The 144,179-nt window shown below is 42.3% G+C and overlaps 4 protein-coding genes across 4 annotated transcripts in view; 2 read left to right on the top strand and 2 right to left on the bottom strand.

Moving 5' to 3' along the window:
- The window catches only part of CACNB1 (calcium voltage-gated channel auxiliary subunit beta 1), a 65,512-nt gene extending 5,967 nt beyond the window's left edge, over nt 1-59,545 (bottom strand). The window contains exons 1-14 of the mRNA XM_075846829.1: nt 59,033-59,545; nt 57,825-57,908; nt 33,741-33,860; nt 33,513-33,635; nt 29,801-29,937; nt 29,616-29,689; nt 26,337-26,356; nt 26,062-26,142; nt 23,652-23,710; nt 16,895-17,004; nt 10,509-10,660; nt 8,735-8,830; nt 8,228-8,413; nt 1-2,723 (exon numbers count right to left, since the gene is read on the bottom strand). The exon at nt 1-2,723 is cut by the window's left edge and continues 5,967 nt beyond it. Of these exons, the coding sequence (XP_075702944.1) occupies nt 2,304-2,723; nt 8,228-8,413; nt 8,735-8,830; nt 10,509-10,660; nt 16,895-17,004; nt 23,652-23,710; nt 26,062-26,142; nt 26,337-26,356; nt 29,616-29,689; nt 29,801-29,937; nt 33,513-33,635; nt 33,741-33,860; nt 57,825-57,908; nt 59,033-59,119 (1,749 nt within the window). The 5' untranslated portion in view covers nt 59,120-59,545 and the 3' untranslated portion in view covers nt 1-2,303. The remainder of the gene's footprint in view (nt 2,724-8,227; nt 8,414-8,734; nt 8,831-10,508; nt 10,661-16,894; nt 17,005-23,651; nt 23,711-26,061; nt 26,143-26,336; nt 26,357-29,615; nt 29,690-29,800; nt 29,938-33,512; nt 33,636-33,740; nt 33,861-57,824; nt 57,909-59,032) is intronic.
- A 13,659-nt stretch (nt 59,546-73,204) lies between these two features.
- RPL19 (ribosomal protein L19) lies at nt 73,205-78,779 on the top strand. The gene is made up of 6 exons (XM_075846714.1): nt 73,205-73,306; nt 75,366-75,472; nt 75,561-75,683; nt 76,495-76,615; nt 78,173-78,283; nt 78,582-78,779. Exons 1-6 carry the CDS (start codon nt 73,302-73,304, stop codon nt 78,706-78,708), a joined length of 594 nt encoding a protein of 197 aa, XP_075702829.1. The 5' UTR covers nt 73,205-73,301; the 3' UTR covers nt 78,709-78,779.
- A 7,051-nt stretch (nt 78,780-85,830) lies between these two features.
- LOC142665645 (P43 5S RNA-binding protein-like) lies at nt 85,831-91,153 on the top strand. The gene is made up of 9 exons (XM_075845367.1): nt 85,831-85,998; nt 86,804-86,904; nt 86,986-87,079; nt 87,757-87,845; nt 89,306-89,379; nt 89,458-89,538; nt 89,646-89,875; nt 89,973-90,026; nt 90,615-91,153. Exons 1-9 carry the CDS (start codon nt 85,873-85,875, stop codon nt 90,861-90,863), a joined length of 1,098 nt encoding a protein of 365 aa, XP_075701482.1. The 5' UTR covers nt 85,831-85,872; the 3' UTR covers nt 90,864-91,153.
- A 9,133-nt stretch (nt 91,154-100,286) lies between these two features.
- Nucleotides 100,287-134,981, bottom strand: STAC2 (SH3 and cysteine rich domain 2). The gene is made up of 11 exons (XM_075845366.1): nt 134,003-134,981; nt 117,637-117,940; nt 114,385-114,482; nt 114,148-114,232; nt 112,608-112,723; nt 112,381-112,453; nt 111,623-111,669; nt 111,434-111,537; nt 106,652-106,703; nt 104,964-105,101; nt 100,287-103,466 (listed from the first exon to the last, which is right to left on the bottom strand). Exons 1-11 carry the CDS (start codon nt 134,093-134,095, stop codon nt 103,365-103,367), a joined length of 1,212 nt encoding a protein of 403 aa, XP_075701481.1. The 5' UTR covers nt 134,096-134,981; the 3' UTR covers nt 100,287-103,364.
- Nucleotides 134,982-144,179: the final 9,198 nt, after the last annotated feature.

The raw sequence follows: 144,179 nt of genomic DNA, 5'->3' as shown, positions 1-144,179 counted from the left end.
ATATGGGAACTCAACAAGGTCTACATAATGCAACTTCATCTTTACTACGTTAGACACTTTGACTTTTGGCACTAGGGAAATGTGCAAATAGTTTGTTCCATCTACATTTTTACATCGATAATGATTTGTATGGTTTTTACAAATGATTATGTCAGTGCAGCATATACACAATGTATCATGGGATCCTAGAAATGGACCTTTAACCGGCCACCTCCGACTTGACTGGAGCTCTGGACACGGACAACACAGAAGTCTAGGGAACTAACCAGGCAGAGAGGACTAGAGACGAGGAAAGGGCCTAGGACTGTCTTATAGAAACAAAAATGGGACATGACAAATAAAAACTGCAGGCAAAGATATAACTATATGCAGGCACAATGTATACAGGCATTTGCGAGCGCTTTACATCCCGGTTTTACAAGAGAGCAAAGTAGGGTTACGATATTCGTTCTATGTCAGTAATTCATTCCTCGGTGTTGTTGTAGACCCCTTAGTCATTGAGGGGGTTAATACATTCGGCTCTCTTCACTCCAGAAAATACATTTATGGCACATGGTGTGTGAAATTCCCAACCTACAGAATCCCCCACAGTTGTCAGGCTGGGGTCGGCCTCAATGCACATTCCAGTGGGGGGTAAAGAAGCGATTGGGAGCATCAAGTCCAAAGATCTGAGGACGTGGCAGTCTTATTGTTCTCTCAGTAAAGCTGGGAGTGGAGGAGTCAGTGCAATGAGCAAGGGATAAATAAGGAAGCCATACTGTATTTTGGAGAGGGGGTGGGGGTCAAAAAGATTGCCTATGCAAGGCTGGGGACGGAAGGCAGTGTTAAGTGCAGTGAGGGTGTCAGAAGGCAGTGTTGGTACAATTCATGAAATGGCAGTGTTATAAGTGGGCGCCAGGGCTGATATAGTGAGATTAATAGAGGTATGGGGCTGATTTAGAGACCCGGCAGTGTATCGGTATGGTGTATATGTAGCATACATGACAGATAGTTTGATTCTTCAAGTTACACCTAGATCAACTATGACTATAAAGGGTAATGCTACTTAGATCAGTCATTTTTCAGAAGAAATAGAAGCATCCGGTGTTCTCAGTGCAAACCATTTTATCATTTTTTTATGCTTATTTTCTAGGCTTTAGTGAACTCAAATAGAGGGGATAATAGGAACTGGTTTGCAGGGACAGATGTGCGGCTTTTTCTGGGATGGAATTAGGTTGGCTGCCTTCTTTTAGGTTTTCGCAATAAAAATATATATAGTCCAACTTTGTTTTAGTATTCAGGACTTAAAGCGATCCTCCGGTCCCAGAACGAAATTATAAATGTGATGGGGTATATAAAGTAATATTACCTGGTGCCCTCCAGTTGTGTCCTCTGCCGTGGATCAGCCGTTTTAGGATCCCCTCTGTGTTGTCTCAAAATGGCCACAGCGTTTCTCAGACTGAGTCTAAGACACTCCCCCTCTGTTCACGGATTCGACAGTATTGCTCACGTGAGCAGCTCTGACCAATCCGAGAACAGTGGGAGTGTCTCAGACTCGTAGTCTAAGAAGAACTGCAGGCATTTTGAGACAGAACAGAGGGGACCCTAAATCAGTGGATCCACGGCAGAGGGGCACAACTGAAGGGCACCAGATATTATTCCTTATACGCATTCATAATTTAAAATGTTCTTCTGGGACCGCAGGGTCGCTTAAAGGGAATACTGGGTGGATTTTACAGTCTGAGCGATCTATATAATTTAGGTCAGGTTGATATTGATTTTTTTTAAATTTATGGAAATGCTACATAGGTGCCACCCAGACACTTGTCACTACATAAATTTAACATCATCCTGTGCTAAAGTGTAAAGTAATTCAACAACCTGACATTGAATGAGATATGGGATCTAGCTATGGGTTACAATGTTTTCCGTTTGCTCTTAAGAAGCGGGTAAGGGCGATGACCATATCATACTGCGGCGTCCATGGAAAGCTAAGGGCCAAGGCAGTGTTAATCCTGGTGCAAGTACCGTATGCTTCAGCTGCTGTTGTGGCCCTGAGATGCAGATAGAAGGAAATAAACAATGTCTGCGTGTGACTGAGGTGGTAAGGTTACGGCTGAGTAATGTAGGGTTATACATTGCTGAGCTGTGGGGCCTGTAATGATGAGAATAGGAGGAATGTAAGATACTTGTGTATTCTTAAAGGTGTTCTGGAAGGAGCACTGTTTGTTTGGAGGAAGGCTGTACACTACAGACCTGATGTATGCCGGTGGTCTTTGATGCCCTCTCATTCGATTTCCAGGTCTGGTTTTAGGAAGTCTCCATTAACGAATACATACATCTCTCCCCCAGCTGTCCAGCTGAACCCTGTTCCTGCCTTCGCCTTCATGCCAGTACTGCTCTCTCCCCTTTCCTTGTGGTCTTGGAGATTCCCTCCTCCTCCTTTGCTGCATGTTCTCCTGATCTGGACCCAATTCTTCCCAGGAGCCCTGACGCTGGAGCCGCCCATGTTCCCCACCATGACTTTTGGGCTCTGGGTCCTCATATGGGTCAGTCTCTATGTCCATGCAGGAGTCTCCTGGCTCTGTGTAAGCGGAGTCCCGGCTGCCCTGCGTCTCAGACTCCAGTGTATCGTGTCGGGAAAGGACTCTTGAGCCCATCTGACCTCTCCGCAGTTGCTCCTCGTACACACCTGTTCGGTCATTTCCTTCTGATCTCAGTTCACCATGAACCAAATATGGGCCCTGGTTAGTAATACAAACAAAGCATGCAGAGACAGAAACACTGGTTATTTTCATGCACACACAGCAGATTTGTTAGGCAATATAGAAATATGTTATCTTCAGGAATAACAGCAATTACATGTATGAATTATAATTTGTAACAAAAATGACATATATTAGAAAATAATTAGTTCAAAATGTTAGTTATTCAGAGGAAAACGATAATAGTGAAGACAAACTGCATATAAAAGGGAACTTGTCACGTGGTACATGATGTCCGACTTGTAGGCAGGATGTTAAAGAGCAAGAGGAGCTGAACAGATTGATATATACTCTGTGGGAAAAGATTTGGGATAACATATATTTATTGACTTAAATCCCTGCTCATTTTGAGTTTAGGAGTCCAGTGGGCGGTCCTACTTTGTGATTGACGGTCTACCCTGTATGTTTGCATACAGAAATAACTGAGTAGGACTGCCCACTGGACTCCTAAGCTGCCTAGAATGAGCAGGAAGTTACATCAATAATATACAGGTTATCCTGAATCTTTTAACACAAAACTATATATCAATATGCTCAGCTCCTCCTGCTCTATAACATTCTGCCTACAGAACAGACGGCATATCCTCCCTTTAAATCTGGATAGATTAGTGAATATAAATGTAAAAAATTAACACATTGTAAATATAATGCAGGAAACCAGCCAAAAGCTAAAGCATGAGGATCAATCGGTAACACAGAAGCCAACATGAGAACTGTGACTCCATCTACACATATACCTGGGAACTGATCCCTACACAACTGATCACATATACATCACAACTGATCCCTACCTAACACACATACATCTGAACTGATCCCTACCTGACTGATCAACATACATCTGAACTGATCCCTACCTAACCGATCACATAGACCTCAGAACTGATCCCTACCCATCCAATGACATATACATCAGAATTGATCCCTACCCAACCTAACACACATACATCTGAACTGATACCTACCTAAACGATCACATAGACCTATGAACTGATCCCTACCCAACCAAAGACACATACATCTGAACTGATCCCTACCTAACCGATCACATAGACCTACGAACTGATCCCTACCCAACCTAACACACATACATCTGAACTGATGCCTACCTAACCGATCACATAGACCTACGAACTGATCCCTACCCAACCTAACACACATACATCTGAACTGATGCCTACCTAACCGATCACATAGACCTACGAACTGATCCCTACCCAACCTAACACACATACATCTGAACTGATGCCTACACAACACATATGAATCAGAACCGATCCCTACTTAATCAAACATATATATCCCCGGCCAACAAGATACATATACTTTAACACCGTTTTCCAGCAAGCTACATCAGAACCGATTCCTAACTAGGAGCCGACATACACATCACAACTGACCCATAGCAACCACACATTTGTACTTTAGAAATTATTGCTATTCACACATATACATCAGCAGTAATTTCTAGCTGGAAAATTACCCAAATACATCTGATGTGAGTCTTAGCCAGCAACGCCTATATACATTACAACCAGTTCCTAGCAAGGGGAAACATATAGATCAGAACTGTTCTGTAGCCAGCAGCACATGTCGTACATAGCAGGCCACTCACATATACATTAGACCTGACTCATAACCAGATACAGACAGCAGTATATGTGCATGGATTCCTAGCCAGCTTCTCATGCTTGTCAGTCTGCAGCGCCTGTCATAATTTACCGTACATTAGTCATGACAGAGGTAACCAGGTATCAGACAACAGATTCAGATATAAGACACGAGTGACAGTCCTATGTAAAATCTGTTATTATTCAGTTTCAGTGCAGCTTCACAACATTCATCATGATCGACTCCAATACAATATGCAATATTTATTATCATTTGACACCATAGGAACAAGGTTTCATACATTCCTGTGTATTGTTTAATGGTAACACGCTACTCGGGGACCAAAAATTATTAGCAGTGTACCCATGAGTACACTCGCTAATATACATAACGGTCCCCGTCGCACTGTTTCTGAGATTTTCATAGATTTTTATAGCGCTACAGGGGGACCAGAAGTCTAGTTGTACAGTCTTCTTTGATGACAATGCGACTCTTCATCATGTGACCGGCCCTGCAGTACTATATGTCCAAGCAGGAGCAGTAGTACAGCGAGTACATGGAGTACAGCAAGTCCGGTCACACGACGAAGGGTCGTATTGTCATCAAAGAAGACTGTACAACTAGACTGTCGGTCCCCCAGCAGCGCTATAAAAATTATGAAAATCTTAGAATCAGCGTGACGGGGGACCGGAATGTATATTAGCGAGTGTACACACATACTGCAGTGAGTACGCTCCTATTAATTTTTTGTCCCCGCATAACCCCTTTAAATGATGATTGGGAAAAAAAAGATAACATGTACAAGTGACTTTACTTGGAGCAATGTGTAGCATTTCCAAATATATGTGTAAAAGTTCCAAAGATAATTGTTCTAGATTTCCCTATAAATGAAAGAAATCGGCCAAAAGAGAATGTTACGTCCGTAAAGGACGGAACGTATTTCGGCCGCAAGTCCCTTACCGAACACACTGCAGGGAGCCGGGCTCCTAGCATCATAGTTATGTACGACGCTAGGAGTCCCTGCCTCCCTGCGGGACAACTGTCCCGTACTGTGATCATGTTTTCAGTACGGGACAGTTGTCCTGCAGCGAGGAAGGGACTCCTAGTGTCGTACATAACTATGATGCTAGGAGCCCGGCTCCCTGCAGTGTGTTCGGTCCGGGACTTGCGGCCGAAATACGTTCCATCCTTTACGGACGTAATGTGCTCGTGTGAACCCAGCCTAAGAAGAATACCACCCACGGGTATTATGTCATCGTTTTCAGGCGAAACCATGATCTTGATAAGTTGCAGTTATTTCAGCTGATTGTTATTGTTTCCACTAAGATCAGCCACATATTTCAATCTTCTATGTCTGTTGCTGAAACCCTATATCCAACTGTTTAAATAATTTTATTATTGCACTTTACACATAGTCTCAATTAATAATATACTATTGTTTTATGTACACAGCTACTATACAACCTATGTGTCGCCATGGATATAGACTATAAACAAACCCTGTGTAGTCTGATCCTGCAGTCCTACTCCCTTTTATCTGTCCCATACTTTTTGCTAAACTGTTAGCAAGAAGATGGAAAGGAGTATGACTGCAGCGTCAAACACAGAGCTTGTGTATAGTCTGTAACCATGGAGACACATAGGTTTGTATAGGAGCTGTAGACATAAAATGGTAGGACATTTGTAATCCGGACTATTTGCAAAGTGGCTTAATTTTTTTTTTTTTGGTGCACTGGAGCACAACATTGGTACAAGGGTGGACATAGCCTTTAAAACGCTAACATGTAGGTGTGTGACAAACTTGTATCTTTGGGTAAACAGATGTATAATGGCTCTTACAAGGCTGTCCTGTTACACTTTACCAGGGTGATGGAGCCTTTTCTCGTATATTTTTGGATGTTTTATGACTAATGTTTTAAAAGGGATGTTTTATTACACTAACTCAACGTATATTTTTAGGGTTGAAGACCCTACAAAGAGTCTGTCCAGTGCTGATAAAAATATAACTCTTCTTCACCTACTCCACATTCATGTAGTTATTAGCCATATGGCTCATTTTTACAGCTCCTATGTGGCCCACCCTAGAAATATACTATACGGTCAGCTCACTGAATGATATTGTCCTACTTCCTTGAAGGTCAATAGAAAGGATAGGGTATGTTTAGCAATATGTCTTTTATTAGATGGTCAATTGTGTTTGGAAGCAGGGGTAGTTCTAATGGATTTCTGCCGCTGAAGAGTATCAAAGAAGCTTCTTATTCTTTAATTTCTAAGATAATTACTAATTATTGTCCATACTGCCCAAACCTACAGATGAGCCACAGCCAATATACTACATGTACAGTCAAGGGTGTACCTAGGAGAGTGGAAGTCCCATAGCAAAAATCATAATTGGGCTTCCTCACATCACCTCAACACCACAACCCAGGAGAAGAGGACAAAGAACTTTTTAATATCCTACTAATTCCTTGTAGAAGAAAAGAGTAAAGTGACCCTTGGTTTGTTTCTACCTTCTTGTTAGCTAATGTTGTATCGGCTGTGCAGAGGAATAACCCTCTAAGGTGAGGAATGGGACCAACCTGATCACCACAACTGTATGGGTACCTCTATGGTATCTACGCCCTTAAGCTGGTCTATACTTGTAGTCAGCTGCAGCCCATATAGATAGGACCTAGTGGCTTTTCATGTGTCTAGAATGAAGTTTTATACAATATGTGCCTAGCTTGAAACTTCGTATCTTACGAGTATTGGACAGGATATTGCACATTAGATCAGCCGAACAGTTTCAAGCCCTCTGTTGCCTGATCATTGTTTATATGGCAATCAAACTTTCATGCCAACTGAGTGCCCAACCCATTTATCCAACCTATGAGGCACATTTGGATTTGAAGAATGCACTGTGGTACTGTCCATTACACATGTAGAACTAAAGCATGAAGTATTGTATAGACCCTTAACACGACCAAGACAAGAACACAATGAAAGAACATAAAAAAGGAAATTAAATAATCAAAAACATGGAATAATTGAATATTTATCAAGTACAAACACAGCCTATCACTGTCAGGCGGTATACCCCACATGCCAGTGTAAGCAGTAGATGTTGGATGGGGGTAGGGGATGATGTCAGGCACTGTGGTTTAAGATTAGCTAAAAGATAAGGGTTTAGAGCAGAAGCAGGAAGTTCTCTTTGGGCAATTCAGTCATTGTCAGCAACCACCATACTGTGGTATGTATGTATGTATATATATATGTATATGTATATATATATATATATATATATATATATACACACACACACATACATATACACAGTGTAATGCATCTAGAAAAACCCATCCTCCAATGTGGGAAACTAGTACCACTATAGCGGGAGCTTGGCTATAACAGAAGTGGCCATTTCTACTTGTTAATAGTATGTCATGTATCTATGTATCTATGTCTTTCATAGCTATCATTGGCATTTGGTGCTTTTCATAAACTACATAATTTAAAAAATCTTTAAAGAAAGTGATGTATTATATATATATATATATCTGTGGCTTCATTTAGTATAAGTTATCTTTACATGGGCGTTTCTTGCAATGTGTTCTGTAAACAGTTTGCCTATTTGTACATTAGTCACCAGGAGGAAAACTAATGGAGCCCGGCTTGGATGTTGTCCCCTGTAACATAGGAGATAATCGTCCCCTTATAAAGTAGGCATGTAGCTGTCAGGGCAATAGCAAAGATATATCGTGCTGTTCTCTCTTATATGACATATCTGTTCCCCAAAACTACACAGCATGCTCGTCCATCCTAGGACTTGAACCTGGTTCCCCCCGATTTCCCCACAACCCCAGGTTCTGTTTTAGCGAGGTGAGGACTTGCACCTGGAGATTGGAGACGGGCGCAGGGCTGGATGCAAGAGCTGCTGTGGCAAGGGTGCGGTTGAGTAGTGGATTGGGTGGGTTAATGCTCGGCGGGTGAGTTGCTTTCCAGTAGGCTTCTAAGTATTCTGCCAGGTGCTCACAGGCATCCTCCAGCTGGTTCTCATCCAGAATGATGTCAAACATTTCCTGTCAGCACAAGAGAGGCAAATACAGTTACTACATCGCTTCCCTCCAATATCTGTCTCAAGAAATAATGACTTAAAAAAAAAATGATCAGCTCCAGATCGGGCAGTGAGGGAGTTACGCCACATATTCCAACCCCATTAGGAAGTTTCTATGGAACAATTTGGAACATGACTATTGTTACGGACTAAAATGGAAACAATCCACTCACGTAAAAGGAACAGATTGTGTTTGTTTATTGAGCAGGACATGAACTTGTCACAATTGCTGAGCATTACTCTGTGTTCTGCTGGGCATGACTGCCAGGAATGCGGAGACACTCACCGGAGGGCACTGAGCCAGTTTATCGGCTGCCACCATCTGTACATTTAAATGCTTTGCTTGAGACTTCCCTCTGGATTTTATCAGCCTATGTAATACCTGGGGAAAGAGAATGGAGATCACACAGAGGGATTCAGGAATCTGTAGTATAAAGGAATACAGATAAAGTGTTCAAGAAAAAGACTATTAACCCGAAGATGTACAAAGCTCTGTTACTTTATTCATTCTCCACCTATGGCCTAAGTACATAAGTAATGCAGTATACACTATAATAACTCACTGTCAATAATTCTCAGTTTCCGTTAGTTTTCCCCAACATGTATGGTTAAGATTATTTTCACTGAGTCGATTAAGGGATATATAAGGCAGTGAAGCGTTGACTGCCAAGTTATATATATCCCTTAACCGACTCAGTGAAAATAGTATACACTATAATAACGCACGGGAGTAATACTTCAGTCAATTTGCCTTGAATTCACCCAATGACCAATCCTAGATCTAGTGAACCGGACAGTATTACAGGGGCTTATGGATGACATGGAGGGGGTTCACCCGCTCTGGACCCCCTTTATGAGCAAGGGTACAGAGCCGCTATGCCTGCTAATGTAGTAGACATAGAGCCATAGTTTGATATACAATACTACATTTTCCCTTTAGTGGGCACTGCAGGAAAATGCATGGCCGGGCGACACTTCCCCTGGTAATAACAGCTGACCCTTATTGGGGGTTTCTTAAACTGATTAATTTTATAAAGGGGTTGTTGAGGTGAGAGAACCCCTTTAATCTGTTAAGCAGCCCTGAAATACACACAAAGCCTCATGCACACAGCTGTATTACAGCTCTGTTTTGTAAGAAGCCATGAGGGCTCCTATTGAAGTTCATTAGGCATGATTTAATATGGAGGCATACAGTTTTTTCGGTCAGATTGCGAACAGAGAATAAACATGGCATTCTCCACGTGATAGTCTATTCACGCATTGCTTCTAGGGAAGATTAGCGCTGTACATACGGCTGCCGTCGGAGCCTATACGGGAGCAAAATGATTCCTTACAGCTCCGTACTAGGGAACCATATAGCCTCCGTGCACTGCCATACAAGGTCCATGCACACAGCTCTGCATGAGGACTAAGAACTCAGAAACAACTACAACTGTTATAATATATTAGTATTTGCCCACAGGACGGGTTAAACTTTCTTCTGATGGACTCTGCATAGGGGAGACCCTAAAACAAGTTTACAGTCAGTCCTCTGTTGTCCTAGAAAGAGACCCGCTGGGACAGATTTATCAATGTCGTAGGGTGGTTCTAAACGGGCAGATTTTCTAGCTGGCGGATTTATATGGAGCAATGATCATGAGTATGGGGACAAATCATTAATCAGCAAATTTGCAAAACCGCAAATATTTTACTAATCTCTATGGGTCAAACAGAATAGAAATATTAATCTGAAATGCAACATCGCATTCCTGATGGTAACCTCTAGGGGTACATGGTGACATGTGGTGCGCAATCGGCTTTAAAGAGGTTTTCCCATAATTCATATTTATCACCTATCCACAAGGACCTGAAAATTGCTCTGCGCCAGCTATAAGTGGGTATGATTCCATGCAGTATTGTTTAGCCAATGCCCAACAATAATTTATGGGGAAAACCCCCTAAGGACAACCGCTTTAGCAACCCCTCTAATACATTGGATGGATTTTCCTGGCATTTCAGTGTATGTTGTCTGCTCCATAAAACACCTACTTTATTATTAACACTCTCTCTGTAATACTCACTTTAGGAGAGGTGATCTTAATATACACGATAATTGGTGCCAGGGAAGTCTTGGCCAACTGAGCTGGGTGATTAATTGTATCAGCGTCAAGTGCCACCAGTTGTAGTGTTCTAGCTAACTCGAAAATGCGCTCAATCTCACTCTGCACCTCCGCTGTATCCGATGAGCAAGGAGAAATACGACAAACGGTCTCAGTTACAGTATACAACAGCATTAAAAAGCATGACAAATGAAGGAATAATCGGAAATAATATGACTTGAAGGAGACAGCAGACAAACGATTAAATTCCTTTTGGCTAAGTAAAAAACATTTTTTATAATTTAGTTCTTCACGGAGTTATGATATCTTAAAGTTAATGGCCCAAAACCTGAGGCTGTAGTACTGAGACATTCTGATAACAACATATCCCTCTTTTAACCCCTTCCCTCTTTAGCCACTTTTGACCTTCCTGACAGAGCCTCATTTTTCAAATCTGACATGTGTCACTTTATGTGGTAATAACTCCGGAATGCTTTCACCTATCCAAGCGATTCTGAGATTGTTTTCTCGTGACACATTGGACTTTATGTTACTGGCAAAATTTGCTCGATATGTTCAGTATTTAATTGTGAAAAACACCAAAATTTAGCGAAAAATTGCAAAAATTAGCATTTTTCTCAATTTAAATGTATCTGCTTGTAAGACAGGCAGTTATAATACACAAAATTGTTGCTAATTAACATCCCCCATATGTCTACTTTAGATTGGCATCGTTTTTTGAACATCCTTTTATTTTTCTATGACCTCACAAGGCTTAGAACTTTAGCAGCAATTTCTCACATTTTCAAGAAAATTTCAAAAGGCTATTTTTACAGGGGCCAGTTCAGTTGTGAAGTGGTTTTGAGGGCCTTATATATTAGAAACCCCAAAAAAGTCACCCCATTTTAAAAACTTCACCCCTCAAAGTATTCAAAACAGCATTTAGAAAATGTCTTAACCCTTTAAACATTTCACAGGAATTAAAGCAAAGTAGAGGTGAAATTTACAAATTTCATATTTTTCTGCAGAAATACATTTTTAATACAATTTTTTTTATAACACAGAAGGTTTTACCAGAGAAATGCAACTCAATATTTGTTGCCCAGTTTTTGCAGTTTTAGGAAATATCCCACATGTGGCCGTAGCGTGCTACTGGACTGAAACACCGGCCTCAGAAGCAAAGGAGCACCTAGTGGATTTTGGGGCCTTATTTTTGTTAGAATATATTTTAGGCACCATGTCAGGTTTGAAGGGCTCTTGTGGTGCCAAAACAGTCAAAATCCCCCAAAAGTGACCCCATCTGGGAAACTAGACACCTCAAGGAAATTATCTAGGGGTGTAGTGAGCATTTTCACCGCACAGGTTTTTTACAGAAATTATTGGAAGTAGGCCGTGAAAATTAAAATCAACATTTCTTCAAAGAAAATGTAGGTTTAGCGATTTTTTTTCTCATTTCCACAAGGACTAAAGGAGAAAAAGCACCGCAAAATTTGTAAAGCAATTTCTCCCGAGTAAAACAATACCTCACATGTGGTAATAAACGGTTGTTTGGAGACACGGCGTGGCTGAGAAGGGAAAGAGCGCCATTTGGCTTTTGGAGTTCACATTTAGCAGGAATGGTTTGCGGAGGCCATGTCACATTTACAAAGCCCCTGAGGGGACAAAACAGTGAAAACCCCAAACAAGTGACCCCATTTTGGAAACTATAACCCTTGAGGAAATTATCTAGGGGTATAGTGAGCATTTTGACCCCACAGGTTTTTTGCAGAAATTTTTGCAAGTAGGCTGTGAAAATGAAAATCTACATTTTTTCAAATAAAATGTAGGTTTAGCTAATTTTTTTTCATTTCCACAAGGACTAAAGGAGAAAAATCACCATAAAATTTGTAAAGAAATTTCTCCCGAGTAAAACAGTACCCCACATGTGGTAATAAACGGCTGTTTGGACACACGGCGAGGCTGAGAAGGGAAAGAGCGCCATTTGGCTTTTGGAACTCAAATTTAGCAGGAATGGTTTGCGGAGGCCATGTTACATTTACAAAGCCCCTGAGGGGACAAAACAGTGGAAACCCCCCACAAGTGACCCCATTTTGGAAACAACACCCATTGAGGAAATTATCTAGGGGTATAGTGAGCGATTTGACACCACAGTTTTTTTGCAGAAATTATTGGAAGTAGGCCCTGAAAATAATAATCTACATTTTTTCAAAGAAAATGTAGGTTTAGCTAATTTTTTCTCATTTCCAGAAGGACTGAAGGAGAAAAAGCACCACAAAATTTGTAAAGCAATTTCTCCCGAGTAAAACAATACCCCACATGTGGTAATAAACGGCTGTTTGGACACACGGCAGGGCTTAGAAGGGAAAGAGCACTATTTGACTTTTTGAGATCACATTTAGCAGGAATGATTTGCGGAGGCCAGGTCACATTTGCAAAGCCCCTGAGGGGACAAAACAATGAAAACGCCCAAAAAGGGACTCCATTTAGGAAACTACACCTCTTGAAGAATGCATCTAGGGGTGTAGTGAGCATTTTGACCCCACAGATGTTTCATAGAATTTATTAGAATTAGGCAGTGAAAATAAAAACAGTCCTTTTTCTTCAATAAGACGTAGCTTTAGCGCAAATTTTTTCATTTTCTCAACAAATAAAGGAAAAAAAGAACCCAACATTTGTAAAGCTATTTCTCCCGAGTACGGCAATACCCCATATGTGGTCATAAACTGCTGTTTGGGCAAACGGCAGGGCTCAGAAGGGAAGGACCGCCATTTGGAGTGCAGATGTTGCTGGATTGGTTTCTGGGCACCTGTGGGCCCAAAACAGTGGAAACCCCCCAGAAGTGACCCCATTTTGTAAACTACACCCCTCAATGCATTTACCAAGGGGTGTAGTAAGCATTTTAACCCTGCAGGTGTTTTGTAGAAATTAGTGTGCGCTCAATGTTGCAGAGTGAAAATGGGATTTTTTTCCATAGATATGCCAATATGTGGTGCCCGGCTTGTGCCACCATAACAAGACAGCTCTCTAATTATTATGCGGTGTTTCCCGGTTTTAGAAACACCCTACATGTGGCCCTAATCTTTTGTCTGGACATATGACAGGGCTCAGAAGTGAAGAGTACCATGCGGAGTGGAGGCCTAATTTGGCGATTTACAAAGTATTGGTTCACAACTGCAGAGGCTCAGATGTGAAATAATAAAAAGAAACCCCTGATAAGTGACCCCATTATGGAACTGCACCCCTCAAGGCATTTATTAAGGGGTGTAGTGAGCATTTTCACCCCACAGGTCTTTTCCATAAATGAATGCGCTGCGGATGGTGCAAATTAAAAATTTATATTTTTCCCTAGATATGCCATTCAGTGGCAAATATGTCATGCCCAGCTTATGACGCTGGAGACACACACCACAAAAATTGTTAAAAGGGTTCTCACGGGTATGACGGTGCCATATATGTTGAAGGAAACTGCTGTTTGGGCACGCTGTAGTATTCAGGGCCGAGGGAGCACCATTTGGCTTTTGGAGAGCGGATTTTGCTTGGTACTATATTTGTTTGAGTATTGCTGGTGTTTTATAATGTGGGGGTACATGTAAGCGGGGCGGAGTATATAAGGGGCATAGTCAGGTGGTATAAAAAAATAAAAATAATCCATAGATGTGTGTTACGCTGTGAAGCAATCCTTTCTGCACAGGCCGGTGTCGCACTGATAAATGGTGTCATTTCTTATCCCCCTTTTGGTCCACACTCCGCGCCTTTGTAGTTTGGGGAATTTTGCTGGGAAAGTATTATCCTGGTATAATACGGGCACCGTCGCTTCCATCGGATATGATTGGGCCCTCCCTTCCTGGTTCCCTAATTTTAGGTCCTTGATAAATCGCCTCTTGAAACAGAAGAAATGTTCTCCTCGGGCACAACTGCATATTTTTTTATTTCCTGACTTATTGGAGCCATAACTAATTTTATTTTTCATAGACGTAGCGGTATGAGGGCTGGTTTGTTGCGGGACGAGCTGTAGTTATTATTGGTACCATTTTGGGGTACATGTGACTTTTTGATCACCTTTTATCCTATTTTTTGGGATGCCAGGTAAACCAAAAAACGCAATTCTGGCACAGCTTTTTTTGGTTTTTTTTTATACAGAGTTCACCACGCATTATAAACTACATGTTACCTTTATTCTGCGGGTCAGTACGATTCCGGCGATACCTCATTTATAGAACTTTTTTATGTTTTACAACTTTTTGCACAATAAAATTACTTTTGTAAAAAGAATGTATTTTTTCTGTCGCCAAGTTGTGAGAACCATAACGTTTTAATTTTTTTGTCGACGGAGTTGTATGAGGGCTTGTTTTTTGCGGGACGAGCTATAGTTTTTATAGGTACCATTTTTGGATACGTGCGACTTTTTGATCACTTTTTATTGTAATATTTGTAGGGCAAAGTGACTAAAAAACAGAAACTCTGGTAACGTTTTTTACGGGTTTTTTTTACGCTGTTCACCGCGTGCAATAAATAATATAATATTTTGATACCTCCGGTCGTTACGGTCGTGGCGATACCAAATACATATGGTTTATTATTATTTTTCAATAATAAAGGACTTGATAAGAGTAAAAGGGGGATTGTGTGTTATTTGATTACTTGAAACTTTTATTGTTTTCAAACTTTTATTTTTTGCACTTTTTTTTACACTTTTTTATACTTTTTTTACACTTTTTCTCAAGTCCCACTAGGGGACTTGAAGGTCCAACGGTCAGATTTTTTTTTTTCTAATACATTGCACTACCTATGTAGTGCAATGTATTAGATCTGTCAGTCATTCACTGACAGCAAGCCGTTTAGGCTTCGCCTCCCGGCGGGGCCTAAATCGGCTTCCGTAATGGCAGAGCAGGAGACCATTGTGTCTCCTGTTGCCATAACAGCAGTCGCCAGTCCCGATTGCCTGTCAGGGCTGGCGATCTGCTTGTAACCGCTACGATGCAGCAATCGCTTTCGATTGCTGCATCGAAGGGGTTAATGGCAGGGATCGGAGCTAGCTCCGGTTCCTGCCGTTACAGGTGGATGTCAGCTGTACAGTACAGCTGACTTCCACCGCTGATGACGCCGGATCAGCTCCTGACCCGGCGCCATCTTGCCGGCAGCTACGGAAGCCGATCAGGCTCCGCCGCCGGGCGGATCTTGACCGGCTTCGGTGCTAGGCAGACCGGGAGGCCAGTATTAGGCCTCCGGTTGCCATTGCAGCCACCGGAACCCCGGCAATTTCATTACTGGGGTTCCGATGAGCTGCAAACACCTTAAGTGCAGCGATCGCGTTTGAGCGCTGCACTTAAGGGGTTAATGGCGGGGATCGAAGCTAATTTCGGTCCCCGCCGTTACAGTCGGATGTCAGCTGTAAGATACAGCTGAGATCCGGTGATGATGGGACCGGCTCAGCTTCTGAGCCGGTGCCAAACGTTTGACGTACATGTACGGCAAGATGCGGGAAGTCAGTACTTTCCATGACGTACATGTACGTCAAATGTCGGGAAGGGGTTAAGTCCTGTCAGATGATGCAGACCTTGTGTGGATTAAAATCACCAACCATATAGATGTCCCCACATATACACACAAGTAGGATGTAGCTATTGTATTTGGTGCTTCGGACATGTCATTAGAATCTCTCAGTAGAGCAGCCTCAGGCTTTGCAAATGTTCTGCACTCTATGTAAACATAAAGAGGATCTCTCACTATATCATATAAGTTGAACTGATTAACTGACCTGAGTAGTGCTGTCATCCTGATTCCAGCGCGGTTTTCCTTTTTTTCCTGGGACCTCCCATTCTGGAGATATGGCCCACTGTTGTGTTGGCTTCCTATATGCAAATTTTCTGTAGTTAGCTAACGGGGTGACGCTAGCTTCCCTGCCTCTGATGCCTGACCAATCAGCGCGAGGCAGCTTGAGGGTAGTTCAGGCCCTGTTGGCTAACTACAGCAAATTAGCATATAGGATTCCAACACAACAGCGGGCCATATCTCTGGAACAAGAGGGTCCAGGAAAAAAAGGAAAACAACGCTGGATTCAGGGAGACAGCGCTATTCAGGGCAGTTAACTAGTTCAATTTATATGACCTACTAACAGGTCCTCTTTAAGTATTTTTTTGGATAAAGATTGCAACCTTCTAGAATTTATGACAGTGTTTAGGACAACGCTATCTTCAATGTAGTCATTGATATTGACCCGATTAACACCCATTTTCTTGGTCCCTGGCATTTTTTATCTCTGGATTAGATTATATACTGGATTTTGCACTCCAATCCTGATTCATCTATGCCCATATATTATTGTTTCCAATCTTAATTTCCATACCACAGTTGTCCAGATCACTTACCAAGACTAGAGCGTGTGTTAGACCTCTCCATGATGTTGTGCTTGCTGGGATTGTTCAGGACAGAACGTTTGGCAAGAGAGATGTCAGCAGTGACCCGAGTGATGGAAATCCTGGTTAAAAAAAAACATAAAGACAAATGAGGAATCGAGACACAAATAGGGCACAATTATAAAAAGACAGACATGGTGCCCGCAGTTATGCCATGTGCATATAGCGTCTTACCACCAATATTTGCATTTTCTCACTTTAGTTAATAGGTAAGAACATTGGAAGATTACTTTCATAGTTTTGCATGTTGTTGCTGCCCTTTATTGCAGGGCTCTATGTCATGTACCTCAATGAATATTTCATGGCAGGTATATGCCAACATATACATATATATAGTACTTGCACTAAATTCAGATACGCCTGTGCACCATTTCTGGGAATATGGCACATGATCGATAAAAATTGCGCAACTTCTGCCAGCAAAATTACACTTTTTGTAACTGTGCCCCAAAGTTTCTAAAAGTCACACATGGCCTTATATGTTGTTCAAGATGTTATGAAGAACCCCAAGGAATGCATTCATCTAATTGTTCAACGTCACATGTATTGTGCTGGTGGCGGCCGTAGTGTTGTACACAGTCAGTGCTAAGTGACTCATTAATGTACCCGTTGCCGATCCGGCAGAGATTACGGTAACAATAGCGCAGGACACTGCGCTGTTGTTTCTGGTGAATTCACGCACACCCTGAAGGAAAGCCGACAGAACCCATTGAAGTGGGTTCCATCGGCCACTGCTGGTGTCCGTGTGGCAACGGAACCGTCGCTTCCGGTTATTACCTTGTTCTGCTCCCCTGACGTAGCAGAATACCCAACGCAGGTGTGAACTAGCCCTTACAAAAATGCCTGTATAAATGACACATATAACCTAAACACATTTCATTCTGTAACACACTGCACTTTCACCTTTTCATTAAAAGGGCCTTTTCTCCTAAAAAATAATCGCCAACCATAATGACCCCATTTACAGCTTCCATTGGGTTGTCATCCGGTTTTCCTACAGTCATGAATGGCAAATCTTCAGTTAGGCCTCATAGGAGGCTGTATGGAGGTATATGAGGTATATGGAGGCTCTGCCACTCCGTACTACAGAGGTGTAGGTACTTCATGTGCCGCCATATGGTACCCAATACGGCAATGTTTTTAGAGGAGAATAGCTCTCTGTCTGATTCATATGGAGAACAAACTTCTGTAGGTAAGGTACAGTAGAGCCCCATAGAAGTTTAGAGGAATTGTATAAAGCTTCAGTAGATGTCACATGAATAGGGCCCAGTCTCATTGTTTACCGAATATGAAAATGAAATTTTTGGGATAATCTTATATACTATAGTAAAGGGCTATCAGCAAGGCCAGGAATACATGGTTTCATCAGGTGATTTCCTGTCTCTCTCTGTCTATCAATTTGCCTTTTTTGCTTTGATTTCCACAAAATCGAGACACAATCATGTGGTTTTGTCGCAATTTTCCAATAATCACAGCAAACAACGCAAATTGATTGCAACGTGTGAACACAGTCTAAGCATTTCATTCACCTTTCTTCCTTGCAGCAGTTGGGGCTACAATTCTGATAACTATTTCCAACCTTTGTTACATTTGCCAGTAGTGCATATACACCGCCCCATACACTTATCAATACATATGTTAAAACAATGACATTTATCAATGCAATTACACCATAATACCCATAGGCGGGCACCAAGTTGGAGAATATGGATCACTCCACTACAACATATGACACTGGTGTACCACTCCATGCCAGCAATCTGTTTCCAATTCTCATTGATGCAGTAATAATACACTGCAGAGGAAAACGACACGGGTAAGTGACAGATGTCACCATATTCAAGTTATTTGTTTGCTGTCAGTGAATGAAAACACCTGTTTACGTTCATATGCTGCAATTCCCTACATAATTAGTCCTACTCTCAGCTAAGAAGCAGCAGTTGCGCAAATCTTTTTTGCTGCGATTTGGCAATAACCGTGATATGACTGCAATGTGTGAATGGACCCTATCAGTCATATAGACCTGCTCAGGGTCATGCTGCTTCAAATTTTTTAAGAAATTGCAGTACATCTTATATCTCAGAGGGGAGGTTGCTATGAGATCTAGCCATCGAACCTATATGCCAGTTATTTGGCAGACATAACTTGAACAATTGGACCAAACATATGTTTCAGCTACTTATCCATTGCCTTTATCATTTTATACAATATATTTTCTCACGTAGCGGCACCATTTTCCGGTCTATTATATTTCATACGTGGCCCCCGGTGTTTTTACATAAATAATTTATATCAGACAATGTAAGTTGATATCAGTATTAAAGAGGCCAATGAAGTCCTCCACGAGAGTGATTCTCATCCACTGTGGCACTTGTGACAGATATTATCATTCGTTTTCAGTGTCCCCAATTACCTATAGGTATTGGCTAATATTATATGGTACTGTCTTATTTTATAATAGTACCAGATGCTCCATTCATAGACTTTCTATTCTATCTCTATGGCTCACTGCTGCCCACTAGTGGTCATTTACAGATTTGAATTTTCCATAACTTAAAAATCGTTACACATTTTTGTTTTATTAGTAGTCAGTGATCTTAGGTGTCGGAGAATGCATATTATTTCCAATTAAGTTTCCATTTTGCATGTGTTCCATAATGGCTAAGACCTACATGTACAGACTTTTCAGTAAAAACCAACGAATATGCTCAGTATTGCAGCTGTTGTCAATGTTAGACAAGCATGTCTGTATACAGACTCCAGTAGTGTGATCCTGATCACATAAGACAAACATGGGGATAGATCCCATTTATGAGACTGAAGCTGAAATGGAACATGAAGAAGGTGCCACCAAGATGTAAAACCAAATGACAAATCCCGGCAGCCCACACTGACGGGCACGATTCGAAGTTCCATGTTACTTCAGCAATATCTCTATATCATTGTATATGTCATTTGCTACCTAAGAAGCAGCATTATTAAGGCCTGAACTAATGAAATGCAAACAATCACAACATGCGCTTAGGAAAAAAGCAAAAACCTTTCTATATATAGTCCGCAAGTCTTGGTGTAATTGATGCTTAGTTTATGTGATATAGAAATCTCTATGGACGTATTTCAAGTACAAAGCAGTGTTTATAGATAAGTGTATGTAAGACATGGTGCCCAAGATCAGCACTGTGGGACAACATTTTTAACATAGATCATATTTGGAAATGAGATCACATCAAGTGATCTAGTGCTCTGAAAGACCCTTTCTCTAAATGAGGACCAGCTGACCTCAACAGGTCTGGCAATTCACAGCTGTTATCTCAGGGGAAGCTGCCACTGCACAGCACCCATTCAATAAATGGACGACTAGGTGGTATAGCCTGTATCTGCTGTGCCATCGGTAGAACATAGGCTGCATTAAACAGTAACCTGTTGTCTGCTCACAGATTTGCAGGGCAATGGTGTAAAGTTTTACATCACAGCCACTGTCCTGCTCATTTATGAGATTACTCCTTTTGCTCGCTAAAATACATTTTAAAGGCTATGGACACCTATGTAGGCTTTTTTTTTATTTTATTATTATTATTATTATTATTATTATTATTACTATTAAATGTATGTTTAAGGTTTTTTAAACGTTTTTTAAATGGACTTTTATTTAAAAATTTCAATCGTTTTTCCAATACAGCTTCTATGTATCTTCTATACATAGAAGCTGTATCGTTCGCTATCAGCCGATTCTGTCGGTGAACTGACGGCTCGACTGAGAGTGGGTCCTGTGTTTCTCTAAGGCCTCATTTACACGAGCGTGTGCGTTTTGCGCACGCAAAAAAACGCTGCGTTTTGCGTGCGCAAAAGGCAATTGACAGCTCCGTGTGTCATCCGTGTATGATGCGCGGCTGCGTGATTTTCGCGCAGCCGCCATCATGGAGATGAGGTAGTCGACGGCCGTCACTGTCCAAGGTGCTGAAAGAGCTAACTGATCGGCAGTAACTCTTTCAGCACCCTCGACAGTGAATGCCGATCACAATCTACACCAACCTGTGAATAAAAAAAGACGTTCACACTTACCATGAACTGCCTGCTTCCTCCAGTCCGGTCTCCCGGCCGTTGCCTTGGTGACGCGTCCCTCTCTTGTCATCCGGCCCCACCTCCCAGGATGACGCGGCAGGCCATGAGACCGCTGCAGCCTGTGATTGGCTGCAGCCTGTGCTTGGCCTGTGATTGGCTGCAGCTGTCACTTGGCCTGAATTGTCATCCCGGGAGGTCGGACTGGAGGAAGAAGCCGGGACTTATCGGTAAGTCAGAACTTCTTTTTTTTTTTACACGTATATGTATATTGTGATCGAAAGTCACTGTCCATGGTGCTGAAACAGTTTAAGTCTTTCAGCACCGTGGGCAGTGACTGTCTCCTGACGTCGCGTACCCGAACATTTTTTGCCGGGTTCGGTTAAAACGAGTTCGGCCGAACCCGGTGAAGTTCGGTGCGCTCATCTCTAATTTGACACTCCGTTTGGATGTTTGTAACCAGAAAAGCACGTGGTGCTTTTCTGTTTACATTCATCCTTTTGACAGCTCTTGCGTGATTTTCGCGCATGCAACGCAGGACCGTCAGTGTGGCATGCGTTGTTTTCACGCACCCATTGAAGTCAATGGGTGCGTGTTGCGTGAAAAACGCAAGAATATAGAACATGTCGTGAGTTTTACGCAACGCACTCACGCTGCGCAAAATTCACGCATCGTCTAAACAGCCCCATAGACTATTATAGGTGCGTACGACACGCGTGAAAAGCACGCGCGTCGCACGCGCGTATAATACGCTCGTGTAAATGAGGCCTAACACACAGGATCACCATAATATTAACCACATCTAAGTTGATCAACTAAGATCTAAATAATAATATTATGGTAATGCTGTATGTTAGAGACACAGAGGACCCGCTCTCAGCCAAGCCGTCAGTTCAGCTGAGTGACAGATTCGACTCATATCGAATGATACAGCTCATATGTATAGAGGATATAGAAAAGCTGTATTGGAAAAACTATTGAAAATTTTCAATAAAAGTGAATTAAAAAAAAAAAAGTTAGAAAAACCTAAAACATACGTTTAACAAAACAATGAAAAAAAAAGCCTACATAATGTATCCATAGAATGCTTTAACTACCAAAACGGATAGACCTCTTCAATGATTTTATTTCTGGGTAGGAATTGCTTGTTTTCGGCTTATTACTATAATTCAGTTTTCAAAATCAAACCTTCACATTGATATTTAGAAGATGTCAGTTCATGGAGGATGAGGAGGAGCTGGATAATCCATGGATTAAGGTATCATATGGACTGTTCAGAGCAGTTACACTGATATTCGCATATAAATAGTCCTTATTTATGCTGTGCTGGTGGGAATGCGGCATGTGGAGCACTGCATGGAATGAGTCACTTATGTTCCTGGGTGACTTTATACAAAGCCTCACTGCAAGGATATTCCGTAAAGTCTGGGGAGTTCCGTATAATTATCTCCATATTTCTGCATCATTGCCTGACGTCAAGTTTATTGCACATTTTAAAATATCTGTTTCAATAGAGAGGCTGACAGACAGACCTTGCCTCTAAAAATAACTGGGCAGCCTACACACAGTGGAGGCATTTTCTGGGCTGAGTGATCCTTAAAGGGGTTACCTATAAATGACAGTTATCACCTATAAATGGCTGATCACTGGGGGTCCGACCACTGGCATATCCAGAGACCACATGAACGCGGGTTCCCGAGTTCCCTTTGTGAATGGAGTAGTAGTGCGCATGCATGGCCACCGCTCTATTCACTTTCTACAGGACTGATGAAGATAGCCAAGCGCTGTACTTGACGATCCCTACCACTAAATTCACGCCATTCATTTACGTAAAAATGTACAAACTCATTTAAAGATAGAAGAAAACGTTATAGACATTCAACTACAATGTGACTATTTCAATATATTTTACAATGAATATATAATTAATTTATAAATATTAAATATTTTGAATGAATCAAAATTTTTAATTGTATCCACTTGGTGTTTTTTTTTTTTTTTTAAGTCTTCCTCTGTTTCTTCATTTTACCCATTGCTGGTTTCGTTTTGTTTAAACGTGCAATAGGTACGCTGTAAGTGCGATTCGCCAGCCTAAAGGTTCACCAAATATTGTATGCCTTACAATGCCTTAGGCCCCAAGCACATGACCGTAAAAATATTCCATAATTGCGGTCCGCAATGACGGACCCATTTACTTCTATCGACCACGGATACCTTCCCGTATGGTCACGGGAAGGTGTCCGTGCCGTAGAAGTGTACCGCAAATGGGTGGCTGTCCGCGGACATCGATGGCCGGCTGTGCCCGCACTATCGGGCAGTGATTACGAGCGCGGCCATGTGCATATACTCCGGTTGAAAGAGAATCAGCTGATTTGCTTTCAACTTCTTAAAGGAGTATTCCCAAACTAGACGTCCATGGCACATGCCACAAAAGTCCCTGGGACCCGCACCCACCTCAAGAACCAGGGCCACCCAAACCCCACCCGATGCGTGCAACCTCCTCTCTGTTCATTCTCCAACAGTATGCAGCCGATGGCAGTATTTCTTCGGTTACTTTTGTTTGTTTTTACCACAATTCCATGTCTGGTTATATGAGGTTTATCTGCTTATAGACGCTTATTTACAAATGAACATACAAGGGGTTAAATACCTTCCATCAAAGCGATGCTTCAAGAAGTCAAACAAAGCTTTCTGCATCATATCTGTGACCTGCGGGCATACAAAGAAACGTTGGAGAACTGCAGAGTAGCGATTGCCAAACAGAAGGAGTACGACTGGCATAAAATGAATAGGATAGTCACACAATTGTGTAGATATGATAAAAGGAAGTAACAAATAAGAAGTTCTAGACAAACAGAAGACCATAGAGACACCAGAAAGTAACAGAAGAAAGTAACAAATAGGTTCAATGGTTTTATATTACAGAGGTGTAGCTAGGCTTTTTTTCATCTAGCGCAAAGATTCCGTTCGCTGCCCTAGCCCCGTAAGTAAATAACCTGAATAGCTCGTTGGCCCCCCTCCGGTACCCAGGGAACGTGCCCAACCTGCTTCCCCAGCCTTGCTCCTCTATATAAAGGGGTTAAAAAATAAGTCTTTGGATATGCTAACGGATGCCTTTGGATCAACATATGTGCACAAACAGCGGCCCCTTTCTGCATACGGGCCAAAAGTTTAGAGCTCTAGGTGATGGATTCACACTGTGCGTTTTTCTTGTGCATTTTTTTTTGGGGGTTGATGGACTCCCATTGAGCGGCATGGGAGTTTATGTATCAAAAAATAAGAAAACGCATGTTAAAAAAGCAACAATAATGCCCATTGCACACGGCCGAGTGCCAATTGGGCTGTTTTTCACCCGATTCACTTTAGCGGGTAAATCGGGTCTGTGAAAACGGACCCAATTTTCCAAACCGTGGAAAGATAGGACATGTCCTATCATTCCACGCATCACTGACGGGACCCAGCCGGCACACACAGTTGTGTGCATGAGGCATAACGCACAGTGTGTACCCAGCATAAGTCTAGTTTGTAGCACACAGTATATTAGCAATCTGACTTCATATGCTCCTTTGTTTAAGTTTTACACAAAGCTGTAAAGCCCTTAATAGCTGGGATCAATAGGCACATATAGGTTGAAAGCTACAAAACGATGTAGTAGTAAAAAGAAAGTCAGAAGGACGTTTCAATTAGTTCATCTTAAAAGAAAATGTCGCTCTTAAATGACACTATACAATATTCCACAATGTAAGTCTACATGAAAAGCTGAGCAACTAAATCATTTGCTTTACTTATCTTGTACCACTTTTTTTTATTACATGATGTTTATTGGCTGTATATTGTGGGAAAACACAGTTAAGGCTTCGTTCACATCTGCGTCAGGCCTCCGTTTAGGGGTTCCATCAGATCTTTCCATCAGGCGAACCCATGAATGGAACCCTGACTAAAACAAACGAAAACCATAGCTTTCCGTTTGCATCACCATTGCTTTCAATGGTGACGGATCCTGTACAATTGGTTCCTGTTTGTCCCCGTTGTGCAAGGTTTCCATCCTTTTGATGGAATCAATACCATAGTCGACTGCGTTATTCATTCCGTCAAAACGAAAGAACCCTTGCACAACGGGGACAAACGGATCCGTCACCATTGAGATAAATAGTGATGCAAACAGAAACCTATGGTTTACGTTTGTTTCAGTCAGGGTTCCATCCATGGGTTCCCCTGATGGAAAGCTCCGACAACCCTGAACGGAGCCCTGACGCAGATGTGAACGAAGCCTAAGCAGGCCTTACACATTAGAAAAAAATCAGGCAAATAATCTAATGTGCATGGGGCCCTCCTGACTGTCCCTCAGCATCATATGTCGGGGGATAAACGGATCAGGCATGTTGGATTCCAACATGCCTAATTCTTTGCTCTCGCGGGAGATAAGCCCAAGAGCATAGATGCCATAGGGGCAGACCATGTGGCTGCTATGGGGCCCTTAGAGAGATCGTGCCCTTAGGTACTGGGTGGTGAGAACCTGTGCAGAACTTCCCTCTGCATTGCTTGCAAACAAGATGGGAAGTGGAATTAGTGCAAGGGTCATGGAAGAGACAGGGAACAAACACCCGACCCTTCTATCCTGGGTGGCAAAACCCATCACCAAAATGGGGGTACATCTTTTCTTTGGGACCCCATCCCTTCTATGAACTCCACTGGATAATGTCCCTCGGGCTGGTTTATTCCCCTCTTCCAATTGACACAAACATGCACGCGTGGCCGAGTATATTTATGGGGCAGTCTGGAGAGGTAGCGGTTCGCTGTGTGTCCGATAGCTATTTAATGTATGGCAAGCTTTAAAGCTAAGCCATTAGGTCACATATAAGACAGCAGAATGAAGTTTTATGTATATGAATGGAGAACGGGACATGAAATCAATACGGAAACAGCCAAGCAAAGGATTTACTCAACTTTTCATTTACATTTCAACTGTGAAATTTTGTATAAAGGTGCAATTTCGCTTTAAGTTGCCAGAGAAGACAAGAACCACTGGTATCTATGGATGGTTTGCTTAGTTCATATACCTCATATCCTTTCAGAGAGGGTCCAACTAAAATGATTGGCCTCATGGATGGAACCACATCATATGGAGGGATGTGCTCAGTCTGTAAGAGAAAGACCAGGTCATACCTCTTCTGCTGCTCCATACATTCATGCACCAAGTACCATGCAACCCTGTTTCTCCAAATCTACTGTCCACAGACACTTCACGGCATGCAGTATTCAGGAAACTTACACAACATCACACTAGACAGGTGAACAGGAAGAGGCAAAACAGCCGACATATACAATTACTTACTGACTTCTGCCTCTGTTTGGCTATTTATAGGGAGTCAGGAAAGCAATGAGAGGTGTAGAGGGTGATGGGTACGATAGATGGGGGCAAAGAGAAGGTAAGGAATGAAGGGGTGTAGGTCAAGAGGTGGACAAGGAGATCGGTGAATAGTCAGAAGATAAGAAAGAAAGGAAAAAGGTAGAGGAAAAAAAAAAGAAACAAACCATGCGTGTTATTGCAATAATTACATGACATGCATATGTAGAACATGCATCCATACAGAGATATCATGTGAAGACTAACACACAGATATACAGTATATGACACTGGATGATGTAGATACACATCCTGATCATTAAAAGGGTTGTCTCAGATTAGCAGACCCTCTTTTCCAGGAACAGCGCCACTCTTGTACATAGGCTGATCCCGGTATTGCAGCTCAGCCCCATTTAGACCCCATTTTCTAATCTCAGACAATCCCTTTAAGCCTATATACTGTATGTATGAGAATCAAATTTTGTCATGTAATGGAATAAGATGACCATTTCTCATGAGGGAGCCAAAGGAAAGGCTCTAAAACAGAATTCATCAACATTTCAGAGCACACTAGTCACGTATCAGTTTTTTTCTGTGATTCCGACAGTCATTGTCCTACTCTTCCATAGCCCAAAATGATGGTGTTTCCAAAAACCATGTACATCATGCATGACAACAGTGGAATGCCACAATCTGTTTTTGGAACCCCAATTGTTCCTCTGCATTTGCAATATTAGGTAAGTAAAGTGTAAAATCCTCATTGTTTCAAGGTCCAGTTTCTTTCTGCAGCTCGTAGCATTATAGCTCAACATTGGAAGACTCACTTTATACCGACATGCAAAGGATGGCTTAATGAGGTGACAATATGGAGGGATTAGAAAATTATAGCGCTATCGATAGAAATAATCGGGCACAATTTATAGCCTGATGGTCAGCTTGGCCATTGTAGGTCTTGGCATTGTAGGTTATGGGGCTCCAATACACCCAGTGTCCTATGATAACGCTACTGTCTGACAGGGAAAATATTTTCTTTTTTGTGTTTTTGTTTCATTTTTTTTCTTTTGTCATTGTATGTTTAACCAACTGTAAAAGACTTCTTAAAAAATAAAAAATAATATATATATAACTAAATAATCCAAACCGGTAAGCATTTACGCTGGGGATTTCAGAGGACCAAGGTTCACCTACAGTGAACATGTTTACATGCACCTGTGTATCAGGTTAGTGTCGGAGTGGGGAGGGGGCACTACATATGCTCAACCTGTAAGCAAGGGGAGGAGACAGAATCGGGAACGTTAGTCTTCATTTTATAACAGAGGGCACATGTCTCCGGGACCACTGTTCTTTTCATTAATGAAGTTCAATAATGAACTTAATAAGGTATTTTTTAATACTACAAATGATCAATTGCACTGGTCTAAGAATTTCCTTCTCATACAATACAATCAGATGAGTGACTGTACGATATGTCACCATTTTCTAATGCCGGCCGCTTGGCTAACAACTGGCTGCCTTCCAATGTGTTTCCTACAGTCTCTCAAAAGTCTAATAATGGAACAAAAACTTTTTAATGTACAATTTACTTTATATTTTGCAAAGAATAGTAATTTACACCATGTATTTTGGAAAGGGACTTTACCCTGTACCCATCAAAGGGAACTGGTCACCCAAACAGACTCCCTTTAACCTGTGGTGTGTGATACACTATCATAGGTAGTTTCACTTACTGAATGATCAACTGAAGGGTCACAAAAAGAGAACCTGCACCCCTGACTCCCTAGAAACTGGCATTTCTTTTTTGTTAGGGGTTAGGGCTGCAGTAAAGTATGCCATGTATCCTCTAACGGAATGCCTACGATACCTAACAGTGATAAGAAGCATGTAGCAAGATATTTTACAGACGTCTCTGGGAGTATGTGCCACTTTTTGGGCTTATGTTTGCCCCATACAACCAAATGGGCACTGTACAGCATATGTCTATACTGTTTTTTTTTAATGTTTTATATACACGTGATGTAGTACCAATTGTGGTATGAACCTAGGTTTATTCATATATCTGGAAAATACAAGAAAAATACATGACACCTCTATACCCAAAATCAATTTACATACACATGTACAGAGAACACTTACGTTTTTAAACAACACATAAGAACACAGATGCACGTCACGCTTTCTGCTTATAAACACAAGCTTGGTGTTATCAAATTTGCACAATCCGGTATTAGGGCTCTCTGACCGCACACTTTAGTAAATAGCTGGGGTTAGTATTAACAATGGGTATGCCATCGGTTACCTTCTTAAAGAAAGGGACACGTTTGGTAGTGGACGGGGGGGTTGTTACGCTCCCTGTACTGGTATGGGGTATTTGCTGGACAGGGTGAGGCTCTGTCTCATCATATTCTAAATCAACTGCATCTACGTCATAAACTAATTGGGTTTCCAAGTGTCCTGAAGATGAAGAGATGGGAAGATGTGTATTGGAGAGAATGGGAAGGGATACAAAGAATGATAAATATAAAGTAGATAATTCCAGAGTGTTATGACAATACAAAGAAGTAAAGAAAGAAAAAGTAACCAGGATAAAATAAAAAATATTGAGAAGAAAAAACAGAGGGAAAGGTGTGCTTTTTGGATAACAGAGAAAAATATAAATGGGGGAGAACCAAGAGGTACAAGTAGAAAAGAGAATTGGAGATACAGACAAGGCAGAAGAGAATGTTTGATGACTCTGATAACCCAAATTAAAAAATTTAATTAATACTAAATCTAGAATCTTTGTATTGTCCTCACTCATATTGACCACAGAGATTAGAAAGCTGTTGAGTGTTTGGCCGAGAACATTTTAACCTATCCGATCCGTTGTTCTCACAGAAGATAATTCACTGCCAAGGATATTCGAGACAGCATGTTTATAAGGGGTCGGGAGGAATTGTTGTTGGACAAATTAGCAGTTCTCTAAAGTGAATGGCCGCATTTAGATTGAGCTACATACGTCTACATAGAGGAATGGAAAACTAAGACAAAAAAACATGTGTCTGGTGGTCGTAATGGGATCTTCTAGCCTGTGTCCAGCGACACCAATTTATATTCTCCATAAAACATCTTGAGAAATAAACAGAATAACTTTCTGGTTCTAGATCATATTTACTCTTAGGAAAATATAGTAATAAATTGAGAAATGTCTATTGTGCATATAAATCTACCAGTTGTTATTCTTTGTTCGTATAGTTTTCCAGAGAGAAGACAACACAATATATCTCTCACCTGTTGCTGGAGGGGTTGGTCTACGGGTACCACCGCCGACATCGCCTAGACTGTTCGAATTCCCAATGGATTTACTGCAAGGTAACATTTGTGAAAATTACATGTAAAGTATAATGAATGAAATCAGTCTCTACTCTAGTGGACTCTACAACTTATATTTTCTATCACATACACAAAGTTGTCACCTGGTACTGAGTCGGCTTTGTCGCATCTTCTGTTCCTGTAGCATTCTCATATGTTCCAACTTGACAGGAGAGGGGATAAAGCCAACTTCACAGCCCTCCCTCACTGCTCGCCCAATCCACCAGTCATTATTATATTTCTGGGAATGGTGGTCAATAGAAAGACAGGTTAATAGAAAGGCTTGTCCCAATATTAAGACCTCTGTTACTAAGAAATAGGAATGGACCCTCTTTCTTAATTTGGAGACAAACTCAGATTAACTAAAATTGTTATCAGGTGACAATAAAAAAAATTAAAAATATGACAGCGTCTACTATGCATACTCAACAAGATCCACTCAATCATGTGAATTTGCACCAATAATCAGCTTTCAATAGGGTGTATGTGAACTGCATAATTATTTATGACAGGAGCGTAGAAAGTGAAGGGGTCTGGCGGGGTATATACCCTGGGTGCTGTGTTAGAGTGGACGCCAACAAGTCTGCCTATGCCATTTAGAAAAAGGGCTAGGGCAGTCAACTGAATCTTTGCCCCAGGTGAAGGATAGCCTAGCTTTGACTCCGATTTATGATATTGAATGTGTCAGTGATGTCATTGAACCATATATAGATTTATAACATCAGCCCAAAAAAATAAGAAATAAAATGTCTTCCTACAATAAACCTGTCGGAGGATATTTTAATTTCCTTGTGTCTTAGTTTATGCAATTGGATTTAGATTATTGCTATAGGACATTAGCAGGATAGATATATGGTGTGGTGCACAAGCCACAGAGAGGCCTTGTGTAGGTTAATAAAGGAGCATACGTCCAATATAGAATGGTGTGACCTAGTGCTATACAGGATACTGACAGTCAGCAACAAGGGAAACACGCTTGAGAAAGAGGACGTGTTACCCTCGAAATGTCGCGTGTTGCGAGTTTTTTGTGTGTATGGTGCCCGATCACTAAACAGACTGGCTTGATGGTCTCAAGGATGGGACCAGACTTGATGTCCTGCTAGTGCACCCTGATGGTATAGAGAAGGCACATATATCCCTGCTCATAAGAAGTGATGAACACCAAAGGACTAAGGTCTGCAATTGTATTACCGTTTTGTATTATAGGCTTGTTGTTAATGACAAGAGGTAAAAATAAGAATAAAAAACACTACATAAAGAAACAATTGTGCTTGGATACATGATGGCATTATAATGTTTTAATATGGAGCATACTGCAGGGAGAACACATGCTGTTTAGTAAGGACACATTGTCAATGCATAAAAGGGATAAAAACGAGTGGTTTGCACTGTATGAACTCCATGAACTTTGAGGTTCAGAAGTTTCCATGACAGGAGCTCAATAAAAATCATCCAATTATAAGGTAATATAAAATGCAGACAGAACTAAAAACACATCTGTCTCCTAGATTCTATCATAAGATCAGTAATAGAAGAATAAAACCTATATATGGAAAAAGTTACATTAGGGCCTGTTCACATCAGCGTCGGGCTTCCGTTCATCAGTTCCTTTCGACCTTTCCGTCAGAGGAACCGATGAATGGAAAGCTAAACCATAGCTTCCGTTTGCATTACAATTGATTTCAATGATAATGCTTCTGTTGCAGTTGTTTTCCGTTTGTTTCCGTTCCGTAAAGTTCCAGTTTTTTTTTCGTGCCAATAATAGTGTAGTCGCTATCAACGGTAATGCAAACAGAAGCTATGGTTTCCGTTTGGCTTTCCATTCATCGGTTCCTCCGACGGAAAGGTCGAACGGAACCAATGAGTCGAAGCACAATGCTGTTATGAACAGGCCCTTACATGACCAGATCACAACTTCACATTCCTTAAAAATTAGATTACTGGCAGTGCGATCAATCATTGCCATAAAGTGTAGTGTTCATTCTGTCATAAAACACTCATCAATTACAAGTCTTTGCTTTAATCTGCTCGTAGTGAAAATTGTGTAAATAGGTGAATAGATCTATTAAATCCGTCATGCTTATAATTTATCCCTATCCTACTTTCCAGTTATCAATATGATAATAGTATGTAAACCCCATTAAGGGGAATGTTGTTTATTTCAATATCCCAGCTCTCATATCCATAAAATATTCCCGCGTATTAATGCCCAAATGTGTAATCTCAACCGTAGTTATACATAGTTACATAGTTAGTACGGCTGAAAAAAGACACATGTCCATCAAGTTCAACCAAGGGATTGCGAAAGGGGAAGTGGGAAGGGAAAAGGGAAGGAAAAATTTCTACACATAGGAGCTAATATTTTTTTGTTCTAGGAAATTATCTAACCCTTTTTTAAAGCCATCTACTGTCCCTGCTGTGACGGCTCCTGCGGTAGGCTATTCCATAAATTCACAGTTCTCACTGTAAAGAAGGCTTGTCGCCTCTGCAGCTTGAACCTTTTTTTCTCCAGACGGAGGGAGTGCCCCCTTGTTTTTTGAGGGGGTTTTACAAGGAACAGGATTTCACCATATTTTTTGTATGTGCCATTAATATATTTATATAAGTTAATCATGTCCCCCCCTTAGTCGTCTTTTTTCAAGGCTAAATAGGTTTAATTCTTTCAATCTTTCCTCATAACTTAGATTCTCCATGCCCCTTATTAGCTTCGTTGCTCTTCTTTGTATTTTTTCCAACTCCAGGGCATCCTTTCTCTGAACCCTGGCCCAGAACTGAACTGCATATTCTAGATGAGGCCTCACTAATGCTTTGTAAAGTGGTAATATTACATCCCTGTCCCGCGAGTCCATGCCTCTTTTAATACACGACAATATCCTGCTGGCCTTTGAAGCAGCTGATTGACACTGCATGCTGTTATTGAGTTTATGATTTACAAGTACACCCAGATCCTTCTCAACAAGTGAATCCGCCAGTGTAGCTCCCCCTAGGACATATGATGCATGCAGGTTGTTGGTACCCAGATGCATAACTTTACATTTATCTACATTAAACTTCATCTGCCAAGTGGACGCCCAAACACTTAGTTTGTTTAAATCTGCCTGCAATTCATGAACATCTTCCATAGTCTGAACTATATTACATAGCTTGGTGTCATCTGCAAAAATAGAAATAGTGCCATTAATCCCATCCTCTATATCATTAATAAATAAGTTGAATAATAGTGGTCCCAGCACTGAACCCTGGGGTACACCACTTATAACCGGGGACCATTCAGAGTAGGAATCATTGACCACAACCCTCTGGATACGGTCCTTGAGCCAATTCTCAATCCAATTACAAACTATATTTTCTAAACCTATAGTCCTTAATTTACCCATTAGGCGTCTATGGGGGACAGTGTCAAATGCCTTTGCAAAGTCCAAAAACACTAAATCCACAGCGGCCCCTCTGTCTAGGCTTCTGCTCACCTCTTCATAAAAACAGATTAGGTTAGTTTGACAACTTCTGTCCTTAGTAAAACCGTGCTGGCTGTCACTTATAATGCTATTTATTGTCACATAATCCTGTATATAGTCCCTCAATAGCCCCTCAAACATTTTCCCCACGATGGATATTAAGCTTACTGGTCTATAATTACCTGGGGAAGACCTAGAGCCCTTTTTGAAAATAGGCACCACATTTGCGCTGCGCCAGTCCCTTGGCACTATACCAGTCACTAGAGATTCTCTGAATATTATGAAAAGGGTATATCTCAGTTAGGAATCGGATTATAACAATCATCATGTCTTCGTGCACCCCTGTATGGTCTCGTCATACCTCCTTGATGTGAAGGAAATCTTTGGGATCAAAGTTGATGGACATCCCCTGCACTGGGGCATCATCTCCAGGAGCTGGATTATATCCTACATTCGTCCGAACTGCGAAAGCCACAGGTTTGGTCTAAGAGGAGACGTGAGATATTGATGAATAAATCACAACTCTACAACAGATACCTTCTGCTTTGCATAAGACTAAAAGCCTCTGAACACTTCTTATTAGTTTTACCTTTGCTTTTTCAAGTTGTGCTAGAGCATGGCGTTCTGCCTCCTTTCGCAAAGCCTCTCTGTCTTCTTCAAGGGACACATCTGAATCAGATGGACGGCTAGTATAGGACTCTGCCGACCCCTGAATAAAGAAATTAGGACTTGTATGATAATATAGACAGAAACATGTTTAAAAGCCGACATGAAGAAATGGAAGAGAAGCCTGTAATGTCCCTCTAAAGAGTAGAAGACAAGACAGCAAGAGACGGAGGGAACCTGGAATGAATGCAAGAGGTAAGGAAGACGTTAGACTAGCAACATATAAGGCAATATATGATCGTAGAGTAGACCGATACCTGTTTATACAGATACTCACCTCATGATCAAAGCCGTATACATACATTTCTCCCTGATACCCCTATAACAAGATTCTTCTTGATGCTTTCAGTCTATGATGGCTGTGCTGACCAGACACAATCACTGTGTCAATGACAAGTGACCACATGTGCAATAGTAAAGTTATGCCCACCCACTCAGACACACACAATCACAAGTTAGTAAGTTCCAATATGTAAGTTCTAAAGAAGAGACATATAGTTACACCAACACTTCCTATCCCCTATCCTAAGTTCCTCTTCCGACTTGCAGCCCCACCCCCAGTGAGGTCAGAGTGGCAGTGTCAGACTTATCCGTGGAGGGTTCGGGACAGGTGGCCAGCAGCGTTGGAAGCCAGAGACACAGTCCAGGACAGTAAAGAAGCTGACACAATGATTGATAAAAACATATGTCCACGTCCAAAGCCCAGTGACTTCCACTACTACTAATTTTACTATCCTGCAATACCCACCCCATTTATTACCATCAGACCTTAGATCCCACCTCGGAAATACCCGGACAGCCACACCCAGTAATCCTAGTAAAAAATTTAATCCCATCTCAGATATCACATAAAAATTATATTTATAATTTGAAAAATTGTTCATCAATAAATATCAACAACACCTCGTATGTTAAAAAAAAATTTAAATATGAGTTTGTTACGTAACTTATACCTTCATAATAATGCGTGCAATGGAGCATGTCACAATTTTTAATCTCAGAAAATCCATATTAAAAAATGTCAGGCACATGGAGGCATAGTATTCGCCTATAACAGTCTATGGGTGCCATACATTACGAATCTGTAATATGCCTATGTGCATGAGCCAGGGATGGGAGAAGCTCTCTTGGTGCCCAAGGCAGGATTTTCAAAAAGTCCCCCCCCCCCCAATCTGGGCTCCAAAATGCACTGTGATAGCTGTCGGATTGACAATCATTCAATTGTCACTTGTTGTTCTCAGTGCCCACTGGCACCTACAGTATTGTCAGCAATTTAGACACAGCCTCCTATTGGTTGTACGAAGAAATAGCATTGTTTTGGTTTTTGTAATCCTTCAGTTGGTCTTACAAATAAGATAGCGGTCATCTGCCAGATAGCAGCTTTTCTCCCGACACAACAAAGAGGATCGGACATGTAAAGTCCAACATGCCTCACCCTCATTTCACCCAACGACTGCCAGTGAGAGACAGTTGGGAGGCCCACCAGACACATTACTTTGTTGACAGATACTGCCAGTAACCTGTTGTGCATGGTCAGCTTTACATGATGTCAGCTTTAGACCACCAATTATTTTTCAGAAATGTTGTGCTAATTGACAAGATCCTTTTGATCAAGACTAAAGGTCCTATTAAACGGGCTGATATGGGCTGTGAAAACTAGTGCAGATCCACGAGGCAGCCCGTTTATCGGCACTCGTTTGCTCCTTTCACTGCCAATAAAAGAGCAGATCAGCCGATGATCGAGCGTTTACACAGGGCAATGATCAGGAACCCGTGTAAAAGGGCCTTAACCCTCTGCTTATCAGCTATTGGCAATTGGATCCACAATCTGAGATTGGGTTGCCTACCCGTTTTCAATGTGCAAAGTGATTTTCCTGTTCTAATTACAATGCTTGACTTTTCATCCCAATTCTTTCTTTGAAAAATTAGGAAGTTAAGAATAGGAAGTAATTAACCCAACAGTAATTACCACAATGACAGTTCCAATCCTGATATCAACCATCTGCAAATATAAATCTGTCATCAGCTCCTTGTAAGCTGACATTACATACATTACAGATCCACTGACAAACTATTGTTGTGTATAGGGAAAGCCCTGGATTTCAACATGCCCAGCGCTCTGTTCCCCCGGCAAGCGAGGCGTCTGTTAGTGGCTTATCCACTTTCAGCTGTTCTGCGCAAACATGTTAATGAAGAAATCGGTGGCGATAGCTGTCGGCCGAGGTTGGGCAGTAAGGGATTGGAGCAACAGAGTAAAGGTAATCTTACACCAGCCAATTTTGGCCGATGCAACAAGCGCCAGTCAATGAGACAGCTCGTTGATCGGCGCTCGTTTGCTCCGGTCACAAGGAGCTATGGATGGGGATGAGCGGTCGTTATTCCGATCACTCGTCCCCATACATTATTATCATGTCGGCAGTGCGTCTCCCTGTTTACACCGGGAGATGTGCTGCCAACAACGATAATATTTTAGTTTTTTAAAACTATACGTTTAGCAGATCAACAAGCGTTTGCTCGTTCATCTGCTGATCGCTGCTTTGTTTACACGGGGCAATTATCGTAAATGAGCGTTCTATGAACGATCGTTTGCATGATGATTGGGCCGTTTGAAAGGGCCTTAACCTTTAAACAGCCATCCACAATTTTATCAACCCATGGACCTTATCGTCACTAATAGTTCCCAACAGTAGATACATGCTATGGGGACAAGTGCTAGTTACCTAGTAATCATCTTTTTCTCACTGGTGGTTTAGTTGCTTATGATTTATAATCATTCTATCCGTGCAGTAATGAAACTTGCACTAACTTCCTGGTGAGGGTGTGGTGGGCTTGTGCTCATACCAAGCAGCCAATTCAAAGAAGCAGAGCTGCAGTGTAGAACATGGGAATGAGCAGAGCCTTGGAAAGAGCAACAGTCTGGGCCTCTGATATCATCAAAAGTGAGATGGATTTTAGACTACTTCAACTCAATAGACGGTGTGGCTGTAATGGAAGAACAGATCATAGCTGTTTTCTAATGGACCAGAGCTAAAAAGCAGCCATAAAGTCATTTCTAAAGAAATTAAATAGCAGGTAAGTGCCATCTAGGTAGTGAATTATATATAATTTATAAGACCATTTCTGCTTTAACTTAATTTACTATGCATTATTACAGATGATCATAATAACATGTGAACTTCTATATAATGGGTGGATAGGTGATAAAAATGATTATGGGAGAACGCCTTTAATGATGGCACTCAGATCTATAGATTGGAGCAGTGCCTTCCATGCACCTCACATTAGGGCCCATGCACACTGGTATATTATGGCTCTGTACAAGTTTAAATTGTATGGAGGGGTAATACAGGACCCATAGTGTTTTTTTTGTACCTACTGTACTATAGTATGTCTCCGATTTTATGCTGAAAAAGTTTTCTGTTGAATTGTCTATGAATCTGACCATTGGATGCCATATTACAGAGGGAGGAATGTGAGATCATGCAGTCACCATACGTTGGCATGCAAAGTGCCTATGGCTCCGTACTACATACTACTCTGTGTACCCCCATACGGGCTGCGTGCACACGGCTCTGCTGCATACGCCTAACTACAATGACAGCAGCTCCACAAGACACTAGGGAAAAAGTCAATAACGTCCAGAAACCATCATTTTCTATTTACAATCCATCCATATGGCAGGACTTATGTAATAAGTTAAAAGCTAGAAATAATTGTTTCATGATAAGTGTTTCAGTACAAAGCCATAGGAGAAGCACTCTTATAGCATTCATTGATATATGTGTCTGCGCGAGGAGACATATATACTGAACGGATATCTGCATTGTCCTTCACAGCAGCACATTGGCTGCCCTCACAAAGGACGAACAACCAAAGCTTTAAATAAAAGGAGAGAAAGGCCAAAAAGAAGACCAGAAGACCAGCATGATAACTGTATATAATTTATACCTGCACATCCCTTCCCGTATCCACGGTCCACCACCTCACCCCCCAACCATGTAACATGCTGCTGTATATAAAGTTGCTAAGTTGAGATCAACTCTTATCCAATATATAAAAATACAATTTTCGGCAGTGTTACTACTTCATTGGGCTATTAGTATAACATGCACCCGCATCACCAATTTCCAAACTTCATGTGTTACATACATGGAAGCCCCAGGTAAAAGAGCACGGTGCTGATCATTATATAAAAGAAAGAGTGCTGGAGGTTACCACTGAAGAAGAAGGTGGGGGTGTTACAATTCTACTTACCGTTGTCCGTAAGATTGAAAAAAAAATAAAAAATTCTGCTTGTTTCGCTGTCTACCTAACAGCTTAAAGAGGCTCTGTCACCATATTTTCAAACCCCTATCTCCTATTGCAGGTGATCGGCGCTGCAATGTAGATAACAGTAATGTTTTTGTAAACGAGCATTTTTGGCCAAGTTATGACCATTTTTATATTTATGCAAATGAGCCTTTCTTATGTCCAACTGGGCGTGTATTGTGTTTGTAACATCTGGGCGTTTTTATTTGTTTTACTATCTGGGCGTTGTGAATAGAAGTGTATGATGGTGACGAATCAGCATCATCCACTTCTCTTCGTTACCACCCAGCTTCTGGCAGTTCACAGACACACAGCGTGTCCTCGCTCATCCGACGCGATGAAGTTCCTGTGGGAGGAAGTGAGTGACGTCACAGCGTGATCTCACGAGGACACGCTGTGTGTCTGCACTGCCAGAAGCTGGGTGGTAACGATGAGAAGTGAATGATGCTGATTCGTCAGCATCATACACTTCTATTCACAACGCCCAGCTAGTAAAACAAGTAAAAACGTCCAGATGTAACGAACACAATACACGCCCAGTTAGACATAACTTTAAACACGGCCAGTTGTACATAAGAAAGGCTCATTTGCATAAATATAAGAATGGTCATAACTTGGCCAAAAATGCTCGTTTTGTAAAAAAAAACAAAACGTTACTCTTATCTACATTGCAGCGCCGATCTGCTGCAATAGGAGATAGGGGTTTAAAAATCTGGTGACAGAGCCTCTTTAAATGGGTTTTGGGACCTTTGTTATTAATACCCCATCAAGTTAATGAGACTGAGCTGCAATACCTGTCACAGCCACAACCACATATATGGCGCTGTAAAAAAGAAAGGGCTCTTTTTTTCTGCTGATGGGCGGGAGCGCCAAGAGTCAGACTGCCACATAAGCCATCAACATTTAAGTCTTGGAAAACTCCTTTAACTGTAAAGGTTTATACATACAGATTTGACAGACACTGCGAGTATTATGGATCCATAGGCACTCTGTTTGCTGACCTATATAAGGTGCAGAAGTCTCGCTTAGGTACATTGCTACGAGAGGGGGGAATGACTATGTAATATGGCATGTGATGGAGCATGCCACAGGTTTTTTTTGCATGGGGCCTGTGTAACTTTATCTGAATTCCCAAAATGCACTGCTCTCTGGAGTCCAGCAGAAATCTGAATGTATTTTTCTGTCTGAATAGCCAATAATATCATCACCATTTTTCTATTTCTAATGGTAACAATGTCTGTTATTGTCAATGATATTATATAAATCAGTAAAAATACATTACATTAGAACAAAAACACATTTTCTTTTCCAATAGTAAAATAATATAATTTGAGCTTTACAAATATTCTAATATTTCACCTGAAAATTAAATATCTCCCATTAAGGGCTTATGATCCTTTATCGCAGCATACAGAATCCCTTTAGTTCCGTGTTATCATGTACTGCCATATGCTGTCTCTGTGAGGAACTATATTCTCCCCGAGAAGCAATTTTTTTCGTAATATAACATCAAATAGGCCATGTCAAGAATTTTTTTTTGGAGGATTGATACACAATCTGTGAAAAAAATTCAGACATGGCAAACATTAAAAAATATAGGCCCGTAGTAAGTTATGGGTGCTGTATCACATGGATCCGTAATACGACCTGGCGTTTTGCCATTGATGTGTTCGGCTTGACCAAACCTGAATATTATTCACTATAAAAGATGAGGCAATGAATAAAAACTAGAAAAATAAAACAGGATGTATTTTATGCCAACGGCAGACCACAGGGATAACGGCCTTTTTACATGGTCCATGGACATGGTCAGTCGATGAACGAGCGACATCGGCTGATCGTATCGTTCATGAAGCAAGAAATATTATCGTTGTCGGCAGCGCATCTCCTTGTGTAAACAACGAGGTGCTGCCGACATGATAGAAATGTATGGGGATGAGCGATTGTAGTAACGAGCGCTCGTCCCCATACATAGGCAATCATAGCTCTGTGTGAAAGGAACAAACGAGCGCCAATCAACGAGCTGTCTAGTTGATCGCGCTCGTTTTCACGGCCCATATCGGGCCGTGTACTAGGACCTTAAAGGGAACCTGTCACCAGCATTTCACCTATTAAACCAGCAATACCTGGTGGTAGTGGGTGAAAAATCATTTCTATATAACCTAGAATTGTCTTTTTAGTCGGCTCAGTAGCTTTAGTATTCGGTTTTTTAGTGTTCCCACACCATATGCTAATCTTCATTCCTCAAGTCTTTCCGAGTTACCCCGCCTCCTTACTTTTGATTGACAGCTCCTCGCCTTCCCCCAGCACACAAAATCCTGCGCTTGTGCATTGATGTTCCGGTGTGTGCGCACAAAGGGGCACCGGATTATTACGATAAAAGGCGCAAAATGTTTGCAGACCGTTATTTACAGTCAGAGGAGGAGTTAAGAGAGGATACCAGCAATGAACTTTTTATAGCAGCGGCCAGTGAGGGATAAGTAAAGTTCAATAGGTGAAACGCTGGTGACAGGTTCCCTTTAAGTCTATGTGCCATTATAGATATTAGATTGTCAGGAGATCCCAATGAAAAAAGTGTGAATGAAATGATCCGCTCTTTTCAGAAGCTTTACATTTATGCAGATTTTAGTTTTAGTGCCTTCTGGTAGGTGAGTGGGTGAGATCACAAATATCTTCCTAGAGCTCATCAGTGATTAATAAACAGTATTCCTTGTGGAAAATGTGATGCTGATAAGGGAAATTGGCTCTTTACAGGACCACTAAACCTAAAATACAAGCTGCCCTACATAAAAGAGCCACTAATGATGTTCATACATATGCATGTAAAAGTTTCAAGTGCTTATCAGAACCAAAGTGATTTTTCTTTTTATAGCTCAGGAAGTTTTGAAAGAAGAGGGGGGATGTGTGTGACACATAGGAATCCAGAAGAAAGCAATATTGCATATATTTTGTGGACTTTACATATAATGGGGTTCTTTGGGACTCGAGGACGCAGCAATCCTGGAACACCTACAATGTTTACATAGGCACATCGGCTCGTCCGGAGGTGGAGCCTCCTCGCAGCCTCGGACGCTGTCTTATCAGCATGAAGCGGCTTCACACAGTGTGAGAGACTGAGGCTGAAGGGAAGGGGGATCACTTCAAATAGCCATATCTCGGGCTGTAGACCACCTAGAACAGCGCTTCTGGTGGCATAGGAAAGATGAGATTCTAAATCGGTCATATAGATCACAGTTCTAGCTGTGAAACAACTGGAGATATCACCAGTTAAAAATACAGTCGGGAATGGAAGCTGTATACTATAGGATGACGCTGTCTTGCTGGGCAGGGAAGAGGAGAACTGTTTGACGCTGATTGGACAGTGTCATACAGAAAACATTACACCGCCCAGAGTGAAAAGAAAGAGTCACCTCCTATTTGGCTATAGAGCCAAATTAGTATATTTAAAAAATGCTCATAACTTTGCAACTGATAAACTTTTTTTAAAAACAAAAATCACACTGTAGTTATCAGCATCATATCGCCTATTAGATTAGTTAGGAGATAGGGAATTAAGAAATCAGTGACAGATCTTCTTTAAGCGGGGATCTACCTTTGATCAAGATTGGCTCTTCAGTCTTCAAATGTAAAATCTAGCATCTTGTAACATATTTGCATTACCTGTGTTTTCTTTGTACTTATATTTCAATTTGTTTTAACGTGTAGTTTTTTTTAAAAAAAGGTTCTCCAATTACTATGTAGAAACAATAAATAAGCTGCTGTTGATAGATCTGTTATTTTTACAATGCACTTTCAGTTTATATTGGTGCATGTGGGGCTGTTCAACACCTCAATAACCTCTGCACAACATCTCATTAATAACATTATGGTATATGGCTAAGATTTGCAATAACATTATGATTGTGATGTTTCAAATCTAGGGATCCATGTTAATCCAGAGAACGAAGAGACCAAGGGGATATGTCATGACTATGGTGGAAAAAACCCTCTCAGTGCCTCATTTACACAGCTGTATGGATCTCTAATATGGTGCAAATAGCATTCTGTTGGCCCATATTGTGCCTGTTGTATACGTAAAAATCTGTAAAAAAAAAAACATTACATCCATCTGGTGCTGTATAATAAAGATATGGTGAAAGTAGGGTGCCCATGGGTCTGCAACATAGGCCCATAGTGACTCTGTGTGCCACCATACAGGGTCCATGCACGCAGCATGGCCGCGAGCATGGACCCTAAAACGTCTATATCAGAAACTGGCATTGCCATATTAGATATCCATATGTTAATCAGGCATTCATGTGTTATCTATCTGAGTCTTCAGTAATTCAAATTAAAACAGAGTCGTCATAAGATCCATCAACAGCTCGTCTGAACGTTGACCGTTTATAATATATAAGATATAATACAAGGATGCTAGATTTTACATTTGGTGAGTATATAGCCGTATATCTTATCTATCTCACAATTATCACTGAACCTGCGTACACAAAATATCCATTACATTATCATATATATTATCATTATATACATTATGAAATAATGAGAAGTAGAACCCAAGTACAGAAATATGTATAATAACAAGTGGCGTATTAATGAACAGACCTTGTGGACTGCTCACTCCCACGTCTATTAAGGGATGGCACAAAATTTCCGCACATCCTGTCCAAGATCCACAACCCATGTAATTGGCATTTCTAAACTATCTGTCAGTAAAGTCAACACTTTTATTAAAGTGGTCCTAATAGCCGCATGACGCCGCACACTTGTTTTTTAAGCATCTAAGAACTGATGTCTAATTAGTTATTTTATTAGAGAGAATCTGTCATGAGGAAATAGACATCTTCATTCTGTAGTTGGCGTCGGTTTTGATGGTATTGATTTCAAACGACTGGCACTGCTAACAGATAAGAAAAAAACTGCAAAACTCTATCTTATTTATGTCGATACACCCTCAAATGTTTTAGCACACATCCTCTTTAGGGAACGCCTGCATGCTGTGAAATAATAAACTGTTCTGATATGGATAAGGCATAATAAGCATTGTCATTGGGGTGTGTGGGCACAATATACATATTGCAGGCATTTTAGATGCTATTCCATGGTTAAAGGGGTATTCAGGTTACAACAAGTTAACCCCTATCCGTAGGGTAAGGAGTAACTTGCTGATCGGTGGGTGTCAGACTGATTGGTGGGTCCCGAACCACTCGTTTGAACCGAGAGTCAGGTCGCTCATGCGCACAGCCGCTCCATTCATTCTCTATGGTAGCACCAGAAAAAGCCGAACACTGCACTCAGCTATCTCCGGTGCTCCCATAGAGAATGAATGGAGCGGCAGTGTGCATGAGCAAAAACGGTGGGGGTCTGAGTTGTCAGACACCCACCGATCAGCAAGTTACCCCTTACCCTACGGATAGGGGGTAACTTGTAACCGGAATACCACTTTAAATCCAAGTATTGTCCTTTTGCTCAAGTCTTAAGGCCCTATTACACGGGCCAGTGATCGGGCAAAGAAGCGTTTATATGAATGCTCATTCCCCTGTGTAAACAAGGAAACGATCATCCTATGAACGAGCAAAAGCTCGTTCATCGTCTAATCTGCTTGTTTAACGCGGCCAAAAAAATGGTCACTAGTCGGCAGCACATCTCCCTGTGTTAACAGGGAGATGTGCTGCCGACATGATGGAAAGGTATGGGGGCAAACTATCGTATTAATGAGCGCTTGTCCCCATACATAACCACTGATTGCTCCTTGTGAAATGAGCAAACAAGCGTAGATCGACAAGCTGTCGAGCAGCGCTCGTTTTTACAGCCCATATCGGCCGTGTATTAGGACCCTAAGTCAATGGATCCTGTACCCCTTTGTTTAGATTATACAGATGGATGCCCATTGTCCTTCTATGCTTCTATGCTTTTTGAGATAATAGAACCATTATAAGACAGAATGATAGAATAAGGGGTTTTGGATGTCTGGGTTTAATAGAAGATGTCATTGCATGCAGGTGATATAATACATTTTCTGGAAGATGCCCAGAATTCAATTCAATATGTAATGAAGGATATAGATAACTTTGATATGAATTCGGAACAAGTTGGTATTGGTGCCTTTCTGTTCTATAAATGTTGTGATGTTGGTATAATTCTTAAAGGGATTGCCTCATGAAGATATCCGCTGTCCATATATCCTATAAGGGCATATAGACGTCATAGAGGGGAGTCCTCCACTCAGGACCACCCTATGAACCAGAACCTTTGTTCTGTAAAAGGAGATTCCATTCTAGCAGGCTCAAGCCACCCGTGTATTACATGGACGGCCATTTAGGGGAATGTTGGCTAGACAACGCTACCCCTGACAAAATCAGTTCTTTGCCTAAGTGCCATCTTCAGTATGAAAGGGGTTGTCCCTGATAAAGCAACCTCTTTAAGACCTGTAGCAACTGAGGCAACCCTTTTAAAAAGATTACAACACAGAAGAAATTGAAATATCTAGAAGTGATGTTCTTATTCTCTGTAAATGACTTAAGGAACTCAATTTAACCCCATTGATATTATATCTAAGGAACAATTTTAAAGTTTGGGATCAACTCCCATTGTCACTTGCAGAACAATCCTAATGAGGATGGTGGTTATAATTTCTTTCAAGAATGAATCTTCAATAGATTTGTTGAGGTTCTCAAATCAAATATTATGTGTACAGACAGGTAAGAGTCTAAGGATACATATTTGGAGTACACAGAGGAGTTGGGAGGTCTGGCTCTATTTAAGTTGCATTTTATTTCAGCACAATGGCAATATTTGTGGAATTGGTATGATTTTGAGTTTCAGAAGTTTATTTTGGATTATTTTGCATTTTTTCGATCTATTCGATAAATTAGACTCTGAAAGTTTAGAAAAGTTGCAATGCCTGTCAATTTACAATACAAAGAGTGGGTTTGCTGCTAGAGAATACAACATTCTGTGAATCTGTTGGATACTACAACTATATGTCACACTGAGAATCTTAGGGAATTATGTAAACTCCCGGAACAAAGACTTTGAAAGTCAGCAGGTATTTTTAGGGCTGCAGCGGTGGTTTGAAGTGGTTCACTTAAAAAGCTTTTAAAATTTGAAATCACAATATTCACTTAAAGATAAAACTTGTTCAATATATATTTAACTACAGCATTTAAAGGGAGTCTGTCACCAGAATGTCCATATTAAACTAATAACAGGGTAATGTAGAGGAGACTAACCTTTTTTCTAGAGTGTAGTTTCAATTTGTGCGTACTGCCTCCTTTGTAGAGAAATTCGTTTTATTAGGTTTATGCTAATGAGCACTTAAGTGCTACGAGGACGTCACCGCATGCGCAGTACGATGTCTTCATTCTGATCGGCACTACTGCGCATGCGCCTAGTAAAGAGCAGGGACGCGCCCGCGTTACAGATTGAATGGGGCCAGGCATGAACGAGCCTATTACGCTGCCTGTCCCCTGGCTATCAATGTAAGAAGGGATGGAGGGGGGTTGAACTGGGGAGGGACGTAAGAGCATTTAGGTGCAATGGTGATGCCCTCGTTGCACCTAAATGCTCATTAGCATAAACCTAATAAAACTAATTTCTCTACAATGGAGGCAGGAAGCACAAATTGAAACTACACTCTAGATACAGGTTAGTCTCCCCTACAATACCCTGTTACTAGTTTAATATGGACATTCTGGTGACAGACTCCCTTAGGGGCTGTCTCATCAGAGACAACCACTTTCATCTGATTGCCGCAGGTCTGGCTTCTGGTTGCCCAGCAGAATCGGCTGATTTTGCTGGTGGAAGCAGTAGACAGCAGTAGACCTTTCCCCTGCAATGGCCATTATTACATGGCGGCCATTCATATAAATGGTCGAGACAGAAGACCCCCATATATAACGCCCATATGGCCTAATTGGGCATAAGGACAGGGGTTGTCTTCATGAAAAACAAAAAAAACATTTAATGGGTAATGGGGGAAAGAAAATTGTTGGATATTCGATTATGGGAAATATTAGATTTAATTCGACCACAAGTAAAATATACAGTAAATTATTATTTTCTTGGGCTAAAGATGTAGACGTAAATAGGAACAGGATTTGGGAATGACACTAGACAGTGGGTGGGAGAGTAATGTGTTTACAGTGACAGTGAATACTGCACTTAAACTTTCACCATTTATGATGTGGCACAGGTTATATTATAGACCGGGATTCCTGTTTAATTCCTGTGTGATTTAGTACAATTTGAGCTTTGGGCACCTCCACAATAAGTGGATTAAATCCTCTGACAGAATATTATACAGGATATAGAAAATAGAAACATGAACAACTTCATTTAGATCTAATTCTATGTATTTTGGGTGATGTACGCAATATCCAAGCTACTCCGCATCATAAAAAAGTGATACTAAAGATGATGTTTATCTATAAGTGATTAAAAGGTTATCACTGACTGTTGATGACCTATAAATCCCCTTTCTCTCCTTGAAAACTGCAAACCATATAATTTCATGTGACAGATCTCGGCTGCTGGATTATAATCCGGCTAATAATGATATATTTTCAATAGATTTGGAACCATTGTTGAATAACCTCATCGGACTAGAGAGATTATTTAGAATATTTTCTTCGACATTTATTTCTCCCGATTCCCCCCATACACATGCAATTTCAATAGAGAGAGGGGAAAAAGCTGCTGCCAACACCTCTGGCAGCATTTTATCTCCCATAGGAACAAAGGATCGGTCATATTGACATTTGACATCGAGGGAGTAGTAGTGTGACCCCCACACACATTAGATTGTCAAGCAATACCACACTAATTGGTCGAGTTTCGTCTTTTGTGTATGGGCACCTTCAGACAATGATGGGCTCCCTGTTGTAAAAGGATGACAGGAATTGAAACATGGCTTCCCATAACGGCAATGGGTTCTTGCTACACAGAGCAGTGTTTTGTTATTTTAAGCAGCTCTTACACTACAGCTCCCCCATAATACATCATATCACAGCTACTAAAGTCCCTATTACACCGGCCGATTATGGCCGGTGCAGTGAGCTTCGATCAACGAGACATCGTTGATCGGCGCTCGTTTGCTCCTGTCAGAAGGAGCTATGGATGGGGACGAACGGTCGTTACACGGATCGCTCGTTCCCATATATTACTATCATGTCGGCAGCGCATCTCCCGGTTTACACAGGAGATCTGCTGCTGACAACGATAATATTTAACTTTTTTAAAACCATATGATCAGCAGATCATCTGCTGATCGCTGCCTTGTTTACACAGGGCAATAATCGGCAACGAGCGTTCTATGAACGCTTGTCTGCCCGATAATCGCCCAGTGTAAAACCCCCTTAACACAGCTCTGCCCATGCCCCAGCTCCTTGATAAACCCAATGCCTAGTGTGATATGCCTACACAGTGCTTATCCAGGTAACAGGCCCTGCACAGTGGACAACAGAAAACATAACCTTTCACCCTACATTTTCCAAAAAAGAATTCTCAATAAGTTGAACATTGTTTTATTTTTGTTTCTCAAAACTTCAATCCAAGCCTTCGGCTACACACCCATTCATACTAGAGCACAGGCAGTGAGGGTATAAATAGGAAAATCCTAACTATAAACCCAAAGGGAGAGAACTCCCCTATGCTCTAAGTACACACAACCAGACTATGAGAGGGAGATGTCTGGGGAAGGGAACAGAAAGGGAGGGACAAGAGAATAAGAGCACAAGACCAAGTAAATGAGACCTCTGGGGACGAGAGAGACAAATGCTGGAAGATTATGCACAGACGGGAAGAATCTAGACAAGACAGAGACAAATAAAGAAATGTATGCAAATCACAGAAATATGGAGGTCTCACCAAGATAAGACGGGGAACTTTAGGCGTAGGGTCCATGATGGAGGCAGCCCCGATGAGAGGGTCTGGAGCAGACATTCTGCTCCTCTCCTCGGAGAGGTCTCTCAGAGCCTCAGGCTCAGGTTACAGAAATCCTGCAGCCTTTGCAACCTGACAGGGTATATTTAGCAGTGTTTGGGGGACAGGGAGAAATGCAAACGAGCGAGGGGGCTGACAGGCTATAAGGGGATGACCCAGGAGGCACTGGTAGGGAGCCGGTGAACAGGAGCCATGGATACCTTGCCCTGTGCAGATGCTTTATCATGTAGAATATGTCACTATCAATCTGACTTATACACATCACACGAGATCTCCAATATTCAATAATATGCCACTCGTAGTCTCCAACCATACACTGTAAAGTATACCTGAGTACCCCAGCTCCCAATTCAATATGGACACTGAACAATGCTGCCACCATGGGCCTCATTCCACAAAGATTTTTCCTTCTTAATCATTGATTATTTATCATGGATTTTCTACAGTGAAACTGTCAACCATTCAATGGGATTTGCCAACAATCAAATGTCTATGGGGGCTGTAGGAACGACAACAGACACTCGGTTTTCCACGGTCAGTTGGGGATGGGGGGTAGTTGGTTTAAACAGCACTAAAGAACTATTTTGATTTTGTAAAATGGGTTGGACAAGCCTAAAAGAGTATTGGAAAATCCTCTAATGGGTCCAGGCTCTGAGATAATAATACAGGGTCCCAAAGGTCCAGCAAAAGACAACCCCATTTTGAGCTGTCTTCGGAAACCAATCACTTGCAACTAGGGTTTATTTCTAATGGATTCATTCACATATAACATATTATATCTTATTGATGATATATCCTGTAGGTACAATGATAACAACATAGATTATGATGCAAATAAAAGGGGACATGTTCTGTATAGCGGGGGATAGGACCTCGGAATCATTTCCTCTGGTGGGCCCAAAAAAACCTCAGTCCAGGACTGTTTGCAAAGGAAGGTATTGTCAGACACACACACAGCTAAGGCTAGGTTCACACCTGCATTCAGCTTTTCATTGTTTTATTCTGTAAGAGAAAAAGAACATCGGAAATACCGGAAGCGCCGATTCCGTTGCACGAAAGCGGCGGCCGACGGAACCCATTTATCTGTGGTTTTACCAGAAGCAATAGCGCAGCATGCTGTGCTATTGTTTCCGGAATTTTCTGCCAGATCTGCTACAATGGCCCCTAACGGAGCCTCCAACGCAGATGTGAACGACGCCTAACATATTGTGGGCAGTCCACTGCACCTCAGGGTATACATACATTTATATGTTCCCCTAGCCGTCTCATGTAAGCGTATGCACATCAGCATTGTCTTTCTGTTCATCTGTTCCATTTAACCTTTCCGTCAATGGAACCGATGAACGGAAAGCCAAACGGAAACTATCGCTATCGGTTGCATTACCTTTCAGTTGTATTTTTTTTCCTTCCGTTGGTTTCAGTTTGCCTCCGTTTCGCTAGGTGTCCGTTTTTTTCACGGAAACAATAGCATTGTCGACTACGCTATTGTTTCCATGGAAAAAAAAACAAAAACCTAGCAGAGCGGAGGCAAACTGAAACCAACTGAAGGAAAATAAATACCATTGAAATCAATGGGAATGCAAACGGAAGCGATAGTTTCCATTTGGCTTTCCAATCATCTGTCCCTCTGCTTGAAAGGTTCTACGGAACAGATGAACAGAAAGACAATGCTGATGTGAATGGGCCCTTAAACACATCATTTTGGGGAATGTATGCCAATCTATTTGTATGAGGCAGTTTTACATTTTATGACGTCACTGTTATTTCTCCCATTTTTGAGAATGGAGATTTATGGTTTTGCTTTCAAGGCAACTTGATTGCACTGCATTATTCTAGGAATAGAAACATCTTCTTATAAGCGGCACGCAGATTAGTTACAGTTCAGTAATAAAGAACATATTTACAGCCTTAGTCCAAGTTAAGAGCTGCCTTCTCCTGGCTCCTTAGCCCGCTCGGTGTTGTGACATCATCGTCACCTGTTACTAATAGAGGTTTTTTTGACACTTGGAAATGTGATTGACTGAGCCGTAGCCAGGGAGCTGAGAAGATCTGCAGCGTTACTGCCTCAGCAATTCATTATATTTATGTGTTTTGTTTAATCTATTCCATTAAATTTATATTATTATACTTTTTTGTTGCCTAATAGGGATCTATTGAAATAAGTTTTAAATAAGGGGATAACATGGACAAATAATATCTATATTTACTTACATGTTATGTCTATATTAAGTGGGTTTGGGGTCCATATGGCCTTTTGAGTTGTTTCTGTAATGCCGAACTTAGTTTTACCGATTCTTCAGCCACAAATGTAATTAAAATATGGATGTAAATAAAGATCACACTAAGAGGATACATATTCAACCTCCATTGACTTCTATAGGGAACACACCAACCAATATGGCAAAGAAACGGAAATCCAACACTATGCAATATGGAAAATGATTTAGAATGCTGGAAAAAATATGGTCGCATTGACTGATATTAGCTCCATATTCAGGGCCTTTCAAGTACAAAAACAATATGGAAATGAAATTTGTTTCCAGATTTTTAATGATTTTTTCGGGCTACACAAAAAAAAAATATACATAAAAATCCAAAAAGAAAATCTTAGATAGCTGTTGGCCAAACAGCTATAAAGGGGGCCATACATCTTAGATAGCTGTCGGCCAAACAGCTATTCCTCTCGACCCCCATACACCCCACGGAAATAGGCCGTTGCCAGATACCTATGGCGGATGCTTATCCCCTATGAGAACAAAGAATTGTGCATGTTGAAATCCATCATGCCAGATCCTTCTTTCCCCCGACATCTGCCATGAAGGGAGAGTCAGGACACCCCTATACACAGTAGATGGTGTGTGGGTACCTTAATACATTACAATTCTGATTTAACAGGTCAGTCACTTGCTCTCCCATCAACAATTTTCTGTTTATAAAAAATAATTTAAACTAAAAATATGCTCAGTACATATAAATATACAGCTCATGCATTAAGCTGTTATAAAGTGCATGTACATATCCTAAGCATCCTTCCCCATTCGTAGAAAAAAAAACCAAAAGGTACCATTATATAAAATCACATTTGCACAGCTTAGGCTTCGTTCACATCTGCGTCAGGGCGACGTTCCGTCTGAGCTTTCCGTCAGAACGGAGCCCTGACTGAAACAAACGGAAACCAGAGGTTTCAATGGTGACGGATCCGGTGCAAATGGTTTCTGATTGTCTCCGTTGTGCAGGGGTTCTGTCTTTTGACGGAATCAATAGCGCAGTCGACTACGGTATTCACTCAGTCAAAACGACGGAACCCCTGCACAACGGAGACAAACGCAAACCATTTGCACCGGATCCTTCACCATTGAAATCAATGGTGATGGAAACGGAAACCTCTGGTTTCCGTTTGTGTCGGTCAGGGCTTCGTTCCGACTGAAAATTTTCCGTCGGAACGGAGCCCTGACACAGATGTGAATGCAGCCTTATGCAGCAGATTTCTTTTGCGTGTTACGTTTAGGACATAAATATGTGAAGTAAAGCTCCACCTTGGGAATAGTCTGCTATATATTTATTGAAATCGTTTCATTACAAACCTACTACTTTTATGGATTTGGTTCCATAAACATATACACATATGGCACCACTTGATCTATATAGGGCCCCCATTGTTAGGAGTTCTCTTACATAGACAGAGAAGGCAGTGCAGCAGATTTGAAAATGACTGCAGTCTGGACCCAGAGGATCTTGTTCTCCGTCTAGAAGGAATAGTATATTGTAGACTTACTGCTCTTGGTAAGCTGTGCTCAATTGTAACATTTCCATCGCACTGGGGTGACTTTACACTATGGGTGCTTACATAGTTTGAGAAAATGCATCCGAATCACGTTTTTTTGCAGCACCGTGGCATAAATCAGTGACAATAAATTGGCACACAATGAGAAAAGGCGAAAAGCTGCACAGCAGAAATATCTAGCGATCTGTCCTCCATCCTGCCTATGCTGTGCATGATTATAATGGTGTCACACAATGCCCAACAGGCAACCTATTCTCCTAGTACCATCTGAGCCACGAATGCAGTATAGGACAGCATAGGTAGTGTCTATAGAAAGCACCAACCTAAATATAATCATATCTATTACTAGCAAACTCACATAAACCACCCACAATATCCAACAACAATAGTAATCCAAAGAGCATCATCCAGATTTAGGGGTTTATGGAAAATATCTGTATTAAAACCTTTATCTTCTAACAGTATGGAATGATTTAACATGTTTTCAATAATATGGGACTAAAAATAACTGTACTTGCTAATTGTTCCTTCTATTCTGTGGAGCGAGAGGTGTAATGCTCTGCAGACCTGCTCTTGTGAGTGTAAGAATCAAATAAAAGAAGCTTATTGTGGAATTACAGGATGATATGGCTAAAGGATCCAGTCCATGGAAAGTTTGTAGCGAAGCTCCACATCCACATTAAAGGGGCTGTCTGGTTTAGAAAACCTTCAAAATATTGTATAAGGGAATTCTGAGATAATCGAGGGCCGGCTCCTACTCTGGAGGACCCGGCACATCTGTGAATTACACGGACAGCCTATTGATTTTAATGAGAACTGTGTAATGTTTCATTTCTCCTGTGGCGGCGCTGCAGGTGAACTGAACACTTGCTACCGGATTCCCCTGCAAAGTACAGCTGACCGCTGACAACCTCTTTAACTGAGATGATGTTTTCTAGTGATTTTTAACAGCATCTAAACCCCATTTTTTGCAGCATTTAATTTAAAGCGCTTGTCTCACAATAGACAACCCCTTTCATATGGGAGCCATGGGTCCTGATGTCGACACCCGAGCTAATTTTAATACAACCAGAACTTTTGGTCTGAGCAACTCTTTCCCTAACATGTAGATTGAAACATTGGCATTAGTGTGCATTCACACATTCAGGTTTTGTGGTGTTTTTTCGTGTGATTTCGCACAACCTTAGGAAAAACGTCAAACTTGCGAAAATTGCGGGAAAAAAATGTGACAAAACCATCACGTAGGAATATATTGTTATCTTCCAATAAAACATTAACAGCTGTTAATGAGTATCTGTCATCAGACCCTAACAAGCGCCGATTCACTTTATGTTGTCGATCAACGCTCGTTATGTGCAGAAATCTGCCCGTGTAAACCAGCCTTTAGTGTTGGGGCATCTAAAACTAGAAGACCCCCTATTCTTCAATCAGGGGAATGAAAGTTTCCATACATAGTCAGAAGAATCAGAAAAACCAAGAGGACACGCATCTTTTTTTCTGGGTGTCCATTCACCTAAATCCTCTCAGTGCTTCTCATTGGCTGAAAGGGCTCAGAATCTGTTATCATCATAAAGAATATGGAAACTGTGGGTCCCTTAGAGATTCTAGGGGTCAATAAGTGGGTGCAGCGTCACCTTTTCCATAGAACGTCGAATAGATGCAACAAAAATAAAGGGCCTGTCTGGAGACAGATACCCCTTAGATTATCTTTTATAGACTTCTACAAATGCAATAGGGTATTCAACAGAAAAACTCACAATTTACATCTTAGGTTCCTTGTCCTATTGACATTTAATTTCTTAGTAGTAAAAAAAAACAAAACTAACAAAAACATATCCGTTACGAAGCTTATTGCAACAGTCTGTAATTGCCCTGAAAGATTTCTGGTATGCAAACGAAACGGATTATCTTCAAGATGGTTATATAGGCCTCAAAACAGTATATGCAAATAAAGGGGTCATTTTATTAACACAACCCTTTTCCATATTCCCTATTAGATCACATTGACATCATAGGGAGGAGTTCCCTGCCTGGGAACCCCTCTATGAGCTGGAGAGGAGAGTCGCCAAGTATCAGTGGCTCCGCCTCCCGCTCTGTTAGATCCAGCCAGTCCCCAGTCAATAACATCTGATTGCTGGGGATTTCATAAAATGGACTGGAGGCAATTAGATGATCGCTTTATCTCAAACAACGATTGTCTTCCTGAGACAACCACTTTAAAGGATTGTACACGTTCTTCTGCTTCTGCCCTTGCGATAGTACTAAATTATCTGGTCTTTCTTGGTATACAATCCCTTTAAATACCCTGCTATTTTGATGGTCTAACTTACGGACAGTGATTTCCAAATTCCACTTTATTACTTACATCAGTTTTTCTCAACTTGAGTTCTTACTAACCCCAATGGGTCATGGATTGAAGATTTTCATAATATGGCATCAACACATCAGTAATTGCCATGGGTGTTCTCATTGTAAGAAAACCTTGTGACATGACCTGTTAAGGGTGTCTGAGAACTGGAGTCGAGGAAAAACTATCCTAGGGCCAGGTTCACACAGGACAGTTTGATGCAGTTTTTTTTCCTTTATTCTTTTCGGTCCCTTAGGATCCATTTCTGTCTTCAATTAAAAAACAAAACAATGCATCAAAAACTGCATTAATCTTCCGTGTGTGAACCTGGTGGTAATGTCAGTTTCTCCTATATGATCAGCCCCCTCATCTCCACTATAGGGAATTTGACTGTAATCTGACTGGTTTAAAAGGGTTTTCTAACCATTAAAAGTGATGGCTTATTGATAGGACTGTTAGAAACCCCACCGATCCTCAGAATGAAGGGGCTGCAGAACTAGTAAGGGTATGTGCACACACACTAATTACGTCCGTAATTGACGGACGTATTTCGGCCGCAAGTACCGGACCGAACACAGTGCAGGGAGCCGGGCTCCTAGCATCATACTTATGTACGATGCTAGGAGTCCCTGCCTCGCTGCCGGACAACTGTCCCGTACTGTAATCATGTTTTCAGTACGGGACAGTAGTTCCACGGAGAGGCAGGGACTCCTAGCATCGTACATAAGTATGATGCTAGGAGCCCGGCTCCCTGCACTGTGTTCGGTCCGGTACTTGCGGCCGAAATACGTCCGTCAATTACGGACGTAATTAGTGTGTGTGCACATACCCTTAAAGGGGTTTTCCAAAATTAGAAAAAGTGGTCTGCTATTTTTTCCCAATAATAGCGCCACGCTCATCCAAGGCAATGCCTCTTTCACTCCTTATAGGATATCATCTTCATTCAAGTGAATGGGGCTGAGCTGCGATACCAGACACAGCTCATGGACTAGTGGCGCTATTTCTGGAAGAAAGCGGACTCTTTATTCTATCCTGGACAACCGCTTTTTAGCGCTTCAGGTCCTTCTCAGTTTTTCCCTGCATCGCAGTGCTCCTATTCACCCGTTATGCAGGGTACTGCAACACAGAGGTCGGACCCCCACAATTATAATGTTATAGCAATTCTATTGATGTCATAACCTTATAAGATGGGAATACCCAAGTGATGTGATGAATGTCAAAGAAGTGATCAGACTAAGTGAGTCACACTCTTCCCGGCATACTTTTCCTCTACAGCGTCAGATGTATATATTTTTGGAAAATATATTATTTTTAGCAGTAATAACTATATAATATATTATATTAATACATTCTTTTATGAGACACAAAAAAAATCCATGAACAAATATCTCTAGAAAAATGCAGCAAATTGACTCATCCACTATAACAGGCCGGAGATAGGAAGTCAGTACAGCTGTCTGACCACAATTAGATTTAAAACAAGGTTAATCCTAATGGAATGTTCTCATGATTGGTGCAACGGCCTGCAAGAGCAGGATCTTATATATCGCTTCAGATGAACCGGCGTAATGGCACCAATGGGAATATTGATCAAGAGTTGGGATCATTGATCCCAATGCCTCTGCTATAACAGTGGAGAAGGTGCTGGGTTAGCCACTAATTGCCGACTCAAATGCATGTAGGACAGCAAAGGCAATGGGGCCATGAGTGATATTACTAGCATGCTCTCACGTTGCGATCTATAAATGACAACTTAGATGTGATTAAACAAGCCAGAATTGGTGCATTTAGCTGATAAAAAAAAAAAAGTATATATACTGTATATAGATATAGATATATATTATCTATCAAATTTGATGAACTTGCACTCTAATGCTGGGTTCACACGAGCATGTTACGTCCGTAATGGACGGAACGTATTTCGGCCGCAAGTCCCGGACCGAACACACTGCAGGGAGTCGGGCTCCTAGCATCATAGTTATGTATGATGCTAGGAGTCCCTGCCTCGCTGCAGGACAACTGTCCCGTACTGTAATCATGTTTTCAGTACAGGACAGTAGTTCCACGGAGAGGCAGGGACTCCTGGCAACGTACATAACGATGATGCTAGGAGCCCGGCTCCCTGCACTGTGTTCGGTCCGGGACTTGCGGCCGAAATACGTTCCGTCCTGCTTCATCACGGCAGCTGATTGTTTCCATGTAGCAGAGCCGTAGCTAGGCGATGCTTCAGCCAGAGCAAAGGTTTAGTTTGTTGCCCCATCCACGTATCTAAATATCCTGGCCAAGGCAAAGTGGCTTGTTGACACCCGGTATGCCCCTGTATGTAGCAAGGTAAAACTGTAATATGCATTTTAAACAGAATCTATTACCACTCCTGACATGTCTGTTTTAGTAGGTACTTGTTTTCCCTATGGAATAACAATTTCTTAGAACTCTACATGGTGCCAGTCCTTCATTAATCCTCCTGGAAATATAAGACTAAACTGATAACTGGGTGTTGCCATTCCCTACGTCAATGGGGTGTGTCCCTACACACTCTACTGTCCAATCAGAACTGACAATGTTAGACTGTGTAGGGATACACCCTATTGACAAGGGGAATTGTAATACCCAGTTGTCAATTTATTCATACATTTCCTGGAAGAATAATGGAAGAATGGCACCATGTAGAGTTATAAGAAATTGTTATTTCACAGGGAATAATAGTTACTAAAACATACATCTCAGGAGAGGTGATTCTGTTTAGGTTTAAAAGACATTCTATATTCAGTGGCGTTGCTAGGGGGGGGGGGCTACTCGAGCATGAGCCTTGGGTACTGGGTGCCAGGGTGGTGCCAACAAGCAACTTTGCCTTGGCCAGGATATTTAGATAGATGGATGGGGGCAACAAACTAAACCGTTGCCCTGGATGAAGTAAAACCTAGTTACAGCTCTGCTACATGGATACAATTGGTTGCTGTGATGTAGCAGAGGTCGCTCCACACTTACATACATACATACACACACACACACATACACACATATATACACACACACATACACACATATATACATACACACATACATACAAACATACATACACACATACATACATACATACATACATACATACATACATATATACACACATACATACATACAATTTCAGTGAATGTCTTTGCACAGCACATAGGATGACTAGTAATTAGTTTTCCCACAATGCAATATTTATTTGCGCAAAAGTTACAAGAAACCAGTGCAAGTACAACCATCTTAATTCTGGCCTTCTTCAAGTTTTCATTTTGAATTGCCCCCAGTCCTGTCTTCCATGTGCCTCCCTCCCCTGCTTCTTCCTGCCACCATTGCCCTTCCATGAGCTGCCATTTTCCTGCTCCCCCTATATATGTATCTTTCTTTGTCTCGTCCATCCACCTCCCTCTCCTTCCTCTCTCTGTACTATTCTCCAGCATCTCCTCTCTCCCTCTCTTCCAGTCAGTTAATTAGTGTTTGTCATTTCCATCTCCTGACGTAGGAGCATCTCTTCCCTGGTGCTGGTTGCTATGGTAACCCAGGACCAGGGCCTAGCGAGGCCTGCGTGTGTTGCCGCACACACCAGGCCAAAGTGTAAAGCAATGATAAGAATGACTTACCTGCCGCACAAAGCTGTTAGAGGTGGTGTCGGAGCTGGTGCTGCCATCTGAACGCTTGAATCGACTTTTTCTCTTATATTTTGCCTGCCAAGAACGATAAAAATAAATGTTGCAGCAATGGGACGATGACTATGAAGTTCAGATTTATTTCATGAATATTCTCATACCTCTGGTAGTACTAGTAATAATGCAGCATTACTGGTTAATGTTATTCTAGTACTGCCAGTAAACGTACTACTATCCTGTCAACCACTGTCTGTATTTATTCACACAGATCAGTTCTACATTTGTAGTGGTAGAGGCTGTAATTTCACCCAGGGCCCTATCACTGAGGGGCCCGCATTCACCTACATTGCGTATAGGTCTTATACAACAGGTCATCATCCTATAGGCACAGGGTGGTGGGGCCAGGTACACGTTTTGCACTGGAGTTCATAATCTTAAAGCTACAGTATACATTACTCTTCAAGAATTATTACTTTTACTCAATTCGTATACTCTATTCCATACCAACCGTATTACCCTCCACATACTGACTCCACCTATATTATACAACCAGTGCTCCCATATCCTATTATTACACCATCAATAAATAACCCTCCTTTAAAAACTTCTCCCATGTATATTTATTCGGTGCATGATGCAAAATATTCTGTTTTCCTTGGTAAAGCAACAATATTTGGTGTATATGCAGCAAAATATATGTAAACTTCACTCTCACGCCAAAACAACTAGAGCCGAAGATTTCTCCCTTAACCCTCTGAGTACTACAGCAAAGCAAGCATCCCCCCTCACTTCCACCTCCCATCCCCCATGCATCCTATGTTTACCTGCTCAGTACCAGCTGTTTCTCTAGGTTCACATTTTATCCATTCTCTTCCGATTATCAGTTTCTATTGAATATCACCCCGGCCTACCTTTAAAATCTCTTTTTATAGAGGTCTATTACCTCTAGAAATTGTATATATTTTTTGCCAATAGAGTGTTATTTTGATACTCTTCATACATTGTATCACCCAGAGACATTTGGATGTGATACACCATATACATGCTCATCATACATTATATGTGTGTATATATATATATATATATATATATATATATATATATATATATGTGCCGAGTGATTGAGAGGATATGCTAGCTAGCTGGAAATGTGTAATGTGATGCTATAGGGATGGGTGTAGATGGAGCTATATTATTCTCACCTGAAGACTGTGCCCCTCTAACACATCCATCTGGATCTCCTGTGTTGAGCTGGACGGGGTCCTGGCCATCCTGCTCTGCTGGACCATTGGTGTGACCCCCTTACACACTCAGATTTCCTCCAGTTATCCTGTACTCATCCCTCCAGCAGTTCCAGGACTGTGTGTATGAGAGGGGCAGGCAGAAGAGAGGAGAACTGGGGAGGGGAGGAAAGGGAGAGATAGGGTGAATGATAGAACAAGGAGGAGGAGAGCGCAGGCAGACACAGGGAGGGGATAGCACAGAATGGAGAAGACAGGCTGGGAAATGACGGGATATAGGGAAGGCTGGAGAGGTACAAGAAATGAGGAAGAGATAGACAGGGGAATGATGGGAGATTGGGATCATGAGGCAGACAAGTGATGATGAAGAAGAGACATACAACAGCTGATGAGACTGGCGGAGACAGAGCGGAACAAATACATGGGTGAAGAGAGAGGTTGAACGGTTGTACACATAGGACAGGAAGAGACAATGGGATTGCAGGAGAGACACCCACATCATTTAAAGAGACTGCGAGACTGGCGTAGACACAGCATACTCAACTAGGATGTGAAGAAACTACATTGCAGACTACACAATCTATCCTTCTAATGGAGCGCTGTTTATATACCTTCCATTATTACTGCAATCTGACTGAAGATGTCCAATAATAGCCACATCATAATGATCTTTATTTATAGAGCTCCAACATATTCCACAGCACTTTGAAATTCAGAGGGAACATGTACGGACAATATAAGACATTACATAGTGACAAAACGAATTCACAATTCAAATAAGAGGAGTGAGGTCCCTGCCCGCAAGAGCTTACAATCTATGAGGAAATAAGGGAGACACAAAATGTAATAAGTGCTTGTTCAGTACAATGGTCCGGCCATCTTTTCTACATATGGGGTAGTACACATAAAGCTGCATGAGCCGGTCACCAGCTAGTATCCGTGTATGACGGACATGAAGTGTATTAGGGTACAAGGCGTACCCTAATGGACATGTGTCTTTTTTCAGCCGTAATAACTATGTAACTATGAGTGTGGGGGATACTGCTAAATGAGGGGGTGAGGTTCTGATGACTAAAGTAAAAGAAGGGTCATGAAAGGAGTTTAATTAGGGAATGTGACAGTTCTGTATAAAAAGATGTGTTTTCAAGTCACGCTTAGAACTGTGGATATTGGGAATTAATCTGATTGTCTGGGGTAGCGCATTCCAGAGGACTGGTGCAGCACGAGAAAAGTCTTGGAGATGGGAGTGGGAGGTTTGGATTATGGAGGATGTTAATCTTAGATCAGTGGCAGAATGTAGAGCACTGGTAGGGTGGTGTAGTAGTGCAGTGACTGGCACAGGGTAGAGGCATTGCTGTAGTAGTGCAGTGCCTGGCACAGGGTAGAGGCATTGCTGTAGTAGTGCAGTGCCTGGCACAGGGTAGAGGCATTGCTGTAGTAGTGCAGTGCAGTGCCTGGCACAGAGTAGAAGCATTGCTGTAGTAGTGCAGTGCAGTGCCTGGCACAGGGTAGAGGCATTGCTGTAGTAGTGCAGTGACTGGCACAGGGTAGCGGCATTGCTGTAGTAGTGCAGTGCCTGGCACAGGGTAGAGGCATTGCTGTAGTAGTGCAGTGCAGTGCCTGGCACAGGGTAGAGGCATTGCTGTAGTAGTGCTGTGACTGGCACAGGGTAGAGGCATTGCTGTAGTAGTGCAGTGACTGGCACAGGGTAGAGGCATTGCTGTAGTCGTGCAGTGCAATGACTGGCACAGGGTAGAGGCATTGCTGTAGTAGTGCAGTGCAGTGACTGGCACAGGGTAGAAGCATTGCTGTAGTAGTGCAGTGCAGTGACTGGCACAGGGTAGAGGCATTGGTGTAGTAGTGCAGTGCAGTGACTGACACAGGGTAGAAGCATTGGTGTAGTAGTGCAGTGCAGTGACTGACACAGGGTAGAAGCATTGGTGTAGTGGTTGATCAGAAATATGAGCCTGGCTGCTGATTAGTGAGTGGAAGACCGATTAGTAATGAGTTACAGGAGTCAAGAGGAGAGTGAATCAGAGCGACAATGAGAGTTTTGGCTGTTTCCACAGTAAGAAAAGTGTGCATTTTGTAGATGTTTTTGAGGTGCAGGTGCCAGGGGCGTGCCTAGGAGTTGTGGTAGTACCACACACTGAAATGGAGAAATCAGGTTTAGGTAGGTTAGAAGATGGTGGAAACACAAGGAGCTAAGTTTTGAAAAGATTCAATTTCAGGTAAAGAGAGGACATAATGTTAGAGACAGCGGACAGACAATCACTGGTGTTTTGTATTAGAGCAGCGGTGATGTCACGGGAAGAGGTATATAGTTGGGTGTCATCAGCGTAGAGATAATACTGGAAGCCAAATCTGCTGATAGTTTGTTCAATTGGGGCTTTGTATAGAGAAAAGAGGAGAGGACCCTAGACTAAACACTGAGGAACCCAACATTGAGAGGAAGAGGAGAAGAAGTGGAACCAGCAAACTATACACTGATATAAGAAGAAATCATAAGATAACAGTGTCCTTGAGGTCAATAGGGAGGTAGCAGTTGGTGGTCTACAGTGTCAAACGTTGCAGTGAGAACTAGAAGAAGTGACTAGTAACTAGTAACATCCCAATAGGTATGACACCCACTTATTTGCGTCCCCCTCCCTTCACAATACCTTTTCTCAATTTGGCCTCCCAAACAGTCTCCCGGATCTTAACCTCCCTTCTTTGACCAATCTTGGCCTCTCTCTATGCTATTGAAATTATCATGATGTGCTGAAAAATTGTGGATGGCTTTAAACACATTCAGTGGAAGGAAATTGCGGGACTGAAGAAAACATTAGAAGATTTGAAGTAAAGATACGTAGGTCATACAAAGAACAATCCTTCTCTCCACCCTACAATTGCCTGGACATTTGATAACTGCTGGGTGAAAGTTGTCTGCCCTATTTGCTTGCAGGTGTAGGTCTTAAAGGCTTTGTACACCTTTGGAAATCTATTTTTTTTTTTTGGGTATAAAAATGTGTATCAGTGTGATTGGTGCCACTTTGTAATTCCATTTTCTTAAAAATTATTTTTACTTTTTGAGATACAGCTGCTTTGTATCCTGTATACACAGCAGCTGTATCTAGCGCTGAGAACTGATTCTGTCAGGTCAGCGGCACTGACGGGTTCAGTGACAGCGGGTCCTGCGTGTCTGACACGCAGGATCTACCTGTTATCGATCGTATCTAAGTTATGAACTTAGATGTGATCGAAAACAGCTCGTTCCTGTGTCTGAGACACGCAGGACCCGTTGTCACTGAACCTGTTAGTCATGGATTCAGGTCTCAGCGCTGGATACAGCTGCTCTATATACAGGATACAAAGCAGCTGTATCTCAAAAAGTAAAAATAATTTTTTAATAAAATGTAATTACAAAGTTGCACCAATCACACTGATACACATTTTTAGTAAATAATAATAATAATGATAATAATAATAAAAACGTTTTCAGAGGTGTACATAGCCTTTAATCATCAGATACGTTTGCTCTTTTACAGCAGAAATGTGTGATCTGATTACATGGCTTATATATTAAAACTGCATGGTAAAACATTTCACAGTCATAGCAACTCCGTGTTTTCCTTATGCAGTGTCATAAAATGTGTTAAATAAGTGTGAATCTGTCTTATTTTTAAAATAAAGATATTATAATGAGACATATTGGCCCACCTTTCTAAGGCAGTGTACCACAGTTTTTGGCATAAACTGCACCACTAAAATGTTGTAATTGATGATTTTTTTTTTATAAAAGTAAAATTTGCGACTTTTTAAATCACAAAAATTGTGTGTGGTCTTGAAAGAAGATGTAGTTAGGCCAGATTTATTGTGTAGAATAGGAGGAGATTGCACAAATTGAAAGAGAACCTTTCACCTCCCCAAACATGTGCAGCTTAGTGCAGCATGTTATAGGGAGGGCTTCAAAAACCCTGTCTCACGAACAAAAAAAATCCTAACTATCTCCGTTATTTACATATCGGTGCCGTTATATTTGGCGCTCGATATGTAAATAAGCCCCTAAACAGTCAATGGAGCGTTTCTAACTAAAAGGCAAGGGGGCGTGATGTCTCCGCTCTGACACCGTCCAATCAGCTGTGGACAGTGTCAGGGGGGCTTGCGGTGAGTTCCCTCATGCGAGAACACACACAGACTGTGTGTTCGTGCAGCAGATAGCGCACCCACACGCATGCGCGCACGGCCGTTCGCGCGCACATCGACGTCACCACTCCCGCCGCAGTAGATCTCGTCCTCGGGGCTTATTTATATATCGGGCGCCAAATATAACGGCACCGATATGTAAATAACGGAGATAGTTATGTTTTGTTTTTTTTGTGGGTTTTTGAAACCCTCCCTATAACATTCTGCACTAAGCTGCGCATGTTTGGGGAAGTGAAAGGTTCTCTTTAAGTGCAAATTTACGCCTGATCATTACGGGCATAGATTTCACTTCTGTCAAGACAGGTGAAAATGTGCTAAATGTATTAAGAGGCGTGCGGTTTCAAATAAATTTGGCAAAAAAAACAGGCTAAGAAAATGTGGGCCATTGAGTGAATTCCAGCAGTCACCACTGGTGCTCTAATGTATATTTTTTTGCTATACTGGTTTACTCCACCAGCTCAGATCCCTTTTATTATACAGTGGAGACTAGAGATAGACCTGCTGTCCTGTTTGGACAATTTCCTTGTTGCCCCCCTACTATAAGCTGATCACAGATTGTTCTGCTGCTAGGACCCCCAACGATAAGTTGTGAGATAATTATGAAAAGCTATGGACATGTGCCGTACATCATAGTCCTGTCTGTACAGGTGTGTTTCATGTATATAATCTCTCAATCGCAGCAGTCCATAAATGGGGACCTCATTTTAACACAGAGTATATGAGCGAGTGTGGGCACTACATGTGCTTTGTCATTTCAACCCTATATATTTATATAAACCTATAGGTTCTGCAAGTCAAGAGTTACATCTAGGTAATATGCTAGGGACATAACCTATAGCCTCTGCCGTTTCTGTGTTGTTTTACATATATGGTTACGTACCTGGTTGTGGACTTTTGGGTACACAGCAGTGGATATTTAGCCGAAAGGACCAGCAGAGTGCCGGGGTACCATGGATGGATGTAGACCTAAAGGCCCAGACAGAGAAATAACCTTCTTTTGTAGAACATCTTACGACAACCAAATGACCTGCACGGTCCTCGCTGTGTTCTGCTCACAGTGGTGTCAACATTTATTTCATGTGGCTACATAAAAACGAGGTTGTTTAGTTACCAGATGTAATTTAGAAGGGGACATTGGTTTAAAAAAAAAAAAGCAAATAAACAAAAACATTTCCCATTGTAATTATTTATTACACCAATACACACACTTTCCACTATTCAAGCTAAGTATTTGGTATTTGGTTGTATCTGGTGATTTGGATCCAAACAAGGTCACCATGCCTGCACTGCACCTGACTGAAATCAGGAGACATGTTGTCTTTCAGTAGTGCAGCCTCAGGCTTAAGGCCTGTAAGCTCAAGCGATCATTTCTCAGAACAGAAGATATTAGAAAATTATTTCCACAATTTTAATTTGCACTAAAGAGCCTATTTATTTGGTGGCCCCCGAAACTCTCATTATTCTCAGCTTCACAGTGTATGCACATTGCTGGTTGGACATTGAGTCTAGCAATGCTGTCACTGCACTATATGGAGCACTCTGCGTCTCTTATGAGGGTCCTGCCAATACGCTCTTTTGTTATAAAAAAAAAAAAATCTTCCCAAAGTGATGGATAACTCATCACTCAGGTGGTGGCTCATACTTGGAACATAGTTCATTGTATTCTGGAAGGAAGGTCAGGCCTGATATCCCCCAGAACTCCTTATCTGGCTCAATCCTCATCATCCTCATTTGTGTGAATGTGTTGGAATGAAACACTAGACAATCCGAGGAATTAAATACATTGAACAGCTTTTTACTGACTCGGCCGGCTTCCCATTCTTTTTTGACTCTACAAAGTTTTTATCAGTTGCCTTGCACGGGTTTCTATAGTACCTGCAGGTTTGTCATTCCCTACTGCCACAATTTGTGTCTTTGCAGGTGTCCTTTTAGGGTCCCCTCTGTTCTGTCTCAAAGTGGCTGCAGTGCTTCCTAGACTACGAGTTTAAGACACTCCCACTGTTCTCAGATTGGCCAGAGCTGCTCACGTGAGCAGTACTGTCCAATCCGTGAACTGAGGGACTGTCTTAGACGCAGTCCGAGAAGTGCTGTGGACATTTTGAGACAACACAGAGGGGACCCACGGCATAGAGGGGCAACTGGAGGGCACCAGGTAATATTACTCCATATACACCATCAACTTTATAATTTTTTCCTGAGACCAGAGGGTCGCTTTTACTAGTTCTAAACTAAGGGTATGTTCACACGGCGGGGGTCCGTAACGGCTGAAATTACGGGGATGTTTCAGCCTGAAAACATCCCCGTAATTTCAGCCGTACCGGCATGTGCAGGCGCTTGAACGCCGCGTCAATTACGGCCGTAATTAGCGCTGCTATTCATTGAAGTCAATGAATAGCGGCTCCAATTACGGCCAAAGAAGTGACAGGTCACTTCTTCTACGCGGGCGTCTATTTACGCGCCGTCATTTGACAGCGGCGCGTAAATATACGCCTCGTGTGAACAGACAAACGTCTGCCCATTGCTTTCAATGGGCAGATGTTTGTCAGCGCTATTGAGGCGCTATTTTCAGACGTAATTCGGGGCAAAAACGCCCGAATTACGTCCGTAAATAGGCCGTGTGAACATACCCTAAAGTATATGCTTTGCACACCTGATTTGGCTAAACCCCTTACCTGTGTGTACACCTTCTTACAGTGTAGTGGTACTAAACCTTTTGATAAGGTACTTTGTAGATGGACGGTGGATATCCTGGATCTCTCCACACAGTGGTTAGTGCCCGGGATACATTGATTCTTTTCTTTCTTTTAAATTCCCTTTTTAATATTTTTTTAAATAAATGTGCAATACAGAATATTAAAGGGGTTTTCCAGCCAGTAAAAATTGATGGCCCATCCTCAGGATAGGACATTAATAGCTAATGGGTCGGGGGTCCGACTCCTGGGACACCCACCGATTAGCTGTTTCGAAGCAGGGTGGAAGCGCTCGTACAAGTGCTGCTTCCAATTCATTACTTCTTGTTCACTGTGAATCTACGACACTCATTGAGCGGCGATTCACAGATTGCAGCCTCCTTCTATTCACTTCAATGGGAGAAAAGGCTGCAATACCTGTGAATCGCCGCTAAATTCGTGTCGTAGATTCACAGTGAGAAGAAGAAATGAAGGGGAAGCAGCATTCGTACGAGTGCGGCACCACCTTCAAAAGAGCTGATCGGCGGGGGTCCCAAGAGTCGGACCCCGACCCATCAGCTATTGATGGCCTATCCTGCGGATAGGCCATCAATTTTTACTGGCTGGAAAACCCCTTTAACCATTGAGATGAGAATTTCCACTAGTTGAGAGATTCAGGTGGTTTGGACATACATCTCATAGGAAACAAAATCTCAATAAAAGTCAATCAAGAAACAGTGCGACTAAAAAAGGACAATGCTCAAATTGAACTAAAGAGGGAATAGGATAGGTGGGGGTGGGGGAAGATGGGAAAGGGTATAGGAGGAAGTACACTGGTTTAATATAATTTTTATGCAGGGTTTAAAATAGTCCCGCTAGATTAAAAAAAAGGTATCTTTGTTACTGATGTCTATTTTTCGATGATTTATGCATGCTGTGTGGTCCGGTACTAGACTAATTCCCTTCTAGTCTACAGTCCTCCTATTTATGAGTTCCCACGGACTGGTCCTGTCCCTTCAGGTGTGTCTTATGGGTGTCCTGATACCCTGGTCTATGGGAACAGAAAAAAAAAAGTCTTATTTTCGTTCTATTTTGTGTATAAATATGATTATTATGAAGTTACATTTGTTCCCATTAAGAGCCATAATTTATATGGACTGGTTGAATGTGTTCTCTACTCATGTAACTTGTAACTAGTCTGAAATAAGGCTGTAAAAACGTACATAAGTGTGAATTAGCGACCTGTTGAAACCTTCTAACAATTGCAGATGAGCGTGGACTGTCCTCGAAATCAGTAATGTATGAAAGTTGAGGATTATTCAGACTAAAGTATAGCTGAATCAATCTCTGGCTCAGTTTTTATTAGTCTCACCAGATGCTCAGTCAGGAAATGTTAATGGATCCTCAGAGTAAGGGTATGTTCACACGGCAGCGTCCGTAACGGCTGAAATTACGGGGTTGTTTTCAGGAGAAAACAGCTCCGTAATTTCAGCCGTCATGGCATGTGCACGAGCTTTTTCGCTGCGTCCATTACGGACGTAATTGGAGCTGCTTTTCCATCGAGTCAATGGAAAACGGCTCCAATTACGTCTGAAGAAGTGACAGGCACTTCTTTGACGCGGGCGTCTTTTTTACGCGCCGCCTTTTGACAGCGGCGCGTAAAAAAAATGACCGTCTGCACAGAACATCGTAAGACCCATTCCAATGAATGGGCAGACGTTTGCCGACGCTTTGGAGCCGCTATTTCGGACGTAATTCGGGGGAAAAACGCCCGAATTACGTCCGTAAATAGTGCGTGTGAACATACCCTTAGAATAAGATCCATATAAATGAGTGCGAGCGCCCACCTGTCAATGCCACGCTCAATAAGAATGTTTGGAGGCAGAAGTGTTGTACTCACAACCAGCGTCTACATAATCCCAAAAATCTCTATGTCATAGACTTCATCACAAAATGTATAAAAAGTGAAGGCAAATACATATGATGCAGCTTACGTCCCCAGGATCATGATGTGCGCTCCTGCACTATAAAGAACAGAAGAGTTCCTAGGTTTCCTCCTCTTATGGGGGCACTGTGGCATCTTTGCCATCTCCACATTTTGTGTTGTGTGTATGATCACGTATGTATGGGCTTTTTATATGCTTGTGGTCCTTCTTTTGCCAAAAACAAGAAGAGATCTTCTGCAACAAATTTTTAGCTCCATTGCAACTTACTAAGGGTATGTGCACACGACCAATTTTCAGGCGTAATGGAGGGGTTTTACGCCTCGAATTACGCCTGAAAAGACAGCTCTAAGGGTATGTTCACACGGCCTATTTACGGACGTAATTCGGGCGTTTTTGCCCCGAATTACGTCTGAAAATAGCGCCTCAATAGCGCTGACAAACATCTGCCCATTGAAAGCAATGGGCAGACGTTTGTCTGTTCACACGAGGCGTATATTTACGCGCCGCTGTCAAATGACGGCGCGCAAATAGACGCCCGCGTCAAAGAAGTGACCTGTCACTTCTTTGGCCGTAATTGGAGCCGCTATTCATTGACTCCAATGAATAGCAGCGCTAAATACGGCCGTAATTGACGCGGCGTTCAAGCGCCTGCACATGCCTGTACGGCTGAAATTACGGGGATGTTTTCAGGCTGAAACATCCCCGTAATTTCAGCCGTTACGGACCCCCGCCGTGTGAACATACCCTAATACGTTGGCAAACATCTGCCCATTGCTTGCAATGGGTCTTACGATGTTCTGTGCAGACGAGGTATAATTTTACAAGTGCAGCACACTTCTTGGGACGTAATTGGAGCCGTTTTTCATTGACTCCAATAAAAACCAGATCCAATCACGTCCGTAAAAGACGCCGCGAAAAACGCGTGCACTTGTAAAAACGTCTGAAATTCAGGAGCTGTTTTCTCCTGAAAACAGCTCCGTAATTTCAGACGTATTTGGCGTTGTCGTGTGCACATACCCTGAGGGTGAATTCACATGCTGCGGAATTGTGAGATTTTCTGTGCACATTCTTCACTGAAAGTCCACGGCAATTTGCAGTATGGTACATATGGACGTGCTTTTAAAATCTCCATCCACATGTAGCGGCAAAAATAGCTGCGTGGAATTAAGGGCACGCTGCAAGTTTTCTCATTTGCAATGCATAGCGTGAAATTTGCATCAGCACCCGTGTCAAAATCTACATGAGGATTTTGTAGCGGATTTGCTATGAAATTCACAACGGAAAAAGTCTGCAGCGTGTGGACTGTTGTACAAGCCCCCTCTGATAAGATCACCTCTCTTCCCAACCAAAGATCGCCATTTACTTACTGCTTCCTGGCCTGGACTCCCTTGGACATAACCAGAAGTTTTCCCCTGGATATACAGTATTTGTGTGTCTAGAGGGGCCGCCGCTGTAAAATGCATTGCGTTTTATTTGGAGCTCATGTATGTGGTACAGTATAGGGCCTTATTCAGACAACGTAAATTACATCCATGTGCTGTCCGTTAAAATATCTGACAGCACACGGACCCATGCAATTCAATGGGGCTATTCACAATTCCGTGGTTTTTCACACAGCGTGTGTCCATTGCCTGAAACTCACTGCATGCCTTATTTTGGTCCGTTTTTTTTCAGACCACGTCGCCCGTTGAAGTCAACGGGTGCGTTAAAAACATGGACAGCACACGGACGACATCCATTTGCTGTCCGTGTTTTTCACGCACCAGTTGCTAAAGAAACGTTGAGAAAAAAAATATAGGACCACTGATGGAACACGGAAAGCACACTGAAAAAACACGGAACTAAAATGCGTGAAATTAATTCCGTTTTTTTCAGAAGCAGAATAGACACGTTCGTCTGAATCAGGCCTAAGGCCTAGTTCACACTGAGTTTTTTTGCAGGCATAAAAAAATCTGCAGAGACTTTGACTTGCCAGCGTTTAATGCATTTTTTGCTGCGTTTTTGCTAACACCCATTTAATCGAATGCAAAAACCTGCTACAAATAAGCACCGCAGGTTTTTTCTGCCTTCCATTGATTTTTGAGGCGGAAACCGCTCAAAGAAATGGCATGCTGCTTTTTTTCCCCACGAGCAGCAAAGAGCTGACAGGGAAAAGAAAACGCCTCTGCCTTCCATTGAAATAAAGGGGGGGGGGATTTTGACAGTTTTTTAGCGCCGATTCTGATGCGGATACTGTGTCAAAATTACCGCCCAAAAAAAATCAGTGTGAACTGACTCTAAGGGTATGTGCACACGATGAGAGGCTTTTACGGCTGAAATGACAGACTGTTTTCAGGAGAAAACAGCTGCCTCGTTTCGGCCGTAATTCCGCCTCCTCGCATTTTGCGAGGCTTCTCTGACAGCCGTAAATTTTGAGCTGTGCTTCATTGAGTTCAATGAAGAACGGCTCAAATTACGTCTGAAAGAAGTGCCCTGCATATAATGTATATAAGTGTCCTGCACTTCTTTTGACAAGGCTGTATTTTTACGTGTCGTCGTTTGACAGCTGTCAAACGACGACGCGTAAATGACAGGTCGTCTGCACAGTACGTCGGCAAACCCATTCAAATGAATGGGCAGATGTTTGCCGATGTATTGTAGCCCTATTTTCAGACGTAAAACGAGGCATAATATGCCTCGTTTACGTCTGAAAATAGGTCGTGTGAGCCCAGCCTAACAGGTCGCGATTGCAGAGAAGTAAGATACTGTACTATACTTAAACCTATTTTTTCCTTTTTTGTGGCTCTACATTAGTACCGTGTTCATCATACAACTGTGGACAATAGCAAAATAACGCGGTGTTGTTTATTCCATGACTCTCCAGCTGTTGTGAAACTACAACTCCCAGCATGCCGTAGGATTTCTTAGAAGTTAGAGTTTCACAAACTGTGGAGAGTGACAGGTTGACAACCATTGCAGTACTGTATGAATGTAGATTATTCGTTTCCATGTTCCAGATGCGACTGTAGACAAAACCATAATACAATAAATACTGTATACCAGGGGTGACCGAATAGTCAATCTCAATATACATGTAGGTCGACTGCCAATTGGTGGTCAGTCGACTGCAAATAAGGGATGCCATTCCCGAAAAAAAAAAATTAACTACTTTAAAAGTAAGCAGCTGTGCATCAGGCCTACACAATGAGCGTGATGTCACTATGTGATGTCACTCCCTACGTACTCCCAGTGTGTAGCTGGTGAAGGGGGACTGGGAAGAGGCGGCAGTAACCAGAGGCGATGTGGCATCGGAGGAACAGCAAGGGTCATATTTGGAGACATATTTTGCTATCACTGTTATGTTGGGCATGTGTGGCTGGTATAGGCTGTAATAGGGGTATTGATGTGACTGGCACAGGCTGAAGGTTGTGTATCATTGGTGCAGGCTGTTAACTGGGCATCTGGCTCTGGCCTAATGAGAACCCCCCCGTCTAGACCATTTTTTTACTCCAATTCAACCAATTTTGGGCTTACATCTCAAAGAGGTTACTGTATTTAAATGACGGCTTCACTTCTGAGATATTTCAGACTACATGATCTCAGAACACCTTAGACTAGACAGGCCACCAGGTCAATAGATACTGTCACGACGTGGCTGAGAGACTTTCTTATATATGACAGAAGACTGATCGGCACAGTTGATCGTTTTAGGTGATCAGTAAATAATACTGCCATCTAGAGGAAACCTGTATGATTACAACACAATATATCTGACAGAAACTTGATCATTGATGTCTAAAGTCAGCCATATATTATTTATGTATTTCCTGCTGATTATATAGCACCAACATATTCAGCAGCGCTGCGCAGAGATAGTGAGACATCATCTTGACCAAAATGGGCATTCTTGTTTCCTCACAAAAGCATAGTGACATATAGAGGACATATAACTGGCCTATGAAAGTTCACAGCTCCATTGCAGATTCCGGTGAAAAAGGCTGGGTCGGTAGGGGTCCGACACCTGCGACCCCCACCGATCGGCTTGGAGGTGTTTGCATGGTGCGGAGGCCGAGCATGGACTGTGCTGCTCCATTCAAAGTCTAAGGCTGCCGGAAACAGCCGAGTGCATGCCCGGCCTCTTCTCCAATCAAACTCCTCCTGGCTGCTATCTTGCAACTGGGGGAATGGGATCCCCCGTTCTGGCAATCGGTGGGGGTCTCAGCGGTCGGACCCCCACGGATCTAACATTTTTTGCCTATCCGATGGATAGGTGAAAAATCCTAAAGGATGGAATGCCCCTTTAAGTCCCTTTTCTGTTATTTTACTTTGAAATGAAGGAGTCTGAAGGGTTGGCTTGTGTCTGAATGAGTCTAAAAGCTGAATCTGCAGTGAGGGCTCTGACCAATCAGATTAAGCAGTCTGGCTAGGGATGCGGCATTAAATGGCACGAGCGGCGCGTGACAAGAAAAGGTATGCGATTTGACGTCACCTTAGAGTAGCACAACCTTTTTTTGTGCACGGTTTGTGTGCCAGACGCACGCGACTGTGACTAGTATTTTTGTGTGTCATGCACAGGTCGCATTAGCACAGGATTTACACCGCTGTCTATGGAAAGCGTGTGGCATGCTACTCAAAATCCAGCAAGTTTGGATTTTTTGCTACGGTCTTGTCGCAGTGGCGTCAGGTCACGAGTCGCAACCACATAGGCAATCATTAGCTGCGATGTCACAAGCGTCATGGCGCAGTGTAGCCCTATCCGGTCAGGTGAGATAGGCTAGGGCTACATGGGTAGAGCTCCTGGTTATGAGTCCGCTGTATTTATGAGGAGAGAGTTGTAAAGGCAGAGCATTGTTTGGTAAATTCATAATGGTGCGTGCCCTAGGCGGCCACCAAGTTCCCCAACCCCTCGTCCCGGCTATGTCATGGCTCAGTATTTGATTGTGGAGCTGATGTATAAAGATTGTCCCTCACAGCTGATTCTTGATAGTTAGTGAATGTTGAGTGGCCAAACCTAAAATATAACGTGGCTATAAAGCCTCACACCGTAGTCACACGTTAACCCCTCCCACTCCTCACACAAGCTCCGCCCTTTCATCATTTATTTCGTCAGGTCGCCATTTTACGCTTTTCTGTATTCCGCCCACGTGATGGAGAGCAGCATATTCCACAATACGCATGCGCACCTTTTTAGACTAAACCACTTTGCCTACATAGGGGAGTGCGTAAACCAACATTTTTGAATTTGCATCTGCTTGTAGGAATCATTTTATATTGTTACATGTTGGATTTTACTATTCCGTTTCTCATAGCTCTATCTCAGGACTAAAGAAACAAAGCGACTTCATAATGAATTTAGCACCTCCCCTTATTCGTAGTGGGATTACCCCCTCGTGATAATGGTAGCGACCGAGCTACTTCCTTTCCTTTCCAAGCTGGAGTAGAGCAGCCGCCATGAGGTGAGGGGCCGTGGGACTAGACAAAATAACGACGATGTTGGTCGTGGGACATCGAATTGGTCTATTGAAGTCGTTAATACGGCTTAGAATTAGTTGGTGGTACTGACCGGCGCCGGTGGTGACGTAAACAGCGTGAACTAAGCAGCCGGCTCCCCCAGTACAGGCCGCTGACATGTGTGACAGACTGTGTACCCCCAGACATGTCCTGCACCCACATATCCCCTCAGTCACACTGCAGTGTATAGTCCTCCCAGAGGTCACCCTATATGGGGTGTTATTGTAGCCTCAGTAGTCGTTCATTATAAAGCAGCATAGGGGGATGTATATGAGTAATACCGTTCAAATCCTCATCACTTTCAAGATCACTGCTTGCTGTCAGTAAATTGAATTAGTCTGATCTGCGTCCAGAGTCTGGAAGCTACTACAGGCCTAGTCCTCACACAGCGGAGGTGTATGCCAGCGTCCAGTCTAGGCAATATTCTGAGCTACCTAGACCCTCTTAAGATGGCACCATACTGGCCTTGAAAACAAATTGGCGCTTGTTTGCTCCATTTACGATAAACAATGATGGGTTACGTGTGTGGTCCAGCAATTTGTTACTACGATCATTCGTCCCCATACATTTGTATTGTATCGGCAGCGCATCTCCCTGTTCACGCGAGACGCGCTGCTGACTCGCGACCGTTTTTTTTTTTGGGTTGCTTCAGATATGCAGTCAGCTGATGAACGAGCGCGTTCTTGTACGTCGGCTGATCGCTGTCCTGTTTGTACGCGGTAATGATTGGGAACGAGCGCTCGCTCACCCAATCATTGGCCTTACAGTACTGTTCACATCTGCACTTTGGTTTTCCGTTTTTCTTCTCTGTCATCGGATTCATTGCATGACGGACACCAACGGCGCTCGATGGAGACTCCTAAAGGAGCCTTCAATGCAGAACCATTTTATCTTTACTGATCCATTGTAGCGAGTTATCAAAGCCGGATACACTTGTGCTGTGGAGATGATTATCTAGACTGGGATACAATTGTAGCAAACTCTCAGCTGTGAGAAGAAACGCCTTTTCGTTTTGTATAACTGTTTGCGCTGCTGGGGCTTGGGGAGCTCATTCGCTACTTCGTCATAACGTGATGGGATTTACCATGTTTTACTCTTCTCCCCATAGAAATTCGTGGGCCTGTAACTGCTCTTATGGTTTGGTGATTTATAACAAATTCCCTGTAGCAGAACTACAACTTTGAGCTGTCTGAGCATGCTGAGGGTTGTTGTTTTGCAATAGCTGGAGTGCCACGGGTTGGAGACCACTGGTCTAACCCAAAAGTTATCTAGACGAAGCCTGGTAATGGTGGCAGTGCCGCATGTTTTCAGGTTCTGATAGGTGATGCCCAGCACTGGTCTTTTATTTGTAAGATTTGTTTTTGCACGACCTGGTTGTTACGGTGACTCCTTTCTTCGACATTAATGACTTCTGCCAGCCAAATGACCATCTGTGGATATTTACCCCCGATGAAATGTTTCTATAAGGAGAGCAGTGGCTGCCAGTCACCCATGTGCCCCTTATCTCCAGAGCCACAAACTATTAGGTTGAAAACCAACCTGTCCGTTTTGTTTTCTCGAGATATTAGGGGGCCATAAAACAGTCCAGCAGATTCTCAGTCAGTGTATGGGGTCTGCTGACAAATATCTGTGGGTATTTCGATGTTGATTATTTGCTGCCACGTTTGTAGTGGATGTGGATTACTGTAAACACCCATCCCAGTCTTTCTTCTGTTTGTTCAAGTACAAGACACAAAATATCTGCGGCTCTTTAGCGGTTGTCAAACTACAACTCCCAGCATGTACTGACTGCCAAAGGCTCTCAGGGAATGCTGGGAGTTGTAGTTTTGCATCAGCTGAGAGTCGCCGTTTCCATATTACTGCTGGTGATTGGATCAGACGTCAACGTGTCCAACTTGGGTCCTAACACTTTCCATTGTGTAAACTCTACAGCCACAGGTTCTCCTATGTCCAGCGCCTTTATTCTGCATTATATGTGGTAATATTCTCCTTTCCTGTTCATAGTATGCTCAGACTTCAAAAGAGGCTCGCCTCCAGCGTGCTGCGCTGCGGCAAGAAAAAAGTATGGCTGGATCCAAATGAAACCAATGAGATTGCCAATGCCAACTCCCGTAAGTGTCGTCTATGATGCCCACACTTTGTATGCGCAGTTATTTGCCAATCAAGACTTGCCTAACTCTGGTTCTTCTTTCCCACCAGGTCAGCAAATCAGGAAGCTGGTAAAGGATGGTCTCATTATCCGGAAACCAGTGACTGTCCACTCCCGTGCCCGTTGCCGCAAGAATACCCTTGCACGTAGAAAGGGCAGACATATGGGCATTGGTGAGTATTTCATACAAGAATACGTTAACTGACCTGACCATTTGTTCCAATTGGATAACTCCAATCCATATGTCATAGGCAAAATAAATGTCTTAAGGGGACTCTGCTAGAGGTACTCGTACCCCCCCCCCCCATTAGTCAGACCAGAGTGCTGTGTGAAATTGCTTTTGAATAAGTCGAAGGCTTCATGCACACGACTGCTGCCGTTTTGCAGCCCATAGACAATGGAACCTTGGTCCGTTTGCGGTCATGTCATCGCTGTGTCCTCCGCACCTGTTCCCATAGTTTGCGGCTCTGGCTCATCTGTGATGTGAAAACCTAACAGGAATAGGATCTTCTCCAAATTTTGCTGGGAACCATTCACCTTCAGGCTGGATTCACACGAGCATTACGTCCATTACAGACCGAACATGCTCGTGTGAATCCAGCCTAACTGATGGTGAGAGTGGGGGGGGGGTCCCTGTGCTCTCTAGATCCTTTTCACTGCTCGACCGCGCTGTACGTGGTAGTTTCTGTCATTCTCATAGACTTTTAATGGGCCGACAGCTCCAATGTCTTCCTCACTGGTAGAGTAGTGAGGTGGATCTTGGTGTTCCGGACTCCTGTTCTCGTGAACGGTGTTGCCCCAGTAATCAGAAAATGGTCACCTTTCCTGCGGATAGGTAATAATTTAGGATTTTGGGAATCCCCTTTAATAACGAAATTTTAGTCAAGTGGGTGAGTTCTGTCATTTTTGTACGATCCGATGACCTGGCCAATCAATGCTGAAACAATTGTTTCCCAATGACAAGGCACTCCTGTTTTCTCACAGGTAAGAGAAAGGGTACTGCTAATGCTCGTATGCCTGAGAAGCTGTCCTGGATGAGGAGGATGAGAATTCTTCGCCGCCTGCTCCGTCGTTATCGGGAGTCCAAGAAGATCGACAGGCACATGTAAGACTCTTGATACTGACTTGGCATTTCTATTTTATTAACCTTGAACAAAATAACTTCATCATCAATCTCCTTTTGCTTAAAGGGGGAATTATCTAAATGATTAGTTAGATGTCCTAGATAATGAGACTTCACTGATGTCATCTCAAACCATCATTGACTTCCAGGATTGAAGTGCTGTTGATCTTTTGGTATTGCACAGATTTTGCTGAAAATAAGACACATTGGAGCAGATAGCCTACAGCGAGAGGTGTTACGCTGAAGAGGCATCACGTTTTTCAATGAGCACTCTGATAGGTTTGGTGCATGTTTGGCTCCATTCCTTTCTTTACACCATCTATTGGGTGGTATACTTTAGCTCAGTATTTAGCAACACAGAACTGGCAAATGCAAGTGATGAATCTGATGGATTTCACAACTGCAAATCCACGGCCATGTTCTAAGTATGCGACCCATCGTGGCGAGCAGGTCACAAATCATTGCTCTTTCTGGCGCTTGCATTAATACATTTGGACAAGAAAGTAAGCGCACAAAGTGCCAAAACAGTCACAAAGGCAATAATAAATCTGCCCATTGTCCCACATTTATTATGCAATCTACACCAGGTCTAGTAAGATTCTCCAGTATTGTAAGATACGCCAATTTAAATCAATGGTTGTTTGCTTAAAATATCAGCTTTTTAGCTACAGAAAACTGAACAGAGCTAAAGGGGTTCAACCAGCCCGTTCATTCTTAAATCCATGGCAGACCAACGTAAAATGGGATCATCTCATCCCTATATCAGGAGATCCTTTTGCCTATATTTCCTTTTTTTTTTTTTTTTTTTTGAAAGTGTTCACCTGTAGAAATTTACATCTAGAATTGGATGTAACAAATATTGCAGGGATTGGAAATGGCATAAGTGTTTATTGTTGGGACCCTCACAGGTCCGGAGAATGGGGGTGCCTGTAACTCCATTATAATGAATGGGAGATGGGAAGTTGGCCATGCGTTAGTGATTTCAGGAGTATGTTTTGGGAGCACGCATTTGATACAGACCCCTACCATGAAACATTACAAACGGATTCAGCAGCTGCTGTACCAATGAGCGGCCGTTTCAGAGAGAAATTGGCCCTTTTTTATTTTGCGAGCTGATTTACGGGAGTCCGTTCACCAGTGTACATGCTGTCCTTGTCGTGAAAGTGATCAGAAGTGAGTTCTATGTTCTATAATCAGATCATATGGCTGTGACTGCTTTGCCGAGGTTCGTCAAACTTGCCATTACCCGTCATTTCTGCTTGGATCGCGGCTACTTATCCACAACTTCTCTTGTATTTGCAATATGTAAAGTGGAGTATAAAATCCAGTGATGGGATATGTTCACGTATTTCGGTAGTTGTGACATCACTGCTACTACAGGAAAAAATACCAAGGTTTTTCTGTCTTAGGAGACGTTACTTGAACAATTTTTCTATTTAAAACTGCTTTGCGGCTGTTGTAAATTGATTGCAGCGGCTCTGTGTGTTAACAGGACCCAAGATGGTAGTAACGTATGCTGATGGTGGTTTTATATTACAGGTACCACAGCCTGTACCTGAAGGTCAAGGGTAACGTGTTTAAGAACAAGCGTATTCTCATGGAGCACATCCACAAACTGAAGGCAGACAAAGCTCGCAAGAAGCTATTGGCGTAAGTATCTGAGGGGAGATTGTTTTGTTTTTTGATACCCCACATCGTGTGGCTGAGATTTGCAGAAATCTCATCCACTTTGCTGCTACTGTAAATGCTGTGGAGTTTCTGAACATAATTTTCTGCAACGTATTCTGCCTGTGGGAACACGCTCTTAAACCCTAGCACAATATATTGCATGTCAAGTCTGGTTCTGTAGTGTGGCGTAGTCTTGTGCGTCTTTATTACGCGGGCAGGATAGTAGTTATCTGGTTATAGCGTCTTTGAATGTTTACTCATTGGACTTCTCTCTGTATAGTGACCAGGCAGAAGCTCGCAGATCTAAGACAAAGGAGGCAAGGAAGCGCCGTGAGGAAAGACTTCAGGCCAAGAAAGAGGAGATCATCAAGACCCTCTCAAAGGAAGAGGAGTCCAGCAAGAAATAAATCTTGTACCGCATTACATGTGTATATAGAGTACTGCCCTGTGCAAGCTCAATAAACCATCCTCAACCCTCCAGCGTGTTGTCTGCATGTAGTTTACATAACTCCATCTTTGCCATCAGTATACCGAAGAAATCTCTATGTATCAAATGGTTTATGGACTATTAAATGTAACTGCCCAAAATACTAACTCCCCTATTTGTGTCATTTTTTTCTTTTGCAACTGATCTCCTCAACCCTCTACATCCTTTTTTTTTTTTTTTTTTTTTTTTTTCAGTGAATGGTCACTGTGTGATGGAGAACTTTACCCACAAAATGTTAGCAGTAGGAAACTGGTGACAGAGCCTCTATCTCCTACCTAATCTAATAGGCGCTGTGTTGTAGATACCTACTGTGCTTTGTTGTTTTTTTTTTTTTTTAAAAAAACAGCAACATTATTGGTGACAAAGTTATTGTAAAAGCCCAACTGGGTGTTTTTTGTTTTGTTACTTTAACTATGTGGGCGTTGTAAAGAAAAGTGTATGACACTGACCAATCAGCATCACACACTTCTCTTCATTCATGTCCAGCTTTCGTCACAGCACAGCGTGATCTCGCGAGATCACGCTTTGACGTGACTTTCTCTCGCAGGTCCTTCACCAGAGCGTTGGGAGAATGACCAGACATCGCCTCCAGGCAGGAAAAGATCTCAGCAGAATTGAAGATAGCGGGGATATTTATTACAATTAATGCAAATGAAAAAAGTGGTGTTACCCATAACAACCAATCAGGTTGCCACTTTTGCTTAAAATTTTTTTTTAAATCTGAAGTCTGGTTGCTATGGGCAAATATTGCATTAGGTTTGATTAAATCTCACTCAATTAGTCCTTAGTTATTTTATTCTTAAAATGGATTTTCCCATTACGTTTTAAAGCAATTTCTACAAAACCAGAAGTGGATAAAAAGCAGAGGAAAGACTTGTACTATTTTGTATTCACTCCTGGCTTTGTCTTTAAAAAAAAAAATTTTTTAAAAGTGAATTTGAATCCAACCTACCAAATGTGTATTGTGTGAAGTGGTTATCCAGGATTAAAGATTCACATATCCTTGGGATAGCCCAATATTAGATCGGTGAAGTTCTGACCGGCCACACACTGCCAGTCAGCTGTTCGAAGTGCCACTTCATTGTATTCATCGGGATTTAGGCTGTCGCGCGTGCCATTACTTCGCAGTGGCTATGCGATGTATTGCAGTGCAAAATTCATAGCAACAATAAAAGTCACGTTTTTCACCGCTTGAACAGCACTGAGAAACAGTCTCCCCTAGGAGCATTGCTGTCCACACTACAAACCGTCTTTATGTAGCCCCAGTCTAATGGTGATCTCACACGCTGCAATCTGTGCACTTCGCAATTATGATAGATTGCAGTGTGGTATCCAGCATTCCTGCCAGTGTTGACCTATGACATCATGTACCTGCGCACGCAATTTCATGAACGCAAAAAAAAATCCAAAACCTTTTACACTTGAAATGTCATTCAACTTGCAGGATAACTGTGGCGTTACTGTGAGCGGTTACACTGCGATCTTCTACAGTGATTGCTTGGTTTATGGTCTTACGCACACTAGCAAGTGGTACTTCGTGGCACAGCCTTCATGTTTAAGGAGATCTTCTACTTCAGAGGCTGGCGACATGTAAAATCCGAGGCATAAGGAGGCAGTGTAGAGGGCTCATGTACCTCTGGCAATGCTATTACGGCTCCATACAAAACAACTAATGGGAGCAAGTGCTTGAGCCCTAAGGGCTAGTCCACACGTGGTACAAATACTGCAGATTTTCCGCAACTTATTTTGTTGCGGAAAGTCCGCAGCAGAGAAGTGGATGGGATTTCAAGAAATCTCATCCACATGCTGCGTATGTGATATGTGGAGATTCTGCACAATTTACTTGCGGTGCAGGGATTTTTTTATTTTTTTTTTAAGCCGTAGCATGTCAGTTGTGTTTGCAGAATCGCACTATTTTGTTGTGGGGTTTCCCCATTGAATTCAATAAAACCCACAACGGTCAAGTGTTGTGACTTTGTGGCGAAAATCGCAAGTTAGGAAAAACAAAAAAAAAGCCTACTTGCCTCTGAGGTTCTGCAGGACGACCTCCTGGGATGACGTTTCATCCCATGCGACTAACGCAGACAATCGCAGGCTGTAGAGGCGGTCACATGGGATGAAATGTCCGCTAATTCTACCTTTTTCCACAGTGGATGTTCCGGGTGCAAAACTGCGCCACAATTTGATGTGGTTTTTCACCTGGAATTCCCTGTGTCGACTGGGGCGGATATTCTGTTTACCGTTATGCAGCGTATCCGCCCCATGTGACCCTACCCTAATGCCGGATTCACACGAGCGCGTGCGTTTTGCGCCCGCAAAAGGTACTTAACAGCTCCGTGTGTCATCAGCGTATGATGCGTGGCTGTGTGATTTTTGCGCAGCCGCCATCATTATGACACTATGTTTCTAAACAGAAAAGCACGTGGTGCTTTTCTGTTTTCATTCATACTTTTTACTGCTGTTGCGCGAATCACGCGCGTCGTACGGAAGTGCTTCCGTGTGCTTCGTGTGATTTTCACGCACCCATTGACTTCAATGGGTGCGTGATGCGCGAAGAACGCACAAATATAGGACATGTCATGAGACTCACGGACAGTCTGCACGGCCCCATAGACTAACATAGGTCCGTGCGAGGTGCGTAAAAATCACGCGCGTTGCACGGACGTATTACACGTTCGTCTAAATAAGCCCTAAGGCTGGGACTCCACAGCGACCTGTTGCTTGCAGGAATATGTTTTTAACAAGGATCGACTGAGATTGTCGTCGGGGAGTCCTGGTCTTATGGCCACTGGCATGAAAATAAAAAAATCTGTACTTTACTCCAAAGTGGTGTGCAGAGTAACTTTTTTTTATTATTAGTCTTAGGCTGGGTTCACACGACCTATTTTCAGACGTAATGGAGGCGTTTTACGCCTCAAATTACGTCTGAAAAAACGGCTCCAATACGTCGGCAAACATCTGCCCATTGCTTGCAATGGGCTTTACGATGTTCTGTGCCGACGACCTGTAGTTTTACACGTTGCTGTCAAAAGACGGCGCGTAAAATAACAGCCTCGTCAAAAGAAGTGCAGGGCACTTCTTGGGACGTTTTTGGAGACGTTTTCTCAGACTCCAATGAAAACAGCTCCAAAAACGACCGTAAAAAACACGACTTGCTCAAAAAACGTCTGAAATTCAGGGGCTGTTTTCCCTTGAAAACAGCTCCGTATTTTGAGAAGTTTTTGACTCTACGTGTGAACATACCCTTAAGGCGGATTTACATGAACGTGATATACGTCCGTGCAGACAGTCTGTGATATTTATGCAGTGTGTGTCCGCAGTGTAAAACTCACGACATGTCCTATATTTCTGCATTTCTCGCGCATCACGCACCCATTGAAGTCAATGGGTGCGTGAAAATCACATGCACCACACGGAAGCACTTTCGTGGGACGCGCGTGATTCGCGCAACAGCAGTTAAAAGTATGAATGAAAACAGAAAAACACATGCTTTTCTGTTTACAAACATAGACAGTGTCATAATGATGGCGGCTGTGCGAAAATCACGCAGACACGCATCATATGGTGATGACACACGGAGCTGTTAAGTGCCTTTTGCGCACGCAAAACGCACACGCACGTGTGAATCCGCCCTTATGCCTTATTCACACTGTGCTGCTGAAGAGCGGTTTGTTCCCGCAATAAACCCGCAATTTTTTTTGCTGTGATTATGAAAATAACTAAAAAAAAAAACACGAAACACTCATGCTAATACACACTAAGGCCCCATGCACACAACCCTATTTTTCATCCCGTAATTACAGACCCATTCATTTCTATGGGCTATGGACACCTTTCCTTATTTTTACGAATGGATGTCTGTTCCGTAGAAATGAGCCATAAAATATAGAACATGTGCTATTCTTGTCAGTAATTACAGCACAGACTCCCCATAGAAGTCTATGGGCGCTTCTGTAATTCCGGACGGCTATGGATGTGCACCCGTAGCCGTTCGTATATGCGGATAAGTTGCGGATGGCTATGGATCCCTATGTACGGATGGATGAAAATATGGTCTTGTGCATGGGGCCTCAGGCTATGTTCACACATTGTGTTTGCATGCAGAAAATGTCAATACGGTTTTCAATGCAAATCTGTGCCTTGCACGCACATTTTAAGTTCCATTTTCCACGTATTCATTCAATGGAGCTTGTCCATTAGTGGAAATCCACCCGGGTTTTCCACATCCAGCAGTGACGTCACTTCTTTTTTTCTTTTCAAATCTGTGGTGGGGAATTTTTAACTGTTTGGCCGGGTTCACACAAAGCGTAAATGCTGCGGATTTCATTGCGGACAATCTGCAGCGTATTACAGTAGCAGCAAAGTGGATGAGATTTGAAGAAATCTCATCCACACGCTGTGTAAAATAGCCGCTGAAAAAAGTTCATAAATTGACCTGCGCTGTGTTTTTTAATCCGCATCATGTCAATTTATTTTGCGGAATTGCTGTTTTTTTGTTGTGGGTTTTCCCCATTGAATTTAATGGTGAGGTTAAACCCATAACAAATAGCAGATGTTACAATTTTTGTGTCAGAAAAGCTGCGATTCCGCCACAGAAATCATAACTCTGAAAAAAAAAAAAAAAATCTTATTCTTACCCAGAACTCTCTGCATCCAGCCTGGCCTCCTGGGATGACGTTTAATCCCATGTGACCACTGCAGCAGTCACATGGGATGAAAGGTCATCCCAGCAGGCCGGGCTGCAGGATTTTAGAGGCACGCGTCGCCATGGCTACAGGGAAGTATGCCCTTTTTGGTTTTTTTTACCTGCTATTTTCATTCCGGACGAAAAACTGCACCACATTTGGTGTGTTTTTTCGGATGGAATTTCCTACGTTGTCCAGGGCGGATAAACTGTGCGTGAACATAGCCTTTGAAAGGCAGCGCAGGTTTCCCATTAAAAACAGTGGGAGGTGAGCGGATTTCAGAGCAGAAATCCTTGTGCATAAACTTAGTGTGAACATAGCCATGGGGATATTTACATTTTTTTGGTGTTTCTTTTTTTTTTTGAATTACAGCAAAACCACGTTATTTTTGTAACAACCACCATCGTTTTTGCCATGATTTCCGATAATTGTGAAAAAAAAAAGACCTTTTTTTAATAGAGGAATCCAAACCTTTATGAGCGATATTCATGTTCAGGTTTTTCTGCAAAATCGTGTGGCCGGTAATGAATACACCCTTTATGGCTCGCACGATTTTACAGGTAAACCGCTTCACCCACAACAATGCTGGACAGGATGCTGGCGCTGCGGTCGGCCGCTCCGTGGGGCCTCACCCTCAAGTTACTGAATGAATTCCTATAGACAGCGATTTATACTGCTATCTGGCTGCGTACACGCGATGCGGCCAATATCATGGCAACATGTCGGTGCAGTTTTCAAATTTCAACAATCGAGCTGCTTGATTTGGAAACTGCGCACACAATGTGGGAACACAGCCAAATGGTATATTCCGACAGTGCGGTCAAATCATGGTTTATTACTGTGGTTTTGCGGTAATTAGGGGTAAGGCCCTATAGAGCAGCATTGTCATGATGGCACTGGCATGATGTTCGGTGCGGATGCCAAATTGCTTGTTAATGGTATATTCACATCGTATATTCACACCGTGCCGTTTTTGAAGTCATAACCAGGAGTGGATTGTAAAAGGGGGGGGGGGGGGAAGTATATCGGAAAGATTTTGCTTCACTTTTTTAAAATCCATTCCTGGGTGTGGCTTCAAAACTGCACTGTGTGAATGGTCGCGCTGTTTGAACTGCTGGTTACCTGCGGCCATCAATGAATAGAGCCGCATGATTTTGCAGGTAACCAGCACATCTACCTGCAACACAGCACGGCCATTACCAAGCAATTTGACAACCGCACTGCTGGCACGGTTTTTGGCTGTGTCAATGCTGCCCTGTGGGGCCAAAAGCTCAATTTACACATGTCGTTTTTGACCGCATTGTCAAAACCGCATCAAGACGGCGAAGCACATGATTTCAGCGTGCTTCACTTGTACGAGCTGAGGGGCAATTTGCGGTAAAATCGACTTATGTAAACATACCCTTATCCTAACCACACATCACTTTGGAACGCGCGGTCAGAACTGCATTACCGTGGATTGCTGCAGTTAAGGGTATGTTCAGACGATGAGAGGCATTTACGTGTGAAAAGACAGACTGTTATCAGCTGCCTCGTTTCACACGTAAATGCTCCTCCTCGTAATTTACGAGGCGTCTGAGACGCTCTGAGACTCTCGTAAATCTTGAGCTGTGCTTCATTGAGTTCAATGAAGAACAGCTCAAATTACGTGGCAAAGAAGTGCCCTGCACTTCTTTGCCGAGGCAGTCCATTTACGCGTCGTCGTTTGACAGCTGTCAAACGACGACGCGTAAATTACAGGTCGTCTGCACAGTACGTCGGCAAACCCATTCAAATGAATGGGCAGATGTTTGCCAACGTATTGTAGCCCTATTTTCAGACGTAAAATGAGGCATAATACGCCTCGTTTACGTCTGAAAATAGGTCGTGTGAACCCAGCCTTAGGGTGTATTAACATAGGTTGTTTTTGGCCGCACGGTAAAAAAACGCATCAAAGCATCAAAATTTTGCTGCAGTTTCCGGTGCAGTTTTAGCTTGTGCGTTTTTATTACAGGTGAAACTTGTAAAATAAATGTTTCCCCTATAAAAACGACACAGGCAAAAACCGCATTTTGCGCTCCCAAAAACGTCTCATCTTAATGCACACTTAGGGTCCATTCACACGTTGAGGTCTGGTCCGAACCGCTTAAAAAAAAACGCCTACAAATTGCGGTAAAACCACATGCAGTTTTCAGATGAGGTTGTAACCGCAACATGTGAATGGACCCTTACGGCCGCATGGAAACAGTAGCCCAAAGGTCTAGGTGATTTGCTGTCTTCACCTGGAGTAGATCTCCCTCTGGCTGCTCCTTCATCAGTGAGATGAGTGCTGTCAGCTTGTGCTGGTGGAATCACCTGTATATAACATGCAAGATCACCCCTGGGAGGGGGCAGATTAAGGGGCATCAGCAGGAGCAGAGATGCAGAACCAAGTAGCCAGCAAGCAGGAGGAGAAGCCGGTCCTCACTTGCCCTTCTGTGGGGTGTAAGGCCATGTTCAAAAAACAAGTAAGGCTGCGAGAGCATGTGGCTAAACACACCGGACAGGTGAGCGGGGACAAGGGTCGTGGGAGCTTTTCTTCTGCTGAATGTTGATTTGTAGAAAAAACTGGTGATAATGTCCTGACTTGATGTGGTTAGATACGGGACCTGGCTGCTATGGGTAACGGCACCGTTTTTTGTTTTTTTTTGTCGATGTTATTGGACTGTCCTGTTTTTTTTTTTCCAGCAACTACAAATTTAGTTCAGTGTCTCATAGTGGAAACTGAGTTTTGGTGGTGGGCAACTAAGGGTGTATACAGATGTCGCCATCTTATCTTGACTTAACACATGAAGTACACAGTGGCAAGAAACTTTTTTCCCAATGGCTTTTATTGTGTGTGTGTGTGTGTGTGTGTGTGTGATCAGTCAAGATAAACTTGGCTACATCTGTATATGCAAGCCTTCTTGAAGTATATGGCTATAACAGAGGTGGGTCCCCAGGACTCCAAGCCAGAACTGAGTACAAGTGGCGGGTCTTGCTCTGGAAGACTCGGACAGTCGATGGAAGGCCAGTCATTTAAATGGCCATTTTAACTTTACGCCAATATCTGACCGGCAATGGCGTCTCTGCCAAAACCAGCAGCTCCCCTATTAAAGGGATTGTCTGTGATGAAGCAACCCTGTAACTGCTGAGGCCCTCCCGTAATATCTACCAAGTCTAAATCAAATGGGGATGTTGGAGCCTATATCTACCACATGCCATAATGCCTTCTATAAGAACAAGCACTCCTGTTTGCTGTATTACGTGTGGTGCATTGATGGCATTGCCACGTTGTTGTAAACCTGCTTGTGTCTTATTCCTCTGCCCCAGAAACCGTGGCGCTGTGATAAACCAGGGTGTGGTAAAGCCTTTTCCCGCAGAGCCCAGCTCCAGAAGCACTTGCAGAAACACTTGGGGCTAAAGAAGTTTGTGTAAGTCCCATTAGATACAGTTCACTTATTTCCTTAGGCTTTTCGATCACTGACTAAACATTTAATGCCTAATATTTCCAGCTGTCCCTCTGCTGGCTGCCGGGCGGCCTTTGTGATGAAAGACACCTTGAAACGTCACCAGAAGTATAAACATGGGACAACAGACCCCCATACGGTGAGTTTGGGTGGACTATTGTAGGGGTAGCTCTGTGGTGGTAGGTGACTTCTATCTTGTTTTATGTTGAATCCTCAATCTAGACCTATGAAGAGATGGATATGATTTTCACTTGTTCATTCCCTGAACTGATGTATTTGTTGGAAAATGGCCTTCGTATCCCATACACTGCCACAATTTTCCCTTTCCATGAGCCCTTCGTCTATACGTATCATCCGCGTGTCTGCTTTATTGCATGGTAACCTATCATTGGACAGATCAACCAGGTCTAGTGTGTTAACCTATAAGAAATAGACCTCGATGGTGAGTGGCCCTGATTGGCGTTGCTTTGTCTCTTGACTTTTGGGGCAAATTACCGTGACCAAGCATTAGGACTCTTATTCTGTGACATATAATGCTACATTAACCCCTGCAGTGGCTGCTGAAATGTGTTGCATCTCCAGTCAATGACCACGAGGCCGGCCTCAATCTGAAAAGGGGTTGACTTCAGGAGACCACCTATTTTAACGTTTTTATTAAAGCTCACATGGTCCAGATCAGAGAAAGTATACAAAAATTAAAAGCTGGGCCATGCTAGTTCCCCTTTTTGGGAACGTGTGAGGCCGTATGTTTAATAGGTGGTTTGTTCGCTGTGGAAACGTACTAATCACGTAAGGCTGCATTTGTTTCCTACTTAGTGCTCCGTGAAAGGATGTTCTAAAACCTTCAAAAAGAAAAAGTCCTTAAGAGAGCACCTCTCACAACATTGTGGGGAGCCCCAATTTTGGTGAGTACTTGATAGATTCCCCTTTTGGGCATGTCTGGTGAATGTTGGAGCCTGAAGAGCTGGTGGAGAATTAGATTCATCGTGGCAAAACTTACTCGCTATGGACAGACTTCAATTTGCACCCATAAATGTGGTAGTCTTGAAACTCTGGCTCCTTTTTACCGTGCCGGATTTCCTGGTCGGTCACGTTCGATCTGAATCGTGAGGGTACAGTCCGAGGTAGTGGTGTCCGCAAGCCACGGCCGCATGTGGTGGGAGCGGCTCTCAAACAGGTTATTTGCTCAACGATATTACAGGTAAACAGCAGATTTATTCGCAAACCTGTGTGGCGTTTACGATGGCTGTGGCCGCACGGCTTTGCGGTTAAATCTGCAGTTTATCTCAAATATTGTGTAGTTAATAACCTTCTGTAAGGCCAAGGCTACACCTAGATTTCTTCTACAGATTGATTCTTTTTAACTCTTGAGTGGCCGCTGCAGTCTAAGATTAAATGCATCTCATTTGGACCAGCTTTATCTCAATAATTAAAATCAATATAGTATTTCAAAGGTGTAGCCAATCCTTAATGATTGCTGCTATTATTAATGAAACTTGGGAGTGGGTAGAGCTGTCTTGGTAACTTTGAGGAGGGGTCCATGTGAACAGTAACTTTTGCCAGAGTGTGCATTCTACTTCCGTAATCTGGACAATTTGACATGATATGGGGCTGAGTTCCCACAGCGCAAAATTGATCCGTATTTTGCATGCATATTTAAGCCAAAACGGAACCTAAACAGAAGAAATATATAAAGAAAGGCCTTGGGTCTACTCTCCTGGATCCAATTCTGGTTTTGGCTTACAAAATGCATGCAAAATCTGCAGCGAACCTGCGCTGTAGGAACCGAGCCTTAGGCCGGGTTCCCACAGGTCAGATACGCTGCGTAAAACTATGCAGCATATCAGACCTAGAACCCCCAGCACATTCCATCCTAAAAAAAAACGGACACAATTTCCGCTGTGGAAAGCAGTGCCAGGGAAAAAAGATGTTCATACTTACCCCAGTCATGGCGTTATCGCCCCTCCGTTGTCGTGCAGTTTAGCCTCCTTGGATGATGCTGCAGCCCATGTGACTGCTGCAGCCTGTGATTGGCTGCAGCAGTGAAATGGGATGAAATTATCCCAGGAGGCCGGCCTGGAAAAACAGAAGATTGTGTCACTATGACTACACCCAGGTGGTAAGTAGAAGTTGTTTTTTGTTTTTGAGTGGGCATTAGATTTTCTAAATCTTTTACTTTGCTGCTACTGTAAATGCTGCAGAATTTCCGCACAAAATTCCAGTGTTAACACTACGTGGGAACCCGGCCTTAGTGTACTTTAAATTGTCATCCTTCATGGACTTCACCGTTCCAGGTTGGATTCTTCCGTGCTGGCCTGTAATGGAGATGGTAAGATGTTTAACCTCTTCTATTCTTTGATTGTAGTTGTGACCAGCCCGGCTGCGAATGGAAATCCAACTCTAAAGCTGGTCTCGCAGGCCATTCTCGGCGCCATGCAGGTGAGTGACTTAAAACTAGTTAGTAGCATAGAGTTAAAGGCCTTGCTTTGCAGGAAACCTGTACAATTTTATTTTTAGGATACAAATGCCCTTTCCAGGGATGTCAAACCACTTCTCGAACCTGGTCTGCCCTGCAGAAGCATCGCAAGACCCATCCATGTAAGTCCTAGTATACAAAGCGTAGATGACAGCTCCTATATTGAAGGTAAAGCAAGACTTTACTGGACCATCCAGGGCGCTTCTAACTTGCTTCTGAATTCTTCTAGTGGACTTGAAGTGTGCCAAGTGTAACGAGCCCTTTCAGACGAGGAGTACCCTGCGGAGGCACAAATTAACCCACGTGGTCAAGCCTGTCCTCTATACCTGCCCCCGAGAAGACTGTAAGCAGACGTTTTCCACAGTCTTCAACCTGACTCATCATGTACGCAAGATCCATCTTTGTCTGCAGCCCTACCACTGCTACCATGCTGGCTGTGACCGAACCTTTGCAATGAGGGTATGTAGTAAACCACTGCCTGCTGGATAGTTGATGTGGTAGAAGAAACGCGTGTGCGTGCGTGTGTATTTTATTTATTTTTTACCCCCCCCCTTAGGAAAGCTTGCTTCGTCATCTTGTTGTGCATGATCCAGAGAAGAAAAAGCTTAAGGTAAGGATGAGAAAAATACCAATCTGTATAGAATTCTAAAAGGGGTATTGAGGTAGCAGAGCTGAATTTGTTGTATCTCCAGCAGATTTGCGATCATTAGTTATGGCAAACTTGGCAGTGTTTCTCATTTCCCCACAGCAGATGTCTGGGAAATATAAGTAGATATGACTACTTGGATGTCTACCTGTTGCATCCTTTTATATCTCCTGGCAATGAGCAGCGACTGAAGTGTCCAGCAAGCCTTTCTTATTCCTCGACTATGTGCTTTGTCAATGGTCTGCTTAAAAGTACCCTAAATATTAAGTTGTGCTCTGATCATTTTAATGTGGGGTGGCATTAACCCAAAAAATGTCTGAAGTGTAGCACATAGTCGCCAGCCACGGGAGTCCCTGGGGAGAGGTTGTTTGCTGCCCTAGCCCTGTGTTTAAATACCCTAGCTGTAGCAAAGTGGTTTGTTGGCACCCCCCCCCCCCCCCCCTGCTGCACCCTGGTTTGTCTTGTATTCTCCATTGCCATGTCTGTGAGGGGAAAAAAGTTATAATTAACAGCACTTTGGTGTTCATTTTATAATATATTGCTTATTTATAGCTTAAATTCAAGCTGAAGCCATCAAAAAAGCATAGAAGAAGAGCCCAACGTCCATTGCCTGCTGTGGAGCAAAATCTAAGTCGCCTCTTCAATGCTAAACTTAGGTTCCGAAGCAAGACCCGGCTGGAGAGCAACCTTTCTGGCCTGTTCAATGAGCGCCAGCTCCGTCATCCTGCTGAGCAAGAGGTGAACCTGAGCAGCCTCTTCCACCTGCCTACTGCCCGTGCCAGGGCTGAAAAAGCTGCCTAACCAGGCACCGCAAAGGAGTCTGGGAGAGAAGCTGAATTCTCTGCCAATATATGACCCAATCACCGCAGTCCTGTTATATGGAGGTCTGCAATAGATTCTTACAACTTTCTTTATAGATAAATGATTTGGAAGAAGATTTAGCCCAGGTAATGGTGAATATGTTGGACAGTATCTTCCTATTGGAAGTGTTTTTTTTGTTTATATAGATAAAACTATGTTACAGTTTTATTTTTCTGGGTGAGACTTTTCCTAATTTTAGCAAATAATGCTATTTTTATTTCAAATATATACTGTCCTTTTTATAAAGACAATAAATTGTTTGTCTTCAAATAGTGTGATTGTTTGGTTAACCAGCCTCCAGGTGGCGATCTTGTCTATGCAAAATCTAAATGCCACAGTGACTGCTGGCTGGAGAAGTCACTACATGGCTTGTAATCTTCAGGGGCTCTGTACCGTCACTTGGAGCTTAAGACCTGTTGCCTTCAGCGCTAAAGGTGGCTAGTCACACTAGACACATTGGCTGAATGATCAATTGGCCAGCAGCTATCATCGCCATGCATATAATCTATCGAAGGAGGGGAGTTGCTCCCATCCATCCCAAAACTATTTCCAACGTGTGGTGTGTCTTTTTAATTTTTTTTTAATTTTTTTTTTTTTAAAACTGGTGGGGGGTCTTATGGCCACACTTGGTAGATCCCACTGAATGGGATCTGCTGACCAAACTGATATGTAACGGTTGAAGCTCCTACAGTGGCATGGTTCTCTCGGACTACAAATTAACAATGCATCCTATATTGGTGTTTTCTTAAAATGTAAATTTTTATTGAATAAAATCAAGATTTTATACATTACAAAGAATATACATAACGGACCAAAGTCCAGTCGAACATTACAACAATCTGATCAACGGAACATAAAATCAAACTGTCTGTTAGCTCTATAATCCATACAAGTACGATGTATCAATGATTTTATCAGAGAAAATATTTAAACAAAATACTGTGAGTCCATGAATTCCTATATTGGTGTTACATGATGGCAAACAACTTATTAGGCTTTTTTTTTTTTTTTTTTTTTTTGAGATGCTGGAAAAAATACATGTTCGTGTTTTAGCTGTAAATCTATAACCAGCAACTTGAAAACCGTATTACAGCTCAGACACTGAGAAACAAAACGTGAGGGTATCCAGGTTTTCAAAAGAACTTGCAATGTGAACCCAGCCTTAAACGCCTGAAATCTGTGTGGTCGTTAAAGGGTCTTCAAATACCAATCAGGATCTAGGACCCCCAACAAATGTCCAAAGGACTCTTGTTCTGAAAAACAAAAAACCAAACCCCATATGTGGTGACTGCCTCTCCAGTTGACTCAACAGGAGTAAAAGACTGAAGCGCCTCCATATATAATTGCGACTGTAGGGTCACCTCACTATAGAAAGGCATATATTCTGTTAATTGTTGAGGTTGGGAGCCTTAAAGGGGTTGTAACAGAATCTGAAAATGTCAGCTATCCACAGGATAGGTGAGAATTTTCTGATCCCTGGGACCTCTGTTGATAGAGGGTTCCCAAACCCCCCCCCCTGTTCCTCTTCACTGCTCGACCTCCAGTGTGGAGGATATTAAATGAATCGGTGGTCCAGCATGTACGCTGCCGCTCCGTTTAAAGTCGATGGAAACAGCTGAGTGCAGTGCCTGGCTGTTTCTGTAATTCTCAAATGTGGGGTGCATGCTCAACTGCTGCTCCTTCTCTCGGTGGGGGTGCAGTAAGGGGCATCTAGAAGTTGGGACCTCTGTTCTCACGATTGATGGGGGGTACTGAACAGTCAGAAAATGATCACATATGCTGTGGATAGGTGATAATCTTTATTCTAGGAATCTTATATTAATTTATTTAAAAAAAAATAAGGGTTGTACAGGATTAGAAAAAAATCATGGCTGCTTTCTTCTTCCAGAACTGCAGCACACCTGTCCATGGTTTGTCTGGTATTGCAGCTTCACTATAGTAAGGAAGTAGGACTGAGCTGCAATACCACAAACAACCTGTGGTCCGGTGTGGTGTGGATTCTGGAAGAAAGCCGCCATGTGTTTCTAATCCTGTACATTTCTTTTTAATAGAAGCCGGGTATGAAATTTGCCTCCATCTCACCAGACGGCTGCTTAGGGAGTTACATTGCTGGTGAATCGACTTATTTTCAGGGTCTCTGGCTGCGCTTGTTTCTTGGTACAGCCCCCAGAGATGGTAATGGAATCCTGCGACTGCTCCGGAGATGCTTTTACGTTCTCTCTTTCTACCGCTTGTTGGGTGGTACATTAAAGGGCAGCGGTCATCATTGATATACAGTGTAGGGATCTAAAGTGATGAGTGGTTTTAAATCCAAGCCTCCTTGCTGCCCTCAGTATAGTGCCAATTTTGTATTGAGCTGAAGACCTAAATAATCTACAGCTTGTAGGGTAACTAAACATTTGACAAACTTCTGTGTGCCTTGTTCACACAGTGCAGTTTTGTTTTTTTTAAATGCCAATACCAGGAACGGAGACTTACAGAAGAAATATATAAAGGAAGGCCTTAAAGTCTGCACCAAATCTTCACATGGACGCGACCGTATTTTTCATCCGTAATTACGGAGCCATTAATTTTGATGTGCTACGGATGTTCTCACGGATGGGTGTCCGCTCCATAGAACATGTCCGTAATTACGGCACGGACTCCCCATAGAAGTCTATGGGAGCTTCTGTAATTACAGATGTGCACCCGTAGCAGTCTAATTACGGAAGCTTTGCTAGGCGATGACCGGTCTGCAGATGTTGTACATTTGTGGTTTTCTCTTTGCGGATTTGTGTATACACGGTTGAATTACAGACCGTATTAGCGGATGACTACGGATCAGTATTTATGGATGATGTAAATACGGTCATGTGTAAGTTCACACGCTTAGGCCTCATGCACACGACCATAAGGGTAAGTTCACACGCTTACCAAAAGATGACTGAAAATACAGAGCTTGTTTCAAGGAAACAGCTCCTGATTTTCAGCCGTTTTTTTAAGCAAACTCGCGGTTTTTACGGACGTCTTTTGGAGCTGTTTTTCTATAGTCAATGAAACTGCCCCAGAAACGTCTCAAAGTGACATGCGCTTCTTTTTAAAGGTTATCTTTTTTACGGGCTGTTTTTTCAAAGCGGCCGCGAAAAAATAACTACGGGTTGGAACAGAACACAGTTTTTGACATTGAAATCAATGGGCAGATGTTTGCAGGCGTTCTGCTTCAGATTCTTCGGCAGTTTATGGCCCGAAAACTGCTGAAAATAAGCAGTGTGTACATACCCTAAAAATTGTCCATAATTGCGGACCGTAATACGGTCTGCAATTATGGACCCATTCAGTTCTATTGGTTGCGGACAACTTTCCGTATCGCTACAGATAGGTATCTGTGCCGTAGAAGGGTACCGCAAAAGATAGGACTTGTAATATCTTTTGCTATTTACGGGCCATGCTCCCATACTATGTATGGAAGCACTGGCCGAAAATGCGGGAGGCTGTCCACGCCCACAATCTCTGCCCGTGATTACGGGCATGGCCGTGTGCATGAGGCCTTCGGGTCCGACAGGCAGATAGTCTTTCATGAACGAGTGATTATTTAAATAGTAGATCCTGCCCGAAAGACGGTCTGTTACTCGTGACAATTACTACAGATTTTTGCTGTTCAGTCGTTCCTGCGATCGTTTCTCTTTCACCCACACCTTCAGCTCTCATCTGATAACAACTGGAAGATTTCTGATTAGACGAGTCGATGCGGCCGATCCGTGGAAACCCAACAATTTGTCGTTCGATGATTGCACGCTATTACACGTAGCAATTATAGCTTACATTTGAACAATTATATAGAAGTCTGTACGATAATCGCTCTGTCTAATAGGCTTTTGGTGTATGTCCCTCTTATGATCAGCATACAAACCAGGCAACATAATTGTGGTGCGTTCAGGGGAAACGGCTACCTCGCCAGCTTGACGATCGCCAAAAACATTTGACTTTCGTGTTTGGTTGCATTATTTGTGTATGTGTAATTTTTATTTTTTGCGGCCATTTAACAATCTTGTCTCTGCTCTTCTAGTGCGTATGAAAGAGAAATAACGCGATGAGAGCGAGGCCTCTCCGGGATGTAGCAGGCGGAGGGGTAAGTTTGCTGTAACTGTGCTCTGTCTCTTGTTTCACATCCATCAGGCCTGGTTTGGATGCGTCCTGACGTTGTGCAGGCACCTAAAATCAATATCCGCTGTCTGTAGATGGGAATGGTAAAAGACAATGAGATGCAAATCCCAGCTCTGCTCTGAAGCAGCTCACCCTCAACGCTACTGTTATACTGAAGATGTCACATTGAGCCAACTGGGCACCTTGCCTGTTTCATGCCAGCTGCCCAGTATGCACAGGTCTGTCGCGGACAGCTGAAGGTCGACATGAAACATGAGCCCTTCTTAGTCTAAAGGGGTTTTCCATGTCTGTTTACCTGTATCCATCTTCTCTTGGCACCTCTGCGGTCTCTTGGGTGCGCTCTTCAATGGGGTTCAGTATTTTATTGTGCGCCACCCCCAGTTTCACTCTCTCCTGGCGGCAGTTATATTGTGCTCGTCTGCACCACCCGCTCGGTGAATGATCTAGTATTACACACACAACGTGGCTTTACACTATGTAACCCTTCTCTAGCTGTCGTTTCGACCTTTCATTGGATTTATAGGCCGTGCAGCACTCATAAAGCGCTGGTCTTATGTCCTGGAGCTGCATGCAGCAAGACGGAGCTGGCGGTTTATAGAGATTAATATTGATGGCAGAAACATATATAATGTGCGCATCTATCTAGCGGACAGTGTATTGGACGGTTCAGACATTTAATCTCTTCTATTACATGTCTGTGCTATGGAAGAGATTGATAAGAGATTGCAAATATTGATGAATGTGATGCTTGGAAGCTCCAGTAGAAGTTAAAGTGGGGCTCTGGGAATAGATAAATATGGCTGAAACCGCAAAAGTTTAATGGAATATACTCCCTATGAATTTGGGTCTTGTGGCACCCCATAAATAGTGCCAACGGATATGTTAAAAGAATGAAAAACAAAATATACACTCCTGATTGTTCAAATGCCCTGCTGCGCGTTATGGAAGTCTCCCGACATTCTTGCTATTTGTAAAGGTAGGGTACAGATTTTTTACTGAATCAAGTCCAAGCGGCACCTCTTATCACTTCCTTCAGGATTCCATGTACAGGATTAGATAGACATGGCTGCTCTCCACCAGAAATCATGCCAGGCATGTCATTGGTTTGTGTCCAGCATTGCTGCTTGGTTCCATTGAAGTGAATGAGGTTGAGCTGCAATACCACACACAACCCGTGGACAGGTGTGGTGCTGTTTTTGAATAGAAGTGCCTATGTTTTTCTAATCCTGGACAATCCCTTAATCTCGGAGCTTCAAGTATCAGAACATCTCATCATACTGGAGCATGGAAGAAGCAGATAAAATACTGATCCGGTCAAGGTTACTACTGCGCTAGTACTTATGGGGTCACTGTGGCTGTCCCCTATGGGGGTATAGTCACTGTTGGGGCATATTCACACGGCTCATTGTCAGGAAAAAGAGCTGATTTTGGCGGACCTTGTTTATTTGAAGGTCTTTTTAGAGCTTGCAGGGGGTCACTGCTACCGTAACTAACAGATTCTGATTATCATTCTAGGTGGCTGCATATGAAACGCAACATTGCCTCCAGCCAGGACGCGATGTCTATTCACACTCCCGACACTTCAGTAAAGTTTCTGTGGGACTTAATCACAGCACAGCGTGATCTCCCGAGATCATGCTGTAAATGACAGCACAACGTGATCTCGATGTGCTGTGCTATAAGTCCCACACAAACATTACCGAAGTGTCAGGATTGTGAATAGACATCCCGTCCTGGCTGGAGGTGATGTCTATTCACTTTCAAGACACTTCAGTAAAGTTAATGGTGGTGTATGTGACAGCACAGCGTGATCTCGCGAGATCACGCTGTGCTGAGTACAAATGGACATGAATGAAGAGAAGTGTATGCGCTGATTGGTCAGCGTCATACACTTCTCTTTACAACGCCCAGTTGGACATTAAGAAACTAATTAGCATGAATCTAAAATGTATCGTTTTTCAATGTAAAAAACACTTATCTACATTACAGCGCCGATCACATTATGTAGGAGATAGGGCACTTCTAATGTGGTGAGAGAGCCTCTCTTAAACTAATGTGCGATGAAGGAAAATGCGCCAAATATATTAAGAGGTGCACACTTCTTAATATATTTGTTGCATCTTTGGCTGTCCATGCGAAAGAAATGCAAATCTGCACCCACTATCATCAGGTGTAGTTTTGCGCACAATTTACACCAGTTTCTGATGTAAGTTATGCTAAATCTGTCTTTCTGGTGGAGATCCTGCCCCCTGGCTAAGCCTCGTCTACTTTTCTCTCCACTCTCGGAAAGCGGCGAGTATAGTTAAAAGCCGCTAATTTTGGTGCAACTTTGGTGGTCCCAAAAATGGGCAACGTTTTTACACCAGAAGACTGGCGTAAATCTGATAAACTTCTCACATTCTCTGTAGACTGGTGTCAGGCGGTCTATTGAGCTTGCGGAGGGGATGACCGAAGCCGCGTAATTAAATTAAAGGAGTTGTCAAGTTTAGAAAATCCATTTCCATACCTCTTTTTTAGAGAATACTAAGGCCGGATTTACACGAGCTTTTCCTTTTCGCAGCGTTTTTTGCGCGCGCAAAGGGTACTTAACAACTCTGTGTCAGCCGTTTATAATGCGTAGCTGCGTGATTTTCGCGCAGCCGCCATCATTATTACACTGTATGTTTGTAAAATCATTCATACTTTTTACTGCTGTTGCGCGAATCACGCGCGTCACATGGAAGTGCTTCCGTGTGCTGCGCGTGATTTTCACGCACCCATTGACTTCAATGGGTGCCTGTTGCGCGAACAACGCACAAATATCGAACATGTCGTGAGTTTTACGCAGCGGACACACGCTGCGTGAAACTCACGGACAGTCTGCACGGCCCCATAGACTAACATAGGTCTGTGCGAGGCGCGTGAAAATCACGCGCGTCACAGACGTATTACACGTTCGTCTAAATAAGCCCTAAGTGAATAGAGGGATGTCCTTTGTTCTGGATCCTCATCTCTTGGCCAGAGTGGAGAGTGGTTACAAAGAGCGTCTCTCGCTCTGGAGATCCTGTCCTATAGTGTGTAAATGGGCACTGTGTAATGCTTAATCTCCCCTTTGGTGGCGCTGTAGGGAAATTGAACACTTCCCTCCGGTTTCCCCACAGGTTACACCTTGGAGAGCCCTTTTAATAACACGTTTAAATGTATTTAAAGGGGTTGTCCAGGATTAGAAAAAATTGTCTGCTTTTTTTTTTCCCAGAAAATGTGCCGCTCTTGCTTATGGGCTGTATCTAGTATTGCTTAGAATGAGTCTGAGCTGTAATACCAGACACGGCTATCGACAAGAGTTGCGCTGTTTCTGGGGAAATAAAACAGACCTTTTTTTAAATTCTGGACGACCTCTTTAAAAGAACATAGTTCCCGGACCAGCCTCTCAGAGCTTCTTATCTGCTGGCTTTGAAATTCTCCCAATATTCTGCACTGTGTACATCGACTATAGCTCATAGACTTCCTCTTAGATATCTCTTAATGGAGAAATAAGCAGATTTGGCTGATTTTACCTAAATGAGGCTCAAAAGGTAAAATAATAAATCTGTTCGATCCTCTTTACTCATTTCTATGTGCCCAAATGTGTATTTCTTTTGGTTTAGATTTCCTGAAAATTACCCGGTGGAGTCTGCTAGTCATTTTTTTTCCCGCAGTAGGGGAGGGGTTAATGGAGCGTAATGCACAGAGCTAACTGGGTGTGCATAAAGCCAGGAAGCCGCTCATTATTTATAGCCGATCTGCTTGTTGGCTGGCAAAGGATTGTAAGGGTGCCCTGCTGCCCTGATGAGCGGCCCAGTGGTGGGAGGTGGGAGGCCCGCGGTAGCCTGGCCTCTCTTTCTCATCCGACTAAAAGCACCTTTTTAGCTGATTGGGACTTGGTAAGCTTCTAAAAATGACTGGGGATTACTGTAGTGAATGTTTTCTGCATCAGCCAAGGAGGAAACTGTGTATGTGGTGGATTGCAGCTGACAACATATGTTCTCATGTCCATCCAAAATCTATGCCTGCAACCCACTGTGTTGATAAGCAATAACCCTGCATGCCAATATCTTCACCGAGGATGGTCCATTACATGACTGTCCCACAAAGTACTGTTAGGACTAATGTGATCACACCCGCATTAATTTCCGGTTCTACGAGCTGGCGGTAACGCACTTTATCAATTCATAGATCATAGGTCAGACAGGCGCAGTCTATAAGGCAAGGTGCGATGTGAACCTCAGGCGGCATGTAAGGCGACAACATTTTGGCTCATTCCCATCTCCAATCTAGATGCCTTTTCACTTTTCTAGCAAAAGGGCTGACATACCGGACCATGTTCAATAGTCAAAATGTGCATATTGGTTTGTGTTGGAGTACCAGAACTGACTCCTTTTAAGGTCTCCTACACACGGCCGTATTCTAGATCCTTGTAATATGGCACCCATAGAAATCTATGCGCCCATACTATAACACCATACTATAACACCATCTGGCATGCCGTTACGAAGGCACGGAGGTACCATACAACATCACATAGGAGGCCTTCGGCTCATACGGAACTATACTTCACTTTGTGCATGAGGCTTAAATCACCGCCTTTGAGATACCCCATTAGAAGTAAGGTAGTAAGTACATTTGTACCTACAATTTTAACCGCTACTATAACCACCACATACACAGACAGATATGGATATGGCATAAAATGTTTCTAGTAGTTCGTTCTTCAAGACATCAGATCAGCTGCCGGATGCAGGTCCACCTTCTGGATCCACCGGCCATCTTCACTGGGGAAACTCTTGTGGCCACACATTTCAGGGAAAATGTAGTATTACACGCTGGTCAGTAAAATAAGTGGTTAAGTATGTCACAAGCTCGGTCTGCCACTGTGTTAGCCACTCTTACCTTTGCCATCCATATAATATTTTTAAGGCCTGCGGTACACACCGATGGTTGGAAAGACAAGGGCGTTCTTTGATGCCTTGAATAACTATTGCAAGACATTCTTTATCATATGGGAACATTTACGTATTTAATATTATTGTTCCTAATTCTAATTCTTTCATCATGTCGGGATCGCCACTTTTTTCCCCCGGCAGGTAGGGCATACCAGTGGTTTGCTTTGGTGATGCACCTGAATGTTAATAGTGGAGAACCTTTTTAGTCATCGTGTAAATGTGTCTGGTTGAAAACCATAAACGGAAAATACTCCCAATAAAGAGTTAATAACACTTTAATATCATAGAGTTGTGTAGGTTATTGCCTTTATCAGGTCCTTTATTGCTGCTAATGGGAAACAATAGTAATAAGGTGTATCAAGGTAAACCCTTTAAGACCATGCAAACTGCAATGGTGGTACGCTACTTTTCTTGATAAGACGGGTCACTGGGTCCTGAAATTTTAAAAGGCAATGCGTAATAATGATAGTGCAGCTGTGGAGAGGAAGGCAAGAATAAAGGGTCTCAGCGCTGCTATACAATGCAGCATGGGCAAAATAGAATATGGCATTAAAAAGCCGTGCAAGCCCTAAGGACAAGACCAAGAAATGGAGCGGAATGAATGTGGGCAACAGAGCGGACTGAGAGAGGAGAGAATTCAGGGAGATAGGAGGGAAAGAAAGGCTAGAAATGAGGACAAGAAGGGAAGATGGATGTAGAGCAGCGGACGAGAAAGGAAGATAAAAATGGGTTAACGCAGGTTGGAGGTGAGGGAGCAGAGCTCTGGCTTTTGGAAGTGAATCTGTTTTGTGATTTACGGAAAAATAATGTAGTGGGCAGAGGAATGGTAGATGGAGGAAGTGTCGTAACAGAGCCAAGGGGCTTTGGTTTGATATTGGTGAAAGATAGGGGAGAAGATTTTCAATGAGTAAGGGAAGTGACGTCTATAAAAGGATCTGTCTCCTATTGAAATAAGTGGTGAGTACGGCTCTGGAGCTACCTGGAGCTTGGTGGAGCATGTGCCAGGGGGTTGGGGCCGCCAACATGTCACTCTTCTGCCCTAACCCTGTATCTAAATTCTGTCTCATGCGAACTAAGGGGGCAATGTACTAAGACAAGTGTTTCATATGGTGTCACAGGGTGTCACTACTAAAGGGGACACCACTGGCCCAGAAGGTGTGGGTCTCAGCACCAGGACCCCCACCGATCAAAACTTCTGATATATTTTTGACATATCAAAAGTTTGCTGAAAGTGCAGGTCATTCTTGGAAGTTAGTGACTGAGGGAGATTGAAGAAGGGGGACTAAAGTATAAGAAGAGAGAATGAGGCTAAGACAGAATAGGAAAACGTGACAAGTATCAGAGCGGAGTATAGACTGCATAATAATACGAACATGACAATAGACTAAGAACAGAAAGGCAATAATATAAAATAAAGACCGTTATTCAAAAATACAAATAAATCTACAGAATAACGAGAATGTAGAGATAAGGGCAACGGAAGAGAAGGGCAGAAGGACACGACTGGATATAAAGTAGAAATTAAAAGGTAAAAAGAGAATGGAAGAAAGCTTTGAAGGTGACTGATATAGCAATGGAAGAAAATGAATTATTCATTGGATCTTAAAGCTGACACAGCTATACAAAAAAATAAAGGAAAAGATTAAAAGGATCTAGTTATCTATAGGGCTGGTACGTCATTGAAGGGATTTCATTCCTCTGACTTTAGTGACAACTTTCACAGACACATAAACGTCATTTATAAATATATATATTTACACCGGTACTTGATCCCCCCGATCAGCACTAAAAGGGTAATGATAAAAGTGCTGGAGATGCCAGAGGGTCTTGTGATAATTGGCTCTGTGTAGGACAGATATGGTACAGGCAGAGCACGGGACACGGAATAGCCTGGAGGCTGGATGTGGGGGTGGACGTGCACACATAGTTTTTATATATATATATATATATATATATATATATATATATATACATATATATATATATATATATATATACATATATATACACACACACACACACACATATAATGAGTGGATGAGCAATGGAGACAGAATGGGTGCTGGTGGGCACAATTCTATCTCTGGCACTGAGCTCTTTGCATTCTCTGATCGATTGCTTTTATTCAAGCTCTGCCTTGTTTCTGCTTGCTCATTCTTTAAAATTGCTTGCACCGTTGATGCTCTAGATAAGCGCACCATAGTTACGTCATAGCTGCACCTTGCACTCTAAAAAGCCGCTCCTAAACTTGCGGTTGCATGCTATTCTTCTAACAGACCTCCCTCCCATAATTTCCCCCATGCGTTCTCTTAGATCCTTGCAAACCTATAGTATGTACTTTGCTTTCTTGAAATTGTTGCACCTAGTCTATATGTATATAAGTGCACTGTGAATTCATCAGTCTGTGTAAGAACGCTATCTCTTTAAGGATACTGTACACCCCCCTCCTAATAAATATATACAAGCCATAGTCTCTGTTCTGCACTCAAGTCTCGGTAATGCACCGCTCTCTCCCTATGAAGAGATGCACCTTCCTTTCTCCTTCATCTATAAATAATTTGGATGTGGTCTACTCTTCTAGTCCCGCTGCCGTTTCTTGTTGTAAATGGCACCCTATGCTTTCCTCCAATTATATATTTGAACTTTGCTTGTTTTTTTTTCCAAAGGTATTAGATCATAGGCTTAGTGAAAGACATGTAAAATGAATATTTTATATCTCTTCCATTAAAAATGCGCACGGCATGTCATTAAAAGAGCGACTTGCAACAATCCTGCTGAATCTGCACTCTATGAACTGTCGTTCGCACACTCTTGTGACACTTGTGTTAAAGAGGTATATAAATATTGATATATTTACTCCCACTTAGTTCTAAAGAAAGAGAGATGTGACTGACACTTACCCTACTCCTCAAGTGCTTTGTGCTGGGAGGGAAAGCCTCATGCAGCAAACTTACAAGGTTGGGAAAACCTAGGGCTGATACTGATGACATCACAACCCTTGTATGAAGTCACTGAGGCTTTTCCTGAAGTGATGACCCTGAGTCATGATGTCACTGACACCTGGTGGACATATTGCAAAATACGCATTTATATACTTGTAGTGATAATTATATATACAGATCGGAAGAGGCTTGATGCAGCATTTATAGGTTCTGCAATAAGATGTCACTGCCAGGGTTCTTAGGTGGAAGTAGGGTCATCGCAATGTTACCACGCCACTCAGTAGCATCAGAGCCCCCTGAATGCCTTATTGCTTTTGCACAAGATCACAATCCGTTTTGTAGCTCAGTCACTGTCAAGGAGCAGCATATATCTGTGCCAGCGCCAATATAGCCCCTCAGATCTCCACCAGACAATCTTGAGGTACCAGGCCTCTCTTTTTTCCACTTGACACTTTAATGAGACCTTCGGACTCGGCTTTTCCAACTCCCACACAAATCTGAGGAAAAAGAATGCATATAGAGATGTTTGAGGGTAGAACAGATCACACATTTTGGACAGATTGTGAAGTGGCATCCATAGATATTCCGCTCTAGGTATAAACAGGAAGGCTATCGGCTATCCTTTTCTGTTTCTGTTCAGCATTTTCTTTTGGCCAGTCCCATGGAGTTTTACATCTCACGAAAGTTTTAGGCTCTGTTCACATGACGCTGGGGGATATATGTTGGAGGTATACATGGGGAGTATTCCCCAATATATACCTCCAACATAAGCCACTGTAAAGCCCACAATAATGCCATAATGTTAAAAATAAAATGTATACTATGCGTTATGCTTTTTTGCGGTGGCCCACTGTATAGGAAAGCACAGTCTGCTGCTCTTACCTATACAGTAAAAACACATACATACATACCACCCTGGGGGGTGGAAAACAGGCACTCTTTTGGCTTCCATCAGGTGAATTGTGCCCTATGGCGTATGTGCTGAACGTGTTAATGTGAACACAGTCTGTCTCCATTTCAGACCTCCCTGACTGTCCTACTAGACCGCGGTTGAAGTCTCTGCTGGCTATACCAACTTGTAATGCTGCCAGCCAGGTGGCCCATGCCAGTGCTGCTCGGTTGTCATGTATCTTGGCCAGCATAGACTTAAGCTATGGCCTAGTGGAGGAACTTTTGAGGCCCCAGGAATTTATGGCATTCAAGTAAGTAAAACATTTTGGGAGCTGAGCTCTGATTTTTAATCTGTTGGCCAGAACTCCACTTTACAATACAGTATTGTTGTCTAGCATTTGCGGAGTCCTCCTCTGAGGTGATACTAGCCCCAACAGTAATGGAATGGTTTTGGTAATACTGGTCTATACCTCCAGGTGTCTGATGTCTCTTTTCTATTTTTAAATCTATAACCATGGGTTGAGTGGTTTGATCGTGTTATGGTATGGTACTACATCTGGGGCTAATGTTGCAGTCATGGGTTTTGAGGGAGTAGAGTTCCTACATTACCCAGGCTATGACAATCCATTGATTTCTGGTTCTACAGCAACGTCATTTGGTCTTTCTCCATCACAGGCAGACCAAGCAGAATATTGCCTTGTCCTCTTTCCAGAACTAGTTATACCGTGTCCTCTGTACCTGGGCCCTGAACTGAGTTCTCTTGGTTTTCCATCCTGTTTGCCCATGCAGACAGCCTTACTATTAAAAGGGTTAATCTAGATATGATCGACGCGGAAAGACATTCCCAGCATTATTCTTCTATCAAGCTAATAAATATGATAATCTGCTTTATATAAGGGATGGGGCAGTAGACCTTGATCTAGTTCATTGTACATCTCCATGTTCATAGCCCTATGTCTTACAGCATATGACTGGAGGTCCTTTAAATATCGGCGTAGTCTTAAAAGGGGAGTCTAATGCTGAATATTCACAGATGCAAGACTACTTTCATCTGCTTAAATTACTTTGCAATGTAGACCATAGGGGTAATGGCAAATATTTACCTGTCCTTCTTTCACGCTTAGTTGCCCCTGTTCTTTCACGCCATGGAATGTATTTGTGCTTCTCCAAACAGTTTCCCCAATCCGCACCCGCTGCACAAAATTTGCCGGGAAGAAGCCAGTCCTGTCGCAACATTTTCCCTGCAAGTAATGGTCATGATATAATCTCTATTTCAGACATCATGCACATAGCCATGTCGAAAAAAGCTCTGTAAGCTTCCATAAGATATTGGAGGCATATAAAGGTACAGTATGGCTCATAGACTTCTATATGTGCTTTGTTGTGTCTTTGTACTACTAACGGCCCCCATACACATGATGACAGGACTGGCCGACCATCTATGTGTATGTGGGCCGTCCCCCAACAATTGATGTTGGGGGAAGAAGCATCAGTCATGTTGAATTTCAATGCCCAATCGTTTTGTTCCTGGGGCAGAAAAGCCACCGCCAGAGCTGTCAGGCAGCGGCAGACATTTCTTTCGATATATGGGGAGTTCAATAGGCGTATGGCCACCTTTAGAGGTTGCATGGAGCCATAATGCAGCTGTTTAAAGTAAGCCCTAATGTTAAGTCCACTTTGCATTCCCTGCATTTTTGACCACTAAGCCCCTAAAAGTGGTCATACATAGTTTCTTAACTTTGTGACATGTGGGGGATGTTAAGGAATTCTGATGACCAGACGAACTGGAAAATCCCTTTTTCATTATGTGATTTGTCTCTTTTATCACAGAAATACAGGGGGGGGGGGGGGCATCAGGCCCCAGAGATGCCTGTGGCACAGTAGTCCTTGTTCACATGGAGTTTTTTTGCAGCAGAAGAAGAAAATATTTTTTCTTTTTTTTGTTGGCAAATTTTAAATTGGCAGCGATGTTTTTGCCTTTTTTTTTTGTTGCAAGAAAATGCTCAAAATTAGCTCTGCAGGTTTTTTCTGACTCCCATTGATTTCAATGGTAGGTCAGAGTTGCAAACTGCTCAAAGTAAGAGCATGCCCCTTTTTTTTTTTCCCACAAGCAGCCCGGGGAAAAAAATCCTCCTCTGCTTGCCATTGAAATCAATGGAGAGTGATTTGGGCCTTTTTTTTTTCTGGTGATTTCCGACGCGGTTCACGCATCAAAAAAAGCGCTACAAATCTCATTTTGAACTGACCCTAGGGACCAAGGATGTGTCGGCAGGACATGTTTTCTTGAATGGCCATCTTTAGAAACCTATAAATGTAGGATGTATAGAGCTGTCTGTTACTTTTTATTGTCATCGTTTTTAATCTCTCTCCATTTTATATTTTCTATGTTCCGCATGTCTCCTTGATCTCCCTCTGTGTTTATCACAGTGTGACCTCAATCGTCTGCCCACACACAGAGGAGGGCCTGGATACTCTGACAATAACGTATGTAGAATGAGGCTGACACTGCGGAGGAATTGTGGGTGGAGGGGTCACTCATGAATAATTACATGCCTGCATATGTGTAGAGATGATGAGTATAAAAAACATCTTCTCTCTCTTCCATCCACATCTTCTTCATTTCTATCCAATCCAATTGTTTCACACCTTTCTATCTCTTATTCCTGATACAGCTTAGCTTGGCGCTAACCGTTCTGAGACAATATAAGACCTGGCTTTCTCCACTTCACTTGATTATTGCATCTTGCTCCTCGCTCCTACCTGCTGAGACCATAAAATCTAGATTTCTCACCTTCCACCAATCCTCGCTTGAGTCATCCATCACCATAACTCTGTCACCGGGCCTGTGGGGGGGGGGGGGGGGGGAGAACAGGATAGGAAACAAAGGATAGGAGGATGAGAATAAGATAAGGAGGGAGCACTAAAGAAAATACATGAAGGTAAAAACTATAAATATGCGCTCAAAAGAGCATTCATTGATGCATATATATATATATATATATATATATATATATATATATATATATATATAAATATATTTATTTTGTTCCTCATTAATATTTTTTGAACCGTTACACAGTACTGAAATGGTTAATAAATAATTGATTATATAGTTAATCTTGTGCAATGGGTGACGGAAGATGATCGATTTATCTATGAATCTTGTGTGCATATATATATATATATATATATTATAAATACTGGTTCCTAAAATCCCCAGATATATGTAGGTTTAGTCCCAGTTCTGGGTGTGTATGCAGCATAGGGACCCGCCTTATAGAGGTCACCTTGTTGTGGCAGGGGGGCTCACACAATTTGATCAAAATGTGCACTAAGAACCACACTATTGTAAGTAGATTTATCAGTAATGCATATTTATTTATATTTGGTGGCATTGGTGTTCGCAGTGTGCTGTCGCCATTTTCTTGTGTGCTATTGATATACATCTATATCTGGAATAGAGCAGTTATTACCAAGATTATTTACATAGGATGTGAAGTTGTTAGGGAATCTCAAGTGTTAAGGCCTTTTTACACTGGCCAATGAACTTTTATATGAACGCTCATTTCCGATCATTGGCCTGTGTAAACATGACAATGATGAGTCGATGAATGAGCAAACGTTCATTCATCGACTAATCTGCTTATTTATATGGCCCAAAGAATGGTTGCTAGTCGGCAAAACATTTTGTGTAAACAGGGAGATGTGCTCCCGACATGATGGTATGTATGGGGACCAACGATCATAGTAATGATCGCTCGTCCCCAATCATTACCGATCATTGCTTCTTGCGACAGTTGCAATAGAGCACCAATTGACGAGCTGTCTCGCCGACCGGCGCTCATTTTCGCAGCCCAAATTGGGCCGTGTAAAAGGACCCTTAGGGTCAATGCATACGATGCGTATTACGTGTAATAGAGCATAATACAGTACCAGCATAGACAATGAGATTCCAGAAAAACTCATGTACACGCTGCAGTATTTGTCCGCATGTAACTTGACCTACGGTGCGGATTTTAAAATCCACAGCATGTCTATTTATCTTGCGTTTCCACTTGCGAATTCTATGTGCCTAGTGCAGAGGAAAATCGCAAGAGCATGAAAACTCTGCAATTTACGCATCAAAACTTAAAAACCGCACTGAAAAACATAAAAAATGTGCGATCTGGTGCGGTTTTTACCTGCAAATTTCCTGCGTACTGCTGCGGTTTTGATGTGTATTTTACGCTGCAAAATACGCAATGTGTGCATGTAGCCATAGTGTTGAAATTGTAAGTATCGCTGCACCATTGTTCTAGGACCATCATTGGTAGATAATCCAATGAACTTTATACTATTTTTTGGGACCCTTCTTGAGGCCATATGCTACGTTTGCAAAAGCGTCTCAATACAAAATCTGTATCAGGGCACGCCAACTACCATGTGCCATTTATGATACATAGGGCCCGGGTGTGATGGGGACCTCTGCACACCTTATAGCTACACTTCTGTATGTTTGGTACATATAGACTAAGATTGCCCCTGCCTATATGTGACTATGGAAATTTAACTAGGGAAATACACTAGTGCTCATAGGTTGAAATAATGGACAGGGCGCAACTAAGGGTGGGTAGGGCATAGTAAAATGGGCGGCTGAAATAGAAGTGCCTCTGAAACCCCCACCTATTAGGGGAACGGGGGCTCCTGGCAGACGTTTCACATGCCCGCAATCGCTGTATTCAGCACCAGACTGAATGGAGAGGTGGCCGTGCTCATACATGGTTGTCTCAGTTTAAGTCTTTGGGCAATGTATCTATCACTCCTATAGACTTGGATGGAAAAAGTCGGGCACATGTGCACCCACCACTCCATACTGGTAATTTCTTGGTTACATTTCCAATAGTAGTGAATGGTGTACAGTAATTGTGATATTGATTTGTGACAGGTGAGTGGTCCAAGGTTGTGACTAGTCCGTACAAGTGAGAAATTGGATGAGACAACATGTCCGCTTTATTAAATCTCAACTATTATTTTTTTTTCCACTTTGCAATCATTATGAACAGAACCTTTAAGCTAAACAAGCCTAAAAGTGATCCACATTTTAACACCATGTTATTTGTAGGTCCATAATTCTGTTCTGATTATTAATACGTCTTTATAGGGTTACCAACTCCATTATACTGATATATAGCTCCAAATCCCCAACACAGAAATTCCAGCTACCTGCAGCCACCACTAGGGGGAGCTTAAGGGCTGCATACTGCTTTACTATTGATTTCAATTAATAAACCGTATGCAGTATTTGTAAAAAAAACTTTGAAAATTCAATAAAAATGTATTGTTTAAAAAAATATAAACAGTATGCAGTAAACTCCTAAGCTCCCTCTAGTGGTGATTGCCGGCAGCCAGAATGGATTTGGAGCTCTTTGTCAGAAGTTGTAGGTTTTGCAACTGCTGCAGAGCCTAGATCACGGTTCTAGATATTGTATGGATTTTTGCTGCATTCGCTGTGGTGGCAAACTACGCAACAGCAAGAATGCGACGTAACTACTATATATAAAAGCATCCATAAGGTGCTCAGAGACATATGGATTATTCCACTATCTTACCAATGAGCAGCAATAATAGTGGAGATTGCTGCATCTATAGTGACAAAACAAAATGACTCATGACCAATGAAAATCTGTTTTTATTAGCCATATTTTTATCATGCCGATATATTGACACTTCGCTCCTAGATTATTGATAGTATCGGTCGTATACTGGTTGATGGGTTGCATGGAAGAATGGATAATCCTCATGTACTTGGGCTTTAACTAACCCTCCGTTCTCCCTCTCTTCATTCAATTGCTTGTTCTATCCCTCGTGATCAGAATTACGTGCCCCTCCTGGGCTTATCAGGGGTCTTAGTGTTTTCATCTGACAAGCGAGGATTAAAAACAAAGCAAGTCCTGAAACCATCTATACCCCGACATCTGAAGAATATCTGATTTGAAGTGAGAGAGTCACAGAAAGGCCCTGAAACCAGTTTAGTAGATTTGCTATAAAACGTCTCTATTGTTACCGGCCGCCTCGATACACGGAATAAAAGGCTTTGTTCAGGTCTTGCTCAGTATGAAACATTTGACAAGTTCATACGCTGAATTTTTTTATTAACCCCTTCCCTCCTCAGCCATTTTTCGGATTTTCACTTTTGTTTTTTCCTCCACACCTTCCAAAAGCTATAATGTTTTTATTTTTCGGTCTACATAGCCATATGAGGGCTTTTTGCGGGACAAGTTGTAGTTTTTCATGGCACTATTTATTGTACCGCATAATGTACTGGGAAGCTGAAAACAAATTATTTGTGGGGTGAAATGGGCAAAAAACATTAGCTTGTTTGAGGGGGCTGATTCTAACACTTTAAATGCCGCGGTTGCGATTGACTGCGGCATTTAAGGTGTTAAACCGGCGGAATCTAGTGATCTCCCGTTGTGTATGGAGCGAGCTCAGCCCGTGAACTCGCTCTATACTTGCTCTTAACCTTTATCACGTGATATTGCATTAAGGGGTTAAAGGGGTGTACGCAACTGAAACATTCTGTGAATATGCCATAAACGTCTGATAGACAGGGGTCCCAGCTCTGGGTCCCGTACTGATCTCCAGAATGGGGGTTGTCTGACCCTTTCCCGCTAGGGATGGCCGTCCCATCCAGACGGAGGAGAAATGGAGAGGAGGCCGCTTGCGCAGCTGTTTTTGGAACTCCCATAGGAATGAATGGAGAGAGCTGGACACATGCGCAGTCACCTCTCCATTCATTCTCCGTCCAGGCGCGGGCCCACGCCCGCTTCACCAGGCCGGATAGGGGTCGTGTGACCCCCGTTCTGGAGATAGGTGTAGATTCTAGCTGGGACCAACATCATTCACACATTTATTGGATATGGCATACATTCTTTAGTTACAAATATTATTTTAATCCCGGAGTATTCACTGGTTTTCCTAGCAACAAAAGCCCTTTCTTAAAAGGGGTTTTGTATAATGAAAAATTATGCAATATTCTATTATATATTGTGTATCAATTCTCCGCTTGTTGTCATTGAATGGGAACCTTCATGGCTCTGGTCATGTGATGGTCACACCGATGCACAGCTCATTACAGTACAGTAATCCGAGCCATCCACCTGGATGAGCATCACATGACCAGGAGAGATCTTCATCCTCTGGAAGTAAACAATAAAATGCCTCAATTCAATGACTGCAAGCAGAGATCTTAAAAACCATAGAAAAATGATACACAAAGTATATCGGAAAATTGCATAATTTCATTATACAATGAATGCAAGCCCTAGAAAACTGTCTTTACTACTCTCTCCGATCTGTAGGTCACATTAGTAGGGATCTAAGAGCAGAGGCACCCAATTATAGTCTTCCATAACCCTCATAGACTACAATGGGAAGACTACTGCCGAGCAAAGATATTCGATTCTAGATGAGCGTCCGTCAACAAGACAAGTGGTGGTATAGTAAATATATAAATATATAATGGTATTGAGGTACATGATCATGTGACGTGTGTTAGTAAGCATACAAAGGGAGCAAAATGCCTGGTACTCACTGCAGTGGTAGATCATTGATCTCCTGCGGCAGGAATTTATATAGAGCCACGTAGCAGTACATAGGAGAGATTTCCTTCCTTGTCCTGCCTCCTGACACTGTACTCTGAGCATACAGAGACAAAGATGGATATTAGCGCTATATAGCCAAATGATCTGGACAGCCCCTACCCCACCTGTCAATCACTCACCGTCACACTGCGTGAATCCTCGCTGGTGGCCTCATCTACAGGGAAGACTAAAAATAATAGGAAAAGAGATTAGAGATCAGGACAGTTTGAGGTATGGCGGGCCAGTTATAGGGGTTACGGACAGATGGAAGATGGAGTCTATAGTTGGCCGTACGTGGGGCAATTTTTCAGCAGATACCTTGAAGATTGCATGATAGGAGCAGAGGTGTAGCTAGATGTTCTGTGACCCAAGATTCACTTCTGACCCATCTTGTACAACCATCTGTCGGCTTTTTATTCATGGCCATTATACCACACAGCACCCGTGGCAAGTGCCCCTCCAGCTATTTGTCTAATCTTTACATAGGTGCTTGCACTAAGGCCCAATGCACACGACCGTAGTGGCTTTGCAGGCCACAAAACCACGGATCCGTTGCGGTCTATTGGTGTGCAAAAAACCTTCCGTAGTACGTCCGCGTGTCATCAGTATTCATTGATCCGCAATGGAAAAAGATTATGTCACCAGTTTGTCAAGCTGCAAATCTGGACTGTAAAATTATTTGTCCTGAGTTTTTGCGGCCCCCATACGGATCTGTGAACATCATGGTCGTGTGCATGGCGCCATATAAAATTAATAGGTCTGTGTGCTATCCGAAAAATTATGGGTAGCACACGGACAAAAAAACTACGGTCATGTGCATGAGGCCTCAGGGCATGACTGCCCATCAAACCACCTGGGACGTTGCCCCATTTAAGGTCACTGATGTCTCCTCTCTCACCTGGGTGGCTTGGACTCTCCTCGCTGCTTTGGATACTGCCCTCTGGATCATCTGTTCTCTCTTCTTTTTCGCTCTGCAAGAAACATCCAGGTTTAGTAAACTGACAATGAGAAAATCTATGATCAGCGCTCGGCTGCGGATACACCTGTTATTATTTAGAATGCGACTTCTGAAAGCATCAATCATCTCTGCCAGGGAGGTTTGCTTGTGCTTTACCGTTCACTTACCAGGCTGCGGGTGGGAGACTCAGACACGCTGCTACATGTCGAACGATTGAAATGTGCTAGAGAGGTTCCATAGCGCAGCGTCTCGTACACCGGATCGACCCTACCTCTCGGAGCAGCTATTCAGAATGGGAGGGAGAGACAGAAAAATGATGAGAGAGATTCTTACCGGGAGAAAAATAGGCTTATTACGAAGTGAAAAATCTATACACAAAGAGAATAACAAATGGAGCAGTGGGCAGACAATGCCAGTGGCATCATCAGATAATACTGCATGTCTTCCATCCAAGGCACAGATGTGGTAACGTCTTTAAAAAGCTCTCGGTAAATGGATCCTTTTATTAAGAGCAATATGACGACCAGTACGATTCTGCAATGTACTCTGAATAAAGCACTACTAATGAAAACCCGGCCTAATACCCTCATACATATGTATTCAATGGAAGCGCGGAACCTGAAAAAAAACATTCTGACATTGCAAGGCCTTCTCGGTGTCAATGGAAAACTAAATTTGTGTCTACATAAAACCACTTTTAATAAATTGATATGAAAGAGCCAGGGCTTGTGTCAGCCCCTGGCGAAACTGGGCAGATGTCGGGGCCCGCTGCCATTAAGGGGCATCCTGCAGTCCAAAAAATGCACTTGAAGTTAATGTTTAAGAAGGTTGTAAAGGGAGTAGACATTTCGTGGGTGCTGAGAACTGGGGTCTCCACGGCCGGGTATTCACACTATCTCTTAGTTCTGGATTCAGTTGCCTGAGTTGTGTTGCAGCAATTCTCCTAAGTCTGGAATCACACATGCAGTTTTTGGTGCAGTTTTTTTGAGCCAACCACAGTAGTGGATCCTAAAGAGAGGAGACCTAGCAGTCTTTTCTTTTTACTTTTCCTATATTTTGGATTGACTTTTAGCTTTAGCTCCAAAAACTTTACGCGTGATTCATAGTTTAAGGCCGTGATCACACACGCAGTTTTCGGCTCAGTATTTTTAGCCAAACACAGGTGTGGACGCAAACTACATCAAACCCGTGTGTGTGATCCTGACCTTAAACTAGTTTGTATTTGGGAGATTTATTAAATAGTTGATGCTCATCTGGTTTATCTGCTGCTGATAGTTCTTCATCATACTTCTGAGTCCGCACAAAAATATTATTTTTGCTATAAACTCTCCATCTCTCCAAAAATATAATTCCGAGTTTGTAGAAACACGACCTCAACAATCGGAATTTCTCACTAGATAGAAAAATCTCTAATACTTTCCACAATTTGTTTGGAAGTTTTTACCAAAGTAATCTTTCATGGGTAGGCAGTAATTTTCTGCTTTGGCAAGCACAATTTCACCAGCATAGCCAAAATACCCAGACACTTTCCACATGCCATTCAACATGCCAACGTGAAATAATTGCCTTATGATTTTCAGGTGGAATTGCTAGTGCTGGTTGATAGATAAATAGATAGATATGTGATAGATAGATAGATAGATAGATAGATAGATAGATAGATAGATAGATATGCCAGAGAGTCAAGTCTTGTATTTTATGACTTACCAGGTACTGGTGGAGACTCCTTAGGGCTAGAAAGAGGCTCATGGATTAGAAGAGGAGAACTGAAATTTCGCCGAAAAGATGTAGACTGTAAAAAACCCAATAAGTAATATCAGGAAGAAGATATGGATATTGCGCAATACTCTCTATACATGTGGAAATATGTAGGTTTAATGAATAGACTGGTCATCCAACCGTATGGACATTGAGAAAGGGGAATATGAATATGTAGCCTCTTACCGTCTTCCCTAGACATGGCTGGCGTGACACCTCCTCTGAACACCACAGATGGACCCCGATCTTACACATCTTACAGCGCAATCCCTGCTTGGAGTTACCTATACATGGTGGAGATAGATTAAAATTATCTAGATAACTGGTAGAGAAAGTTATTATAGACTACAAGACCAAAGGCATTAACTAGTAGGTTCAGACACAATTGTTGCTAACGGACATAAAATAAAGGATATAGATATGCAACCTCCAAAAATAAGATAACTGGATCGTACTGAAGTGATGAGTTTGGCACGGTCATGGGAACCCACTGCGTTGCCTAAGGGCTGACATAAACTGGGTGCTGGCCCTGCAGATGATGAGGGAGATACAGAGATTTATCTCTCAAAAACAATATCATCCAATAGTAGAACATTATCCCATGTTGCATTCCTATTTCACACATGTTTGTTCTGAACATGTCCATTCTATTCCTCATCATCAAAAAATATATCCCCCTCCCAGGCTTTTCATGGGTCTTGTTATTTTCATCTGACACGTCAGACTTGGAAACAAAGCGAGCTCTGAAACCCGCTCTGTATCTGAGAGAAATAACCAGTCACACGAGCCATGAAATCCACTTTGGTAGATTTGCTGTGAAGTCTTTCTATTTCTGCCACTTCTGATCTCGGAGCAGAATTCATTGTTCAAGGACTGCTCAATATGAAACATTTCACAAGTTGCTGCTCTGCGATTTGTTGTAAGAGCATCCTGTAAATTGGAAAACTTCGAAAACTGTCTTCAATTATGGCAGTAATGACATGTGTGAAGTCCCTAGGCATATGCCCTCGCTGCCCGGCCAACTGGGTGCACCTTTGCAGGTCCGACACAGCTCCAATTATTTCTGGCTGCCATTGTCACCTCAGTAAACATAACCTAAACCAGGACTATTATTTCAGCTTTCTTCCTTTTGTCCTGACCCTTCTTCCCTCTGGCATTTCCCAGTTGCCTGGTGACGTCACCTAAAGAAATGTATAGCCTATCCCCACTGACCGCTCATCACCAACGTGTCCGATGTGCCATTTGGAGGAACTGACTCCCCCACCTGTGTTGAGTACCAGGATAAATGTGTGTGTGTGTGTATGTATATGTATATATATATATATATATATATATATATATATATATATATATATATATATATATATATATCCATAACTGATTACGTATATGAACCACTAACATTTTAATGGTCATTAGGGTCCTTAAAAATGTTCGTAAATGTCCTTCAACATGTACTTCTGTGTGGGATGATATTTGCGGAAGCTGCCGCCCCCCTCCCCCACATTAAAATGCTGTAGGTCGATTGCACTTTTTGTTCGGGATCGACTGACAATTGTGTATGGCGGAGTTCTGTCGGACATTTGCTTGCTATTGAAAATTAATCTGACGGGTCTTATTCTATGGTTTTCTCCCTAGCTAAACTGCAGCAGAGATGTCTGGCTGTGAGTCACCCTTCCTATCATATATTAGGATTAATATAGGAATGGAGGGGGGGGGGGGCATTAATGACTTTACCCTGACCACCTGTGTTCATGTCACCAAGATGGCAGATTAAAATCAGCAGATAGATTATTAGAGGTTGTGTTATTTTTTTCGATTTCCTCTATAATTTGTTTTATAGACTGCCAGGAGATTCTAAGAAAATCCCATATGGTGCCCATTTCTTTGCCTGTCAATTTTTTTTATTTATTTGTTAATTTTAATATTATAAAGGAAGGAAAGGAAATTGTAGTTTTTTTTCTAATATTTTTAATATGACCCCATTTTAGTTTTGTTTGTTTAGTGTATATTGTCCTTGTTGGATTGTGGCTCATCCTTCCTGTTATATATTAAGATTAATATAGGACCAAATGGAGGAAGGAGGGATTAATGACTTCAGACTGACCACCTGTGTTCCTGTCACATTGCGTTTGCGTTCCAAAAACTGTCGTCCGTAGTATATATTTTGTAAAATGCATAAACAATTCTTTAGCTACACGTAATGTCCCCACCTTTACTGTAGTTTATATAATGTTATAATCTACAATAGTTTGAGTAATTTTGTAGTTATTCTGTACATCCTCTCTGTACAGTGGCTGGTGTAAAGACATCACTTCACAGAACTCAAATCGCCAGTACTTAGGAATGCTGTGAGATTTCAGCTCTGAAGCCTGTGCAATTGTGAATGCAGGCTTTGAGCCGAGATCAGTTCCAGATATAGCCTCATGTGCTCGGCCTTATTCAAGATATTTGAATACGGTGCTCTTAAAGTGATAAATGCTTAAACAGTACCTCCAGGTGTCCCCGATTTCATACAGAAGCACACTGAGGTCTGTGCCATGAGAAAAATAATAGTAATATGGCAAGCATTCCATGCCGTATTATGGAGGTATTGCTTCTAGGAAAGATTATGGTGCTTCCATATGCCGGTACATGGAGTGCTTACTGGTCCGTAATATGCACCTTCAGCCACTAGAGGCATGGGAGATTCATTTCATATTCATAAACTAAATGGTTAAATATTGACTTGATCCATGAGAAGTTGATTCCGTGATGTATGGCGGAAAACTTTTAAGTCAAAAACAGAAGGATGACTATGGGATCTTTTCTGATCGGGAGGAGTCGTAATTAACTCCTGGAAAGTCAAGTCCACTTGAATTTGACTTGGACCCTTTTACAGCTATAGGAACTGGCGGACCTCATACATGTCATCTAATCTCATGCAATTTTTTTTTTGTAGTTCACATTCCTTTCTAAGAAGCCTCAATATCTTTCTTGAAGACAAGTGGTGGTGAAGTTTTGTGCAATCAAGAAGACTGTGATTCTGGAAGTAAATGCTTCTCAAGTGTGAGTTATTTTTTTATCACACACTTGGAATAGTTGTTGTCGTCTTTTGTCAGAAAACGGCTATTACCGATGTTCATGATTACATGTGTATGACGCTTTATGTTTCATCAATCTGCAGTGTATTTCCTTCTGTCCATATGGAGGGCAATCATAGTATGGTCAAATTATAGGAAGGGGAAGGACTCCATAACAATCACTTAGAACATCTCTTCTAGATGGGAATATCCTCCCTCTCCCTGGCAATGGGGACCATAGTGTATATACTGTAAACAATGGAAACCATAGATTGATTATCCTTTCTAAAACGGGAGCATATATGGGGGGGGGGGGGTCATTGATCCTTAAGCAAACCAGCGCTGACAGATAAGTCTTAAGAAGTGAGTAACTCACCAACAATGATCTGGTGGCACAGATGACAGGGACACTGCTTCTTGAAGACATGGTCGTTGAAGCTGTGTGTACGGACCGGCTGCAGAAGGGATAGGGGCTTGTGATGTTGGTGAGGGGACTGGTCAGCTTGTGGTGAGGACTCAGTTGGGACTGGTGGGGGAGAAGGAGGTGGTGGTGGCACAGGCGGACTGAGAAGAACATCTGAAGGAATCTTCATTTCACTGTTTGGCTTCTGAAAAAAGTTCTCAACGCTCTTACTTCGGAGGATAGTCTTTAAGGAGATTGAACGGCGAAATCTCTGGAGCTGAGGAAGGAACAAAGAATTATTATGAGATGGGCAGCAAAATGGAACATCATTAGCAAAAGCAAACACAATTTCCCTCTTGAATACTTTGAAGTTTGATGTTGTGAGACAATGTGACATTGGTTTTCTGCCTCTCAGGGGGGGGTCACAGAGCACTTAGGACAAGCTAATGTTCAGATGAAATGTGACAGGCCCTGCAGACTGGTAGCAGGGTACAGAGTGGGTAAGGGGAGCATGACCAGTGCCAAGAGCTTAGCAATGACAGCAACATTGCACGTCAGACAACAAGAGAAGAGGGTGGACAAAGGACGGGGAAAAAAAGTAGGGCAACTGCAGAAGAAAAAAATTTATTAGTAGATGACCGTAGAGAGTAGGACTCAATAAGTGGATAGGGAGGAGCAGGTTTTGGGGAGACAAGAGGGTGAGAGGCAGACACTAAGGAATTATGTCAGGAAATCATTTGGAAAGACTAGAAGAAAATACATATTCAGAAGCGTAACTTGAAGCTTCTTGGCCCCAAAGCAAAATCTATGATATTGCCCCCACCTACCATTTATAATACTGGTATGTATCGTCTTATGTGGCAGAGGGTCATATGGTGCCTGGGTGTGATTGCCACTTCTACACCCCTTACAGCTGTGCCACTGTATACATGTCCTTGAAATAGACAGAAGTTCTTTCATTTCATGCCCCCAATGAAGTTAATTGACCCCATATATTATTCTATTATACTGTATAGGATCTAAATAGACTATAAAGCTGGAGTATGTGTATATTTAAAATGTTTATTATGTGTGTACGGGCAGCGTTGTAGCCTTCCTGTTCTCCTATGACGCCTAATGCCTAGGGACATGGCGGTAACTGTGACCGCTACAACCCCGAGGGTGGTTTTAATTTGGATTTCCATCTTTTAAGTAGGTAAATAGCACTTTTTTTTAATTGCGTCTTACAAAAGAAGCTTAATGTCATGAAACAAGAAAGGAAAGTCGGCAGAATTCGAGGCTTTAAGTGCTCACTCAGTAAAGAACTTCAAGGGTTTGACATGTCTGCTGATATGGGGGCCCCTCTGTCTGGCTATGTTGCAGCTCTTCCGTCTGTTAAAAAGAACAGTCCCTTATCAAGACCACTCTCTACCCCCCCCCCCCCCCCACCTTCAATGGTTTTGACTCTGCAGATACTGGGTCTTTGCCAAGTGTGACTTCGGGCTGAGCGGTCATTTATCTCAACATGAGAGGCTGATCCTGCTACTGTACAGACACGAAGGACCTGGGATACAGGATGAGAGATTTAAGTGAGGGGTTGTTGTGAAAAAAAAATATTTAAAGGGACATGAGAGTCAACACGCTCCCTAACCCTATGGAACCACCCCCACCATCTTCTGATAAAATAACACTCTATATCCAATTCTGTAAGACGCAGTGGATATTTATTGGCCACAGCAGTTATAAAGTCTCCAATTGTCAAATAACAGCAAACTTAACACTCTTTAAACATTTTCCAGATCATATCCATTTTAGCCAGCTGTCAATTGCGCTGAGACAGGGACGCAAGCTGAGCAAAGGCGGATAACACATAACATCTCAAGCGGCACCTCCGATACTAATTTTCCTCTACACTCCCTAGCCACGTAAGCTCAGAGGGAACTTAACACTGCATCTCGATACCACAATAAACTTTTTTAACCACTTCGGTCTCTCACTCTCTACCGCAAAACTCTTACTACAAACTCCCCAGTTCGTACCCCACCACGGCCAACTGATGTGACAATTGCTACCTCTTCCCATATTACAACGAAAGGGAGCAACTTTGCTGCTCTGCGCAGGCTGGGCTTCTCCTCCTTCTTCCTCCCGCTCCAGAGACTCCTCCTACCGCTACCTAGCAGCCAATGAACTTCCTGGACTAACATCCTGTGTCCCCTCTGACCCTGTAACTCCCGCTGTGTCTCCCTGCTGTCATGCCCCTTACAATGTCCCGCCGCCACTTCAGGGAGGGTTACTTTGTGGACAATACAATGATACATATTAAAAACATTTCAGTTATTCAGCACAGAAGTAGTCCACCTATGACTTCTATTCAGGGGTGTACATAGAGGATTGGGGTCCTATAGCAAAATTACAATGTAGCCCCATTCCTTGTGCTGGTTCACATACCACAACTCCAATATCAGTGGAGAAGGGGATGACATGCAAAGAATGGTTCCTTTCTTCCTTGTCTGCTAATATTACATAACTGATAGAACCCCATAGGTACTGCTTCTAGTATAGCATTGCTTGCAAAGAATTTAATGGGGTTGTCCATAATTTGAAAAAAAGGTCTGTTTTATTTTTTTCAAGAAACAGCGCCACTCTTGTCCATTGGTTGTGTGTGGTATTGCAGCTCAGCCCCATTCACTTAAGTAGGCACGAGCTGCAATACTAGACAACACCTGGATAAGAGTGGCGCTGTTCCTGGCAACAACAAAAAAAAGCAGGCCCTTTTTTCTAATTGTGGACAACCCCTTTAAGAATTTCAGGCATATTAATTCGCAGTGTGCATGGACTTACCAAGGTTGTGTTACTGATAGGGTGCATTCAAGACATGTTGCCAAATTTTGTTTGGAAAAATACATTATAATGCAATGGAGTTGGGTTTAACTAAGCCCTGTTCACACGCAGTGTAAAATACCGGTTAGGATATCCGTTGTGGGTTTTCCATTAGATACGTGTACACTTTTTCTATTCATATGTGGACAGGGTATATAGTGGGTGAAGGGTGAAGTTTGAACAAGTGCTTACGTTTACCCTTCCGAGTGCCTTATTACCTTCCATCTCTATAGGGGGGTTGTAAGTATGACAGAGCGTGGGCTCTGTCTGTGTAATTACATGTCGCAGTCGGTGTTAATTAGCATGTTTGCAGTGGTCTTCATGTGCAATGTGCAATTACTGTGACATAGCCCTGCAGAGTATTGCTCAGCTCTGACTCAATATTGCGCAGGTGCTGAGGTAAGTCATCCCTCAACCCCAAGGTTATTTTCCATTTTATAGAGTATTTTTAACACCTTTTCCCCACTGCTTTATTTCTAGTACATCTTGGTTTTCCAGCAGGACGTTAACTATTGTTTAACTACAGCTTCCAGCATCCCCACCTGGGAGTAGTTGTCCTATAGCCGCTAGGAATCTACGGGATGTCTACATTACTCCTGCCAAGTCTACTCTTCTTTTTAGCCCCCCAATTGCTGCCAAGTTTTCTCTACACAGACGACTATTGTACATCCTAACAGATACATTTCTATTGCTTCCAAATTCTTCCAACCTCATTAAGAGCATCCCCTCCCCCTCTGCGGCTGACTGCGTTGTCAGCAAACACGCAGGTTTTTAAACACATGCGGTCATTTATCACAGGTGACGGGACGCCATTCATAAGCTGTTTTTTTTCTGCAATGCCTTTACCTTGCAGCTCTAAAAAAAAGCCCTTCTCCCAAAGACTGGCCCATTGCCAATAACAATTGTAACCCTTCTAGAGTCCCCAAATAACACAGTGGTGGTAAAAATGTTCCCTAGTGCAAGAAAAAAATGTAAGAGATATGCACGTGGAGCAGACTTTATATATTCGAGTAAAAAAATATATGATATACAGTAAAAAAAATAAGTGGCAGTTTTAATTGCTTAAATATTATACATTGAACAGTTAAAGTGGTCATCCAGTTTAGAAAACCCATTTCCATATACCCTATTAGGGAATTCATCGTTTTGACGGAATAGCGCAGTCGACTACAGTATTGATTCCATCAAAACGACGGAACCCTTAAACGACGGTGACAAACGGAAACCATTTGCACCGGATCCATCACCATTGAAATCAATGGGCATGCAAACGGAAGCCCACGGTTTCAGTCAGGGTTCCGTTCATGTCTTATAGAAAGCTCATACGGAACACATGAACGGAGCCCTGATGCAGATGTGAACGAAGCCTTACACAGACAACACTTTGATATAAATGATAACTGTGTAGTGCTTCATTTCCCCTGTGGTGGCGCTGCAGGGAAATTGAACACTTACTGCGAGGTTTCTCCACAGATTACAGCTAATCGATCAGAGACCCAACAGTGGGAAACTTTGTGATTGGCTTATTGTCAGGGGACCCTTCTAAAGCGTAGGGATTGTATGAAAGCTGACAACCCCTTTAATGAGTAATTATTAATGGACTTGATGTTGCCCAGATATATCGTGGATTAACCAGCTTAGAACATTTACCCAAAGACCTCCCAAGCTCAGTAGGATCTGATATGTGCCCAGGTTTGCCTAAAATGCCTGTCCTGTGTCTGACCACAGTTGATGGTTTATCATCTAGGTGGGATGTGGAAGTCTTTACGGGTGGTCACACAATGATTTGTGGATGTCGGATTTGTGCAGTCTCTTTGCATTATTCAAGTGTCACGCTCCATCTGTAGATGTGAGAATTCTAGGAAAGCTCTGTAAAATGTCAGCATGGACTGATATACATTGATTGGCTCAATACATATAAGACCCCTTAAACCACTTAAAGGGTATGTCCACCAAATATTAATACATGATTGCAATAAGTATTCATGTATAAATAAAACTAAAGGGGTATTTTGTTGATTTTTTTTTTAAAGAATAATCCCTAAAGTCATTTTTCTTCATCTTAAACTGCATTGAGGTGGAGTGTTAGGGTATGTTCACACGGCTTATCGAAAAATCGGAAGCAGAATGCCTCCAAACATCTGTCCATTGATTTCAATGGGAAAACGGCGTTCTGTTCCGACGGGCAATTTTTTTACGCGTCCGTTTTGAAAAACGGCCGCGAAACAGAAGTGCATGTCGCTTCTTGAGCTGTTTTTGGAGCCGTTTTTCATTGACTCAATTGAAAAACAGCTTAAAAAAAACGGCCGTAAAAAACGCAGCGAAAAATGCGAGTTGCTAAAAAAAAGTCTGAAAATCATGAGCTGTTTTCCATTGAAAACAGCTCCGTATTTTCAGACATTTTTGGTTAAGCATGTGAACATACCCTTATTCTCTCTGCCGTGCAGGGAAGGAAATTGACAACTGCTCAGACATTCCTCATATTTATGACTCTGAGCTGTGATTCTAATTTTACCGGAGGGGTACCTGTGCAGAAGGTTAAAAATCTGGTGGACATTACGGGCCCACTCACATAACGTCCGTGTGCTGCGCATGGAAGTCACGCGCAGCACATGGACCTATTGATTTCAATGGGGCCGTTCCCACATGTGTGAGTTTTCATGCAGCTAGAGTCCGTTGCGTGAAAATCACTGAATGTCCTATATTGGTGCGTTCTCACGCACCTACACGCCCATTGAAGTCAACGGAAGTCATCCGCGTGCGGTACGCGATTTGTGCATCAATTTGATTGAAAAAAAAATAATGTGCTTTGTGAGGGCGTGAATAACGCATGCCATTCGCAAAGCACACTGATACATAATGCAACACAATCTGATATGCTCGTGTGATGTAGCCTAAGAGTTATTTTTTTTATAGTCTGGTTCATTTTCAATAGTTTTATGGACATGATTTATCAAATTCGTAAAATACTACAAAATACTGCAACATCATTCTGCAAAATAGATTGGTTAAATGAGGCTGTTAAAGGGGCAGTGTCATAATGACATTCCCTTTTTGGAATCCGCTTGGCCCGGAGAGCAGCTGATTGATGTGGTTCCAGCTTTGGAAACCATTGGTGATTAGCAGTTTTTGCCAGGGCCAACCATACATTTCCCCTGCAATAGCATAACATAACAGCCATTCAAATAAGACAACCCTTTTAAAGTCATTCTCCAGCCAAGATGACTGTTTTGGTACCATATAATATAACACCGTATTCGCACAAGCCAAAACCGTATTTAATTATGCTCGTGTTAATGACTAAAGAGATAAACTAACACGGTCTTTACAGTTTTAGTTAAAAAAGTTTCCAAAAATGTGATACTGGTAATTCTTTCACATCTCTATTGAGGCCGGATGGCTTGTATGTAGACTCCTTGGTAGGTTCTTGTTCTGCCTACATCAGGTCCTGCCTCAACGTTTCTAGAGGTTCATGATAATTCTGTTTTTCCTTAGCCATTCAGAGTTAGACTTACTTTTGTGAAACATAACCCAACTACGATCCAGCTTCTTATGGACAAATGGCCACATCTTACAAGTTGTCTGGTTCAGGGCTCCTTGAATAATGTCCAGTTCAGGTTTACGAGGCAGAACATTTCCTCTCCATCATGCTACAACCCGCCATGGTTGACTACTGTAAGGTTGTTCTTACTGCGCTTTACATGAGATGATGGGGATTGTGTATTCCATTGAGTTCCACTTTTGACACATCTGTCCATAGAATAATATCCTTAGTTGTTTGGGGATTGTCCAGGACTAGGATTGATGTTCATCTTGGATTCCATTGCAGCTCTTCCAAATTTCTGTCCACTCTCATGAACCTCGACCCTACGTAAGACTAGAAAGGCATGGAGTATTTTCTTACGAAAGTGATTACACGAGGCCAATGTAAAACGTAGGGAGACGAACGTAATAATGTCGGCAGAACAACCCCTGTTTACAAGGGTAGATATGCGGTCGACAACGATGATTTTCAGGGCAGCATAAAAGATTTCAAACAATCGTTCGCTCGTACATCAGATGATCGCTGTCCTGTTAACACAGGGCAATGACTGGGAACGTGCGCCCGATCAGTAGCCTGTGTGAATGGGCCATTAGCTTGTGGCTCCCTCCAATAGACCAAGCATGCATTCTAATGCCTTAGGGGGGTAAGAGATTATCTGTCAGGGTAATAAAGGATTGAGTGTGTTGAAATCCAGTTGGGCTTCCACTATAGACGTTACGCCCACAATTATCTAATGTGGATATGCCGCTTGTAACCCTTTCAGAACAGTATATTTAGTCAGCAACTTTTTTTCATCTCTTATGGAATTTTCTGCAATCATGGAATAGGGATCTAATAATATAAATAATGTGTTATATGGTTACTCGGGTCCTCTTTGTATATTAAATCACAATGATGTACATCATATTAATATTCTGTGTCCCTTAGTGTAGATCAAGCCGGCAGATCTTCCTGGTCTCCTCCTGTACACTGTGTAAATCTTTACAGAACATTTTTTATGCATTCTTATGATGATTTACAGCACCTATTGACCATTGACGCATTTGCGGCTGTGTCAGTACTATAGGGAAGGGATTGCATCACTGCAGCAAACACCACTGCCCCATTATTCTGCTTATGAGTAGGATTCCCAGGGTTGGGTCACACATTGATGATCTGTCCTGTGTGTCTTTTCCTTCTTCCCTTGGTCTCACAGTGATCTGCATTCATATGCCCACTCCCGTTTTCCATCATTCCATTATCTACCTTGCAGAAATCCTAAATCACAATTATAGCCCAGAGCTGTATTCATAATTCAGCTGGTTGCCATTGGAACCCGTTGATAACCTGTCTTTACACACACTTCTCATAGCTACAGTATATGCTCTTATAATACAATGCTTTGGCTTGCACTGGATTCTGGGAGACTTTATTTTTCCACCCCAAATACAAATCACCAGAATGAGCTCTGAGCAGACCATAAACCAGCAGGGAACGCAGAGACATTTGAACTTAGAATTGAGAATGCCGCTGCGGACACGAATAGGCTTTATAATTCTCTATGAAACATGAAGACCTTGAGTTAAATCAGGACAAGCATAAAGATGTATTTGGGGTAGAATAATGTTAAATTGATATGTACTGTACAGTATACTTGTATAAATGGGCCAATAAGCTGGGTAGGGATGTTAATATTTTAGTATTTCTATTCATGTAATTTAAATATTTTGTTAGTATCATTTTGGTAGTGTTGGATGATGTGAAGAATACTGGTATAATATAAAACCAGGGCAAACTGCTTTATTTGCATCACATATGTAATAGTGTCATCAAAACACTGATTTCCATCAAGATGTAATTCAGGTGATGACCAGTAACAATAATAATATATGCGATCAGAAATAATAATTTCATGTAATAATCTCATCATAATGCTTGAAGATGTACGTTATTGGAGCCAATAGGCGCACACAGCTTTGCAGCCTATGATGTCATAACTGAGACCCCGCCTCCTTGTATAAGAGCTGCTCCCGTTCTGGTGGACTCGATACAGCTATGTATTACATGGACTGCCATTTCTTTTTTTCTTTTTCAGAAACGGGTACAATCCTGTCCATGGGCTATGTCTGTTCTTGGACCTCGGCTCTATTCATTCAAAAGGGAAATGAGCCGCAATATAAGACATAGAGCTATGAAAAATATAATGTATGGGGGGGTTGACAGCCACCCATGGGCGCTCAGGAACTAATGAAATCTAGGATGACTCTCTAAGTACACATGACCTTAAGGATGTGACTGGTTCATTTTCTTAGAGAGGTATTCCCATGTTATACATTGATGGCATACCCACAGGATATAGAAGTATGTGATAGGTGCGGGTCCACCCTCTCCATTGCAGTCTATAGGAAGCGGTGCCTCTGTGAATCGGTGAATGGAGGCCACTTGAGCTCGTTTCTCCCCATACGTGAATGTCCCAGAGGTGGGACCTGGACCTATCAACCATTTATGGCATATCATTTAATATACTATGGGTGGTGGAACGTAAAAGTCAGCCTGTGATTCCACTAGGGATCCTTTTGCACCTCACACACAAAATTATATAAAAGCAGTAAATGCATTCAATTGTTTACATTCATCAACTTAAAAATAGCTCGTCTTTATGGCGCGGAGTCATGGTCAAATCTGTTCTGGCTGTTCTGATTACGCTGATTTTATTGTGTCAGTTTCCTTACTTTGATATGCATAATGTAAGTGATATTAGTCATTTTTGGATTATTACTGGTTGTCTATTTACAAAGACTTTGACGTCAACTCGGTTTGGTCTTAGATGGAAGCGAAGTGTCCTAGGCAATGCATTATATCACTGGTTCAGTAGAATAGAGAAAATGTCACCGCAAATTAAAATGATCTGATACAATTGTTAAAGTTATCAAAAGCGCCGATTCCTGCAGTTATTTATTTTTTCATGCTTTATTTGCAGCCAGTGGCATTGTGCACAACATATTAGGCTTGGGCAATTGAAAAAAAAAACTAAACCACAAGTCAGCGCAATTAAGGGCCTCTTACACTGGCCAACAATCGGCCAATACAGCGAACGCCGGTCAACGAGACATCGTTGATTGGCGCTCGTTTGCTCCTGTCACACGGAGCTATGGATCATGGGGACGAGCAGTCGTTACACCGATCACTCGTCCCTATTCATTATCATCATGTCGACATAGATAATATTTCACTTTTTTAAAACGATACGATCAGCAAGGGCAATTATCGGCAACAATCGTTATACAAACGCACGATAATCGGCCAGTGTAAAACCCACTTTAATCAATGTCATCTTGCGCATTTAGTTTTTTTTCCAATTTTTTTTTTTATTCCCAGCTTAAAGAGACTCTGTCACCACATTATAAGTGCCCTGTCTCCTACATATGGAGATCGGCGCTGTAGTGTAGGTGACAGTAATGCTTTTTATTAAAAAAAACAATCTATTTTTACCACTTTATTAGCGATTTTAGATTTATGCTAATGAGTTGCTTAATGCCCAAGTGGGCGTATTTTTACTTTAGACCAAGTGGGCGTTGTACAGGTGAGTGTATGACGCTGACCTATCAGCCTCATGCACTCCTCTCCATTCATTTACTCAGCGGATAGGGATGCTGCTAGATCCTTATGCGCTGTCTTATACTAACACATTAACAATACTGAAGTGTTTAGACAGTGAATAGACATTCCACGGGATATATATTCACAATCTCTGCACTTCGTTACTCTGTCTGTGGTAGTTACAGCAGAGGAAGCGTGATCTCGCGAGATTACGCAGTTAATGACAGGTTACAACGAGATTACACCTCCTCTGCTGTAACTACCATAGAAACAGTAATGAAGTGCAGAGATTGTGAATAGACATCCCGTGGAATGTCTATTCACTGTCTAAACACTTCAGTATTGTTAATGTGTTAGTATAAGACAGCACATAAGGATCTAACAGGATCCCTATGTGCTGTGTAAATGAATGGAGAGGAGTGCAGGTCGCTGATTGGTCAGCGTCATACACTCACCTGTACAACGCCCACTTGGTCTAAAGTAAAAATACGCCCACTTGGGCATTAAGCAACTCATTAGCATAAATCTAAAATCGCTAATAAAGTGGTAAAAATAGATCGTTTTTTTAAAATAAAAAGCACTGCTGTCACCTACATTATAGCGCCAATCTCCTTATGTCGGAGATAGGGCACTTATAATGTGGTGACAGAGCCTCTTTAAACTGTATCTGCATCTTCAGGACGCAGATACAGTTGAATGCAATAGTAGACCAGGGGGCCGTAAGGTCCCTGCTCTAGCATTCACTATGTATTGCCGGTCGCGAGGCAGTGGCGTCATTGCGCCTGTCTGCGCCGAGCTGCACAGATCAGAGGAGCAGAGGGATCTCCTCCACTCGTCGTTGGAATGGGGCTAGGTGAGTATGTATAATATTATTTTTATTAGGCACTATTGGGCTGTGTTTAGGCAGTTATGGGGCATTAGACTGTGTGGGGAGCGCTATGTGGGCAATATACTGTGTGGGGGCAGTGTCAGGGGGTATATTATATACAGTAGTATGCATTAGGCTCAGGGCATAAATATTAATTCAATGGCGTAGCATGCAAATCAGGCGAGTGGCATGAAAAAGGGGTGTGGCCTAAATAATCGTTCGTTCATCGTAATTGAAATTACATGTTCAATTAATCGTGAATTTGATTTAGGTCATAATCGCCCAGCCTTAGTTGAAGCTCCTGGGCCCTAATTTGTAGTACTTATATAGGGCAGATAGACCTTTAGTGCCCCCTCTGGCTCCAAGGCCCAAGGGAGACCACAACCTGTGCACACAATAAAGAAAAATAGCTTTTGAGATCTAAAGTTTAGTTGTAAGGAATGCATTGTGGTGTGAGTGTTTATCGTAGCGAAGAAAGATCAGAATGAATTATATACAGTATGTTTACTTATTAAGAGTTAAAGTGCACGGTCTCATGCACACAGTAAACCCATGTATGTTATCACATAGAGTACCTAAGGTTCAGTTTTGCCTGTGTATGGCACCGTTCTGTCCTCTAGAAGCATGGCTTTTAGGGTTTACTACATCCCTAACATGGCATTCATTAGAATATACTTCCATTTCTGAAAGGCACATGGAGGTACAGTATGGGCCCATAAATTTCTAGTGGTGCCATATTATGGATCTGTCAACACAGATCTGTAACATGGCCATGTGCATAGGGCCTCGTGCTAAGAAGAGGTAAATGAATAGTACATGTTAGTAATTGAGCAAATAATGTACTTTTGGCATGGTAGGGTATGATCAACTGACGGATGGTGAAATATAATGATTTTTAAAAAACATTCAAGTGGAGCGAAAGGAGATTGGGTTGATGTGTAAGTTGGGTTGGTTACCATAAAGAATAGGTAAATGCCATGACCAATCCAACCTATGGCTTTTTTGGGGGAAACAATGACAGCTGGATTTTGATTGGTTGCTATGGGCTTGCATGAAAAATGTAAAATAATTTTACTCTGACACTTGACAGTCTGAAAATCTTAATGGTCCATTACCCTTCAACAATACAGACATGATCTAAAAGTCATAGTTTTTATGGTCCAGAGGCATAAATCCAAGCAAGAAGTAAGGACACATTGGTTGTCTTTAGAAGGCAAGAATGAGGATGAAAATGCCAGGGTTTAGGTGTAGGGCGTTCAAAGATGGAAACCTTCTCTTAGAGGACTTAAAATTCAGGACTCTTCTAAGTCACAGTGGAAAACCGCTACAAAGAGTGCCTTTTGTCCCTGAGGACCCAGCATGTCCATACGTTACATGGACAGGCCGATGATTTAAATAACGACTGTGTAATGCTTCATTTCACCTGTGGGGTCGCTGCAGGGAATTTGAGCACGTTACTTAATTCTCACACCGATTACAGCTGATCTCTGGGGGGGTCAAAGCAGCATTACACCCTGTGGTCAACTTATTAGGGGACCCTTCAAAAATTAAAAAAAAATCAATTAAATTGTCCATGATCGACTGACTATTCCTTAGGCTTTATTCAGACGAACGGGAATTACGTCCGTGCAACGCGCATTATTTTCACGCGCGTCGCACGGACCTATATTAGTCTATGGGGCCGTGCGGACATGTGCGTGATTTTTACTCAGCGTGAGTCCGCTGAAAAAAAGTCACGACATGTCCGTTCTTTCGGCGTTTTGCGCGAATCACGCACCCATTGAATTCAATGGGTGCGTGAAAACCACGCATGCCGCACGGAAGCACTTCCGTGCGAACTGCGTGATTCGCGCAACAGCTGTCAAAAGGATGAATGTAAACAGAAAAGCACCACGTGCTTTTCTGTTTACAAACATCCAAATGGAGTGTCATAATGATGGCGGCTGCGCGAAAAGCACGCAGCCGCGCATCATATGCTGCTGCCACACGGAGCTGTTAAGTGGCTTTTGCGCACGCAAAACGCTGCGTTTTTGCGTGCGTAAAACCGCCACGCTCATGTGAATCCAGCCTTAAAGCATAATGCCGGTTACCTGCTGCATCTAAAGCTAGTAAAATATTTACGTGTATTTACTAAAGAAGGCAATGTTTCAAGGAAGAAAAATTATTATTTTTGTCCCTTTATAAGCACGGGTGACGGGTCATTACCTTAGTCACAGTGTAGGCCCAAATTCTTAAGTGGATACACCTGAATTTGTGCAGAAAAGGGCAATTAAATTAATAAGAGGTGGGAAATCTCTCCATTTTAAGGAAGGGCTGTCCAAATACGATGTATTTACCAGAGAAAAGAAGACTAAATCATATAAAATGAGTGAAAGGAACAATAATCACTTTAAAGAAATTGGATGAGTGGCCAAACCATGGACAACAATATGATGTTTCTCAACTGTAAATCTGATGGTTCACACACAAAAATAATCTTGTTTGTGTGATATTATTTGTCCAATGGTAAGGTGTAATGCTTAATTTCACCTGTGGCGTCGCTGCAGTGGAATTTGATACTTGCTGTCTGGTTCCTCCACAGATTACAGTTGATTACAAGGGATCTCAGAATGGGGACACCTTATAATCCGCATATCGTTTTGAAACCCTTCTAACAAAAAGGAATTGCCCAAAGTCGACAACCCCTTTAAAATGAAGGTTCTAATCACTTGAAGTAAACATTTAAATGGTCTAAACCCTAAACTTTTGTGACAGTGTGTTCCATTTGTGGCTACGTATATAGGACACCAGATCCCCCTTTTCTGCTAAAAGATACTGAATCACTAGTGACAAAAAAAAGGATTATTTACTGTTAGAGCAGTAAAACTATGGCATGTGCTTCTTCAAGAACTGGTATTCGCAGACACTGAAGATACATTTAGGAGGGTTTGACATTTTCGATTAACAAAGTTACTGCCATTTCTGAAACCATGTAGAATGCTGGTTCAGGGACCAGTCTGATTTAGAGGAGGAAGGTCAGAGATGTCCAATTACAGTGTGCATACCTCCCAACAGTCCCAGATCCAGCAGGACCATCCCATATTCTGGCGTTATGTCCCGGTTTGAACAATATCTGCATCCTCAGGACACAAATAAAGTTGAATCCAATGGTGGAGCAGAGAGCTGTCCGCTCCCTGCTCTACCATTCACTATGCCACGTCATCGCACCTGTATGCACCGAGCAACACCTAACACACCTGAGAAACCCGAGAGATCTCCTCCACTCGTCTTGGGAACGAGGTTAGGTGGGTATTTTTCTTTTTTTTTATTAGGCACTATATACATTATACTCGGTATGTGGACATTATACTGTGTTGGGGCAGCTGGCAGGTAAGGGGGCATACTACTGTGTGGGGGCAGCTATGGGCCCATTATACTGGTTTTGGGGGGCAGCTATGGTGACATTATACTGGGTATGGGGGGCAGCTACGAGGGCATTTTATTGGGTATGGGGACATTATACTGTGTTGAGGCACCAAAGGGGGCATTATACTAGGTATGGGGAGGGGCTATGGGGACATTATACTGTGTGGAGACAGCTATGGGGGCATTATACTGGATATGGGGGCAGCTATAGGGACATACTGTGTGTAGCAGCTAAGGGGGCATTTTATTGGGTATGGGAGGCATCTATGGGGGCATTATACTGTATGGGGGCATCTATGGGGGCATTACACTGTATGGGGGCTTGTACTGTATTGGGGCAGCTATGGGGCATTATATTGTATGGAGGCAGCTGTGGGGGCATTATACTATGTGGGAGCAGCTATGGGGCATTATACTGCATGGGGCAGCTATGGGGCATATATTGTGTGGGAGACACTATGGGACATTATACGGTGTGGAGAGTACTATGTGGGTATTATATTGTGTGGGATTCAGCTATGGGGCATTATACTGTATTGAGGCCACTACGGGGGCATATACTGTGTGGGGGGGGCCTCTATGGGGTCATGATGCTGTGTTGCTTGAACTGTGTGTACACAGCGGGAATTGGGCAGGGTTAGAGGCGTGGCTTAGGAGGGAAAAGGAGGCGCATCTGTGATAAAATTGTTTCTGTATTTGGATGATTTGGGGGTTCTGCATCTGATAGTTATTGTGTTGTCCAACAAATTTTATCTATGTAACTGTATATTAGTCCGATAACCCAGAATTTCTGTTATTCTGGAATCTATCTGGTTCTATGTTTATCTGATTTATTGTGAAGTTGGGATATACAGATGTGGATAGTAGAATCAGGTTACTTTAAGTGTTGGCAGAGGACCCCAGCCTGCAAGAGAACCCACTGCCATCTTATAAGTAGCTAGTAGTATCCTACTGTCTATTAGATTGCTTGTAAAGAATCTGTTCTTGCACAGGGGCCCCCTGCCGACTATGTCCGCCCCTAATACAGATATGTTTCTTACTGATGGACAGACAGCAGGAGAAATTTGGGTATTAAAAGGGCTGGTAATGTCCAAGCTAATGAACAAGCAAGGCATGTTGTAGGCGTTGAAAAGTGTTTGCACCTTCTATGCTTCAATATAAAATTAGAAGTGGGAATGGGTGCTGGAACATTAACAAAATCTAGAGATAGATACATAATGGTGTAATGTACTGGTGACTAAGTGTTGAATCTCCAATGATTGAAATCTTGTTAAATGCAAAGGTTGATGGCAGATAATAATACACTGACAGTAAAGAAGATAGGCAGGTATGATTATGGTAAACAGAAGGTTAAGTCAGCAACATTGCGTCAATGAGATGAAGGAGGGTATAATAAAAGCTATATTCCAATGAGGTGGTAAGTGATGTGCCACAATGTTGCTGATACAGATGTACGCTATAAAAATTACAGATGAGGCAACTTTGCACACAATGGAGACATACATAACTGGATTACGACGAGAGACGTATTAAGACATTCATGCGAGAACCTCCTACGGTGCGGGGAGTAATTTACTATATCCGAGATGATTTGAAATGAATGTAGTTGGCAAATGAATAAAGTAGGTCAAGAAGCTAAATAGCCCTCCTGGAGACCGTAAAGTAACCAGTACAGATTGATATAAGACGCAGAGGCCAAGTGATCCAGGTGTATTACAATGTGAGGGTATGAGTGAGATCATCGTGATTCCAAGCAAGCCAGAAGGCAGATACATTGGAGATCAGAGATTATAGGAATACTTGTGCTAATAATGCATAAGTGGGATTTATGGAGGATGCCCTGGTAATCCTTCCCCGAGCCCATTTTATCCGAATATTTTTTATCAGAATAACATCTTTACATTGATTGCAATAATGGGTTATTAATTCTTCCCTCTTTCTGTGGCACGATGGAAGATGAGCACTCATTACATTTCATTATATGACTGTGGATTGGAGTGAGCACTAAGAAAGTTCTAGGATGTAGATGGGATGTGAAAGTGCTTTTAGATGGTTGGTGAATGAAGGTGTCTTTTCAAGGATACCTTGCTCTCCGGCAGTCCACACCCTCCGCTGGTGCTGGTCACCGGTGGCCTTGGCTCTGAATTCTGTGGGTCGATTTCTGTAATTTCCGTCATGTTGTCCAGTGAGGTTCCAGCAATACTTTGTGATGAAATTACTCAGTTTGAGTAAGTACTGTGCAGTATGTGGTTCTTAGTGATGTGATGTGGTAGAGAAGATGTTGTCGGAGAGGTCACCTGCTGTGATATGTAGTATGTTGATGTCTTCCCTCTTCGCTGTTCATGGACTCGTTCTCATATTGGGTTTGACTGCCACTTCTGTTCTTGTAGTTGTCCCACCACGGCACGGTGCCACAGCTCAGGACATGTGCCCGCTTCCTTGTAGATAGATTATTGGGCTCTCTTTTTTTGGGGCTCCTGAGGGTTAGTAGATCCTGACCACACACCTATGGTGGCTCTCTTGTTCTCAGTCTGATGCACCTTGTTCCATAGAGCAGTCGCTCACTAAATGCAGCACCAACTTGATGGACAGCAGTCTCTTGGACTTGTGTGATGGCAGTGTCTGGAGATGTCTACACTGTCTTCTCTTGACTCGGGAAAGCTGCAGTCTCTGTTTTATAATCCCTGGCACGGTCTCCTCTTATACTCTTTCTTCTTCCTCCACTGCAATCTCTCTTTCTCCCTCCCTCCGCTGCTCTGCCCCCCTCTCTGCTGCAGACTATAGCTCTCCTCTGCTCTCAGTGCTGCAGTCTGTCTATCCCATGCTCTGCTGCAGAGCGCTCCTCTTTATATCCTCTGTCTCTCTTTATGCAGGGATGAAATGATTTTTTTCCTGGTGCACTATTCCCTTTTTGGCTGCCAAACTGCCCCTCAGTCATTCAGTTACTATTTGTGCCCTGATCTCGCCTGCCTCTTTGTTGCCTCACTCTGCTTTGCAATTCCTGGGTTATTTATTGCTGTCTGTCCCTATATTTCTATCTCTCCTAGTTTCATTGTCTTTCCACTCCCCATGCCTCTAGCGCTTGTCGTCTTTTTGCACCACCCATGACACCCTCCTCTGCCTTTCATATGTTAATTCTTTACCACACCCTTCATTCTGATTGGGTCCAAATTGAGGGCAGAGTATTGTGCCAGTGCATTGAATGTGCCAATATGAACCGTTCTAAGAGGCAACTTGACTTTGACATAATAAAGTATCATAAATATAATAATTATATCCAGGCAGATATAAAGCAACTTTCCCCTTTCAAATCGTCATATGCTGTTTTTATGTGGCTTCTTATGGCATCGTTTTGAGCTGTCCTGGGTTTATCCTTAAACCGGCCATAGACATTAGGTTGTTCCAAACAGATCAGAATTTGGAAACTATTTAATGTATTTGGGGGTTGTAATATCCTTGGTCGTCCATTCTTGGAGAATGATCCAACACATATCCACTGCATTGCATTTTTATGTATGATTCCTGTAGTTTTACCATGTAATAAGTGGTGCTGGTAATGCCCTGCAGCTGCTGATCTTGCAAGTCTTCATATATACCATATACTTGACTAGCTGATCCAAATTGGTTAGGTTGTTGCTGTAAGATCTATCAAACAGCAATTATTCTTGCCAACCAACCAAATACCCAACCAACCAACCAACCAACCAACCAGTTAACCTAGTCTACGGTCAGCTATACATGTGACAGCTCTTAATACTGACCAGTTAGATTGCATTGTCCTAAAATTGTACTAGACCTGAATAGTTTAAAGCTGGCTATATGCATTAGATGTATGTCATCCAAGCCCACTGATTTTGATAGGACTGGCTGACCATCTCATGTGTAGGGAGGCATCTTGACTCCCCCCCCCCCCCCCAACGGCAGATGTCGTGAGAGAGACAGGTCGGGTATATTGAATTTCAACATGCCCGATCCTTCTGTTTGTTAGGAGAAAAGCCGCTGTTAGAGGAGTTGGGAAACGACTTTCTCCCTATTGAAAACACATGTATGCTCTGATCAGAATCCGTCTTTTTGCTCCTCTGGCAGTTGACAAAATAGTCCCTTCTTACTCTCCCTGCAGAAGGAAAGTTCTCACCTATTGAAGAAGCTCCGCTCCTTCCCTGACAAGCAGGGCCAAAAGCCATTTCTATTGACTCCTCTGCAGTGAATAAGAGGATCAGTATGCAAAAAGTGATTGAGCATGTGTCCAACAGCACTCAGCTCATTAGGTGGACATGCACATTTCTATACACTTTGAAGACCAGGTGGCGCCATACTATTACTACTATGTAAGTAAATGTCATAGCTCTTCACTGGATAATTTTTTTAACAGACTGTAAATGGAAAAAGATTGATGATAACCACTGTGGGCGTTGTAGTAGAGACTATAGTCGTTGTCTCACGACTTGTCCAGATAGGTATAAATAATGATCAGCAAAATAGGCTTCATGTTGTAGTTTTTGGTTCTCAATATAAGCGTTTTATATATCCATTGGGCTATGACTCAAGTCTGCTGTGCCCTCTGCATTGTACACAACTGTGTGAAATAGGGACCTTTATGTTGTAATCCAAGGAAAACAATAGACTTTGGTGATTTCTACAAGTGATTTCAACAATGAGCCCAGTCCCAAGTGTGGTGCTGCAAGCCCGGCCTCATCTTCATGAAAATCTTGGCAGCTTTCAGCATCTTGCAAGTCAATCCCAAGAGACTCGCTAATGATGTCAATAGTGACACAGTTGGGATGTAGTTTATTACACGAAGGAGAATAATTCTCTAACCACCTTTTTTAATCAAAGCCGATTCCACTTATAGTAGAGAATCTCATTAAAATTATTTCATTTAGAGTCTTCGTATGATTAATGAATTCACAAAATATTTTTATTTTATTATATAGTAACACTTCACGTTGAGAAATACACATGTTCTTGTGAATGTTCCTTTCTTCTTAATCAGCAAAGTATCTGACTTCTTATAGCAGCCGTTTGTGCTCCAGAGATGATGTTTTTACTGTAACTAGCTAGGAATTGGCATGCTATGTCACCCATTTTGGAGTTATAGGGTTAAATGGAGACTAACTTTTCAAACAACTTATCCTAATCTAATAGTATGCCTTGTATATAGCAATTTTGTAATTTACTTACTATTAAAATTCAGTTGTTTTATCTATGAAAATTCTGTGTGAAGTTACTGCCACTTGGTGTCTCTCTTCCTGTAATCTGATGTCCCCCCATGTTGTCATGCATTGGCCGATCCTGGTTACAGAGCAGAAGAGACAGCTGTAGAAGATGGGGGGGGCTGTCACTTTACTGCATGCTATAACTTCCTATGGTGAGGGGAGGGGGAGCAGTAGGAGGAAGCAGAGAGAGTGAGTGATTCAGCAACACATGCTGCATGAAAGTCTATGGAGGGGGGAACAGGTGGAGGAAGCAGTAGCAGAGAGAGAGACACAGACATGCTCCTGGTAAGATTTCTATCTCACCCCAGTGCTGGATTCTCAGCGACATTGGTCTGTACTGCTGTATAATGTCCTCCATGCTTCAGCTTCTATATATATGTGATGGATAGAGAGAGGAGAGCAGGATTCTCCTCTTCTCTGTGCGCAGTGTATAGAAGACATGATAGCATTTAGGCTCCGCCTACTAGCTTTAAGACAAATGAAAATTAGAGAGAGAGCCTGCAGAGGGGAAAACTGCTAAATAATGCCACATACAAGTCCTATAATGGTCAGAAATAGTTATTCCTCATGTACACATATATGACAGCTTATTTTGAAAAGTTGGTTACCCTTTACGTTTTCTGATCACCAGGTCATCCACTTCATTGGTCATTGGAGCAGAACAACGTAAACTCGAACACAAATGTGAATAGGGCCTTAGTCAACCCCCTGTGCTTTCATCTGCCTACCAAGGAATGCAGGTTCCTAGCAAGTGATGTTACTTTTACAGTAGGGTTGGCACAATAATTTCTGCCGCTAAAACATACTTTGCATAGGAGCAGGCAAAGCAGGCATCAAACTTGACCACAATATATACTATAGAATGCTTTATCCATCCCTACGCTAAGTTTCTTTGAGTTGAGGATGGGAGTAGGGGGTTCCCGAAGAGGGTCCTAATGCATACTAGCAATGCAAACCCCTCCTTTTAGAGTTTATATTCATTTCAATAGAGATTGCTGTCAGGCTGCAAGCTGCTGTAATAATCTGGTAAAACATGCAATTCATAAATAAGAATTCAGTAAGTCAATGGAGCACCCTAAGATATATCTACAAGACATTGTGAGCAAATAATTGTATATATACTTTACGCCTTGGATTATATAATACATAGTTCATACAGTATAAAACCTCTACAGCACTGTAAACGCAGAACCATACAAATGAAACCAAGTGACATATTTTTTCCTACGTGGCTTGATGTATCTGTGTGTGGGTCTGACGGATTTATAAATAGCCTGTGCTTTGCCCATTAACCACAGCTGCATAGATATTTATATGCATCCACGAGCATACAGACATGTACATGCCCACGCCAAGATATCGCTGAATGCCCATACCCAGGGCACAGATACATGCATGCTCATTTCACTTCTCCCGTGCCCAAGATAGAAGGTTTATTTCCAGAAACTATTGAAAAGAGGGAAGTTAATAGAAGCAAAGAGGGGATGGCTGACGGCTGCATTCTCTAGTGAGCGTTCACTGCAATTATTTGTGGTTTACTGTGGTTCTTACCTATCACTTTGATAGAACATGTAATGTGTACAATGAAGGGGACCTGTCCCCTCCTGTCACATATTTATGTTAGTAAATATTTGTATTCCCCATAAAATAACAATTCTGGAGCATTTTGCCGTTCGTCTTTTATTCCTCCTGGAAATGTATCAATTAATTGACAACTGGGTATTACCATTACTCTTGTGAATAGGGTGTGCCCCTACACAGTCTGACACTGTCAGCAGTGATTGAACAGTGTGAGACTGTGTAGGACATGCCTCATTGACAAGGAGAATGGTAACACCCAGTTTTGATTTATTCATACATTTCCAGTTGGAATAACAGAGGAATGTTATTTTTCTTTGTGACAAATACAGGTATTTACTGAAACAGACATTTCAGGAGAGTGGGCAGATCCTCTTTTAAGAGTCGGCAAGTATGGTTGAGAATCACTGTAAAATGTAAGAGGGATCATAATGAACATGACCCTATTCAAATGGGTATAGAGAAGATGAATACATGAAGGCCATTAACCATCATCTTCTGACCATTACCCATCATCTTCTGACCATCACCCATCATCTTCTGACCATCACCCATCCTCTTCTGACCATCACCCATCCTCTTCTGACCATCACCCATCCTCTTCTGACCACCACCCATCCTCTTCTGACCATCACCCATCCTCTTCTGACCATCAACCATCGTCTTCTGACCATCACCCATTATCTTCTGACCATTAACCATCTTCTTCTGACCATTAACCATCTTCTTCTGACCATTACCCATCATCTTCTGACCACAATTTCCCATTCAGTTGTGTTGCATCTTCACCCCAGTTGTGTGGCATAACATACCACAAAGGGTGACGTACCTTGTATTATTGTGCAGCATATGTGCCCGTATAAGATGCCTACTGAATATGAATGATTATCTGATCCTGGGGGTGGCTCCTTCTCTTTCCCTCCATGTAAAATCATGATGTGTAGTCATATTGGCAGGATCGGCATTGTGATTCTACACGTTTGTGTGATTCATAGTCCGACCCTGATTATAATTTCACCATGATTCACAAAGTGACTGATAGAATTCCATTTTAATCCTCACTATGACTTGCACTATGCACTCATGATAATGTAACAGGCAGAAAACAAATGAAAGGATTATTTAGTAACTGTATCGGATTAAACGTGGCTTCCATTATAATTCTCTAAATATGACTTCTCACGCCATGCCAAGTGTTCCTGGACGTGTCTCTCGGGCTCTTGAGCTTGTGATAACAGCCTTGTCTGTAGTGGAGAATGTCCCAAGCTGCACCGCCTGCGTCTGACTGGTGATAGTTCAGTAGGGGACAAGAAATGCCATGTGGAATGAATACGAGCGAGGGAAGAATTCTATAATCATACAAGAGCGGATGTAAGGGGGGGATCTACAGAAAGGAGATTGAAATGTAACACTGCTTATCTCTAATGTTGGTAGATTTGTCATGTTTCTAATTGGTGGCATCAGGGCACTACCACTCTTATCATATTAGCATTCCTTTAAAGAATATTGGCACCCAAAAGAAGAGATGTATGTAGCAAGTATGCAAGTATACAACTTGAAGGGGTTGTCCAGCCACATATATTTTTTTAAACAGATCTATCTATCTATCTATCTATCTATCTATCTATCTATCTATCTATCTATCTATCTATCTATCTATCTATCTATCTATCTATCTATCTATCTCATATCTATCTATCTCATATTTACAGTGATAATATTGGACGTGTCCATGTTCTGTATAGATGGAGGCTGGACCCTCTGAATCATTTCCTCTGGTGTGCCCAGGTCCGACACTGGTTTGATGGTGTGATATATATTTTTTGGACCTCCTCTTGAACAATTCTCGGTTGCTGGTCCTTATCATGTTTACGGTTCTCTGTCGCCAGCAATAATTCCCTAGATTTTTTTTTAGATCGGAAGTTCTGTTCAGAGTGAAATATCTTTCCACCTATGGGCTTATTAGATGGGGGGGTTTGATATTGTATAGATAGTGGATTGCTGGTCTGGATTGGAGGTATAAGTTCTATGCCCACCTTAAAACTCAGGCTAACTCAATATTTAAGCAATCTCCCATCTTCTAACGCAGCTACTTCAAAACGCTTCAGTCGATTGATGTACTGGATTGATGCTTCACTCAAAGACGTATCTAGACGTAGATAAACTGTCTTGCTGTTAAAGCCGTGGATTAGAAGTGACAGCTACCACACAAGCATCAAAATATCAAAGTCACAGCGCGGGATAAACATCTGAACACTGAGTCTCGTAGCACTGAAGACCCCTCCCCACTTTACATTACCATTGCTTATAGGCATTTTGCTAAGGCAACAAAAGGATTTCTCCAAGTAAGATGTCTTATGGGGCCTTTTCTTTAATCAATTCCCCATAAAGTGAAATATTTCAAGATACTAAAATCAATTTTAGTTATTGAGATTTAGGTTCTAGATCATTATATGCATAAACATGAAAAAATACTTCTTTAAATCTCCCAAAGTCTCCCCAGGGTGGTACAATGCTATGTATGCCAACCATATCTCTAACTTGTAGCTTGGCAAACTAGGACAGAGCTACACTCCACTGCCCAATTTCACCAGGTCATGCCCTGATATGCACCATAATGCCATATTTAGAGGAAACCATGCCGCCTCTTCACTATGCACCATCCCTTTTGGGATTATGGAACGTGGTCTGTTCTACCAAAATCTTTACAGCTTAAGATTAGTAGACATCCTATGGTGTAAGGGGTGTTAGTCTTCACATTACAGTCCAATAGGAGGAGATTAGGTGAGTCCGTTAATTTAAGTAGGTAAGGCCAGTCTAGCTTCCTTCCTAAATGATAGCCTCCCTATGTAGTATAATTGGCAAGGGGGCTGCTGGAAAGAGTTTGATGCACTGTAGCCCCCCTCTTGGTGTAGGGTGGTTGTCTAGTTTAGAAAACCCCTTTTTATATATCTTATTAGGGAATTCTAAATTAATACAGGAGGGATCCTCTATTCAGGATCCTCATTTGTTGGCCAGAGTGGAGAGCAGTTTTAAAGAGTGTCTCTCACTCTGGAGGACCTGTCCTGTCCTGCATTACACAAAGAACCTATTGAAATGAAAGGGCACTGTGTAATGCTTAATTTCCTCTGTGGTGGCGCTGCAGGGAAACTAAGCCCTTTGTACCTGGATTCCCGACAAATTACAGCTGTCCCAGCAGAGGGACACTTTATGATCAGCTTATTCTCAAGGGACAAGTAGGGATTGTCTCATCACTTTCGAATCTCCCAAACAAAAGTCGAGATCCAACGCTGTTCATTTGATTAATCTCCCAAGCACAACCTTCAAGCACCATCACAAGAGTATGGCCATTTGCAAAATGACATGTCTCCTTAATTTTGGGAATTTGTGGTGGCTTAAGCTCAGGGACTCCCACCAATGTCACGGAGAAATGTCAGAAGATAAATTAAAGGAACACTCTGGGCAAATGTGGTACACTGTGCTATGCCTAGTGATGAGCCTGAGGGGGCGGTGCATGACACTGAATCAAGGAACATCGTAGAGAGAATTCCTGTGTCATGCCCCGCCCCTCAAGCTCATCACTTGGCATAGCACCGTGTATTACATTCGTTTAGAGTGTTCTAAGATGGAATTCTCCTTTTCATCTGAAATCTTGTTCAATCTCTGAAACTAAGTTTAGCATAAAAATGACCCAGACCAGGAATAAGGAAGGTGAATATAATAATTTGCATTGTGATCTATGGCAAATATGTCCACTCTATAGGTACTATGTTGCGTTGCTTAGTTATGCTTTACAAATCCCTCCATATAGTGTAATGGACGGTCTCCATGTAAGATAAGCATCGAGAGGATTAACTATATATTTGGTTTCCAGTCTTTATTTTATACTATTCTCCTGGAGTAAATATCCCGTCCTGTCATTCGTGACATTTCCCTTTCTTACCGGCAGCTTTCCCCCTCCCCCTCTAATTTTACAATAGATAATTCAGCCCGCTGGATAAGCATTTTATTTCCTGGTGCTGCATCTATAAGCGGATTGTGTGTAATCTGTGTATCCGCCTCGCTGCTAAGTCACAACATCTGTACACGGGCAAAGTGATCAGTGGGGACCTTCTTAACAAGTGATAACACTGCCTGTCATCTTAAAACCTTTACTATCACAACTGATATATACTATTGTCCCAAATACCAACCAGCCTGCATCCATTGCTCCATGGAAACCCTCCCTATAATATCCAAACCCTTTTTATACCTGTACCTATAATGAGCAAACTAGCAATACATGAGCCCGAATGTATATATCATAGAACATTTCAGAATAGGGATGATGTCATCACTATCCAGCCTTATATATTGCTATTCATAGATGGACCAATGTGCAGAGCTGTGTATGTACGCTCTTCCAAATGTCCCCTATTTTTTCATGTTTGTCACAATGACTGATTCTCATCTTCATACAATCGATCCCTAGGATAGGCCATCAATATGTGATTGATGGAGATCGACCCTCACCGATCAGCAGAACACGGGGGTTTCGATGCTTGCTGGATTACTCGAGTACTGTTGTACTTGACACGGCTGCGCTTCCATACATACGGCTGTACCTGGTGCGGGAGCTCAACCCCATCAAGTTAAATTTGCCCGATCAAGTGGTAAAACGGACAGGTTTTATGTGCCTGTCACCCCCCTTTTCCAGTGAAAGGCTCAATGTGGAATCATCTAGGGATTTGGAAGGTTTAACCATCACTATTAGCTGGTTACACACACCCTAATGAATAACATGCATTTATGTATGGTCGAATGCGGAGCAAATGCAAACAGTAACTAACTGGCTGCTATCACATTTATGGGGACAGTGGGGCATCTCAAAAAGGGACAGCAATATCTGTGGGCCATACGTGCTTGTCACCCAGAAAATCGCTTAACTAAGGATCAACAAAAAGTAGATCCCATACAGATAAAGTTTGGGATTTACAAGATCTAAAATAAAAACCAGAGAGGGCAATGGACTACTCTCCATTCTTTCGGGCGGAAGACTTGCTAATGGTCTAAACCAAACAACCTATTAGCACCAGTTTATGCCTACAGCGAAGTAGAATTAGAACACAGTCCTATATTATACAAGGGTGATCAGCATTTTTCTCAAAGCAACTAACAAAATACATGTTTTCACGGCTGACAGCCTCCGCCAGGATTTAGCTGCCCACCTCTAGGGCATCCACGGTTAACTTGCTGACCAACTGTTGTATCTTAGAAGTCATTTCCCCAATGAATAAAATGTCAGATAAGAATATTGGATGGAAATTATTGTTCCGGGAAATTGTCATAGGAGGAACGACTGGTTAGCTGGGTGAGCAATGAGTCCAATAAATTGTTACCAGTCTTTGATGATGACAGAGTATATAAATATTTGCTAGTAATCTACTGAAAATCAACTTGAAGATACGATTCAGGAGATTTTTTGGGA

The sequence above is a fragment of the Rhinoderma darwinii genome, chromosome 13, assembly GCF_050947455.1.
Source record: "Rhinoderma darwinii isolate aRhiDar2 chromosome 13, aRhiDar2.hap1, whole genome shotgun sequence".
Taxonomy (NCBI): Eukaryota; Metazoa; Chordata; class Amphibia; order Anura; family Rhinodermatidae; genus Rhinoderma; species Rhinoderma darwinii.
Note: the sequence above shows the minus strand (reverse complement) of the source record. Positions and strands in the feature narration are given on the sequence as shown.

Bases quoted from the DNA above. Each gene is read 5' to 3' on its own strand.
- RPL19 (XM_075846714.1), top strand. The intron at 75,684-76,494 runs GTGAGTATTTCA...GTTTTCTCACAG, and splicing joins GGGCAGACATATGGGCATTG to GTAAGAGAAAGGGTACTGCT. The intron at 76,616-78,172 runs GTAAGACTCTTG...TTTATATTACAG, and splicing joins AAGAAGATCGACAGGCACAT to GTACCACAGCCTGTACCTGA.
- STAC2 (XM_075845366.1), bottom strand. From the start codon at position 134,095: ATGACGGAAATTACAGAAATCGACCCACAGAATTCAGAGCCAAGGCCA. The intron at 111,670-112,380 runs GTGAGAGAGGAG...TATTATTTTTAG, and splicing joins GGAGAGTCCAAGCCACCCAG to TCTTCCCTGTAGATGAGGCC. The intron at 106,704-111,433 runs GTGAGTACCAGG...CCCCCCCCACAG, and splicing joins ATCAATGATCTACCACTGCA to GCCCGGTGACAGAGTTATGG.
- LOC142665645 (XM_075845367.1), top strand. From the start codon at position 85,873: ATGCAGAACCAAGTAGCCAGCAAGCAGGAGGAGAAGCCGGTCCTCACT. The intron at 89,380-89,457 runs GTGAGTGACTTA...TTTTATTTTTAG, and splicing joins CCATTCTCGGCGCCATGCAG to GATACAAATGCCCTTTCCAG. The intron at 89,876-89,972 runs GTATGTAGTAAA...CCCCCCCCTTAG, and splicing joins ACCGAACCTTTGCAATGAGG to GAAAGCTTGCTTCGTCATCT.